The sequence below is a fragment of the Cupressus sempervirens genome, chromosome 2, assembly GCF_028749045.1.
Source record: "Cupressus sempervirens isolate cs-2001-9-10 chromosome 2, ASM2874904v1, whole genome shotgun sequence".
NCBI lineage: Eukaryota > Viridiplantae > Streptophyta > Pinopsida > Cupressales > Cupressaceae > Cupressus > Cupressus sempervirens.
In genome coordinates this window covers 45,976,753-46,120,931 of record NC_143119.1, presented here as the reverse complement: position 1 = coordinate 46,120,931, position 144,179 = coordinate 45,976,753, and the positions used below count along the sequence as shown (strand labels likewise).

The 144,179-nt window shown below is 34.0% G+C and overlaps 2 protein-coding genes and 1 long non-coding RNA gene across 4 annotated transcripts; 2 read left to right on the top strand and 1 right to left on the bottom strand.

Moving 5' to 3' along the window:
• Window positions 1–26,211: 26,211 nt before the first annotated feature.
• LOC149570992 (uncharacterized) lies at window positions 26,212–124,095 on the bottom strand. Of its 2 annotated transcripts, XM_089812556.1 has the most exons (3): window positions 123,405–124,094; window positions 26,826–26,944; window positions 26,212–26,719 (listed from the first exon to the last, which is right to left on the bottom strand). In XM_089812556.1, the coding sequence occupies exons 1-3, from the start codon at window positions 123,693–123,695 to the stop codon at window positions 26,710–26,712; spliced, it is 420 nt and encodes a 139-aa protein (XP_089668682.1). In that variant the 5' UTR covers window positions 123,696–124,094; the 3' UTR covers window positions 26,212–26,709. The 2 variants fall into 2 exon arrangements, with proteins under 2 accessions (XP_089668682.1, XP_089668681.1); XM_089812555.1 differs by lacking the exon at window positions 26,826–26,944 and having other exon boundaries at window positions 123,405–124,095.
• LOC149570994 (uncharacterized) lies at window positions 29,815–30,927 on the top strand. Its single transcript, XM_089812277.1, has 5 exons — window positions 29,815–30,042; window positions 30,196–30,216; window positions 30,343–30,408; window positions 30,492–30,557; window positions 30,820–30,927. Exons 1-5 carry the CDS (start codon window positions 29,815–29,817, stop codon window positions 30,925–30,927), a joined length of 489 nt encoding a protein of 162 aa, XP_089668403.1.
• On the top strand, window positions 31,089–32,232 carry LOC149570993 (uncharacterized). Its single transcript, XR_016358386.1, has 2 exons — window positions 31,089–31,526; window positions 31,641–32,232. It is a non-coding gene; the product is annotated as an uncharacterized LOC149570993 (long non-coding RNA).
• Window positions 124,096–144,179: the final 20,084 nt, after the last annotated feature.

Genomic DNA, 144,179 nt, shown 5'->3' with positions numbered 1-144,179 from the left:
ATTGAATAGTGGATCATCTCGACACATTGCAAGATACAAAGAAGTACTAAACTCAATATCAGAAGAATTTAATGATGAAGTTACCATAGGTGATAATTCTACTCATTCTATTGAAGGAATTGGGAACTGCACCTTGAAACTGAAGTCGGGTATTTTTCTTCATCTCAAAAGAGCACTCTATGTACCAGGGATCAAGAGGAATCTAATTTCTATTACAGCACTTGAAGATGATGGACATAAGGTTGCATTCTTGGACGAAAGTAGTGACCTAGTCTAAGAACTCTTCATTTAAGAAATCAAAGTTGATTGGTCAAAGAAAGGAATGCTTATATGGATTAAATATAGAAGCTATTCAATCCTTAATTCATTAAACTGTAGCATAAAAGGTTAGGACATCTAAACTTTAAAGCCTTATTGACTATGGAAAAGATGGTTACTAGTTTATCTAAGTTGAATAAAATCATTCGAACATATGCAAAGGATGTGCTCTAGGTAAGAACGCCAAAATTTCATTTCAAGATAGCACTAAAAAAACTAACAATGTTTTAGAATTAGTCTACTCGGATTTATCTGGACCAATGTCTATTCCTTCTCTTTGGAGGATTCTAGTACTAAATACTTTTTATAGATGATTTCTCTAGGAAAAAATGGATTTACTACTTAAAATGTAAAGAATCAGAAGAAATCCTTAAGAGATTTAAAGAATTCAAATCCTTAACTGAAAACCTATCAGGACACACAATTAAAACTCTTAGAACTAATAATGAAGGGGAATATACTTCATATTTGTGTAAAGATTTTTGTAAAGAAGCAGGAATTAAGAGGGAGTATATTGTTCCTTATAACCCATGGCAAAACTAGGTAGCAGAAAGGAAGAATAAAACAATTATAGAAGTAGCAACAATTATGATATTTGATCAAAATTTAGAATATTATCTTTTGGTAGAAGCCTCATGTACTGTTGTTTATATTCAAAAGAGAAGTCCTCACTCCCACTTTAGAGATAAGACTCCTGAAGAAGTTATTTCTAAGGTTAAATCAAATATAAGTCAGCTTAGGATATTTGTTGGGTGCCCAGTATACATACATATTCCAAAAGAAAAAAGAACTAAGTTAGAACCCTTTAGGAGAAAAAGTACTTTTGTCGGGTATAGCAAAACAACTAAAGCATATAGAGTTTACATACCTAGTTAGAGAAACATTGAACTCGGTAGGGATGTAATATTTGAAGAAGACTTAGCATTCAAAAGAACCCTAAGTTCTAAAAATCCTACACATATACCTAGTTCCGAAGAAAATCATGAATCTAAGTTTTGAAGGGAGAACATTGAAGAAATTGAAGGTGAAATTCAAAATCTTAATCTTGAGAAAACTCAAAATCCTAAGAAAAGACCACTTTGGGCTATTAGAACTGTAGAGGAAGCACAAGACTTTGTTGCACTATCTGGAACCTTTAGAGAAAGAAAAAGACCCGAAAGATTTTCTAGCTACGCAACAAACATGAGTGATTTCTCTAAATTAGAAGCGATCAATGTTTCAGATGGTATTAAACATATAGCTTAGAAGGATGCTATGACGGAAGAATGCCAATCCATTACTAAGAATGATGTTTGGGAAATTGTTCCAAGGCCTAAGGGAAAATTCGTTGTTTCTTCTAAATGAATATTTAAAATCACGCATGTTGCCAATGGTAATTGAAAATATAAAGTCGGATTCATAACCAAAGGATTCTCTCAAAAGTAGGGAATTGATTATGAAGAAACCTTTTCTAGCTATGCAACAAACATGAGTGATTTATCTAAGTCAAAACCAGTGAATGTTTTAGATGCTATTAAACATACAGTTTGGAAGGATGCTATAATAGAAGAATACCAATCCATCATTAAGAATGATGTTTGGGCAATTATTTAAAGGCCTGAGGGAAAAAAATTTATTTCTTCTAAATGGATATTTAAAATCAAGCATGTTGTTGAGGGTAGAATTAAAAATATAAAGCCAGATTTGTAGCCAGAGGATTCTCTCAGAAGGAGGGAATTGATTATGAAGAAATATTTTCTAGCTATACAACAAACATGAATGATTTATCTAAAGCAGAACCAACCAATGTTTCAAATGCTAATAAACATACAGCTTGGAAGGATGCTATGATGGAAGAATACCAATCCATTATTAGGAATGATGTTTGGAAAATTGTTCTAAGGTTTGAGGGAAAATCTATTGTTCCTTCTAAATGGATATTTAAAGCAATCATGTTGCTGATGGTAGCATTGTAAGATATAAAGCTAGATTCGTGTAAAGATTCTAAAAATTCTTTGAATCAGACTTCTATTTCCTTCTTTGATTGCTAACAATGATCTTCTATGTTCTGAATATTATGAAGTTTACACTTATAATTCTGATCTGAGAATTATATATCTGCAAATAGATCAGTCTAATATATTGCTGAGAAAATAACCTTAATGGTGTAATATATGGGGAAAACCGAACTTCTCTTATGCTAACATAATAATTAACCTTGTGACTAAGAGTATCTTCTAAACTTTGATTGCAAGGTCTTGGTGCTTAGAAGAGCAGACTTAATTGTTTATGTGTGTTCTCTAACTACACCAATAACCCTCCTATATATCCTTACTAAAGGGTATGTCCCTCAAAGGGACATATCACTTCCTAAACTAGCACTAACTAAACTCCTCTTAAGTCAATGATCTGGTAAAAAAAATATAATAACATTTAACTATGTGTTAGTTTAATTAAAGATTATAATGTTGCTTCATGAGAAGTCGTCGGCTCCTATAGAAAGAGTTATATCTAATATAATGCCAACTTAGATATATATATATATATATACATATATATACATATATATATACATATACATATATATACACACACACACACATATATATATATATGTATATACATATATATATATATATATATGTATATATATATATATAATAAGAAAAGGAAAGTACAGTCTATACTATCAGACCTATAGGTTATCTGGTTAATATTCTTAACACTCCCTCTTAATCTGATAATCCTATAGAGAGATATTATATCTAAAAACACCAATACAGATGAATAAGCAAGAATTAATATTCTATATCTGTTTGATTCTTCCTAGTATCTAGTATCATAGGACACATGATACAAAGTCATATTACTAAACTTGTGATATGAAAAATCACTGCTACTAGTGATATTATACAGGGTAAATCTGAAGAGTAATCTAAAACAACTTTCTTGTATTTCAGTCCAAAGTTAAGAGTGCCTTTTAAGTATCTCATAATGTGTTTTACCGCAACTGGGTGAATCTCCTTTGATTCACACAAAAACTGACATAAGGCATTAATTACATAGCAATTATCTGGTCTTGTATTTACTAAGTACATAAGGGACCCAATCATTTGTCTATAGAGAGTAGAATCTATGGAAGGTGATTCTATTGTTGGTTCCTTAAGTTTATGTAGATTAGTCTCCATTGGAGACAACAAAGGTTTACAATTCCACATTCCAAATCTCTTCAAAATGTCTGATGTATACTTTCCTTGATTAAGTATGATACTGTTAGAATTTTGTCATACTTCTAGTCCTAGGAAGTAATGAAGGAGTACTATATCTTTCATTTTGAATTATCTAGTTAGATCTTTCTTGCATTGATCTATGAGATGATCATCACTAGTTATTAGTAAATCATCAACATATAGTATCAAAATTACCATATCATATTTATCTCTTTTATAATACAAATTTGAATCAGCTTCATTCTTGGAGAATCCTAAGCAAGTTATATACTCATTAATTCTTTCACACCAGGCCTTGGGAGCCTGTTTAAGCTCATAGAGAGCTTTCTTGAGCCTACAAACAAAAGTGTTAGGATCATGAGTTTCAAATCCTTTAAGTTGCTCCAAACATACTTCTTCTGAAATCTTTCCATTTAGGAATGTTGTTTTTACATCCATCTGATGTATCTTCCATCCCTTTGATGCAGAAATTGCTAAGATTGCTCTAACGGAGTTATATCTGGCAAGAGGAGCAAAGGTATCTTCATTATCAATCCCTTCTTTTTGAGAAAACCCTCTGGCTACAAATCTAGCTTTATACTTCTCAACACTACCATTAGTAGCATGCTTTATTTTAAATAACCATTCAGAAGAAACAACATATTTTCCTTTAGGTCTTGGAACAATTTCCCAAACATCATTTTCCAAAGACATTCATCTCTTAAGGGAATGGCTATCAGACAATCGCCAGGAACAGGTAAGTATCTTTCACCATCATGAAAATGTTTTGTTTTTAAAATGTGAAGAAGAGTCTGTTAAAAATGAGTTTATTGTTGTCTCGGAATGTTTCTTTAAAGGTTTCTGTGTCAAATTTTTTGAATGGGTTCCTAATTTTCATATTGATAAGGTGGATTGTATGATCCCATTATGGTATTTCATGTCTCTTCCTCTGGAGCTATGTGATGTTGATATTATCTATGAAATAGGCTCTGCAATAGGAGTAGTTATTGCTATTGATGCTTCTTTTTTTAGCTATAACAGTATTAAAATTCTCATCAAACTTAATATTAATCACCCTTCAGAGTTCCAAAAGAAAATTATTACCAACAAAGCCTCATATGATATAACCTTTCAAGAGTATAAAGGGAAGATCATTGATATACTAAAATCTGAAATTAAAAATAATCACAGAACTGAGGTTCTTCCCCTCACATTGCACTTCAGGGACAAATTCCCAAGACTAAGTTCTAAATTAGTCAGAAGGAATAAAAATTCAGGAAACTACCGATCAGAGATTCAGATTGGACAAAATTCTCAGGCAGAATAGAGGGCTTCATTGATAAAAATGATGCCAGATGAGACAGAAGGTACCCTATTAATCTCAAAAGCAGATTTAATAAAGGATACAAGAGTATTGAAGAATGGTGTTTGTAGCAAAAATGACAAGGAACACAAGGGAACAAAAAAATGTGACAACAAACATAAGACCAACAAAAGGGGCTTTGATGGAATTAAGATTCAGCTTCCAAATGACAGAAGAGAGCACCCCAGAAAAATGAAAGAGCCAACTGTTAGACAGTACAAGGAAAAAAGCAAGGCCTTAGAGCGAAATGAATTATTAGAAAGAGCAGATAGTAAGGATTATAGGACAAACAAGGAGAATTTGGGAGATCAAGTTTTCCCTCCCTCAAAATTGGATTCTGTGAATCATACAGAGAAGGAAGCCCAGGAAGATAGAAAATGGAAGGAGAAGGAAGAATTAACAAAAATCAGAATTGAGGTAGGCAATAGAGAAAAATTTGGTCAAAATCATGAAACAACATGTAAATCGGATGGGATTTGGAACAGAGACCAAAATCTTGGGCAAGGCACAGTGAGGCATGAGGCTCCTGCAAAGTATAAAGAAAGATGTAATAAGGAGGATGGAAATGAAGAAAGCAGTCAAAAATCAAAAAAAATGAAGGGGCCTAACATATACATGTATCAGGAGGAGATTGATGGGAACAAGGATACTGTAGGACAAGGAGAGATACAAAACATCATTACAGAATCAACAGATAATCAAGATATAGGTGAAGCAGAAAATGTGATGCTTTTCTCTTCTCCCAAGGTGTGGATGGAAAAAGCAACTTCTAGAGCAGAAAAACAGGATTCTCAGCATTTGAACATTGATCTTACCCTTGAATCAGAGTTAACCACCTCGCAAATTTAAGGTGCTAGAAGAACTTCAAAATTTTGGCAGACACCATATGGATATCCTTCCTTGCCGTTCACCCCAGAGGAGATTCAGTCACAGATTTAGAATGATGGCAAAAGACTAGAAGTCTCTATCATTAAAGACTTTCAACAATTTTTAAATGAGGACCTAGAATTTACACCAGAGGTTGGATTATCAGAGGTTGAGGCTAACAGTATTGAGCAGCTATCAGAGGAACTTATTAAGGTGTTTGACTTTGATAATTTAGATAAGAGTACTACCTCTCAGAAAGAGAGGATGATCCAAAAAATTATTAAACTAGGAGGAGATGATTATACTGCTGAAGATCTCCAAAGGGATATGATAAAGATCTAGATGGAGGATAGTGCAAGGAAGCAGGACAAATAGAGTGAGAAGAAGTCAAAAGACAATCAGGTAGGTGAACGGACAAACATGGGAGAAAGAGAGAATAAAAAACTGGAGGAGGACAGTCTCAGGAGTAAAATCTGCAAAGAATTGGAAATGGAAGAGTTTGAAAGAAAAAGGAATGCATTTGTCCAACAGCACAAGAATTGGGTATATTTCAGCAAGAGCTTGGTATAGAAATGAATTAGGAAGGTATAACCTCTCCAAAATATGGTAAGCCAAAAGGAAAAAGGGGGAGGAGATCACTGAAGGATTTATGTGAGGCTGAAGGCCTAGCTAGAGAACCGAGGAAAATTGTTGAACTCCTAAACATGGGGAAGGGGAAGTGCCTTCCTAAGACTACATGAGGATAACTTCATGGAATGCTAGGGGTCTAAATGCCCCCAACAAGAAAAGGTTATTAAAACAACATTTAAAAAGTTTTAATTCAGAAATAATATTAATTCAAGAAACAAAACTAAATAAAGCAGAAGGAGACAAATTTAATAAAATGTTAGGAATGTGGGGTTCAATCTTCATAGAGGCAATAGGTGCCTCGGGGGGTTTAGGAATTGTTTGGAACCCTAAGAAAGTTAGTCTAACTTATTTAGTTAATAACAATAATTGGATGTGTGCTAGTATTCAGAGCCTAAAATCAGATACGAAATTCATCCTAATCAATGTGTATGGTCCTAATAATACAATAGAAATAAAAACTGTTTGGGCTGAATTAAGTATGGTTATTTCAGAACACAAAGATTGTTCGATTATATTAGGAGGTGATTTTAATACGATTTTAAGTTTAAATGAGAAAATAGGGGGTACTCAACATCTCTTGCTATCATCAATAGAATTCAAAGTATGGATCGACAAATTTAATTTATTAGAAATTCCTCCAAACAATGGTATATTCATGTGGAATAATAGAAGAAAGGATAACGATTATAGTGCAGAAAAGTTAGATAGATTCTTTATTGTAGGAAATATCTCTTCTTACAATAAGAACTTCCAATCCTCCATTCTTCCCTTCATAGGATCAGATCATTTCCCGGTATGTTTGGAGATTTCAGAACCTTCTAAACCACAGAGAAATCCTTTTAAGTGTGAAAAGATGTGGTTTCAGGATTTGAAATTTTTAGAACTGATTAAGACATGGTGGACTCAAGCGAACTTCGCTGGGTCCAGAATGTTCGTTTTCATTTCGAAACTCAAATTGTTGAAAGAAAACATTTTGAGGTGGAACAAAGAACACTTCAACAACATTTTTAAAAAAAAGTTGGAAGTTGAAGATAAACTGAAAAACCTGAACCAAGAAATTATAAAATATGGCATGAATTATGAGAAATATACTTTAGAAAAAGAGCTCCTCATGAAACAAGAAGATATTTTATCCAAAGAGGAAACCTTTTGGAGACAAAAATCCAGAGAGAAATGGTTGGAAGAGGGAGATCGAAACGCAAATTTTTTTCACAAGTCTACTATTCAGAACCGATCTCTACAGAAGATATCTAGTATCTCGACTCCACAGGGTTTGCATACAGAAAATCCTATAGAAATTGCAGACACGATAGTCTCTCACTTTAAAAATTTACTAAATAATTATGAAGGGTGTAATAGGGAAGCACAGGCCCGAATGCTCAAATTTATTCCAAAATTGGTCACGGCAGAAGAAAATAAAAATCTAAATAGACCAATAACATTGGAAGAGGTAAGGACTGTGGTCTTTAATATGAGTCCAGACAAATCTCCAGGTCCAGATGGGTTTCAAGCTTTCTTTTTTCAAAAATGTTGGGATATACTTGGAGAAGACCTATGGAGAGCAATTGAAGCGTCAAGAAATGGTGGATCCTTGTTGGCTGAAATCAATTATTCATTCTTCACACTTATCCCTAAGAAGGAATGTCCAAAAAATCCTGGAGACTTCCACCCTATAGCTCTGTGCAACACTATTTACAAAATTTTCTCAAAAGTTATAGCCAATAGACTCAAGGCAATTATGCCAAAATTGATTTCTGAGGAACAAACAGGTTTTGTTCCAGGTACATCCATTTTGGATGGCATACTCATTATTCAAGAAGCTATTCACTCGGCTGCCATAGATAAAGAACCATGTATGTTTATGAAATTAGATATACAAAAGGCTTACGATATGGTTGATTGGCGTTTCCTATGCAAAGTTCTAGAAGCATTTGGCTTTTCACGTCAATGGGTAAATCTAATATTTAAGTGTATCTCAACTTCGAAGATTTCTGTTCTCATAAATGGGACTCCTGAAGGTTTCTTTGAAATCTCCAGGGGTATTAGGCAAGGGAACCCTCTATCTCCCTCTCTCTTCATTCTAATGGTTGAAGCCTTTGGTAGAGCAGTCTCCTATGCTTATCAGGTTTAGAAGATTTCAGGGATTTCTGTTACTAGAAACCTCCCTAACATTACCCATCAACAGTATGTAGATGACACTATTTTACTTGGCAAGAGTTCGATCCAAGAAGCTATGGGTTTTAAAAATATATTTCAAAATTATATGGATGCTTCAGGGCAGAAGGTTAATAAAGATAAATCTGAAATATTCTTTATGAACACCTCTCCAAAAATGGAAAACAAGATATGTGGAATTATGGGATATAGAAAGGGTATGTTCCCTTGTAAGTATTTGGGTATCTCCCTGGAAAAGAACTTGAGATACATCAAAGTTTGGCAAGATACGATTGAAAAGGTGGATAAGTGAATTGGAAGTTGGAAGAATGGATGGCTCTCTAAGGCTGGTAAGATTACTAAGATACGATTTGTCCTCTCAGCCATCCCGATTTTCCCTTTGGCATGTCTTCCTCTCACAAATTGGATGTCCAAGCGATTCAAATCTAAACTTAGGAATTTCCTTTGGAAGGATAAAGAAAATGATAAGAAACTCACTCTCATTAAATGGGACAATTTATGCAAACCTAAAGAATGTGGAGGTTTAGGATTGAGGAAACCACAATGGCAAAATGAGGCTCTGGGAGCCAAACTTGTATGGAGATTATACCAAGAACATGAGCACAAATGGGCTAAAATTTTATATCATAAATATCTGGATCCAACGAAGCCGGAATCACTATTCAGAATGGGAAATTTGCCGAAAGGGTCAGAATGCTGGAATTTCATGGTAAAATGCAAGGGTATTATCAGCAAATACCTAATGTGGGATGTGGCTACAAGAGATAAAGCCTTGTTTTGGGAAGACTCTTGGGATGGGCTCTCCCCTTTAAAAACACCTCCCAATTTAGAAAATCTAATAATAAGGCTAAAATCATTGTGGGGTAGTAAGGTCAAAGATTACAAAATTAAAGAGTTGATTGATGGGGAACTTCGATGGAGATGGCGGTCAATAGATGATTTAGATCTTGATCCGGAATCAGTTGTAGCCTTCAAAAAGATCATCTCGAATAGGAAAATAAAACAATCTGAAAGGCCAGATAGTCTTATTTGGGCTGGTTCAAAGGATGGATTATACAGCGTGAAACAAGGTTATCAAGCTATTATTCATTCACAACAATGGAACTCGGTGGAGATCCCATTAAAATTGTGTTGGGATACAGCTTTTCTTCCTAAGGCCAGTTTCTTTCTATGGCTTTCCCTTCAGAACAGAGCTTTAACAGCAAATAGACTCGCTAGATTTGGTATAAATGGTCCTAATTGGTGTGTCATGTGTAAACAAAACAATGAAGATGTTGATCATATCTTTCTCAACTGTCCTTTCACACAAAATTGCTGGGAATGGCTCAAGTCCCGACTAAATTGGGCTACCCCTCTACAGAATTCTCTTAAAGGGCTCCTAGGTTCATGGCCCACAAATATGGGACATGGGGTCTATAGAAAATTCTGGAATATTTGCCCATCCATAGTTGTATGGGAAATATGGAAAGAAAGAAACCCTCGTATTTTTAAAGATCAAGAGCGAAAACTAGGTAGATTTATTCTAAATCTAGAAGCTTCAATAGTAGAAGTAATGAATGCTAATCTGAGGAAGACAGCGCATGTGGAAGGATCTTTCTCATATTGGGATGGAATTATGAAGAAATTATGGTCCAACCTTATCAATCCACCACTGGTGTATGTGGCAAGCAATAAAGAGGCAAGGAGAAAATGTAAATGGGTCCCTCCTCCCCCAGGTTGGCACAAATTGAACTTTGATGGGGCAGCAAGAGGAAACCCGGGTATAGCCGGGGTAGGATGTATTTTAAATGATGAGAATGGCGGATGGGTAGCAAAGCTAGCTGCCCCCCTTCCTCCTGTTTCCAATAACGTGGCAGAAGTTGAAGCCTTGGAGAAGGGTCTTCAGCTCTGCCTTAAATTAAGCCTCCCCAAAATCTTCATTGAAGGCGATTCTCAAGTCGTTCTTAACGCTATCAGACAAAAAAAGACCCCAAATTGGGTCTTGAATTCAAAACTCCAAGAAGTGTTAATTTTAATAGAGCATTTCGAGGAGATCAATATCAGTCATATTTATCGAGAAGGTAACTCATTGGCAGATGAACTTGCCAATAAGGGTGCGGATGGAGAATCAATTTTATTGTTCAAGTCAGATATCTCCCCTCCTTTATAATAACAAGATAGTTACTTATCAATATAAGAAACTGCAGATTGATACAAAAGTTACCTTTTTGGGCAAATCCCAAGCCCAGATATAGTTCCTATTCAAAAGAATTGCATTTATATTCAACCAATTCACAAGCATTAATATTCAGCGAAATATTATCACATCAACTCAAGATATAATTTAAGCAATGTATCATATTTTCAAATATTTATATTCTTTAAAATAATGCTAATTCCTATATCCTTTTGATTTATAATCCTTCGTAATAAATCACCCATCTTATAGTATTTAAAAATTATTTTGAAGGTCCAAATTATTAATAATTACTTAATACTAGTTTTTATATATTTATAGTCATATATATATATACATATATATATATATACATAATAATATCATTTATATTATTTTAAACTACAGGTATATAGATACAATAATATTTTATTATATATATAACCAGGGATCAAATATGTTAATCTATTTAGAGATATTAACAGACCTGTGTTAGATAGTAACATTAACAAATATTATAAGTATATAATTAGAATTTAATTATTGAGTACTTTTGGATTAGGATTAAGTCTATTATTTTAATCATTAATAAATTACGCCTTATTTATGATATGTAATTAGCACTCGTAATCTAATTATTCTAGCAACATGAATGATTATTTAGTACTAATATTAATTTTCATTATTCTTTCATTTCAGAAAGAGTACGTGTTGTTCCTTTTTCCCTGTATGTCTCTCTGAAATCATTCCCACGGGAGTATTTAATTATAGTTATTGATCAGGTGATATCCCATTTTGGTTAGCAAGGAATGTACTCCTATAAACAGAGTTGCAGTTTAATAGGAAAGATTTAGATAGCCAAAAGATTGATACGAGCAGATTCTTTTGCTTTAGATCTTTCTTTTAGGTTGGAGATAAGAGGATATTTGTATTTTACTCGCCTCAAAAGAAAATGTAAATAATAGGGGTATGCCCCGAAACCGTATGTATTAATTTGAAATTGTGATATTATCTACTGGGGTATGCCCCTTTTATCAATGTATAATATAGGACTGCGGTCTCGGGCAAGACTGGAGGGTTTCTTTCCCCGTTCTTCCCTACCAGTGCCTGTCAAAATGGAGGACTTTCTGTAAGACTTTGATTTAATTATAATTTAATCAAGGCTTCGGCCATTTATTGATCAGAAAAACAAAAAAAACAAAAAAAAATACATTGGCTATGAAATATTGTTTCTTAATTGGTTTTCTTAAAATTACAATAATACCTTTCCATCTCCTACCATCATTGAAACCCTCCCAAATTCATCAAATCCATCCAATTCTCATCCACATATATTGCTCCTAGCATACCCAAGCTCTATCTAATGAACCTCACAAGTTCAACCTCCATATACCCATCTGCATCGAAGAACCTCCATTCACATAGGATGACTTGCAAGAGTGTGAGGATCATGAATCTTCACTTTTATTTCTTGACAAGGTGCAAAAATTTCTTTTGCATCTCTCTTTTTCTTCTCAGTCTCTTTGTTTTCAATTTAGACCTTGTAGTCTTTTTGAGCCCCAATTTTTCCTATCTTTCAACTATCCTTCCAATATTGTCCTTTAATTCCTTCTTGTGTCTTCTTTGTCTCCTATGATCTTCTTTTTGTTATTGTTCCTTCTTTCCATTTACAACATTATCTCATATTTATAATAATACGCTTTACTATTTTATAGGGCTTGTTAAGGGCTGAAATTTCTCAAATTGATGATGCCACATTTTCTACCATTAACTTTGGCCTTGAGAGTTATGTAGTGTCACATCTTGTACACCTATCAAGTTTATGATTTGAGTTGAACTCATGATGTGTTTTGTTGATTCTTCTTATGTTATATTTGTTTCTTCTTTAGGGTATTCCACATAGCTTGAGATTTGGAGGAAAGGGAATAAAATTAGCAAGAACACTGAAAAAAAAATGTATGAAATACAAGTCAAGTTTATATTTTGAAATTTATTATGAAAAAATTTATATACATGTACTCAATATTGATGAATACATGTTGACTTGTTTGTTGTATATATGTAGAAACAATTTAGTTTTGTAGAGTTGATGAATGCACCTAGGATTGTTGATGTTGAGGCAATGGAAGAAGAGGTAAAATTTCATATTTTCCTTCTCATAAATTTTAGGTTATAGTATGCATTTGTTCTACATACATATTAAATAGTTGTATTTACAAATGAGTACATTTTTTTTCATTTTTATGGTTATTATCAATAATTTGTCTTATTAACATGTGTTATTTATCTTTTACCTATTACAAAACTCTTTTTGAGACTTAATGCAAATCCTTTCCCATTTCATTTTGTTAGGAGTCTCGAGGGTCAAAGATGGGGTCAAATACAATAAAGGCCAAAGGTATGTATGTAGAGTCTTAGTTGAAGCCCTCTTGTGATCTCAATTTGGATTGCTTGTGTGTCATAGAAATCTCTAACACCTACTCTATAATTGTAACATTTTATCGCTTACCATACAGGTTGTGCCTCATACCAGTATTGATTCATCAATGGTTGTGTCTCCTGCTAGCACAAGATATCTAGCTTGGGCTATAGTATTTTTTTTTTTTTTTACTCTATTTGGAATCTTTAATGCCACTCTATATTGCTAAATATGTATTGCTTACCATAAAGGTTGAGCCTCATACCAACATTGATTCATGAATGGTTGTACCTCTTGGTAGCACTAGAGATCTAGCTCAAGCTATAGCAAATTTTATTTTACTCTATTTGGATTCCCTAAAGCCTACTCTATAATTCTAACATGTTATTGCTTACCATACAGGTTGTGCCTCATACCAGCACTGATTCATCAGTGGTTGTACTTCCTACTAGCACAAGAGATCTAGCTCAAGATGCACTATGTTTTTTGTTTCTTACTCTATTTGTAATTCCTAATGCCACTCTATAATGCTAACATTTTATCACTTACCATACAAGTTGTTCCTTATACCAATACTGATTCATCAGTGGTTATACCTCTTGCTAGCATGGGAGATCTAGCTCAAGTTGCAATATGTTTTTTATTTTTTTACTTTATTTGGAATCCCTAATGCCACTCTATAATGCTAACATTTTATTGCTTACCATAAAAGTTGTGCCTCATAATAGCACTGATTCATTAGTGGTTGTGCCTCCCATGAGCATTGATTCATCAGTAGTTGTGTCTTCCGTCATCACTCTACCTCATTATTATTTTAGGAGTTCCACCCATTAACAAAGGATCCCATTACCATAATAATTTAGACAAAGGGATGAAGTAATGAACAACTCAACTATCCATAATTTAGAACCCAATTTCTAGTTATTTTCATATTACTTATAGGTAACATATTTGATAGCGTATCTTAAATTTTCTTCTGCAAACACCTGGCAAGCCACAAACTGCATCAAAGAGGCTCAATTTTGATTATCCTGCAGTCATAGATATTGATAGTGATATACATATGTAGTTGTGGTCATCATATAACATTGACATATATTCAACTTTTGTATTGTATATATTCAAGATTTGTATTGTGTTGTCCATTGAACATTTCTATTGTACACATTCAACATTTTTTGGGTATCCAACTTTTGCATTGTATATTTTTGAGATTTGTATTGTGCACATTCGACATGTCTATTCTACACATTCAACATTTCTCGAGTATTCAAATTTTGTAATGTAATGATGAGACATAACATCCTTTTGTAACTACATGATTGATATGACATAATGTATTGATCATTTTGATATACATTAAACTTGGATTTCCATCCATCTTGTTTAATGTGTGCATACAAACTTTTATTTTAGCTTACTTTCTTTCAATTAATCAAATACATGAACTTTCATTATTTTATATAGAAAATGTAAGATGTTTATCAAATTCATTATAAAATGTAATCATATGTCACTTATTTTGATGTAATAAGACACGAATATAAAAAAATATGTCATGATTTGGGTATTTGTGTCAAAGTTCACAACCCAATAGTGCTTAGAGACTTAGCGACACTTCCATTCAGTGGGATCAATACTATTAGAGGGACATTGTGGCTGAAACGAGGTTGGTCATAACCTAAACCTGACCAACTAGAGCTAACGGAGCATACAATTCGATCCTAGGACCAACGGTTTGAAATATAGAATACCTTGCTCATTTTAACTGAGCAATATTGCAAATTTTGGCAAAAGGTGAGATACGAATGAGAAATCCAAACAAACTTGAATCTCTAAATGAGATAGGTTGTTGTAGTCCTAAGTAACGCGATCATATTGCACCTAATAGGTTTTCAATACCTCAAATGAACTCAGATAAATGTCTAATCAAAGATACCATCCCAATGGTACTTAGAGACCCTTAGGGATGCTTCTATTTATTGTGGTCAATATCGTCAAAGGGATGTTATGGCTGAAAAAAGGCTGATCTCCTAGCTCATACTTGACCAACTCGAGCTAATATAGTAGTGATATGATCCTAAGACCAACAGTTTGAAATGTACACAACCTTGCTCATTCTAATTGAGAAACATTGCAACTTTTGGCAATAGGCAAGATAAAGATTCCAAATCTAAACAAAGTTGAATCTCTAAAAACTAAGATAGGTTTTTTTTGGCCTAGATAATGTGATCTTGTATCACCTCGTAGTTTTTCAATACCTCAAACAAGATCATAGAAATGCCCAATCAAAGATCGCAGTCCGATTGTGCTTAGAGACCCTTAGGGATGCTTTTGTTCACTATGGGCAATACTATCAGAGGGAGCTTGGTCCTAGCCTAAACCTAACCAACCTGACCTAATGGAGTAGTCGTAGACTGCTAGGAGATGTCAAAATTTCTCATTAGATCCTAAGTTGGTCAAAAGTTACTCAATGAGCCAAAAGTTGCTCAATAGGCTAGGCGTTATTAGGGAAGGGAAACTAGGTTATTAGGTTACTTATTAGGTCCTAGGAATCTTAGATAGGGTCCTAGAATAGTCCTAGATGGACCCATTTGACCAAAAGATGTCAAAAGAAAAAATTGCTCAAAAGTTGTGAAGTTGCTCAACAAGTTGCTTAAGCAAATTTTGCAATTTTTTGGGAAGTTGTAACTACCCATGTTTAGGTATATGAGCATGGGGAACATATTTTGGAAGGTTATAAAGTTTCCAATTAAATTCCACATGTGTGTATCTATTGTACGAACTGTTGTAGCATTTCTATTTGTTTTTGTAGTGCTTTAATGCCCTAGTACAACTGTTAATAAACCTTAATAAAATAGGCCTCATCAACCCTATTTGAAGATAGCGAGTTTTGAATGGTTATAGTTGTGATTCAAAGGTGTTAAGAAATGTCAAGAAGGACTGGTTATAGTTTTGAAAACAAGAACCATTGAATGGTTCAAGGATTGGATCCTTAATTAGGAGTTGCTAAGTGCTAGAGCCCTAGACCCTCTACATCTTGTCCTAACATTGTATTATAACAATGCTAATTCAGGAAAGAATGAGATTTTGTAGGTGGAGAGTATTTGGAGGAGTTTGATGGTATTTTGGAGTATCATTGGGGTCATGAAATGGAGCCATAGGTGTAGCAACAGAAGATATAGCCATTAGAGGGGGTGTTTTTATGATGGAGTCCATCTTAGAATAGTTTAAGGATGGTGTAACAACATTCATTTTGCAGGTATTCTGTTGGGAGGTCAAACATTAAGCAAGCCCTACATTTTTGGGGTTTTGGGGTCCAAATTGGGGCTTTCATATCCAGATGTGTCATAGAGTCAAATTGGATTCATATTCCTCAAATTAGATCCATTTCATGATAGTGTTGAAAGTGGCAAGGTCTGGGAGTACACCCATGATAGGGTTGCTTTGAAAATGTGGGGTATTAGGCCTATAAGGCATAGGGCATGGTTGAAAGCATAGCTATAGAGATGAGGAGGAGTATTAAGGTTGTGGAGTCTAGTGGGGATATGCAATCATGAAATTGATAACTGATAGGTCTATACTATGGGTTGAGGGCCTAGAGTTTATTCTTTTGGAAGGAAATAAGGTGTTGTTACAAAAGAAAAGAAAACATTAGCATTCTGCTAAAAGATATTGAAAATCCTCCATTAGCCTCTGCATCATGATCTCCAACACATTTACACTCCTCTAGGTCATTTGATCATTGCCCAACCAACTTTTGCACTTGGTTGTACATTCTTGACAACTTTTGCAAAAGTTGCTCTTTGCAACTTTTTAACAACTCTTTGCACCATTATGCAATTTTGATTTTCTCATGCTTTATATAGGGTGGTTGGGTGGGTAATAACCCTTTTGGACTCCTCTTTAATGCTTTGCAACTTTCTTGTCAAAAATTGCACAATACAACTTTTACATTTTTTGCAATTTTTCACCAATTTGGTCAAATGACCTTCCTATCATCTCAAACTTACCTATAAACCTTGCCTGTAAAAAACTAATTCCAACTCTTTGTTGACCTTATTAAGCTCATGATGACATCATCATCATGCCTTTTTCCAATCAAAGGGCTATTTTAAGCCTAAAAAGGGCTGACATAGTGTGACACTAAGGACATGGTCCAAAACAACCATATCCAAGATTTGCATCTATTGTAGAGAAGCCAAATGGATATAATCTATAATTTATTTTCCTGATGTTTTGGGAAATTTGGGAGAAAAATGAAAGAGGGCAGCTATCTAAGTCTATATAAGTTGAAGATAATTGAATATTTTTTAAGGATATCATTAAACCCACAAAAAAGAGTTCAAGAGATATATTTATAACAAATTTATAACAATAATTTACAATATTTACATCTCTTATCAATTTTACATAGAAAATTTGGCATCTAAATATCCACATGTTTGATATCTCTTATCGGATTTTTATAAGAATATGACATCTAAATATGCACATGTTACATGTCTTCTCTTTTTTATATACAAATTTGGCATTTAAATATGCACATGTGACATCTCTTACTAGATTTATACACAAAATTTGGCATCTACATATGCATATCACTGCAAAGTTGCAAAATTTTGCATAACATATATACAAAATTTTCAAAACTATTCTACCATATGTAGAATGATTCAACTATATAGCACACAATCAATCAAGGGAACCTTTTGGATCAACTCTAATCCTTATTGTATCAAGTATTGCCTAGTGATAAAATTCACATACTTTCCACTTCTTGTTAAGAGGCCTACCATGATATAGTATCAATTGAATATTTATTGCAACAATAGGGTTATAATAATGAAGAATATGTCTGTATGTCTCAAAATCCTCAAATAACCACATGGTAGAATTATTGATAGGGTACCTACATTTAATTGTAAAGACAACTTAAAGTTAAAATTGATACATTATACATGACAAATTGACTTAAAGAGATCTTCATGGCAGGGAAAAAAAAACTACCTTCTAAGCCATGTGCCTATCACAATAATAGATCCTATTGGGTGCTCAATATCCTCACAATCAATGATTGTATCTATCCATTTCTTTTTGGGCTCAATACACCAATATAGAAAGTAATTCAATCTATCATTATTCTCATATGCAATAACTACATATACATGACCTACATTATACAAAAGGATAAGTTAATGGTAAAATTGAAAGTAAACTATTTTAACCAACTATTAAATTGATAACTTAGTACCTGATTTAACTAGGTCAAATACATGCTCAAAATATGTTGATGCTTCAACCTAGTTGAGTTGTAGTGTTATAGGAAGTTGATATGAATCAATTGTATGAAAAGGTATACAAGACCATAATTTTCCAACCCACTCTTTTGATTCATATTCATCTCATAAATGATGCATAAACAAAGAGCAAAAGCATGCAATCTTTCTAATATCAATAGCTAGTGACGTTGCATTTGAACTTCAAAATGAATGCATCTCACTTGACCCTGTAAGTGTACAACAATCTTGCAAATTTTTAATGTTAGGTTCATGTATCAACCAAAAATATCTAGAAACCATAGACTTATCTATATTACCCGGTCCCATTGTAGAATTGCACCATTCCCATTGTAGAATTGCACCATTGGATAATTACTTCAATATTTTTAGTATTGTTCCACCTTTGTACTTTAATTCCTCTCTACTAAGGGCTCTTTTCACACATGCTCCAACACCATCGTGCTCTCCCTTTCCATATCCCACATCAATGAAATTCCAAAAATGTTGCACTCCTCTTGTCACATACATCCTACTCAACCAATAGAACATCCTTGCATTCTTGAATTGTGCAGTGCAGTTGTCTGACTATATAATGTGTTGATTGTATCTTTCATCTCTTTCCCTCAAATTGTCATAGAAAAATCTAAAACATCCTTGCACAAAATTTGATAAATGAGTTTGATCATCGCTAATATAGAAGTGATACTCTCTTAATACTTTTTTGTCATCCTTTGTGCTATCATGTGCATGAATAAATGTTATGTGTACAAAAATTGACACTTGCATTGAGTTGTAATACATTGGTTGCACTTTATTTTGAGGTTTTGGTGTATAGTTTTTAGTGAAGTCAACAACTGAAACAATCGTACCCAAGAGAAAAAATTTCTTACACAAGTTGAATTTCTCATCTAACAATCTAGCTCTATGTGTATGACCTATGTAGTCATAAACTATTTTATCTTGAAACAATTGCATAAAATTAGTTACACATACATCACTTTTCACTAATTCACACCTATTTAATTCTTTAAAATCTTTAACACCATATATAACTGACTTGTACTTTCCAAGAAAAACTAGTGTCTTACCAATTTCATGTGTGCTATCTAGATGTAGGCATCTATGCAACTTTTGCAAATCACTACATTGAGGAATAAATCCTTTCAAACACATGGTCTTATAATAAATACACCCATCATTTCGTTTACATAGTACACTTGCAAAAAAAAATCTCAGTAACTTAGGAGGTTGTAGACGACATTCCTACAATATTGTGTTAGTATGCAAAGTACAACATATATAATGATAAACATCAAACTGCATAGAAAACTCAACATGAACCCTACAACAACATGTAGTGCATGTATGATTTATCTTAACATAGAATGGTTTTTTTTATCTCAAAAATTCTTAAACTGGTTTTAATTTGAGGAAATCTTTGAAGAAACATTTCATAAAATTGTGTTCGAGTCATATGTAAAAAATGTTTTGCATGTGGCTCATGGTTTTTTATTTTCAATTCATCTTTTGAGAACATCTTTTTGGTTTGGTGAAGCCCTTGTATTATCATGCCAAAATTTCTCTATTAATATTCTTATTGCATCAACAATAACTTTATCCTTATGTGGGAGTCTACCTTGGAATGACCAAAATGAGGTCTCATTAGAATTCTCAACTTTCTTTCGCCTCATTAAGGCTTTGAGTAACATTGTTCTACTTATCCTTAATGATTTACTTATTTTTCTTACCATACAAGTTTTTTTCCATTTCCTTTCCCATTATATTTGATGTGAGGACCCATTGACTTGTATTAGCATCTTTAGTACATGCTTTTTGAACCAATAGATTAGTATGCATCAAAAAGATTTCTAACAATGCTTCTTGCACTACTATTTTCAGATGTTCTTAACCCCAAAATTCTCATTGTCTCTCTGAATTTCAGATTTTTAACCATTTCAACAAGAAGTTAGCATCTTCCACTTTGATTTAAATTTTCAATACAGTTATTCCAAATCTTTTAGTTATCCTACAATTTCTTTCTGACATTTTATCATGCATTGACTTCAAAATATTTTCATCAATGTCAATTAGAAAACTTTGGTTTTCTACAAATTATCCTAGGAGATGTTGATGTACACACATGCTGTATATTTTCATTACGTACATCATGCACATTCATCATTTCAACTTGAAATGTTGCATTAGGGGCATTAGGTGATGTAAGTGTATTTTTCATGAACATTTTTGTTTGTTAAATTAGGTGTGTTTACGACATCAATATCAATAGGTAGATTTTCATCACTTAAATTAAAGGCATTTGATGGTGTACCTTCACATAATCTCCTCATATGCTTCCTTGTTTTTTCCTTTGTTGCCTCTCATTTTCTAATAGTTCCTCTCTTGTTCTTTCCCATGATTGTAGATGCAAATTACCCTACAAACAATAACATGAATAAAATAAACAATAAAAAAACAAATTTGCATGATTATTTAATGCTCAATCACAAGATACTAACAAAAAAAAGATATTGGCGCATGAAAAATATAAAATTTACCTTTTCCAAGCACAAAAAACCTTACACTTGCATACTTGGTAAAGAATACATGTGAAACAATAGTAGAATTTGGTGGATCACACTAAAACAACATAATAATCATTGACATGCTATTTTATTTACATTTTTTAATAACCTAATCAAATTGCATATAACCTAGTCAAGTTATTGGGTTCTAACTACATTATCCGTATAGATAAATAACTCAATTGGGTTTTATATTACTACTAAAAAAAGGTATATTGAAGAAGGGGGGGAGTGTGAGAGAGAGAGAGAGAGAGAGAGAGAGAGAGAGAGAGAGAGAGAGGGTGAGAGGGTGAGGATAGGGTAAACAGAGAGAAGGGGATATAAAGAGGGAGAGGAAATGGGGGTGAGAAAGAGAGAAGAGGATGGGGGGGGAGAGAGAGACATAGGATGGATAAAGGATTAGGGGATAAGAGAAAGATAGAGAGGGGATATGAGAGTGGGAGAGAGAGATTAGGAGATATGATAGAAATAGTGTGAGAGAGATTAGGGGATATGATAGAAAGAGTGAGAGAGAGATGGAGAGAAGGGGATGTGATAAAGAGAGGGGAGGTATAGGGAAGGGGGGGGAGAGAGAGAGAGAGAGGATGAGATGAAGAGAAGAATTAAAGGATATGATAGAAAGAGTGAGAAAGAGAAGGGGGAGAGAGGGATAGGGGGGAGGGAGGGATAGAGAAGGATAGGAGGGAGAGGGAGAGAGAGAGAGAGAGAGGAGGGGATAGGACAAATAGAGGGAGAGTATAGGACAAAGAGAGAATATGAGCAAGAGACGATGGGATGGTGAGAAGAATTAGAGAATACATGATAGAAAGAGTGAGAGAGAGAAGGGGATAGGAGAGAGAGATAGAGATTAAGAGATTAGGAGATATGATAGAAAGAGTGAGAAAGAGATGGAGAGAGAGAGAGAGAGAGAGAGAGAGAGAGAGAGAGAAGGGGATAGAAGAAAGAGAGGGAGGGAGGGAGGGAGAGAGGGAGAGATAGGGGGGGGATGGGATGGAAAGAAGAATTAGAGGATATGATAGAAAGAGTGAGAGAGAGAAAGGCATAGGAGAAAGAGAGAGGGGGATAGGAGAGAGCAAGAGGGATAGGGGAGAGAGATTATGGGAGGGAGGGCAAGGGGGAGAGAGAGAGAGAGAGAGAGAGAGAGAGAGAGAGAGAGAGAGAGATTAGGGGATATGATAGAAAGGGTGTGAGAGAGGTGGAGAGAATGAGTGAGAGAAAGGGGAATAGGAGAAAGAGAGAAAGGGGATATGAGAGAAAGATTAAGGGATATGATAGAGATTTTGTGTGTGTGTGTGTGAGAGAGAGAGAGAGAAAGAGAGGGAGGAAGGGAGAGATTAGGGATGTGAGAGAGAGAGAGAGAGAGAGAGAGAGAGAGAGAGGGTGATGGGAGAAAGAGAGGGAGGGTATAGGAAAAAGAGAGAATGAGAGAGAGAGATCGAGAGAGGATGGGATGGAGAGAACAATTAGAGGATATGATAGAAATAGTGAGAGAGACAGAAAGGGATAGGAGAAATATAGAGGGGAGAGAGAGAGGGGGGAGGGAGAGATATTTGGGGAAAGGATAGAAAGAGTGATAGAGAAGGAGATAAGAGAAAGAGGGAGAGGGATAGGAGTGAGAGATTAGGGGATATGATATAAAGAGTGAGAGAGAGAAGGGGATAGGAGAGAGAGAGAGATGAGGATAGGATAAAGAGTGAAAATGAGAGCAAGAGAGAGAGAGAGTAATGGAGAGAGAGAGAGAGAGAGAGGATGGGATGGAAACAAGGATTGGGGGATATGATAGACACTTGTTTAGCAAAATACATAACCCAATCTCTCTCTCTCCATGTCCCTCCCTCCCTCAATCTAACCTTGTGTAGTAGTAATACAAAACCCGATCAAGTTTTCTAGAACTTGATTGGGTTCTAAATGCATTTTTTATATTCATAACCCAATTGGATTATTTGAATCCAAAAAATCTGATTGGTTTATGGTTTGGTGATAGCCTAGGAAAATGACCCAAAGCCTTGGGAGACTGTTTTCCCTCCAATTTTTTTTCCTTTAGACATTTTTTCATCTTCTCAAATGAATTATCATCTTTGTCTTCATTAGGTACACTAATGGTAAAGTGGGTATCTCTAAAATCACGACCATAATCTTACACGTCTTCTTAACTTTCTAACAATTTTTTTTTGGACAACATTAACATTATAAACTTTAATTACTTTTATGAATGCCTTGGCATTCCTCACATACATACATCTACCATTTTTTTAATAAATTTTGATATAATTAACCAAATTTAAAATAAATTACATATTATTTTTTTATACTTTATATATATATATATAAGTTTCCATTTTCAAAATTTATTTTGATGCAAGTTATGCTCAACACACGAACATGTACCAAAATTTTAGGATGTAGTCTATTCAATAATTCATAACAAAAAAAACACTAATCATAAAAGTACAAAAAAACACACAACTTCTAGATATGACTATTAGCTCATACTATCCAAGGGATATGCAAAATACTAAATATAACTATGTCTTTTGTGTTGCACACAAAAATAACTATGTTATCTTTTTTAAAAAAATTAGGAACTATTTTTCATGTGCACAGGTTTTGACCCACCTAATCTTGTCTATTTCATAAAACTCTAGTATTTTAGAAAGTAGATTCAAAGTACTACAATTTATATGTTTTATGCATCTTGTCATTTTTAGTGGATATTCCTCAAATGACTCATCCAAGTTCAAGTTTACCTGATTTTCAAAAAAAGTTGCCCACTTATACCCCCCTTTTTGTACACCATCTTGGTGCACTCACCCTTGTCCATACAGGACCTAGTGAGTTTAAAGAGTCCATCGAAGAGGCTTCATTTTGATGATCCTCCTACAATCTAGGACATAGTAGTTTTTTAGGGAAGCCTTGGGGCACATTTCCATATGACATATGCCATATTTTATGTATAAACTTTGATTTCATAGACATATTTTGATGACATGTGCCATATTTTGTATACGAATGTACATTTTGACATACATTTGCATCGAATCTATATATGATTATATACTTTGATATATTGTATTATTGTGAATTGTTGCATAGGTGTATTTGTATAGTGTATGGAATCTTGTTTATTTTAATACTGTTTATTAGAATCTTGTTAATTGAATTCTAATTCATTGGAATCTTGTATATGGTTTATGCAACTTATTCATTGTAGTCTTGTTCATTAAAATCTTGTTTGTGGTTTATGAAATCAATATCACACTAATAGAAAATAATTGAACTCCTCCAAAGATTTAAGCAACCACAAAACCAAAATCCCTCCTTAAGAAAAAATAGCTAGAAGCGAAGACAAGCCCTTGAAATTTTTCAACATCCAACTAATCATAGACATAAAGAAAAAACAAGGTCATTGTGTTATGACTCTCAAAGATTACTGCTCAAATGTACTTAATGCACCTTGTGGGAAATTCGATGTGTGGTGTTTGTGAACTTTCTAATAATGAATCAATGTCACAATGAATGGTTCGAAAGTTGTGTGCCGGTGCACCAATTCACTGAGGAATACTATGAGATTTGGCATCGACCAATATCATTGTGCCAATTGAAACAAAATTGAATCTTGCAAAACTGAGAGAGGTTATAGTGGATATTGATATCATGGTCCTATAGCATGTGATAGTTCTTCAATAAGCCTCACAAGTTATGAGATACAAGTATCAGAAGATTGCAGCCTAGAAGTGCTTAGGACACCTTGGAAACGCTCTTGTTTGGGGTGCTTGCGAACATTCTAGGCTCCCCGTGGTCGAAACAGTCGTGTCATTGGGGTTCACTTCGCCATCCAAAGTTAACAGTGCCGACAAAATGATGTGATGATGAATGGTTCAAAAGTTGCACATTGGTGCACCAATTCACTAAGGAACAGTGTGAGGTTTGGCATCGACCAAGATTGATGTGTCAATTTCAAATGAAATTGAATGTCCCATAATTAAAAGAGGTTATTGTGGACATCGATATCATGGTTCTTTAGCATATGACAATTCTGAGATACAAGTGTCAGAAGATCACAACCCAAACATGCTTAGGGCACCTTGGAGACTCTAGTTTGGGGTACTCACAAATGTTCTAAGCTCGCCAACGAAGTAGAAGTGATTGCAATGGTATTAGTTGCAAATACTATAATAATAATAACCATTGAAACCTAAAGGAAAACTTAGATTTTAAATGAAGCTTTTTGTATTAAAAAATAATAGAAATCTAATTGTGAGTTTATGGTATGATTTTTAATAAAATATTTGAATTTGATTCTATATGTTTTAGCACATCTATTATCTATTTATTCAAAGTACTTTAAATTTCTATTTTAAGACTTTAATTATTGTACATAGATTTTAGAATAGAAAATTATACATTATAATAATACAATGAATAATTTGATCTTTCATACTTTTCTAGAACTATTAGAAATGTTTTAATTAATTGTAAGTAAATACATTGAAATACACACACACACAATGTTTAGTGTAGTTATTTATTACAATTCTTAGTTAAGTGGAATTTAATTAGTGATATTGTTAAAAGAAAAGAAAAATGATTCCACATATATTATATGTATTACAATGTGTGATTCTATGAGTTAATGTGTTGGTTATACAAATAGACACTTCTTAAACATGTTTCAAAAAATATTGCATGACCAAGAATACTACTTTCTCACCTGAAAAATACATAGAATATAATTTAAAAATATTCTAAAACTAAACATTAATATATTTCATTCATATAATAAATATATAATAAAATTACAATCAAATTATAACTAATAACACTTGTTTCTGAGTTACGTTATTTCAAGACTAATATTCGGTTGGCATTCGATTTTAAGGACTTTTTGAATCCCGACTCTTCCATTCGCTGAAGAGGGATTCTTTTTCAGTGGGAAAACCGAACAGATTTTTAAACTTACGTTGCTGAATGGACATGAAAACCACAAACAAATCATAATGCAAATCATAATGCAAAACTGTATTAGAAAAGGCAGTCCAAAATAGAAACCGCAAAATTTAACAGCTGATATCTTGTGTTCGATTAATTTTTCCTGACAAAACTTCTGTAAAGAATCAATTTGCAATAGAACATTTCCCACCCGCTGGAAAAAGGTGCTATCTTTGTGAAAGAGAAAAGGAAACTTGGAAACATAGAATTACTATAAGAGATACATTCTACAGAAAACATGGATTTCAAACAAAGAACAAACCTTTGCTAAAGCATCACATTGCAATACGGAAAAGATCAGGAAACAACTTTCAAACAGGGTAATGGAAACTGCAAAGGGCTTAATGAAAAGAGTTGTGGATCCAGCGAGACGTGTTATAAAAGAATGTGCATTGAAATGGTTCAGCTGCATCAGCAGGAAGCGCACGTTTAAAGAATTTGAGGAGGATCCTGAGGCAGAGGAAGAAAACAACATGCAACATGCAGAGCAAGAACAGAGGAAAAGGGCAAGAACGGATCATGGCAGATCTCACTCTCTAGAGGTTAGTGGCTTCTGCTCAAAACAGAGTTCATATATCTAATGGTGAACTACTGTAGTATATATCTAACTCAAAATACTTTCAAATACATTTCCATCCTTGTCAATCAAAAATTTGGAGAAGTTCCATCTGATGTCCTCATCAAAAACACCACCTCTGCATGATTTTAAGAACCTGTATACAGGAGCTGCATTCTCACCATTCACATCCACCTGCATATTCATAATTAGTATTTCAAATCATTATTAAGGAAATAATGTTAACTAAAAACTTTACTTTTAAATCATATACCATGTCCCCTGTATTTAAAATGCAAACCTTATCAAAAATGGGAAAGTTGGCTTTAAAGCGAGGGCATGCAATTGCTGCAATCTCTTCATTAGTACCAGGTTCTTGTGCAGCAAACTGATTACATGGAAAGGCCAATACTTCGAAACCTACAAACATGTTTTTCAAAATAATTTGAGCTCTCTATAAACTTTGATGATTGACATTATTTGTATTTTTCAGTATATATTTTGAAATCAAATTTTATTTTGGATTTGTGAAGATATGATATGTTGTTTTAAGCGTTTTCTTGGTTATCAGTTCTCTTGTCAAGGGGCCTCTGTTTGTTTGACCATGTAGGAAATTCTGTAGTTAAGCACACTCAAGTTGTAGTATTGGGATGGGTGACCTCCTCTGGGCTCTGGGGAAGTCGGGTGCTTTGTTAGGTTCGTGTTCAATCACTACTCATGAAATATGGATCAACTGGTTTTACTCAAAAACTACACAATTAAATCCTGATAGCTATATCATAATTTAACTTGCTATAAAATTATTTCCTACTCACCCATTAAACATTTCTCGAAAAATAAACTTCTTACTTAAAATATTTCATATCTGAAAGTCACTAAAGATAGTACTTTGCAAGATTAGATGTGCATTATCATTATTTGTACTTCCTTTTGGATTGACTCGCCCATTAGATTACACACATAGAGAACAAGTCAGGTGTTGACCTGTAATTTGGCTTAAGATGGAAGAAATCTGATGCCAAAGTTTCCACAATTAAACCTTCTATAAAGATGTAGAGAAACTTAAATCCGATGTCAAGTTTCCATAGTCAAATCTTCTAGAAAGACGTAGAAAAATTTAAATCTGATGCCAAGTCTCCACAGTCAAACCTTCTATAAAGATGTGGAAAAACTTAAATCTGATGCCAACTTTCCACAATCAAGCCTCCTATAAAGATGTGGAGAAACTTAAATCTGATGTCTAAGTTTCCACAATCAAACCTTCTATAAAGATGTAGAAAAACTGACTTTTAACTACTACCAATACAAGAGCATCTATTTTGTAATAAGTCATATAGAAAATTCATTCAAGTATACCAGATGGATACTTCAGGAAATATTCCATTACACCATACAAATTATAATTTCAGGGAGTTTACAGCTACAGACTGGTATTATATAACAAGTGTTCATCCCATGCAAAAGAAATCCTCAGCATCCAAGATTTACAACATTTTCATAAACATGAATTAATATTTGAAGCCCAATGTCACCATCTCAAAGCCAATCCAAGTTTCTATTGGATTTATGATAGATTTTAGTTTCAATCATATATAATTTTAAACGAACATACACAACTAGAAGCTATCATGGATATCATGCATCTACTTCAAAATTGTGTAAAACACATACCACTAAATCTCCACTACCATAGAAAAGCTAAACAGTCTACTTCCCCTATCTAACAGTAAATTAAAAGCTCCAAAGCTACAGATAAAAAGTCCTCTAAAAGTTAAAATTATTAGACATTAGAAGACTATATATATTACATATCACCTTGGTCCTTAAACTTGACATACAATTCATTCATCTCCTCATAGTTTGTGGTAGTAAGCCCACTAAATGTATGATACATAGATTTAAAAATGTGTAAGAAATCCTACTTAGGAGTATCTAGTTTAGTTTCAAAATTGATGAAAGTTGAATCAGTTTTATTATATTATTCCATGAATATTTTAATTGTGCTTGCAGGACATGGATGATGGAACATTAGTAAGCACTCCAGAATCGCAGTGGTCACCCATACAATTTCCAATTACAGGTGGACGGCAGGTGAGAAACTCTGTTTGACAACATTTTTCTCCTAAGATTTTGGTTTTTGAGATAAATTGTTGGTTTTTGACATGATATGATTTGCACTGCAGTTGTTAAAAAGGAGTAATAGCTCTCATATGCCATTGAGGATGACCCGAAAAAGGAAAAACTCTGATTCCCCATTGGGTAATTTTAGTCCATTTCAATCAGCTGCTTAACAATTCAATCAAATAAATAGATCTATATACAGATTTCTCAGTATTATTGATTATAAAAGAATCTCAATCTTTTGTCTTTCTTTTGATTGCAGTTATTAAGAAACCAATGGAAATAGAGAAGCAGGGTGTTTCGTTGGCATATGAACACCTAGTACCACAAAAATCCAGAGAGATGGCTCGTAAGATTCTAGAGCATTGTGCTCAACAATCTTCAGCTCAACTAAAATCTAATGATGATTGTCAAACTTCACTAGGATCTTTAGAGCATTTGGCTTCGAGAATCAAAGGTACATCTCCCTCAAGACTCTCAGGCATCTATCAAATTTTGAATATAATTTTATGAGATAGTTTTGAAATATATATTGTGATTGTTCAATTGTAACTCTATTATTAGTTGCCAGAACTGCAGGTTCCCGGTCCTTGAAAAACCTAGTGGACTCCTTTTTTGATCTCTTTTTTAATTTTTTGTATGGGGTTTCGGATCCCCTCAAAATTTGTTTTTACCAAAATAAAAAACTCTACTATAAACTATTTAATAGTCCAATCAAAAGTCTAGAATCTACAAACAAAATATATATTCCAATAAAGTTCCAAATCAAGTACATTAATATAGTAGCCCAAATATACCTTCACACATTGTTAAGGTGGACTCTATTGTTTTCCAATCTTTCAAGACCCTGTAGATAATTGTATTGCTTCAGCATCAAATAGATAATTGTCTTGCTTCAGCATCAAATACTAACAAAATGACATAAAAGAGAAGAATGTTGTTGATTGATGAAGCAAACAAGATAGCAAAATCATAGTAGTCATAACAAATACACTGATAACATGTTGGCAGTAATACTAAATGTAATTGATACAATTGTCAATGAAACCTAAAAAGAACCTCCATGTTACAACTAAAGGTATCTTTAACAAGCAAGAACTTTTTGCATTGAACAGTGTATTTTATTTGTTTTCTAATAATTGCTTCTCATTTATTGCATAGAAAACACAATGCCAATATCAAGTTCAAATGACCTTTCTTCATCAAATCTTGCAACACCTACCTTGGCCATTAGTCATTGCAACATCTACTTTGGGCCTGGTGGAGCATCATCTGATGTCACTAATGATACTGAAACTATTCCAATAGTCCCAAAAGGGATGGAAGGATTTCAATTGGATTTATCAGATTTATGTTGGGTTCCAGAAAATAAAGGTTTTCGAATGTGTTTATCAGAGGTATGTCAGATTGATATTGGACTATGTTAATATTTTTTATTAGATAAGCAAGAATTTTGAAATAAGTTATGCTAATATTACAACTAACATGTTTTGTTACAATTTAGACTAACTTTGTCTGTCTCTTTGTTAACCTTTGTGGACTTTAAATAGGAATCTGATGATGAGGACCAGGTAAGCAATAATGCCACTAGAAATTCAGCCCTCTATTTTCTTGATGTAACTTCTTCAAACATTTTGGTTTCTTAGGAATAACTTAATCTAACCATTTTCTATTCCTTGCGGACTTGACTATAACAGGAGTCTAATGATGAAGACCATGTAAGCAACTATGCTAGTAAAGGCTTAGCTCTCCATTGTCTTGACGTAAGTTCGGCAAAGATTCTAATTCTTGTAGGAATATTTTATTCTGAGCATTTACTAACCTTTTACAGACTTGACTATAATAGGAGCATGATGATGATGCCCATGTAAGCAAAAATGCTACTAGAAGTTCAGCTCTCTATTGTCTTGTTGTAAGTTCACAGATTCTAATTTTATTAAGAATAACTTAATCTAGACTTTGCTAATTTCCATTTTTGAATGAGTTTATCAGAGATATGTTGAGTTGATAATGGACTGTGCTAATATTATTTATTAGAAAAGTAAGAATCTTGAAAGGTCTGTAATGTCTTGTTCAAATAGAAAGTAAGATTTAAAAGTTATGCTATTGTTACAACTAATATGTTTGTTTTTCTCCTTTTTGATTATCTACTAACCTTTGAGAACTTTTAATAGGAACCTCATGACGATGACTATATAAGAAACAATACTACTGGAAGTTCAGCTTTCCATTGTCTTGATGTAAGTTCTTCAAAGATTCTAATTTTCTTAGGAATAACTTAATCTGACCATTTTCTAATCCTTTGTGGATTTGATTAAAATAGGAGCTTGATGATGATGACCATGTCAACCACAATGTTACTAGAGGTCTTCATGTAAGTTGTTCAAATATTCTAATTTTCTTAAGATTAAATTAATCTGACATTTGCTAACCCTTTTTGGACTTAACAAAAGTCTCATGATGATGGCTGTGTCAGCAACAGTACTAGTAGAAATATTGATGTAAGTTCTTCAAAGATTATAATTTTCTTAAGAATAACTTAATTTCATCATTTGCTAACCCTTTGTGAATTTTGACTGTAACAGGGTTCTAATGATGATGACAATGCAAGCATCAATGATTCTCTAACCATTTGCAACTCTTTGGGGGCTTGACTATACAGAATTCCAACGCAACCTCCGAACCTTCGAAATGAAAAATTCCATTCAGTTGATTGAATAATGTAGGCCATTACCTTTTCATACAATTGGAAAGAGCATGCAGGCGGTTTGAAGCGAATTCCATGGATATCACAGCTTTAATCAAATTTTTGCTGCTGTTAACATCAAACTATTCACCTGTTCCGAAATGAGATATTACAGGTTTTTGGATTCCTGATATTGTAAGTTTCATGTTCCTCTTCCTTTTTCAATGCATTAAGAGTTTCAACATAGTTTTTGTCCTTCCTTCCCTGGGGTAAACCATGCTTATTTTGGACTTGGTTTGACAAAGAAAGTTCAGTATGCTATCTCAAGCATCGGGATGGAAGAAGACTCACTAAAGGGAGAAAACAGATTGATGTCTATTTTCTACTGCAGATTGGATAAAACATAATGTAAGTACAATTCAACTACTAAAAGCATTGAATGAATGAAACGAGCCAAGGATGAAGAAGTAACAACTTTGAATTATCTTTACACTTCTGTGATGTCAGGTAAATGTTGACTAGATGACAGTGATTTGAAGCTCAAATGCAATTAATAGTCATTGATGGGTATAAAATAATTTAGATGTGTGAAGAATTAATGGTGCAACATTTGAAATTAAAAGGTAAGATGTAGATTAATATTTAGAAAGGAAACATGAGTACATTGAGAAGATCAGTTGTGACAACAAATTTCATGGAGACTTCAGAAATGGTGAAAATTGTATCAGTTTGCTTTTGAAAGGATGTGATAATTGCTTTGCTGCAAAGGGATGGGTGTTCTTCTTAGGACATTGTTTTGAATTGTTAAAAGACTGTCAGCTTAAGTCATTAGACTTAGACTTACCTTCTAACATAGCAAATTTTAAGTTTTTAGATTGAATTTTCAGTGATTTTTAAACTCTTTTTAATATTGTTTCCAACATTACAAGGATTACATTGGATTTGTAACGGTAATTGGCTGACACATTTGTGACTGCTCGTCTTTCCCTCAACAGTTTCCTCCAGCTGCTCCAATTTGTTCACACAATGTAACTTTTCTTTTTGCCCTGCTATAATTTTTCTTCCAGCAGTTATTTTTCTTACAGCAAGAAGGCAGTTGGCAAGTGTTGTAGACACACAGTCTTAAAATGTAATTCATAATGTAATGACTTTGTTTTAGTGCTGTTCAAATTGTCGATACTCCTGTAACTCAAAATTGAGGGTCCACAGCTGGTTGTTTTCTTGAACAGCTACTCTAACGATGTAAATAAATAAAAACTAGATTGTTTGAAACAAATGTAATCTTGAATATTATGAAATTGATTTGATAGTTCTTTTGTACGAATATTTTAGAGGTATTTTAAAATGTTTTATTATATAGATTTAAACATAAATAGTTCAAACAATCAATTGAACTATGTTTATTTTTATAGATTTATCATTTTCATCTATCTTATATTTTGTTTAATTTTGTAAGTCATTAATTTTCTACTAAACTTGACTTTAGTTGTAGGTCTTCCTATTTTCATGTTTTGAGATCTTCAATCATTTTTCCCAAGAAGTTGGGTTAGCCTTGTTGAGGCATACCCTTTCACAAAATGCTCCTTTATCCAACTCCTCTAAATATTTTTTCATAGGGCCATCAAAACAAGGAATGATGTGCTCAAAATGTCTTGTCTAGAAGAGAGAACTCTCTCTCCCATAGAAGGATGTGAATCCAACCTTTAAAAGAATTGACATATCTTTTTTGTTCGATTAAACTTGATTTCATGTCCTACACCCATCAGAAACATAACCAGCCATGGCGCATTTATTTCAAAACCTAAAGAGCTCATATGTTTGATCTATTACATCATATTCCCTAACTTAGAGGATAATGTAACTAGATAAACAAGCACCTGCTTCATATACACATCAATATAGAATCATACAAAATCATTATTATCTACATTATGTATCATTAACAATTTGGCCAACAATACAAGAAATTCATATCCAAATATTTTTGCCCCAGTGTTTGATCTATAAACTAGGAAATCTTAACTTGTGTAGGACTCTATTATTTCTCTAAATCCAAGATTGTATGATACTTCTTAAGGAAAATGCTAGCATTACAAAAAAACCCAATACTAAATAAGAGAATACATATATAATATTCTCAGAGGGATAACATAGCGAAATAAATCATTCACAAGTACTAAGGTATCAATAAATCTATGAAAAAAAACAATACCAAATAAGAGAGTACATATATAATATTCTTGGAGGGATAACATAGAGAAATAAATCGTTCACAAGTACCAAGGTCTCAATGAATCTATGTATATTTTCTCTTAGACCAAGCTCTAAAAACATCAATATTGAGTCTAGACTCTACACAATTTCCCTACTAGTTTTTAAGATTGGATGAAACTATTTTCACAAGGAAATCAAGTACCTTTTACACCTAATAACTACACTCTACAACAATAATATAAGGACTACAATTTGTGGTTTGGACTTTTGATGATTCCTTGTACTAGTCAACACTAGGCCCTAGCAATGACTCTAACATTGGTAAAGTGGAGATGAAAAGTTCTTAGAAGGTATAGGAAGACAAATATTTATCCACTATATTATTTGCACCCAAAATCAAAAGGAGCTCCTCACTCAAAACAATACTAGGACAAGTAGCATCTCCAAAATAGTAAACATCTTTAGTAAAGAGAAAATAGGAATAAGATGCCCTTGGTTTAGAGCCTATAATGGTTCATTGTGCACAACAAGTGACAAATCTAAATCCTTGAAGGATATAATCCTCAAAATCATGCCAAATGAAATTCTAATCATCATCTTTCAATTCTTTCACATTCTCCTCTCACTCCATCTACCTCAAATGAACCTATGAATTACCCAAAACTCTTTCACCTTCCTACTACTTCTAAACATAATCTAAATATTTTTGTTAAAGTAAAATATATATCTTTTATCATTGAGGTTGATATTTTATATGAATATTCAACAAGGTTAGTTACTCAAAGTTTTAAAGCTCTCAAATGGCACGCTAATAATCCTAAATGATACAATTATGTTGAATATGGTAGGATCCCCTATAATTATCATGCATTTTAAATTATTTTTATAATATTTGTCACATTATTGAATAGTATACAAACATCAATATCTTTCAAACTTTCACTAACATCTTTACCTGTTAATTTTATTTCATTTATATTGATGAATAATCTCAGCTATTCAAAGTCTCATAAAGAAATAAATTCATTGTTCTAAAAAAATTATTATAGTCTTAAATTTTCAATTTAAAGTTAAACTTCCTAAATCAACCAAAAAAAAGGAAATAAAATGCCTAGTTTGAACCTCGCTTCTTGTTGCTGTCTAAAGGAAAAATTTCTAGAGTTTTCAAGCATTCATGTCTCAATCATTCTATAAGAATCCTAAGGTATTTTATAGGAAGTCTTCTCTAATATAGAAAGATTATCTCTTATGATGTCCAACAAGAGTTCTCAATCAAGAAAGAAGATCTTTTTTGTCACCTACATGCATGTATTCATTCATTCTTTAAGGAAAGAATGCATTAAGCATAACAACATTAAATATATTGGAATGGTGTTCATAGATCCATGCATTTGTGAAAATGCATCTTGGATTCCATTCCATGATTCGACAACTAATATTAAGAACCATACAACCTTTATATTTACATGCTTTCCTTTATGCAATTTCATTTTAATTTCAAGGTTGATTCCTAAATATGTGCTTGAGCAAGGCAAATCCTTTACAACTAAACCATCCCTATTTTTATGTTGATAGGAACATGTGATGAAGTTGTTAAAAATATGAAAAGTATGTGATCCAATGGATTTCACCTAACAAATATAAACAAAAGTGCAAGATATACAGTGGGTGGGTATATTTTGTACCTAAGCATACAATGGCAAAGGAATTCTATATGCTCCAAATCTACTTCAAACTAAGACCACACATTCAATCTACATTCTAATTGGTGATTCAAGGCACCACAAGTTACTAGCTAACTTATATTTGTTTTTTTTTGTTGAATCTTGCATATTGTCCTTAATTATGCTTTTATCAAGTACATTACTCAGCCATATTCTCTCAAATCCAACTCATCTTAATCATAATCATAAAATATTACTACACTCGCTAAGTGCTTAAGTCCAACTTTAGCCTACTGGGTCATTTTATTTTTTGATTATACATTAGGAAAGGGGTAGACAATACAACCTCTACTACACGTGTGTCACTTTTTTACTATGCATTTTGGTCAATCCTACTTATTTTGATATATCTCCTTTCAATTCATTATAATTTCATGGTTATATGTTCTATTCATTAGATCTCATGTGTAATTGTGTATTTTGAATCCATTTATGGTGGATAAATCTAATTAGTGTTGAGTTTTTGTCTACCCTTAAAATTTCATTCTTCCATTTAATAGATATACCTTTTCCATATTTCCTTCTACATTATTTTTATACAATTGAATCATACCTATAGCATTTTGGTTAGGATAATTTGTATAATTATGGCCCCATTGATCTTGAGCCCTCTTTATTTCTTAGGAATCTTAATGAACCACACATGAATTCTAATGACATTACCACTATTATTGAGAATCCATCTCCCCACTCTTCTCATGATGATGATGAAACCTTAAGAGTGTCTCATACCCAAGAGCAAAATATTTCCAAAGAAGGTTAAGAACATTCTAATTCAAACGTCATCACTTTAGTAGAAATGATGAGGAAGATACTTCAGAATGATGACCATTGTGTTGATTTCTTGCATACTATTTCACATATCATTGATCAAAATGGTACACACATTTAGGATTCTCCTCATTATCTTCGTTTAACCCAACCTACTAGTAGTTTTGAGACTTATATGATTCCTAGTTCATTATCTAGTGTTTCCACCTATGTACCACCTCTCGGGGCTACATCTGCTTTGAATATTAATTCTACAAATGTCAATCTTTTAATTGTTTGTTCCTAGAATAGGATTTAATCATAAATGAAATTAAGTGACCCATTCATCTACTTAAAGAGACCAATTCTTATTATCACTAGATAATTAGACTTGGACCAACTAATAAGGAAGACTCAACGCCTTCTACACTTTAGGCTCCACAACACCTAATCATGTATTCATTTGATAATCTTGTATAATCTCTACACCAAACTTATAGATGAAATCAAGTAATTAGATAAATCTAGTACTAGAATGAACATAATTAAGGAGATACTAAACAATGGCTAGTTATTCATTGATCTGTACTACTTAAAATGAAGCATGACATAAGGTATTACAAACTTATTCAATATACAAATTAAAAAATGAACCTCATTATTTCTTCAAATTTTTGTGTGAAATAATATGAAAGTGCCTATTTATTTGGTTCATTATAAATTTGACATATATCTACACCTTATAACGAGAAGTTTCTAGATTAACTTTTGGATCTAAGATAACACTACCTTACAAGTATATATATGACCAAGACTACTTATCAAAGTCCTTGAGTAAACCCAATGAATCTGTCATTAGTATCTTATCACTTTAATTAGTTCCTTGAATTAAATCATGAATACAAACAAATATATCATAATAATGTATTGATTTAATAAGATCCTTGATCAAATTAGAACAAAATGCATAAGATTCACACCCTTGAGATAAATAAGCCAGAAATATGTAATCTCATTATGTTTAATGTTACTCTTGATATATAATGAGAGACATAATCAGACTCAATCAAAACTTTCAACATAATAACACTAAATACTTTTGTTTGCTCCATTGAATGTTTACAAAATTTCTTAGAACTCCATAAAATTTTGTTGGACTAACAAACTCAAAAATAAAGTTCTACTGAAAAGATGTTGGCCCTTATCTCTTGACCTCGATTACCCTTTTATAGAAATAAGGATAGTAAAAGAAGCTAAGGCCTAGAGGAGAAATATGTCACATTTTCATCTAACATACATATTCTAGTTACAAAAAAAAAATATAGAAAGGACAAAATAGTAACTACTCACTTAGAACAAATTGACATAAAGGTCAATTTGTCTATCAGTGACTCAACACTCAGTCAATTGGTTACATTGCTATGAGCTCTACAATTGCTACCAAGCTTATCATTCAATTTGCAATGTTAACCAAGTGGTTCAGTTGCTCCTAAGCTAAGTAGTTGGAATACAGTGTCTACTAAGCACGTGAGTTAGTTTGCAATGTTTGTCAAGCTACATAGTGTTTATTGAGCTTTAGAGACAAAGTTTAGGGAAAATTGAGTGTAGTAGAGACTACCGACCCAGTCAATGGAAGTGAAGAAGATCATAGCATTAATTGAGCTCTATAGTGTTAACCAAGTTCAATAGTGTCTACTGAGATCATACGGTTAACAAAGTGGATCTAGTGTTGACTGAGTCATGTAGTGTCAATTGAGTGATCCAGTTGCTCCTGAGTTTCTTAGAGTTCATCGAGTCACACAAGGTTGACCGAGTTCAAGCTACCTAGAAGTGATTAGTATGGACCAAGCTTCAAAGTTCAACTGAATGCCAATGATTATCGAGCATTAACAGTGTTTGTCATGTATCGGAACAACACCGAGTTTGTCTTTAGAACTCGAGTTTTAATACTTAGGCCAACTTTGTGAATTATGATGAAATTAGTATTGTAGCTGACTCTGGTAAGTTATAAATTGGATTGGTATATATGTGATACATTATATCATATCTAAAGAAGAGAAGTAAAGAGTGTATGATCAGCAGAAGTGCGAATTGAAGAAGGCTACAAGAAGTATAAGGGACAAAAAATATTTATCTATCACAGTCAGGTGATTATTATAATACAAGGAATCTCAACCAACAAATTAGAGTTACAGATTAGAGATCAGCCATTGGTTCATCCTAATAGGTGCATCAACCAAATCCTTTAATAGGGTAGACCTAACAGTCTTTGCTACATCTCCTAACCGAGTCCATACTTCATTGTATGTTTGTAAATACTTTGACAAGGTGGATCTCACAGTCCTTATGGCTTCTAATAGGGTAGATCACTAGAAGCGATCAATTGTAAGCCTTAATAGGTTAACTTTATACTACAATACTAAAGCTTGTGGGTATCATCCTCACCCCAGTTTTACTTTTTGATTGAAACGTTTATGGGTCACCATATCTTGTGTCAAAGTGTTATGAATGTTTATTTACTTTCATTCTTTCATGCATACAATTAGATCAAAATATTATATGAAAGATTATTTGGTGAAGTGAGATAAAGTTTTATTGGTTCTTGATTCACCCCTCCCCTCTCAGTAACCTTGCATACCTTATATTTCTAACAATTGGTATCAAATCTAGTCAAGTTCTCACATAAAAAGTTTAACAAACTGAGAAAAGATTAGAGGCAATGGAGGTATACAGGCTAGATAAGGCTATTGACAATGAAAATTTGGATCTTGAATTGGCCATTAGGAAACTAAAGAAAGAAAATGAGCAACTCTCTCAATCATTGAAAAGAAGAAAAGATCTTGCAGTACAAATGAATGACAATCTCTACGTTGAAGAAATAATTGAAAATATATATCCAGAAATAATTTAGATGAAGCTAATGAAGCAATCAAAGATATATTAGAAAAGAATTCCAATCTTCAAGAAGAAGTTAGAAAGATGGAAAGAGAACAAGAAATCCAATTAGTGAGATTATGTGAAGTCATGAAAGAAAATGACAAAACTAAAGAAGAGATAGAAGGAAAGAACAATGAAATTCAACATCTATCCCTTCAACAAGAAGACTTCATTGATCAACTCACTAATGCAAATGAAGAACTTATGAATCTAAGGTCAAAAAATGAAAGATTACAGAATGATCTCAACACTAAAAACAAAACCTATGAAAGAATAATGAAATCTCAAGAAAGCATGAATCAATTGAATGAATAAAGTCAATATAGACACAAAGAAAAAGTTGGAATAGGATACATAGAAGCAGGTGAATCATCTAAGAAAGGAGCTCAAAAGAATCAAAGACCTACTTCCAATCATTGTGGTAAGATAGGTCATACATCAAATAAATGTTGGAATAATGGTAAAGCAAAATTTAATGGAAAGTGTTATAGGTAATAAGCACAGTCATAGAGCAAATGAATGTAAAGAAAAACCTAAGTTTGAAGGTAAATGTCATAATTGCAAGAAACAAGGACAAAAATCTTTAGAATGTAAAACCAAGCAGTGGAACCCAATAAAACAAATTGTGAAAGCAATATTTGGATGGGATTACAATACATGGTGCAGATGTCACTACTGTGGTGAATTTGGGCACATTGGAGCAAATTGTGTCAAACATCATATGAGAAAAAGTGACACTAACAAGAGATGTTTTATCTATACAGAACTTGGACATCTTTCCAAGAACTATATCAATACAGGTAGAATTGAAGATGAAAAGAAAGCCAAAGCTAACAATATAAGAAAGAAAATGACAAAACAATGGGCACTAAAATCTCTAGAGAATGAAAACCAAGATCATGAAGTGAATGACACCCAAGTCAATTATTTGGGTGGTCCAAAAACTTCAACTTAGTTCCCTATAGAGATCACTGGAACTATGATTCAAAGGAAGTAATCTAACATCAGTTCCAGCCAGTAGAAAGACTAATCCAATCAGCATTCGAGATGCATAGGGATCACCAAGCATGATGAAAAGCAGAAGACCTTACTAAGTAAGGTTGGGTCACAGGACCTTACCAAGAAAGGTCAGGTTACATATTGTTGCAGACTCTAGTTGATAGTCCATACCGAGTGATGGAGACTCTACCAAGTTGTAGATATCTCTTGAGTATTAAACACTAAACCGAGTGGAGAATAGTCTGTCACCAAGTGAGTATGAAGTACAAAACATTAATGGTGATTGAAAGGTTGAAATTTGTTAAAAGAAAGGAATCAAAGGCATTGTCTTCATTGCAAATTTCTAGAGCTATTAGTGCAGACCGATTTTAGATCCCCCAAGCGATTTGAGCATTTGTTGTTAAAGGATTTTTGAAGTTTTCAGAAACCCTACCGAGCATGGCATCTTCGAGAAGAAAAGAAAAGAAAGGGTTTGAAATGTTGGTTCATGGAGTTGATTGCAACACACCAAACTTCAAGTTGAGTCCAACGATTGGAGAGGTGCTTGACCCAATTGGTGTACAATCACAAATTCTGCCTAAGGTATTACTCTTGCATACATCTATTCTTTTTATCATTGTCAATCCAACAACTTGAAACCCTATAAATGAATGAAGAATTCAAGGAATTATGTGTGGATGATGCATTGAAACCCAAACATCAACATTTGGAAACCAAGGGCTTGACTCATATCTCTCATATGCCAAGAGGCTTCTAGGTCAAATAAATGAGATATATTTTGAGCCATGTACATAATGGGCAGTTATGGTTGGAGCAACATATTCAAATAACCAGGAAAATGATTCATAAGATCACTGGACTCCCAATGCTTAACAATGAAAAGACAACTAAAACCCAAGGTTAGGTAGAACCATGAAAGAGAACTCTTTCCTTGTGGGATGGAAGAGGAATAAGGATTAGCAGTGTAACTAACATGGAACTGAAATTTGTCATCCATACCATTACACATAAGATTTATAGTACAAGAAGATTAAATAATAGATCATGTGAAGATGTCGATCTGAATTACAAGGTTGTAAAGAATAATGTATCCTTCAACCTTGCTGAGTTTTTGTTGAATCAATTCAACAAGAATATGGAGAGCATCAGAGGATCAAAGAATAATCCATGTAAGTTTGGATCTCTTATAACATGTTTATTCTTCTCTACTCATAAATCTTCCAAAGGTAAAGTAGTATGGAGGAAAGATATTCCTGTTTTGTATTAGATTAATGAGTATATAGCAGAGATGGGTGAAAAAAATTTAATTATCATGGATAACTACTTTGAAACATTCAAGGAGAAAATGAATAATAGATATAGGATTCCAAGAAACTTGTTGAAGATTACTAGGATGATATATGTTTCATGGTGGACTGTGACAAAGTATACATTCAAATAGTCAAACCTAGAGTGGCATTGGTTAAACCTCTAGAATATGAGGTTAACATTGATGACATCAAGGATATCAAGGAGAAGTTATCCAAGATAGATGAAGACATGAAGGCAAGTGCACATCAGCTATCACTTGACCCAAGCCATTCCTCTACACATTATACAAAGATTAGATATCTGACCAATCTATAGGCAAAACTATTGAAGGCAGAAGATAGGATCAAGGTCATGCTTGTAGAAATCGAAGGCATGATTCTTCCAAACATGGATGCATTTCAGAAACATATTGCACATGCAAAGACACTCATCCATGATAACAACTTATCCATAGCTGATCACATGATGAAATTATCAATAGAAGTTTAGATTGTATTGCATGCAAGAAAGGCACTACAGGAAAATTGGGACAAGATGATTGTACTTATTCTGAAGGTACATTATGAGTTCTTGTCACATTTTGGTATTAACATATAATTATTATAAACATTTGGAATTTATGTCAAAAAGGGGGAGTAGTGTATATAATATGTAAAGGAGGAGAAGTATACTATATTGTGTATATATAAGGGAGATATATGTATGGGGGAGCAGTATAGTATAGTATGAATAAGCAAGGAATACCTTTACAAAAGCAATTTTGAAAAATTATAAAATAAGAGTATGCTACCAAGCCATAGCAAATAGAAGTCAAAACCAAGTTGAAGACGTGGAATGATGGAAAAGGAAGTTTTGACTTACAGTTTTGAATGATCATATTTTTGTTTTGATAAGTGTTTTTGTCACTAATGCCAAAGGGGGAGATTGTTGATATAAAGGTTAATTTGTCTATTAGTGTCTCAACACTTAGACAATTGATTATATTGCTACTAAGCTCTATAGTTGCTACTGAGCTTATCATTTAGTTTGTAGTGTTAACCAAGTGATTCAATTGCTCCTGAGCTAAGTAGTCAGAATACAGTATCTACCAAGCACCTAAGTCAGTTTGCAATGTTTTTCGAGCTACACAGTGTTTACCAAGCTTCAGAAACAAGGTTCAATGCAAACCAAGAATAACAGAGGCTACCAGGCCAGTTAGTGGAAGTGCAGAAGATCATAGTGTAAACTGAGCTCTATAGTGTTAACCAAGTCCAAGAGTCTCTACCAAGCTCACAGGGTTAACAAAGTGGATTTAGTGTTGACCGAGTCATGTAGTGTCAACCAAGTGATCTAGTTGCTATCGAGTTTCTTAGAGTTCACTGAGTCACATAGTCTTGACTGAGTGCAAGCTACTTGGAAGTGATTAGTATGGATTGAGCTTCAAAGTTCAACTGAGTGCCAAAGATTGTCGAGTGTTGACAGTGTTTTCCATGTATCAGAACATCACTAAGTTTGTCTTTAGAACCCAAGCTATAGTAGTTGGGATGACCCTATGAATTATGATGAAATTGGTATTGTAACTGACTCCAATAAGTTATAAATTAGATTGGTATATATGTAATACATTATTGTATCATATCCAAAGAAGAGAATTGAAGAGTGTATGATGAGAATAAGTGAAAATTGAAGAAGGCTACAAATAGTATAAGGGATAATAAATATTTATCTATCACAGTCAGGTGATTATTGTAATACAAGGAATCTCAACCAACAAATTAGAGTTGCAAATCAAAGATCAGCCACTGGCTCATCCTAATAAGTGCATCAACCAAATCCTTTAATAAACCTTGCTTACATAGACACTTTTAACCCAAGACATTACAAACACAACCAATGTGGGATAAAAGGTAAATACAACTACCTTTAAATAAATATTAAATTCCCACCCAAATACAACTAAGCACCCAACAAATATTAAATACATGATTTAAGGAACTTTCCACAAGCTTCTTAAGATGCCACCTACACACCTCGATAAATGGAATGCCAACTATTTTTTTTCCTCTTTATTCACGCCACCTATGCACATTGAAAATAGGAATTTCTCTTTTTCTCTTTTTTTTCCTATTTTCTATTTTTTATTATTTTCTTTCTATTTTCATCATTTTCAACACCTTGAAGTGAAGGGTTTGACTTACATTCTACATATGCCATGAGATTTTCAGATCAAATGCATAAAGATTTATCCTCAGTCATGTGCATAATGGCCAATTGCGCTTAAAGAAACCTATTGTGATAACCAAAAAGATGATCCATAGGATAATTGGTCTTCTAATGTTGGCAAAAGCTAAAATTACCAAAAGCCTAAGTTGGGTCAAGCTAGAAACGAAAACCCGTACCGAGAGGGATGCAAGGGGAATGAAGATCAGTTGTGTTATAGATATGAAACTGAAGTTCAAGATACATGTCATTGTACACAAAATACACAGCTCAAGTAGACTCAACAATGTATCGTGTGAAGTAGTGGATCTAGCATACAAAGTGGTTTAAAAAAATTTGTCACTTGACCTTGCCAAATTGATGTTGAATCAATTCAACAAAAATAGGGAGAGTATAAGAACTTCAAAGAACAATGCTTGTAAGTTTGGTTCACTCTTAATTTGTCTATTTTTCTATGTGCAAAATTTTTTCCCATCTAAAGGTACCATTGTATGGAGGAAGGATGTACTTGCTCTTTATCAAATTAATGAATATATAGCTGAAATGAGAGAAAACTATACTAGTATTATGGATAAGTACTTTGATACATTTAAGGACAAGATGAATAAAAGATTTAGGATACCAAAGAAAATTTTGATGATTACGAAGATGATATTTATTTTATGGTTGACTGTGATAAAGTATATATTCAAGCAATTAGATTGAAAAATGTATGGGTCAAGCCTCTAGGTTATGAGGTTAACATTGATGAAACCAAGGACATTATTGAAGCACTATTAAATGAGCCTATTGACCCAAAATTTGCATACTTTGGCACCTATGATGAAGCAAAGGCAAGAATAGAACTTGAAATAAAACTCCCTCAAGCAGTCAACAAAGGAAAGAAGAGAATTACAGAATTGAAAACCAAATTCACTCCTCTATTGACTGAAGGAAAAGGAGATGACATTGATGATGATGAAGTAGAAGATGAAGAAAATTTAGAAGAAGAAGAACCTATAAAGAAGAAAGGTAAGGTTATTATAACCAAACTTGCCAAACCAGGTACTCTTGTGTTCACAAGGACATCTAGGAAGAAACAAAAGATGGATGAAGAAGCAAAGGATATAATTTTCAAGAAGTCTCCACCCACCTTTCAAGAAAGATTGAAAGAAATAGATTTAGGAGTCAACATAACAAATTTCAAAGCATTAAGGTATGAAACCAAAACTACAGAGGGGCAAAACTACAGAGGAGCAGAAGAAAATTGAAGACATGGTTATGTCTAAGATGGGCAAATGGAAATATTCTCTAGACGGTCTTGTTTAGCAGATTCCAAGTGAATTAATGGAGAAATTTAAGCCAAGATGGGAGCATGCAAGGCAAATTGCTAAAGACATACATGAACAGACCCTAAGGTAACTCATGTCAAGCTTAAGTGACAAGGAAGTAAAAGAATCCTTGAAGAAGAATGAAGAAAATCTTACCTTGAAGTTTAACACTTGTCTAATTTTGATCAATGACATTGAACATGTGGTAAGGAATGCCACCAACACATGGAAGAACATGTACAGTCTTCACAAACAAAGTGATTTGATTGTTAATGTCAATGACAAGGAAGATGATGACGAAGAAGTAATACATAATGATAACATAGATGATGAGGAATAGGATCAAGGACAGGAAGCTACCGAGGAAGATTTACCTGAAGTTTAGAACATAGAGGAGACTGACCCTAAGAAAATTGTAGTAGTGGTTATAGCCTCACGTCCTCATTCTCTGAGTGAAGCATTGAAAACAACAATCTTAGATAAAGCTACTACAAGATTGATTGTGTCAAAAAGTGAAAGTACAAGCACTCAATCAATTTCTGCACCTGCTTTAATTAGTAATTCATTAATAGAAGTGACAACCACTTCATCTACCAAGCAAACAACACTTCCTCCTCCATCAGTTTTGGTTACACAAGGTATTTTGTTAATAAGTGCAGTATCTAAATTTTTAGCTAGTCCTACTATTTCTAACATTGTTTACATTCCTAACATGCAAATAATAAGTACAAAGACAGTTGAGACAAAGCCTCAACCGAGTAAAAAAAAATCAGTAAAGACAAAGAGAAAGAAGAAAAAATTGATCTTGATGAGGAGATTGTTATTCTGAATTGGGACATCTCCAATCTCAATCCTGATCAAATGCATTTATTTGGAGAGATACTTCAAAAGAAAGCTAAATAGCAGAGGCTTAGAGAAGAAAGAGATAAAGATTTTTAAGTTCTTGAAGATGCAAAGAATATTCTAAAAGAGGCACTTAGCATTGAGGTTGACACTTCTCAACCAATTTTGGTTCAGCTAGAAGAGGTAGTCCAGAAATTCAATGAAGATTTAAATGAACAAAAGAAATTGTTGTAGAGAGCAGAGAAGAAATTTGAAAATAAATTTTTGGAGCTAATTGCACAAAAGATTGTAATTCATCAAGTAGATCTATCTACTATTCTAAGCTCGTTGGAGACCTCTTGCAACAATATGACTTCATTATTTGGTAAACTCTATAATACTTCAATTTTCACCAAGGAAATCAAAGATAAACTTTCAAAGATTGTTGAAGATCTAAAGGCAAGTGCACAATAGCTGCAAGTTGACCTGAGTTACAGCTCTGCCCACTATAGAAACATTAGATTTTTAACTGATATGCAGGCAGAATTGCTTAGAGAAGAAGTCAGAGTAAGAGCGGCATGATTCTCCCAAACATAGATGCATTACAAAAACATATTGCGCATGCTAAAACCCTCATCCATGATAACAACTTCTCAATGGCATATCACTTGATAGAACTTTTGGTAGAAGTTCAAGTTGCATTGCACACGTGCAAGGTGTTGCAAGAAAATTGGGACAAGATAATGGCACTGATTCTAAATGTACATTCAGATTTCTTGTCACATTTTGGCGTTATTATATAGTATACAACATACATCTTTGACATTAAAGTAAAAAAGGGGGAGACGATATAATATAAGATGTAGAATACATAAAGGGGGAGAAAATGTATATATCAGATATGAAAAGATGTATAGTATTATCATAATGGAGGAGAATTATCATATTATATATGTACAGATACTCAGAGATACATTTCTTATAAAAGCAATTTTGAAAAATCTCAAAAACAAAGTACCCTACTGAGTTGGAGACACAATATGATGAATAAAAAGTGTTCTTGAACTTTTTGAATTTAGTTCTGATTGATAAGTGTTTTTGTCACTAATGCCAAAGGGCGAGATTGTTGACATTATAGTCATGTTTGTTATTAGTGACACGCATTTATTTAGATAGATACTATATACCAAGTGTATTGCATAGTAAACAATGTTAACCAAGCATTTAAGGCTTTACTAAGTTCAAGGAACAATATTCAGTTTGTGTCGAGCAGTTTCTATCAAGATGGTGATCAGCAGTGTAAACCGAGCATCTCAATGTATGTCGAGTTCCTCAATGTAAACTAAGTTGTGCAGTGCTTACTAAGTTCATAGTTATAGTGATGTGAATCCAATGTTGACCGATCCATTCAGTGTGAACCAAGTGATTCAATTTATACCGAGCTCATTGTGATAGCATTGACCGAGCTATCCAATGTGAATCAAGTAATTCAATTTATATGTCAAGTTTCCAATATTCACAGAGTCGCTAGTGTAGACCAAGTTTAGACTTCTTGGAAGTGATCAGTATGGACCAAGCTTCTATGTATATCGAATGCATGATGATGTCGAGAATTGATAGGAGATGTTGAGTATCTGACTTTCAATTGGGCTAACTTTGTGTAACTTTGTGTAAACTTGTATTGTAGCCGACTTTGTTGAATTGTAATTTGGATTGGTATATATGTAATGTATTATATCACATCCAATATATAGTATGGAAGTAATTTAGCAAGTAGAGAACAAAGTGTGACGTACAAAGGCTATAGTAGTATAAGGAGTAGCAAAAATTTATCTATCACAGCAAGGTGATCATTACACTCAGAATTCTCACTCAGCAAACCAAGTTGCAAATTAGAGATTAGCCACCATTTCATCTTAATAGGTGGATCAATTAAATCCTTTCATAAGGTAGACTTAACGGTCTTTTATAAATCTCTTTACCGAGTGCATACTTCATTGTATGTTTGTAAATCCTTTTGCAAGGTGGACCTAGTAGTCTATATTGCTCCTAACAGGGAAAATCATCAGTAGTGATCATTGTAAACCTTAACAGGATGAATTTATACTACAGTACTAAATCTTGTGGGTATCATCCCCACCCCAATTTTACTTTATATTTGGAAGGTTTCTAGGTCACCATATTGTGTGTCAAAAGTGTTATGAATGTTTTGATGCTTTCAATTTTTCATGCATGTAATTAGATCAAGATATAGAAGAAGGATTAATTGCTAATAAAGGATTAAGTTTTATAGGTTATTGATTTACCCCTTTCCTCTCAATAACTTAGCCTATCACATATATTTCCAACATTATCTCAATGAATAGATTATTGGAAATGCAAATAGTGGAATAATGAGTAGAGGCAAAATGATAAATTAACTATGCCTCATTTCACAATTTGAACCTAAGAGTACTAATGAAGAATGAAAATATGAATCATAGATTAATTTTATGAAGGAAGAGAAAGAGTAGATAAAAAATAAAAAATACATAGTAATTGGTTATGAGGCCTAAAGGCAAGAACCTTATAGGAACTAAGTGGGTATTTAGAAACTAGATGATTGAGCAAGGAGAAGTGGTAAGAAACAAAGCTAGACTAATATGTAAAGGTTATTCAGGATAGGAGGGTATTGATGTAATTTCCCCTATTACAACATTCTTAAATATTCTCTAAAAATTACTAATTAGGTTTTGGACCACCTATGTTGTATACTAAGAGGATTCTAATTATCGTATTCATAAATAATTGACTTATAATACATACTTAATCCTTAATTCCTTATTTCTCTCATAATTACTAACCCTAAAGCTGATGGTAAATTATTGTTTCTTGAGTATGAAAATAAATAACATGAGGCTCCTTCATAGTTCTCACTCATATTAGAACTCCACCCCAAAATGATTGAATTACTTATTCCCTTATGTAAATCCCCTATCTTCTTGGTGATGTTAATGAGTGATTAGAGAATTGACTTAGTATACATTATTATCTTGATGTCACAAATGTATGTTAGATCAAGTCTATAATATATTTAACAATTATCATTTTTATGTATCAATTAATTACTTCTCCTAATATCAATGCTAAGGAGAGTGTGCATTCACCTGTCATAGGGCACTTGACACCAATACATTCTCTAGATTTACTCTGTCTTTCCTTACACAACACCATCTATCAAGTCCTAGGACTATAGCAAGAGAATTAAAATTTTACATTCTAATTTCTTTATAATTATGATTCTTATACATTTAAATCTAATTATTATTACAAAAGTATTTATTATTTCCTAGATGTATGTCAATTATTATTTAACTATTCAGTGCCTTTATTATACATTGAAAGACTTAATATACCATATTTAACTTAATATAGACTAATGTAGTTGATGTGATTTTGAAGTTGGGCTCTACAACCGTACAAGTACCTAGGATGATGTGGTTTCCTTGGATTCTATAGTACCGGAAGAGTCTCTATTTGATCTTTGTGTATACCCCGTGTGTTCTTCTTTCTTATAGATTTATTTTGTATCTTATTGTGAAATCATTTTGGTTCCTTATTGCTTTATTTTTGGGCTCATCATTTTTTAACATTGTGTGTTGAGTTTGTCATGGGTTTTATGTCTTTAGAGTCGAACTCTCTTGGATCCCAACTTGGTTCACTCATACAGGGTATGACCTTGCAAAATAATGCTCATGACAACTAAGAGATAGATGTTGATTAGACCCCAAAATTGGGTGAGAATTTGGGTGTTGAGTCTGGGGAAAATAGAAAACTAGAAAGAAGTAGTTATAAACCCTCATATAAGTCCATGGTGGATGACTAGTCCCGGCTCGAGTGCCCTCCCTCGACCACCTTCAATGTATCTTCTTATAGGAAGAAAGAAAATGGAAGACCCATAGCTGATGGAAATAGACTAGATGGAGACTCATTAAATAAAGACAAATCTGATAGAGGTCGAGGAGTTGGTAAGTCTCCTCCCTATGAACCTAGAACTCTCTCCCTTTCTCCTAACAAAGACATGATAAAAGCTATTCAAAAAGAATAATCTTGGTCGAGAGATATTGCTATTTTCTATGTTTGTGTTGATAAAGATTATCTTCCCTCTCATAAGTTTTTTGATCACTGGATAGCTAATATTTAGGGAAGGAAACTAAGGATTCAAATTAGTTTTTGGAAAATGATTCAAAATGGCCTCTTTGTGGTTTTCTTCAAATCCAACGCTATGCAAGATAGGTTTTTAAAAAAAGGATACTACAATGTGGGTCTTTATCTTTTTAGGGCTTTTCAATTGTCTGCAAAAAAAATGTTGAGTAAGTGATTACTCATTCCTATCCACATTGGATTGAAACTAAAAACTTATAGCTAGAATTTTGACCTTTCATAGCATAAATTTTCAACCCTTGGGTTCAATTATTCAAATCAAAGAATCTAAACATACACTCCCTCATCTTAGTGTGTGGATTTTAATATCTCTAGCCTCGGAGATTGAATTTCCTAAGGTTATCTTGATGGTCCTAGATAAAGAGAAATTCTTATGGGAGATATCTCTCTTAGGGAACTTAGGGTCTTGTTTTCACTATAAAAAGAGTGGTCATACTAAAAAGGATTGTCCAACCCTAGAAATTCTTATCAAAAATTATTAGAACCCTAAATTTGATTTCAATGCTCATTCAAAGGATAATGATAAGATAGATAACAACAAGAATTTTGCTAACCCTAATACTAAAAAATGTTAGTAATATTGATAAAGATTTTTTTTTCAAATAATATTGGCAATAATTATGTAGATGTATTTAATCAAGGAATAGTTCATAATAAGAAATTTTTATGTTTGAATAATCCTTTGTTCAAAGATGAATTTGAAGTGGTTCTTGCCACAGATGAGGGAACCACCAAGGCCCTAACTAAGTGTCAATTAAAATCTAGTAATAATATGAGAAACTTTGTGGTAGTTATTAAGCCCCTACCCCTACCTAGGTTGAATTCTAAAAAAAATGCTCTCAACTCTATTAAAGAGAGAGCAGACTATGTTAGGAGAGTCTCTAATGGGCCTCCTTCCTATGATGAACTTACTAGAACTCTTAAATATGTTTTCAAAAAAATGAAATTGTAGAGTCTATGAATGAGCCTCCTTTCATTGAAGTTATTAATAAATCCTAAAAAAAAGAGGAAGATTGTGGAGATGAAATCTCTCTTGAATGATAGTAGGAAATTGGGTAAAGGTATCAAAGATTGCTTTAATAGGATATACTATAATTCCAAATATCATCAATTTAAATGATTCATACCCATAGCTAGAATATAAGGGGCCTTAAGATGCTAAATAGAAATTACTTGGTGAGTGGATGGTGTAGCAACCTTAAACTAAATCATATCATTTTTCTCCTAGAGATTAAGGTTGTCAGGTTTCATGCCTATTCCATTTTAAAATTTATTTGGGATAAATTTGTTTGGATTTTATTCCAATCATACCAGAGGCAATAAGGGCACTTCTATTATGTTGGTCCCCAGTGGGAAGACAAAATTTACGCTAATGGTGTTTCCCCATGCCAAAGAGCCCTATGGGTTATCTTTAAACATAATAGTAGCAAAATTGCAATTTGTAATACTTATGCCCATAATGATTATAGGGACATAGCTAGTTTGTGGGACTAGTTAATCTCATAGCTTCCTAAAGATCACTAGATTATTGTGGCGGAATTTAGTGTGATTAAAGAAAAAGAGGATAAGAGTGGGGTAACTTGCATAACTAGAAATGGAATAAACTATTATTTTGGTCAAACTTTAAGAGGAACTTTAGTATCAATGACCTTCTAGCTGGCAAGATAAAATATTTCAAATATATATATGGTTTATTGGTGTAACAATCAAAGGAGTCACCAAAAAGTTTATTGCTGACTAGACATGATATATATTGAAGGTTCCACCTTCTTCTGTGTTGTTGAACCTAATCATGCTCTTGTTGGAGTCTCCTCTATTTCTATGCCAGATCACTATCCAATCTCAAATTGTGTTTTCATAGAGGATCCTAATATTAATAGGGGTAGAGGAAGGAATAATGGCTCTTTTAAACTTAATTTCTCCTTATTGAATGATGAAGATAGTAATGATGTCATTAGTATGGTTTCTACCTTAAGAAAATATTTTAATCAAGGTAAGGATCCTAAAGAAAGATGACCATCAATGGTTGTTGCTTGGAGGAAAATATATTGGATTGTTGGTAAGAAAAAACATCTAATAGGGTTAAGGAAGAGCATGATTTATAGAATAAACTAAATTTTATTGAAAAGGAACTGTAAATTAAAGGCTTTGATCCTCAACTAGAGGACCAATTAGTTTGTATCAAGGGGAATTTAAGGAGGCTTCATCAATTAAAGATCAAAGGACAAAGGATTAAGGCCAAGGTGAATTACTTGAAATAAGGAGATACATATACCAAATATTTTGTTTTTATTGTTAGAACTAAACAAAAAATGGAGAGGATCAAAGGGATCCAAATTGATGGAGATATCTTAGATGATCCTAGCAGCATCAAGGAGGCTTCTTTCAATTTTTGTAAAGATATCTTTACATCAAAATATAATGAGAATAACATGCATTCTCTAAATGAATGTTTAAAACTCGTTCCTAAGAAAATTTCAACTAAACAAGCTTAGTGATTGGACACCCCCATCAACCTCGAAGAGATTGAATGTTCTATTAACTCCTTGGCCAATGACAAGTTCACACACCCTAATGGCTTTCCAATTGAATTTTATAAACATAACAAGGAATTTATTGTCCCTAAACTATTGGAGTTGTATGATGATGTCTTTGAGAAAGAATCCTTGGGAATGGATATAAACAAAGGGATTATCAAACTTATTCCTAAATGAGGTGATAATCCAAAAAAATAAGGAATTGGAGGCCAATGAATTTGTTAAATCCATTGCATAAGATTATTACCAAGATTCTTGCTAGGAGAATAGGGTGCCTATTAAATGATTTTATTTCTCCTAGCCAAACTAGTTTCATCAATGGGAGATTCATACTTGAGAATCTTATTACTAGCTGGGAAGCTATGCATTTGGCTAAGTGTGAGGATCAAAAATACAATTATGGTGTTGATATATCTTGAGAAGGCATGTGATAGAATTGAATGGCCATTTGTCTTGGGTATGATTCAAGCTTTTGGATTCCACTCCTTAAAGATTTTTCCACTATCATTGACATTAATGGTGAATTATTAGATAATATTAAAAATCCAAAGATATATAAGACAAGATTACCCCATTGCTCCTACCTTGTTTATCCTAGTAGAAAATTCTTTTTGCTACATTCTCAGGGCTCCTCACCTTGGTTCTTGAGTAAGAGGTATTACTCTTCCTAACAAGGAGACTCTTCTTAATGCCCAATTTGCAGATGACACTACTCTTTTAATAGAATTAGATAATAATAATTTTGATAATAGTCATAATAATAGTCATAATAGGCTTTAGTTCTTTTTGTTGGTATCAAAATCTAAAGTTGCCACTCACAAGTCCTTTATTACTAATTTGCTTTCTAAAACCCTTGAATGGATTGTGACTAATGGTTGGCAATTGCTTGATCCTAACCCTATTGTTAAGTAATTAGGAATTTCTTTCTCTATTGACCCATCTCTTAAGGAAATGTGGTTTTGTCTCTTTTCCAAAATTGAAAAGAAGTAAATGAAGCGGAAGACTAGTCTTTTATCCATGGAATGGAGGATTCAAGTTGTTCAAAAGGTCCTTCCAACTCATCATATTTACTTCTCTTTTGACCAGTTATTTGCTAATTATCAATCTAATAGTTTGTAAAAAATCATGAGATATTTCTTATGGCCTGATGGTTTGGGGAACAAAAAGAGACACAATGTTAAATGGGATTGGTGTTGTGTTCCTTAAAAATAGCGGGGGCTTGGTAGTAAAGATCTGAAGGCTTGTGGTATTGCATTAGCCTCCAAGTGTATCATCCAATCTCTTTCAGGGGGAGAAACAATGGAAGATCCTGATTAGGAATAATATTATTAAATCTTCCATTAAGAAAGGCAAAAATTGGAATAATGTCTCTCTGTGTGATAAGATCTTTGGCAACTTGCAGCTATCTATTTTTGGCTCTAAAGTTATCTAGTCTCCATGGAAGGCTTGATCTAGTATTAGGGACTTTATTAAGCATAGGAGGGCTATTGGAGGCTCTCCTACATACTCTTTCATAGATATATCCTTATGGTCAGGTGTAGTGGCTAATGGGAAATCCCTAGCCCTTACCCATAGTTGCTCCACAAAAAAATGGTATAAATTTGGTATTTCCATGGTGAAATATATTTTGATTGATAATGAGTTAGGGACTTGGGAGGGAATTTTTGCCAAGTTCAACATCCCTAGTACTCCAAAAAAGACTTTCTCTATTGTTTGTAAAGCTATGGGAATGTAGTGCCTGCCCTCGTTTACATTTTTCTAGATACATTGTTGCTGTCATGGTCGAACCCTGTTACACTAGTTTTATGTTGTTGGTTAGTAGCATTGTTTTGAGACTTTCAGATATTGTGTTATGGATTCAGTTGATATGTGATACGATTACTTAGACTCTACATTTCATGTATGCATGATAATTATTATATTATTCCCAGTTATTCATGATGGTTAGTTAGATGGTTTATTATCACGTGTTTTCATATGGATACTTACCTCATACTTGCATGTGTATGGTGTGCGTGTTTGTTCTCTTATTGTATGGTGTTTCTGATGTGGTTAAGGAAGGGAGTTACAGTCACCTGCTAGTCAGGATCTACACGATGCACCACTTCTTGTCATTTCCTATTTAGCTTAGCATTTATATATTGTATGTAAATGCATGGAGTTTATGCAAGTTGCAGGTATCGGGTATCGACTTCTCTGAATTACCAGGATGAGCGTACCTTATCGCACTATCTCAATGGTAAGAGAGGGGAGATAAATTCTTGAGTCCAAATCTTAAGCCCTTAAACCATTTGTCCTAGAAAGGTAGGACAAGTATCCGAGATATTTTACCTTTCGAATGTGTCGGATGACATAATTCATGATTTTAACCCTTTAGACTGATTTTGCATGTATTGTTCTATGATGGGTTTTAATATTTTATCTTGGTGGTCTTTGGAGAATATTTTATTAATTAAGTCTAATATAAAAAGATTTAATTAATTATTTTAGAAAAAAATTAATATCATGTCATGATATTTTGATATTTTGATTTTAATTAATTAAATGGGGAATTAATTGAGAAAAAGAATTAAATAAAAGAAATTAAAATTAATAATAATAACAATAATAATAAAATAGTAAATAAATAATAATAATAGAAATAATAAAAAAATTAAAATAAATTTATAAGTCTACCTAGGAGTAAACGCACCTCTTAATTGTACATATGTGAACAACACAGGTGTTAGCACACAAATTAAGCACATGATGTCTACAACCTTGTGACTCATCTAGAAGGTTGGAAAAGACTCGTGCTTAGTTGTCAACACCTTCTGGTTGTTTCTAGAGACATTCTAGGTGCTTCCTAAGAGTTCTTTATATTCAGGCACTCATAGAAGCTCGGGGAGCATGTTTGGAGGACCCGAGAACGTTGGAGAAGGAAAGAGCTTGCTCTGCAGATTCTGAGGAGAAGTGATTTAGCATCAATGTCTAGGTAGACACTTGTGATTTTTGCATGTGATATTTTGCTTCTGCACTTCCTGTCTTCTGAATGCTTTCTGAGGATTCTATGCGTGAATGTAAAATGTATAAATTTCTTCACTCGATATCTAAATTTGAAAATAAAAACTGCGACCTCCACACTTAATTCAATTATAAGATTTTAGTGAACCCAAACTTGTGCTTGCATCTTGTGTTTTCTCTATGCTCCTTTTTTTGGGATATTGGGATGACTAGTTTGTTGACCAGTTATAGGGCATGTACCAGAGGCTCGGGGGTAATGATTGTGATGTCATGATGATGTCTTTTGATCTCAAGTTTTATAAACCAAACCATGGTTATGTGATGGCATGCTGATTGATATTGTATTCAATCTTCTTGTGTAAGCTGTGACATATGTAACATTTTATGAGTATCGATCAATTGTATTTAGATTACTTTCCAGTCACCTTGATGGGATTGAATTGTTTATTTGATCTTGATGATGTCATGTTGTGACATGTTTTGACTCGACCATTTTGGAGTCTTCGATCAGTATTATTTTGAGATACTTTTTGGTTGCTTGTTGAGAACCAATGGATATCGTGATTATCATTGACATTTTCAATTGCCAATAGAGAACTATTGTGGTCATGATTATCTATGGATGCTTTTCAGTTGCTCATGGAGATTTGATGTTTATATTGTGGATTATTCTTTTGTATTTTTCGAATCGTTTTGTATAGGACTGGTGATTTGTGATTTATGATTCCATGAGCTTAGGGTAGGTTATCTACTTGTAGTGTAGGGAAGCGGCTTGCAATGGGGTCCGGGGCCCTAAGAGTCTGCCACGGTAACTCATTGTAAGTTCTTTTAATAAGTGAAAACATTACACCTAATACTGACTTATATGAACCTAATAAGATAATTGTTTGTTCTCACCTATGCCTCGAGTACTAGTATAGACTAGGATGGGAGTAGAGAGAACGCTTGGTTGCAACCTTGCATTCTGTAGTATGCCTCGTCTGTATGAGAGGATACTAGTGGCTGCATAGGGATCACTAGGGGGCTGGGGTCTATTGGGAGACTACCAGGGTAACCCTAGCGTGATCCATGAGATGACACTTTCTCGCTTGCATAGTAGGTTTCCTACATGTCTATGTTGTGCCTTTGGGATTAGATGTTGATTTGTGTTGGAACCTTTGAGTTAGTATACTTTTAGGATTCCTGGACTTAGAGAGTACTTGTGCTATGTGATTTGATATCCTTTTTGGGACTTGAGATTATCTCCTCAGCACGGTGGGAGTGGACCATTTAGGTTCCACGTGGTCAGGTGGTACTGCTTTTTCACTCTTACCATTTGAGATTCGTTTGAGACACTGTGGATGATGCATTGTTTGTTGGCATATATCTTCATTCTGTTCATGGATTATGATGGAGGACACGTATCCTTACATTGATGATTTGCATATGTTAGATGATGTTATCTTATGCTTTACTTTGCATGTTAGATTTCTTTTCTGCATATGATGTAGTATTTTTTAAGAGTGACATTCCTACTATGTTAATACCGATGATCTCTTCAGTGATTTGGAATGTTACGCATGGAGGGATGGCTAGGGCCCACGATGGTCTAATGATGCTATTTACGGTTGGGAGGAACTGTGCACTTAGGTAATTATGTTTGATATATGGTTATCTTTTATGATGGATGTTTATATATTTATGATGATGATGTATCATATATGGTATTTGGTTTCATTTACTTTATAGCATCTGCATCATGGATTACAATAGGATGATGCACTTTATTTCACATATGTATACTCTTTTAAGCCTTTCATACCCTGTGGCATGTATACTGGATGATTGAGCATTCAGAAATGCAATGTATGAACATTGGACTTTTCATTATTATTTTATGTGGATGTAGTATTAGAGGGAATCATTAATATTAGTTGATTTAGATGTAATTCAACGTTAAGGGATCCGTAAAGAATGTAACATGTTATGTATGTTTATGTTTACTTTCAGTTAAATGATGTTGTTGCTTTCACTACTATATTATGAATGGTTTACTTTCATGTTTCAAAAAAAAAAATGCCACCAAACTTAGTAAAACTTTAGGCTAATTCTTTGGATCCCTTGGTGGGCCGTTACAAGGAAATTACTTTCCTAGACATATCATAAATACTCATCATTTTTTGTAGAGGACTAAATGGCTTGATTACATAGATCTTGATAAGATTTCCACCAAACAAATTTATTGTATGTTTCAAAGTGATCGTTGTACTTTTGATAGAGTGAACTATGTCTAGGGGTTGGGATGGTCTATTTCCAAATGGAATTTTATGCTTGACTTATTTTGGCATTCACCTTGTGAACCAAAAAAACATGTTTCAAATGGTTTCTTTTGCTTTTGAACTTACTGTTGGTTTTTGCATACCCCATGATAAGAATAGTGAAATTTGTTCTATACATTAAACTTATGAGAATATTTTTTTTAATGCATTTATGCCCGTGATATTCGGGCTATTTGTTTTGGCTCCCCTATTACCTGGAATAGTGATCTTGGTCTATATTGGAGGGAAATCCTTTCTAGATCTGCAGAATCTTTTCATTTAAAAACTAATACTTTTTGGTCTCTATTAACATGTAAGATCTTATGGATTCTTTGAAAAGATAGAAATGGAGAGATTTTCCAAAGGAAAAGGAGGAAGCTTACTAAGTTTGGTTTTAAATTCACACATTTTCATATTATGACACAGGTTGCTACAACATGGAGATCTCCTAGGATAGGTTTATGATGCTTATGAGGGAGGGAAAATTGTTGATGCACAAGATGGATGTTATATCTTACCAATACTTCTCAATACACAAGGACATGCTTAATTAGAGGGAACTTGATAATTTGAACCAGTTTATGACTAATCTCAAGATTGAAGATAGGATTGTTGAAGCTAGGGTAAATGCAAGTGGGTCGGATATTGAGGACATTGTCAATACTTCCAAAGACTAGTCTCCTAGTAATTGAAGGGTGTATTAATGTTGCATTTTGTTACTCTCTTTTTTATCATGCTATATATTGTAATCCATGATTGGCTGGATCATAGTTTTGGGTTTAAACTTTTTATATATCATAGTTAACTTAATATACACATTCATCTTACTAAAATTAATAGATATATATTTTATTATTTATAATACTTTAATATAAAAATTACTTATAATTAATAAATATCTACCATGTTAGCTTATTACTACAAATTTTTAATGGTTTGAACATTTTTTTGGCTTGGATAGTAATTTATTTAATTTCTAACATCCTATTACTTTGGCCTCCTATAATTTCAATCATGTTAGACTAATAAAGTATTTCCTTGTTAATTAAATCTTGTTGATTTAATTTTCAAGTCACTTATTAACTCTATTTAACTTAAGCTAAACTGTATGCATCTAATAATTAATTCTTTTATTAATTATTATAATACAACCTAGGTTTTACCTTTTAGGGTTTTGATCTCCTTTATAAGGATTGATCTCTTTGTAATTATTCATTCATTCAATACAATTGGTAATTATTTTTTGCACATCAACAATGTCTCATCTTCTGAATCTTTCAATTCAAGCCTCTTTAGATTCTCTCCTATCTTTTTATAATAGGTGTTTGCATGCAATGATTCTTGGGAGTTGTGGGGTTGATCTGTCATCAACTTCAACACTATCAAAAGAAGAAATCCCCTGAAAAAAAAAATTAGAAGAAAAACCGTTAGTATCACAAGTTAAAAAGAAAAGGTTTGATTCGATTATATATAGTGGTTGTTCCCATCCTATGACATGAGACATGAAGAAATTTGTGTATTTTAATAGTTATAATGGTGAAATAGTTAGAGTTGGAGATAATGGAACATGTCACATAAAACGGAAAGGATTTATTACACTTAATGGAAGAACTAACAATGAAGATGTTTAATTTGTAGATGGATTGGAACAAAAAAAAATTGAGTGTTGGACATCTTGTTTATAAGGGATATCAATTGTAGCTCACATAGAAGACTTGTAATGTAGGAGCATCCTAGGTTGCTTTGCTATCCTTCTCATCATTTTTGTTTTGTTGAGTTTCAGTGTTGGCCAAGTTGTAGCTTTAATTTATTTTGAGTCTCAATATTGGATGAGTTCCATTATTGGTCACGTTTAGGTTTAGTGTTGGCTAAGTTCGTATGAGTGTCAAGTGCTAGTATTGAATGAATGTTATGTTGGTCGAACCTATTCAATGGTCATTTTTCTTGATATTCAGTTGTGTCTAATTCCTTCTTTGACTGTGTTGCTCTATGTGTTGGATCTTTTGTGAGATGACTTGTTCATTTATTTAAAGTTGTGTATTTAATATAAGGATCATGCATTGGGATGTCTGTAGATTACTATAGGGTCAAATTTCTGTATGTAGTGATCTAGAATCTTCTTTAAGCCATTTTGGCAAGTATAAGTAGAGAGCCTAGATTTACGTTTAAGGGCATCTGATCAAGTAGAATAATCATAGAAATTAGCGAACTAGAGTCTAGATATCTAAACACAAATATATCGTGTTGGATGCATTTTGATACACACACACACACATATGATCATTGTATTGCTTGTAACCTAGAAGGCCTCATAGTCAGACATGTTTCTAGATCATTTGATGAGTTAATGAGATATCGTTGGTTCTCTATCCCCTTGGTGTTGTTCTCTATGATTTTCTTTCATTGTATTTACTCAAAAAGGTGGTTTGTTAGTTAACTGTGTTGATTGATGGAAGTATAAATAGGATAAGAAGGTACTAGGCAGGAGGGGGGGGAGGGGGGGTGTGAATCGAAATCTTAAGAAATTTTATTTTTCAACAATTTCATTCACACATTCACCAGTTATCTTCTACATGTAAAACTTGTAATAATAAACTTTCTATAACATGTAAATTTAATCTATCACATGCATGAAAATTAACACAACACAATATTTGTTACCCAAAAACCCTCTAAGGTGAAGGTAAAATTAGGTGGGGATGACATGCATAAATCTTCACTACTATAGTAATAAAGTTAACATGTTAGGGTTACAACGTTTGATCATAATATATGATCCACCTAGTGAGGGGTATGTCCTGTTAAAAGTGTTTGAGACTACTAGGTCTCATCTTGTTAGAGGATTTAACACTTATAATAAAGAAAGGACTATGTTAGGAGATTTAAAAAGATCTATTAAAACCACTCTATTAAGAGATTTACCCTGATTCAATACCTGACTCTCGATATGCTTTGTAAGTTGATTTTGAATCTTCTCTTTGTAAATTGGTCCTCTCTTCTAATCTGATAAAACTTTTCTTTCCCTTCACTATTTTGATTAGGTCACTTGCTATGTTAAGAGTTTAACAGAACACTTCCACTGACTTATGATCTGATCTTGATCCTCCACTTCACTATTCATATATTAATATAACACTTCCACTAAATTATGACCTGATCTCGATCCTTCACTTCACTATTCATATATTACTCCTTATCTATCACATTGTATGCATTACTTTTATCACCCACACTCTTCTTATGAACAACAAGATCTTGGTTAAAATATTCTCTATTTAAAGAGTTCCATAAAGAGTTTTCTAGATGCTTCCATATTTTTCCTCTTCATTGAAATCATTCATCACAAAACATACTGATATGTGATCCACTTCATAAATGCATAAAAATCTCTGTAAGAATCTCTACAAATATTAAATATTCCTTTCATGCCATCTTGAAAATGATTTACCTCAAAATCTATATCATTTCTAACTTTTATGTAAACTCTACATTGCTCATCCTTTATTATTTTCTGATACTCGGTATTGCTGATGCTCAGTCTATATTATGCTTGGCATGAACTATATAATTTGACACTTATATTCTTGAACTGCTTGGTAGGTGTTGAGGTCAACTTGTATATAAAATACTCGATGATCATACACTTACTCGACTCTTATAGAGCTTGGTACATACACACTTATTTACATGAATCAACCTATATAGAGTAGCTCAGTCATAGTGATGAATGTCTGACTCTGCCTCGTAAATGACTAAGTGTTTAACACTAATAGATATTAATAATTAGAGATATCAACAATCTCCCCCTTTGACATTAGTGGAAAAAACAATTTATCTTTATTACATCACTACAAACACAATCTGATATTGAGCTCCCCCCCAAGTTTTATTACTTATGAAAAAATGACTAATGAATAAAAGTAATACTTATCCACATACTCTTTTTTATGACAATGTAACAACAAATTCAAAAAATTCAATCTCCCTTGTTTTTGAACACTTATTTCATGATTATTGGGGTTTAATGGGCGGAAGAAAACCATATTTATCAATGAATGTGTCATGGACTTGGTTGATCATGGAAAGTGCATGATCCCATGTGGTTCTTGTTGCCTCCAAAATGTAATTTTGCAACTGTAATCTTACAAGTAAGTCAATTAAGCTATCAACCACTAAAAGATTGTGATCTTCTTTGATAAGATTCTTGGTTGATTGCATCTCCCTTTGCATGACCTCTAAGTGAGGTATCAACATTTTTTGAAGAGAGATCACTTTAGATTTCATGTTGCTATCAGTTGTCTGAATCTCAACCAATGTGCCTTGAGAATTCAATAACTTATTGTAGTGGTCACAAGTAGATGTTGTTGACTATGAAATAAGATTGTAGGATCTCTTCATCTCAGCTTGAATCTAGTGTATTTGTGCCTGGATATCATTTTTGAACCTTGAAACATCTGACAAAATGTTGTACAAATGTTTTACTTTCTGTATAAGTTATGAAATGATCTGTACATGCTCTTGTAATTGAACTTTCTACTTAATAATTGTTATGGAAACTTTATCCACAATCTTCTTGCTGACCAATCCCTTAGTTTCTCATTGGATTCCATATTACCATAATTTACTTGTTCAATAATATTTACAAGTTGGGTAATAATTGGGGCCTCATCATCAAATTTTTCAATATCAAAATCATGTACAAAATTTTTTTTAACATCATAAAGTACCTAGTTTTGTTTGGGCTCTCTTCTTATCTCTTCTTTCCTCTTTTTTTTGCCAAAATTATTTATTCCAAGGTAAGATTTGCAAAATCTAACTGTGGCATCTCAATTACTTCATCCTGACTCACTTCAATATCTTGTGAGGTGTCTTTTATTGCTTTTCCTTTACTCAATGAAGGAATTTTGGTGCTCGACACTACTTTGGGAGTTGGTGAGGGAGTTTCACCACCTAGTCGTGTTGGTGCATCAATGCTCAAGACAACAATGGTTGCACTCAATTGAGCTCTACTCATCTGTTTATTTTCCTCAATGTGAGGTACTTAATAGTTTGACTATCTACACTTATGTCATTTAACTCATTTTTTTTCCTCTGTACCTATGAGCCTTGATTTCTCAGCCTCTAGAGTGTAAGGGGTGTCGGCATATACTAGTGACATGTTTCCTTGCAGACTTGACACACCTAAACTTTCTCCACTACTATGATCATCTTTAATGGTCACAGTCTCAGTTTCTTTCTCTATATTTTATCTCATGGTGGATAACCCAAAAATGCTTTTCCAAAGAAATTGATCTTATTGTGCTACAATTTCCATTTTATTTTGCAAAATCAAAAACATTTTATACTTAGGAATGAATTAATTCTTGTACTTTACCAAAAAAAAATTATGCTAATCTTGGGACTGATTAGGCATTACTCTGACTAAAGTGTTAGTTCTTATCTTTTTATCTTCTTCTTTTGTCTATTGCCATCTTCTTTCCAATCTATCATGCAAATCATTGGGTACTTTCTTTTCAATTTCACTTGGAGCTAGCATATTATTAACAATCACATCTACCATAGTCTCTTCAATTTTAGTTCCATCAATATTATCCGATGTATCATATTATACAAATCTAAAGCTGGATAATCTTGAAGATCCTCTAAGATCTGGACATATCTCATCAATAACTTTATTTTCCCTTTGGGTGGTCCTCTGTCCAATATCATTTTCTTTTGTTTAGAGGCATTGGGCTCAGTAGTCTCTACTAGTCTCTTTTTTTTGCAATTTGATTGACACTAGTAGTTGCCCTGGTTCTTGGCTTATTTGGTGGTGGAGGAGAGAGGATTGTCACCACTGGCCTCTTGTTATTTCTTTTATCCTTCTTCTTTGTTGGAGTGACAAAAACTAGGGATTTACCCTTGTCTCCTTCTTCTCCTTCCTCTTCCTCATCACCATTGTCTTTTATTTCATCATCTCCAAGACCTTGTGTAATCTACGATGGTTCCTTTCCCTTGCCTAGGGTGCCTAGTTTTTCTTTTAGGTCTTTAATCATTTGTTTCCTTTTCAACTCTTTAGAAGTTATCTTGATATTAATATTTATTCTAAACTTATCTTCCTCATATCTTCCAAAGGATTCAACCTCAGTGTCCATTTCTTCTTTAAATAGGGCAACAATGTTTGCACTAACTAAATCACTATCAATTTCATAATTGAAACATTGTAACCAAGCCTTCCTCAACTTTACTCCCTATACAAATGTATTATCTATATCTACAATTAAACTTATGTCACTGTAATACCTGGTAACCAATTCTTAAGGTATTATCATGCCCATCTTCATTCTTTCCTTGAATTCCTGAAAATAAGAATTCATAACATTCTCAAAATTTGCTCTTAATTGTGTAATGTATTCTCTCACTTGTCTTATCGCTGGTTATCTTTGTTCCCAAACAATATAACCAACACCATAAAAATATTTTTAGATGTAAAAGAAAATACATACAATGACCGATCCAAACTTACACATTGAGTTCTTTTCCTTTTCGATAGATGACAGATTCTCTACTAATTGCAATCTTTGAAGCTTTGTTTGTGATCTTTAATCACTATTTTCCGTCACTATCTCAAAATTTTCTCCTAATTGAGTAATGTATTCTCTTACTTATCTTGTCACTGGTTATCTTTGTTTCCAAACAATATCACCAACACTAGAAAAATATTTCTAGATGTAAAATAAAATACATATAATGAGGTATCCAAACTTACACATTGAGTTCTCTTCTTTTCTGATAGATGAAAAATTCTCTGCTAATTGCAGTCTTTGAAGTTTAGCAAGATCATATTCATGATCTTTCATCACTATCTTCTATTCTTTATACATTGTCATACATGACACACTGTTCAATCTTCTTAACTTATAGAATTTGTGAGCTATAACCCTCACAACAAATTTTAATAGTAGATCAAAAATATTTGTAATGGATAGACCTCATCCATCCTACTTGGCACCTGTGTTTGCCTCAATTTCCTCTTGACTTGGCCATCACATAGTTTTCTTCTTATCTTGGGTTAGATAGCCTGTAACTTTGTGAAAAGATTTGTGATCTCCATGGTCCATTCTATAACCAAAAATTCATATCACGGATTCTAGTCAGAACAATTTTAATTACTACAATTGTGAAATTCCTTGGGAATTCTAGGGCACGAGTTAACTATTTCCTTTCCAATACTTTGAATTAATCTTTTAAGATTCCTTCATTACATCTCATATGCTTCTCTTATATCATAATCTCCAACTTCTCCAATCTTACACATATAACAAATCCTTACATCATGGATCATAATAACTTTAGGTGATATTGAGGAGAGCACACCCATTGAAACTCGTTCCATTGTAATTTATGGAATAGCATGAAACTTTGGTGGAGGACAAGCATCACTCTTCACCAATTGGATTTTACTAATCTCCTAGCTCATTCCTACGATATATGAAGCTACCATATTCTTTGTTATGGTTTGAAGTCTCTCCTCTTTCCTTGGAATTATTCAACACAGTTTAGATCTTCACTTGTTTACACTTCTCGTCCAAATTGCTCTTCAAATCTTTTGCGAGATACTCAAATTGCCAAATTACATTGTGCTCTTGAAATATGTATGCAAGGTGTGAGATAATGTCTCCAAAATTTGATAGATAACTTATTTTGGTCGATTTAGGATCTTCATTAATATTGTGTACTCAGGTATGTGGAAGCCAATTATCTCGATCAAATTTTGTTTCTTTGAACTAGGTCTTTACTATTTAGCTTGATCTCTTCCATATTACTCAGGCTCTACCATTTCGTTCGGTCTCTATACTAGTTTTCTTTTGAAGAGCTCGGTCCATGTTGCAATTCTCGATACTAATTCAGTACCTAACTCTCAATATGCTCTATAAATTGATTTTGAGTCTTCTCTTTGTAAACTGATCCTCTCTTTCTAATCTAATAAAAAAATTCTTTCCCTTCACTACTTTGAATAGGTCACTTGCTCTGTTAATATTTTAACACAAAACTTCCAATGACTCATGATCTGATCTCGATCCTTCACTTTTTCATTCACATTTCGCTCCTTGTTTGTCACACTGTTCACATCACTTTTCATCACCCACACTCTTCGCATGAACAACATGAACTAGATTAAAATCTTCTCTACTTAAAGAGTTTTGTAAAGAGTTTTCTAGATTAAGATGATCTGGTTTGTAGATTGAAAAGGGAATTATATGGATCGAAACAAGTACCTAAACCCTAGTATGCAAGATTGGATAAATACTTGACAAATTTGGAATTTGTGAAAGGTAATGTTGATAGTAATTTGCATCTCAGAAAGAATGATAAAGGATTACTGATTTTTGTAGTATGTGTGGATGACATTATTTTTGTAAGTAATGATGAAGCAAGGCATTTTTAGAAGAAATGAAGAAACAGTTTGAGATGAGTATGATTGGAGAAATGAAATATTTCTTGGGATTGCAGATTTTACAAAACAATGATAGCATTTTTATAAAACAAAGAAAGTATCCTAAATATTTTCAAAAAAATATTTGGATTGGAAAGTTGTAAACATGTTGGAACACCTATGGTAACTAGATGTAAGTCATCTAGCAAAGATGAATCCCCTACTACTGAATAGAAAAAGTACAATCTATGATTGGTGGATTGCAAAATTTCACACACATCATAACTATTATAGCTAATGTATTTTGATCGTGTAAAGATTTTAGGAATATCCTAAACAGACATATTATGCAGTAGTAAAAATAATTTTCAAATATTTGAAAGGCATGCCTAATTATGGATTATAGTCTGACCGATCACATGATTTTTCCTTATGTGCATATATTTATGGTGATTGGGTAGGAACTATAGATGACAGTTAGAGCACTAATCATGGAGCATTCTTCTTGGGAGAAAGATTGGTTTCTTGGATAAGAAAGAAAGTGGATTATATTTCATAGAGTATGGAAGAAGTAGAGTATGTACCAGCGACAAAAAATTGTAATCAAATTATTTGGATGAATCGAATGTTGAAAGACATTGGGTTAGAGTTTACTATACCTATTATCATACATTGTGATAACACAAGTACTCTAAGTACATGAAAGAATCCAGTATTATGTTTAAAAAAAAAGTATATATTTATAAAATATCACTTTGTAAAAGAAAAATTTGGAAAAAAAGAGATCAGATTGGAATATGCTAACACAAAGGAGAAGATAGCAGATATATTCACAAAACCTTTGGCTAATGACACTTTTCAGTATTTGAGACACATGCTTAGGGTTATGGCCCATCCTACTTTACAGTAGTTGATGCAAATATTGCATTGGTTTGGCTGGTAGCATAGCACTATTTCTTTATTTGGACTAGATGCTTAATGCTTCTTATGTAAGGGAGTATCTATGTATGAGCTGAGTCATTGAGGACTCTTAATATTGGTATTCTATACTGTCTTTTGACACTAGAGCTTGAAAAAAATATTCTGGAAATCGTTGAACTTAGAAAATTGACATAATGATACCTTTTCCATTGATGTCAATGGGGGGGAGATATATACACGAAAAACATGGGAGCATGAAAAACATGAGAGATATGCTTGGGGAGAGATAAAAAGAAGTTTGGGAGAAAGATGTGTACTTGATTGATGGAGAGTATTTATTAAAGATATTGATGTATGAGAGATATTAGCACCTTCCTTTACTTGATGACATTCATGAGCAACATGAATCAAAAAGAAAAGGCAGATAAGGAAGAAGTATATTTGGTAATCTTGGAACTTAGATGTTTTTCATATATATTGTCATCAATGCCAAACTGGGACATAGTTAGAATGAATGATAATGATATTCCTATGGAGAGTATATTAGCATTGTTGGAGACATGATTTGGAGCTTATGTGTAGCATTCATGATAGTGTTTTCCATTGATGTCAACATACTAGTTATTTTGTAAAGGCTAGTACATTTATAGAGAAAGAAGTGTTTGGCACAATTTGAGGATTGAAGATTAGCTTATACACACTTGAGAATATGTTCAATAGTATTTCTAGACACCTTTCTTGAGTATTGTGTTATGAAGATTTTAGTGAAGGCATTTTTATGACAGTATTTCAAGAAAGTGGGTACTGTTATTTTTTTTCTATCTTCTAAGTTAGAGAAAAATAAGATAAAGGTTGAAGACATGATAGAGATTCTTTGGCTCACATGGCATAATTTGAAGATCATCAAGTGAAAAGTTATGATGAGCATGAGTTGATAGTTTGTGTATAATCTCAATTAAAGTGTAAAATTATAGTATAACGTGTATTTTAATATCTTAAGGTGGTTCTGTATTATAATTATAATTTGATAAAGCCTTAAGGCCAACTCAATAATTTCTTTTAGGACTTGGTATAAAGGAAAGGTCATTTCTTTATGGATAGGTATCTATTGCAAATATTTTATAATTGGTGAGATCATTTTTGTAACGATATGAAATCATATCTTTATAATATCTATTATACAAGATTTGTATGCAAATTTGTACATATAATAGAAGATTTTGGTGTAGTAGAGGCATAGTGATCTTAAAAAGAACTATATTTAGCAAGACAAGTTGTCAATTGGATAGTTGCTGTTTCACATTGTATTATTCAGAAGGAATAGTATATAGGCTATTTGAATAAAGGGTTCAATGGGTTTCCTTTCAACTCCTAACATGGTTGGTACAACTCCTAATAGGGTTGGAATCTCCTAATAGGGAATTGTATGCATTCATTGTATTTCATTGACTCCTAAAAGGGTCTATCTTCTAACAAGGGACATTTATAATAGTATATCATTTTGTGGGTAACATCCCCATCAGGATTTTTCATCTGATCAAGGATTTTCCCAGTTAACGTGTCTAGTGTTATTGTGCATGGTTATCTTTCTATGATTTTTGACTCTATTGTTTACATGTTTCAAAATTAATAAAGATATTGTGAGTTTTTTTAATTGTATAATTGATTCACCCTACTCCCCCCTCTTAGTTATCTTGGTATAATTTACTTTCTAAAACTTACCTCCATATCACTCCTTGGAGTTGGCTATTCAAAGATGGAATTCACTTTCTTAGGGTCCATTTTGAGACCTATTGAAACTACAAATCCCAAATACACTAACTCCTTTGCAAAACTAGACTCCCTTAGATTAATCAACAAATTTCTTCCCTCAAATTTTTAAACACCCAATGAGTATGCATGATATGCTCCTCCAATGACTTACTAAAGATCAAAATACCATCTAGGTAAACAATGACAAACTTACCCAGAAATTCCTTCAGCACATCATTCATGAGTCGCTTGAAACTACTTAGTGCATTGGTTAGCCCAAAAGGCATAACTAACCACTCATATAATCCTTCCCTTATCTTGAAGGAATTTTTCCATGCATTTCCTTCTCTGATCCAAATCTGATGGTACCCACTCTTTAGATCTATCTTTATGAAATACACTTCACTCAAACAGTCCATAATGTCATCCATCCATGGCAATGAAAATATGCATTTATTTTTTATCTTGTTGATATCTTAAGAATATGTATACATCCTCCCTTCTCCATTCTTCTTTAGTGCCAATACTTAAGTATAATACATGGGCTTGGACTATCTCGAATAAACCCCTTCTGCAATAACTCATGCACTTTTTCATTCAACTCTTCACTTGTTGTTGGTGTAATTTTGTGCACTACCTTGTTTAGAAAATTAGCTCCTAGAATCAAGTCCATCTGGTGGCTAATCTTCCTCACTAGTGGTAATCTTTCAACCATATCATCAGATACAATATCTGGAAACTCATCCGACAAATCTGCAACTTCTATAAGTACCTCTTCTACTTCTTTTTTATCATATTTTATAATTATAGAAAAATACATATTCTTGCACCTCATACCCTCTACAAACTTCTTTATGTAAGAATTTCCCTTAGGGAAAAATAACACCAAGATCAAGAGGCTCAAACACTAGCACAATATGGACCAGTAATGGATGATCAAAATAAGAATAATGACAATGTTCTCTATGCAATACACACTAGAAGTTCCTGTATATAAGTAGGGGTTAGCAAAATGATAAGCCTCAATATTAAGAACATGTCCACTAGAGGTGGATTATCCATTGAGCATAGAAGTCAGTATGATGATGAGAGGATAAGTATGACAAGGTGTTTCTCTTATAGAGATGTTGTAGACACCATGTGCTTAATTAGAGTGCGAACAACTATGTTCTCTACATGACAACTCAAATGAATATGCAAACTCCTATGTTGTCAACAAGACAACTCATATAACTATGCACACTCATAGGTGTCTATATGAAAATGCATTTAACCTAAGGAAACTTAAGTAAAGTGTAATAATAATTAATTATTTACACTAACACCCCCCCTTAAGTGCAACTTAGGGGAATGCACTTAAGCTCACAAAAGCTAGGATGAAAATGCATGATGAGACCTGGCTACTAGGCCATGTTAGATACCCATGTACAAATGAAATGCTCTACATATAGATGAGAGAGAGAAGAAGACCTTATGTAAGGAAAAGATCCCTCTCATAAGAAAGAAGAGAGAAGTTAAGGGACTCCCCTTTTTGAAACATCCCGCACCCACAAAAGATCTTGCAAATGGATATACTTTACGTCAGTGAAGGGTTTGGTGAAGATATCTTTGACCTGCTCTACTATAGGAAAATACTACAATGCAATGACCCGTTCATTTATTAGCTCTCTGACATAGTGCATATGAACATCAATATGTTTGGTCTGTTGATGTTGAATTAGATGCTTGCAGATCTCAATATCACTCTTATTATCGCAATAGATGACTATGGATTTAGGTATGGAAAATCCAAACTCCTTCAAAATATACTATTACCAAATAGCTTTTGTAGCTGCAGTGACCACTCCTCGATACTCAGCCTCACTTGAAGAAAGAGCAAAAGTATTTTTCTTCTTACTCTACCAACAAATGGGTCTGGAACCAACATGAAACATGTAACCTAAAGTAGACTTGTGAGAATCAAGATCACCTACATAGTCTGAGTCTATATATCCAACCAACTAAAGTCCAGTACCTGCTACATAGTGTATCCATGTGTATGTGTACCCTATATGTGATGCAAGATGTATTAGGCAGCCTTCCAATAAAGCTCATGTGGCTCTTGCATGAAGTGAGAAACCATGCCAACTGCAAACATTATGTCAAGGCATGGATGTGTCAAGTAGATGAGACTCCCAACCAACTATCTATACAATGTAGCATCAACAAGTGGAGTGGAACACTTGGCCTCTAACTTGACACCTAAAAGAAATGGAGTAGTTGCAGGCTTGCAATCACTCATGTGAAATCAAGAAAGAAAATCAAGAGCATACTTGAGTTGAGAAAGTGTGATCTCAACTGAAGACTGTGTGATCTCAATACCAAGGAAATAATAAAGTAAACCCAAGTCTTTCATAGAAAATCCATCCTGCAAAGAAGTCTTGACACAAGCAATGGTGGATGAAATACTTCCTGTAATGATCAAGTCATCTACATAAAGCAAGAGTATCAAGTGTGATTCATCCCTCTAAAGAATGTAGACATTTCAAATCAGAATGACACCTGGTGAATCCTATTGAGAATAGGAAGGAATTCATCTTGGCATATCAAGCCCAAGGAGCTTGCTTAAGACCATAGATAGACTTCTTTAATCTGCAAACCAAAGTAGAACCCTGTATGAACCCCTGTGGCTGCTCCATATAAATCTGCTCATGAAGATCACCATTAAAAAATGCACTCTTCACATCCATCTGATGTACAAGCCAACCATGAGCTGTAGCAATAACTAGTGTCAAACAAACGGAGTTCATCTTTTCTACTAGTGCAAAGGTCTTAGTATAGTCAATACTAGGAACCTGTGAGAAACCTTTTACAATAAGTCTAGCCTTATGCTTATCCACACTTCCATCTGCTCCAAACTTGGTCCAATAGATCCACTTATACCAAACCAACTTTCTTCCCTTAGGAAGAGGAACTAAGTCCCAAGTTTTGTTTTTCATCACAGAGTTATATTCTTCCTCCATGGCCTTGTCCCATTCAGGAATCCATGATGTTTCTTTAAATGATTGTAGATTAGAAGCAATGGCAATATATGCATGTGGAAATGATTTGTGTTGTGACCTTGTCCTCCTAGTATATGAAGGATTCCCCACCAATGAACTTGTTGAATCAAGTGTTTGTTGTACCCAACGAGGTCTAGTGGAAGAAGAAGAAGGAATATCCTCAACTATTTGTGGACCCTATGAAGGTGGTGTCCTACGAGTCAAGGTTGAAGAAATCTCATCTTCCAAGTCACTATCATCACTTTCCATTAAGGAGGAAAAAGGAGGAGTTGAAGAAGCCAAACTTGGACAAGTCTCTTCAAAATGAATACTCCTATCAAAGAAGATTTCATGTGTCTCTAAGTCCATGAGTTTGTATACCTTAATGTGGTCAGGATATTCAACAAATATACAAAGTTTTCTTTGAGGTGCTAATGCTTTTCATTTTTGTGGAGGTATCCTTGCCCATGCTCGACAACCGAAAACTTTAAAGTGCTTTACACTTGGTTTTCTTCCACACCAAGCCTCAAAAGGTGTAATTCCATCTAAGGCCTTATGGGGACTTTTGTTTTGGATGTAATTCGCGCAACACATGGCTTCTACCTAAAGAACTTGATCTAGAGACTTATGTTGAAGCATACAAATGGTCATATCCTTAAGGGTTCTATTCTTCCTTTCAGCAACACCATTTTGTTGTGGAGTGTATGCAACTAAATGTTGAAGATCAATACCCTCATGAGTAAAAAAGTCTATAAGCCTTGAGTTCACATATTCCCTTCCATTATCTATTCATAGAGTCTTGATGGCTTTCCCTAATTGTTTCTCAACTAGAGATTTGAAGGTGATAAACTTATCAAATACTTCACTCTTATGAGCAAGAAAGAAGACCCAAGTGTATCGTGAAAAGTCATCAATGAAGGTAAAAATATAGCGAGCCTTTCCAAATGATGGTACCAGAAATGGGCCAGCTACATCACTATGAACTAATTCAAAAACAAGGTAGCTCTCCAAGACTTCCCCTTGTCAAACTTCTCTTTGGGATGCTTGTCTGCTTCACAACTTGGACATACACCCTCTGAATACTTGACTTGAGGTAGACCTTTGACCATTTCCTTGTTGCTAAGTTGTTGAAGATAGCAGTAATTGAGATGTCCAAACCTCTCATGCCATAGTTTACTTTGTGAATTTGAGTAGGTCAACAAGGCAAGGGAAGTGGACTTAGGCACAAAATGAGAAAAATAATAAGGTCTTGTCTGATGATTAGCCTTTCCAATTGTCACCATAGAATCATCCTTGATATTTTTCACCACAATTGAATCAGGAAGGAACTCCACTTTGTTGCCACATCCATAGTGAGTTATTTGGTAGATTGAAAGAAGGTTGGTGCTAAGGTTGGGAACATGTAGAACATCCTTGAAGACACCATTGTCCAACTCAACATTCCTTTTTCCTTTAACTTCCACTTGTGTTTCGTTTCCCACATAGATGTAAGGTACATTTGATGGTTTCAAAGAGGAAAAATGTTCCCTTGAAGCACCCATATGATGTGTAGCTCCTAAATCAAGAACCCATTCCTCAAAATTGTTTGTACTTGCTACCAAAGCTTGTCCCTTACCTTTTGAAGTGGTTGAAGATCCCTTATCCTTATAGGCATTTGGTACATCAATTTTATGTTTCCTCGTGATGTTTAGTAACTCATCCATTTGCTTATCCTCACACTCATGTTCATCATGACCATTCTTCTTATAATAGGCACAAGTTTTCTTGTCCCTTTGGTTGAAGTTGTCCCCCTTTTGATTATTTTTGGAAAAAGACTTGCCTTGTTGTGAGGAAGATTGTTCTATGGAAGAAGATTGATAAGAGGAAGATTGATGTTTAGAGGAAGATTATTTTGTGTCATCTTGTGGCTTAGCCTTCCATTACTTTTTCTTATTGTTGGAATTTTTACCACCTAGATTCCCTTCATTAGCTACCAACGCTTTGGTCTTGGAAGACGAGAGAATTTCCATACTCACTAACTTTTCATGTTCTAAGACCAACATTCCTGAAAATGACTCAAATGATGGCTTAGTGAAGGCACTACCCATTGTTAACTTGTGAGTATTATAACTAGAAATAAAAGTTGCATATTCAGGTGGAAGATGAATCGTCACATGTTTGATCAACTTTCCATCCTTGATGGGTTCACCACAATCCTTAAGTTGTACCTTATATATGTCTACTTGGGTGAGATAGTCTTTGATGGTGTCAAAATTCCTAGGATCCAATTCAAGAAGATTGTCCTGAATTGTGTAGGCCATATCTTCATCTACTATCCCATACAATGCCTCAAGTTTAGCCCAAACTTCTATTGGATTGTCAAGGTTCCTGATGTGATATTTGACATGATCTGAGATATTCTTTAAGAAGGATCCTAAGGCCATTTCTTGATCTGATGCCCAATATTCTTTGCAAGACTCTGTTGGAGTTTGAAAATGTTACCCATTTCCAATTACCCTGATGAGAATATGACACATCTAGGGGTAGCTAACTCCCATTATCAACACATCCATTCAGACACCAGGCCAACTATAAGGCATGACCCTTGTTCTTCTTCAGGCTCTGCAAAACCTAGGCGGGTGGACCTACAGATTCTTTATATGGTACCAGTTGTCAAAGCATACACTGAATCTAATATGAAGCAGATAAAACCCTTATTTCTCCTGATAACTCATGAAATGACATCCATCTACAGTAGCTAAATGCAGATCTAGGAATCTCATGAGCTGAGTGAGGGCATTCTATTATAGCTCTTCAACATGAAAGGGGAAAAGCATTTGATTATTGATGTTGATCTCAGCAAAACCTCAAATATGCAGCAGTATAGCAGGTGATCCTATAAGTGATCAGTGCCTTATCTATTGGGCAATTCATACAAAAACCTAACACACATCCCTGAAAATCACTTATATGTGTCATACATCAGGACTTCCTGATCTATCTAACCACTTTGTGAACTAGACATCTGCATCCTTCTGAACCTCATACTCGACTTATCCCTTCATGAAATCTGCAATCCTATGATGAAGAATCAAGCATTTACATAACTCTTTGAGTCATAAGCAAAATAAATCAACATATACAACCAATAAGTTGCAACTGAGTTTCATATTCTTTGTTTACAAAACACAAAAGATCACAAACAGCATGAATGAGAGACAAGATATCAAAATGAAGATTGACTTGCTGCTGCCTTAACATTCATTTCCTTGAAACAAATTACAATAAGATGCATGAAATTTAAATGCAAAGCTACCTAACAGATCAGACTATTTGTATTCTTATTTCTACTGCTGTTCACATGAGAGAAATTGCTGAAGAAATATGTGGTATCACAGTATGGGAACATATCAAAACTGGATCCAAAATTTGGTATCTCAGTAGTGACTGGTTTTTCTCCAAAGACTAGAACCCATCAAACAATGAAAGATAGAAAGATATAGCAAAGGAAAGAAACTCAGATCTGATCTTCATGTGACAAGTGTCCATTTGAAAAGCAATCCTCTGTAACTGAAAAACTTCTTTCTTCCATCTCTCATTCTAATTTGATCTTGTTTCATCATTTCTGTTACTGACTTGCACAATATCTCTGTTGAAATGATGCAACATTGCTGAGTCACCACAATATCTGATTTACCCATTGAAATGCTTGGCAAAAATTGGGTTAAATTGAGTGAATGTGAGAGACGTGAACTCCAACCGCATTCTTACCAAGTTTTACTGATCCCCTAATTGGATTTTTTATTTTTTACCCGTTCCATTGAGAAAAACCCCAAAATTTACATTTTTGGCTATAACTCAAGCTAGGAGGCACCTGTGCAAGAACCAACCTCAAAATCGGAAAATTCAGCTCTTCCCGATTTCGATGGTATATTGGAGCATCTATTTTGGGCAAAATTTGACCCAGATATAGCCCTCTCAAGTTCAAGCCTCTGCTCATGTCTCTATGACAATATTTCACAAATATATGAACTTTCAAAAGTTAAAACTATATCAGAAGTTCAAACTTTATTTTAAAAAAAAGTCCATGTCAGTTTCTTGGCAAAATAATTTTAAAATAAAAATTTTAAAATCATTTTATTTTTCCTAGCCTCTTTAATTTCGGGTCAACTTCAGGTTTGACCAATGCCATGTGTCACTTTCTGATTGGCTGGTGACTCTTGCCGGATTCCTGAGTTTTCCGGCGACCTCGCTATGTCGTTAGCCGAATTTTTCAAGATTTTTCGGCTAGCGAGGTAGCGACCGCCGGATTTTTGGACTTTTCTGGTCGAATTTGAATTTTTCGGCAAACTTGAATTTTTCGGCAACGTTTTTGGATTTTGCTTCAAAATTTAACATAGGCGTCCTGCCAGCTGGCCGACCATAGGCCCATGCACATGAACTGGCTTTCACAAAAGCCTCGTCTTTTAGACATTATAAGATGTGTAAGTCTTTGTATTTAAAAACATAAGAAAATCATTTCTCACTCAATGTGGGATAATACTTGCTGCATTTTCCTCAACTCCCCTGTAGATGCTGATTTCTACACAATGAAGAGCTATCCAGCTCCTTTGGCATGAGTTGCTTATTCTAAATGTGGAGCTCCATCTTACTGGTCATTTTTTACTATGAATCTACAAACTTTTCATAGTAATAGTCATTTCTTATGCACATGGGCCTTTATAATGCTGTTGCTCCCTTCAAAAACGTGGATGCACCTTTAGAGAAGCCATGGGCTTGAAAAATGGGGGTTCTTTGCTTCCTTTTTTATGCACATATGGTCTTTTATTGATTGCTTGCTGCAAAAACGTGAATCACATGCTGCCTTGAGCTTTGTTTCAGCAGCAAATTTGTTCGTTTCTCTAAAAAACGTGGATGCTTCTTCCTCTGTGGATGTTTGATTCTTTTCCTGGTGATGCCTCTGTTATGGCATGAAAGCCCTCTATTTTGCTCAATGCATCTGCACATTTTCTTAGTTTTCTTCTTGTGTTAAAACATTATATTGTCAAAACAAATAGCCCCTCACATTTATTTGATTCTTTTATCATTGAGAAAAAGTCCAATCTCATACATTTAGTGAACTAAGATAATGGCAATGACTACAGTGAAGCATTGTAATGATTGTATGTAAAAAAATCAATTTAAAATTTCATTTTAAATCATTTCCGCACTAGTGTGAAATTTGTGTCTGAAGGCCCGCCAGGTGGCCGTAAAAACTAACTCAATCAAGTAACCAGGCCATGAAAATCGGCATGAGTGTTCAATCCTACATACTCTATCACACTGCAAATTTTCAACCCATGATGGATTCCCAGTCAAAAGATTTTAATTGCCGAACATCCATACTTCAATTACTCTGCAGGCAAACAATGTTAAAAAACATAAACTAGGCTCGGGTTCGGCATTATAAACTGGGTTATTGATCACCTGGAGTTTTGAAAACTACGATATAAGTTCTTTGCCATGAAGAGGATATAATTCCATGTTTTGGGCTCATGAAGAATCACAGGGCACATTTGGCGAATTTTCGAAAACAGGCACTTGGAAATTTTAACTGGCAAATGTGTCAAAAAGTGATTTTTGGCAAATGTACGGACATAAGAAAGTATGCAAATGGATTCATCATGACTTAAGAACTGGCATACTTCAAGGATTTCTAGGACACAACACAATTGTATAATCCATTTAGGCTAGCCAATCACAGGATCAAAGTTATAACATGCCGAACAGGGGTACGGATCAATCTGGATACCTTAGCCGTAACAAAACAATGCAAACTGGGTTTTTGATCATGTTAGCAAACTGATCAAATGGACTCGACATGATCTCAAAATTGGAACATATGAAGTGTCTTACCCCTAGAACACAATGCAAAAAAAAAAATTTCATTTGGGTCAACTGGGTCAAAGATATGATTGGTCGAACAGGGCTTCCCAGAATTGTGAACTAGTTAAATGCACAAAACAGTAAATGACCAACTTTATGGGGTGCAAAACCTAGTCAAACGGATTTGAAATGACTTGAAAATTGAAACATAGGTTCTCTATTATGGACACTAAACATCTCCAAAGTGACTAGTCATGACACAGTCCTGGGTAAAAGATATTCAGATGCAAACTGGGCCTTTGATCGCTATTTGACACTTGGTAGAATTGCAAATTTTGACACTAGCTCAAAATGGGACTTCATAGAATGATTCGGGATGGCAAAATAACATTGTGGATCATATGCATATGTCAAATGAAAGGTGTTAAGCCACTCAAACACCATCTAGGCCTCAACCTACCAACTGACCACATGCATAAAAGGCACTTTAGGACATGATTTTCCAAAATTTTCAAAATGTGACTAAAAATGAAGCATGCAATTTTCAGTCCCAACAGACTCATCAACATCATCATCAAGTTTCTTTGTTGCACCAGTTACATAATGCAGTAAACCTTTTTCAACCAATGGTTCCTTTATCTTTTCTTTCCGAGTAACATAATTATGTGGAGTTAACTTAGAGAAAGAACCCATAATGCAAAAGAAAGAGCACAATATCAAGGAGACACAATAACACAAGACACCCCCCCCTTTTCACTCAATCAAAGAATGCCCCCCCCACAAATAAATACTTTTGGCACTTAATATGTACTGCGTTTACAATAGGCCACTTGTCAAAATGGACAAAAGTGGACTTTTGATTGACAATTTTTAAGTTTGATTAAAGCAATACAATTTTTAAAAGGACCTATTTTTGAAAGTGGTATTTCTGTCCACACAAGCCTATAATATGATTGTAGATTTGGAAAGTAGAAAAAATATTATGAACCTTCAAAAATAATACAATTTTGTTTCTTGCTAGTATAGGAAAATAATCTTTTTCCTAACAAACGGAGTTCATCTTTGCTACCAGTGCAAAGGTCTTAGTATAGTAAATACTAGGAACATGTGAGAAACCTTTTACAACAAGTCTAGCCTTATGCTTATCCACACTTCCATCTGCTCCAAACTTGGCCCAATAGATCCACTTATACCAAACCAACTTTCTTCCCTTAGGAAGAGGAACTAAGTCCCAAGTTTTGTTTTTCATCACAGAGTTATATTCTTCCTCCATGGCCTTGTCCCATTCAGGAATCCATGATGCTTCTTTAAATGATTGTAGATTAGAAGCAATGACAATATATGCATGTGGAAATGATTTGTGTTGTGACCTTGTCCTCCTAGTATCTGAAGGATTCCCCACCAATGAACTTGTTGAATCAAGTGTTTGTTGTACCCAACAAGGTCTAGTGGAAGAAGAAGAAGGAATATCCTCAACTATTTGTGGACCCTATGAAGGTGGTGTCCTACGAGTCAAGGTTGAAGAAATCTCATCTTCCAAGTCACTATCATCACTTTCCATTAAGGAGGAAAAAGGAGGAGTTGAAGAAGCCAAACTTGGACAAGTCTCTTCAAAATGAATACTCCTCTCAAAGAAGATTTCATGTGTCTCTAGATCCATGAGTTTGTATACCTTAATGTGGTCAGGATATTCAAAAAATATACAAAGTTTTCTTTGAGGTGCTTATGCCTTTCATTTTTGTGGAGGTATCCTTGCCCATGCTCGACAACCAAGAACTTTAAAGTGCTTTACACTTGGTTTTCTTCCACACCAAGCCTCAAAAGGTGTAATTCCATCTAAGGCCTTATGGGGACTTTTGTTTTGGATGTAATTCGCACAACACATGGCTTCTACCTAAAGAACTTGATCTAGAGACTTATGTTGAAGTATACAAATGGTCATATCCTTAAGGGTTCTATTCTTCCTTTCAGCAACAACATTTTGTTGTGGAGTGTATGCAACTAAATGTTGAAGATCAATACCCTCATGAGTAAAACAGTCTATAAGCCTTGAGTTCACATATTCCCTTCCATTATCTATTCATAGAGTCTTGATGGCTTTCCCTAATTGTTTCTCAACTAGAGATTTGAAGGTGATAAACTTATCAAATACTTCACTCTTATGAACACGAAAGAAGACCCAAGTGTATCGTGAAAAGTCATCAATGAAGGTAAAAACATAGCGAGCCTTTCCAAATGATGGTACCGGAAATGGGCCAGCTACATCACTATGAACCAATTCAAAAACAAGGTAGCTCTCCAAGACTTCCCCTTGTCAAACTTCTCTTTGGGATGCTTGTCTGCTTCACAACTTGGACATACACCCTTTGAATACTTGACTTGAGGTAGACCTTTGACCATTTCCATGTTGCTAAGTTGTTGAAGATAGCGGTAATTGAGATGTCCAAACCTCTCATGCCATAGTTTACTTTGTGAATTTGAGTAGGTCAACAAGGCAAGGGAAGTGGACTTAGGCACAAAATGAGAAAAATAATAAAGTCTTGTCTAATGATTAGCTTTTCCAATTGTCACCATAGAATCATCCTTGATATTTTTCACCACAATTGAATCAGGAAGGAACTCCACTTTATTGCCACATCCATAGTGAGTTATTTGGTAGATTGAAAGAAGGTTGGTGCTAAGATTGGGAATATGTATAACATCCTTGAAGACGCCATTGCCCAACTCAACATTCCTTTTTCCTTCAACTTCCACTTGTGTTTCATTTCCCACATAGATGTAAGGTACATTTGATGGTTTCAAAGAGGAAAAATGTTTCCTTGAAGCACCCATATGATGTGTAGCTCCTAAATCAAGAACCCATTCCTCAAAATTGTTTGTACTTGCTACCAAAGCTTGTCCCTTACCTTTTGAAGTGGTTGAAGATCCCTTATCCTTATAGGCGTTTGGTACATCAATTTTATGTTTCCTCGTGATGTTTAGTAACTCATCCATTTGCTTATCCTCACACTCATGTTCATCATGACCATTCTTCTTATAATAGGCACAAGTTTTCTTGTCCCTTTTGTTGAAGTTGTCCCCCTTTTGATTATTTTTGGAAAAAGACTTGCCTTGTTGTGAGGAAGATTGTTCTATGGAGGAAGATTGATGTTTAGAGGAAGATTATTTTGTGTCATCTTCTGGCTTAGCCTTCCACTACTTTTTCTTATTGTTGGAATTTTTACCACCTAGATTCCCTTCATTAGCTACCAACGCTTTGGTCTTGGAAGACGAGAGAATTTCCATACTCACTAACTTTTCATGTTCTAAGACCAACATCCCTGAAAATGACTCAAATGATGGCTTAGTGAAGGCACTACCCATTGTTAACTTGTGAGTATTATAACTGGAAATAAAAGTTGCATATTCAGGTGGAAGATGAGTCGTCACATGTTTGATCAACTTTCCATCCTTGATGGGTTCACCACAATCCTTAAGTTGTACCCTATATATGTCTACTTGGGTAAGATAGTCTTTGATGGTGTCAAAATTCCTAAGATCCAATTCGAGAAGATTGTCCTGAATTGTGTAGGTCATATCTTCATCTACTATCCCATACAATATCTCAAGCTTAGCCCAAACTTCTATTGGATTGTCAAGGTTCCTGATGTGATATTTGACATGATCTGAGATATTCTTTAACAAGGTTCCTAGGGCCATTTCTTGTTTTGATGCCCAATATTCTTTGCAAGACTCATCAACATCATCAACAAGTTTCTTTGTTGCACCAATTACATAATGGAGTAAACCTTTTTCAACCAATGGTTCTTTTATCTTTTCTTTCCAAGTAACATAATTATGTGGAGTGAACTTAGAGAAAGAACCCATAATGCAAAAGAAAGAGCACAATATCAAGGAGACACAATAACAAAAGACACCCCCCCCCCTTTTCACTCAATCAAAGAACGCCCCCCCCACAAATAAATACTTTTGGCACTTAATATGTAGTGCGTTTACAATAGGCCACTTGTCAAAATGGACAAAAGTGGACTTTTGATTGACAATTTTTAAGTTTGATTAAAGCAATACAATTTTTAAAAGGACCTATTTTTGAAAGTGGTATTTCTATCCACACAAGCCTATAATATGATTGCAGATTTGGAAAGTAGAAAAAATATTATGGACCTTAAAAAAAAAAAAAAAAACTTTAAAATGTGTCCAGATCAGCCCGTACAAAGGAATTGAAGTTGCAAAACATAGGATTAGACAGGTACAGTTGCCAAAAACTGAAATTTTGACAAATCTGTGCACCAAAACCAAAAAATAATATCACCACTAAAAAGTTCAAAGAATTCTAGCCAAAAAAAAAAAAATTGCACCTGATTTGGAGTCTGGACGACTAAGATATGGCTCTTTGAAATTAGACAAGTAGTAAGTTTGACATCATTGACAAAATAATGACTATTCTCATGATAGATTTCTATACTTCAATAATCTTCTTTTTCAATAATGTCCCTATTTGGCATTGATGGCAAACCAATAGCAAAAAAACTATCAAAAAAAACTTAAAACCTTTTATTGAAATCTCTCCCTCTATCAACATCCATCCTTCCTCTATATAGGTTGTTGTTTTCTTTTCAATCTCTCTTCTTCCTTGGATAAACTCTCTTCAAAATATTCAATGTAAACTCTCTCTCTCTCTCTCTCTCTCTCTCTCTCTCTCATTTTTTGATGAAATCTCCCTCTTTGACAACAATGCCAAGGGCAAGTCATCTGTTCATGCAGGTATCACCAATTGAGGTTTCCTTGATAATGTTCTCCCTCTGTCACCTTGCTTGTGACTGTAAATCTTTTATATTAGTTCCTTCCCTACTTTAGGCAGTTCCTAAACTAAGATCCACTGCATCAAGTTGTAAAGTATGTCATTCAACTCAGTTGATGCAGGGCACTACTATTACTCCTTTAAGTAGCTTGAGATAGGGGTATCTAGCTTACCTCTAAGACATTCATGTGCATCTTTAGGTAAAGCGTTTGTGAATATATTAGCTATATTTTTCTTTGTATTCACATATTCCATTCTCACTTCTTTATCTTGAACCAATTCTCTCAAATAATGATATTTGATTGCAATGTGCTTTTTCTTTAGATGCATCACATGATTCTTAGATATGTTTATAGCACTTGTATTGCCACAGTAGATTACCACAGGTTCAATGATTTCCTCTTTCATTCCTTTGAGTAACTGTTTGATCTGTGTTATTTTTGTACAATTTACTACAACAGCCACATATTCAGCTTCAGTAGTATATTGTGAAATACAATTTTGTAACTTGCTAGTATAGGAAAATAATCTTTTTCCTAAGAAAAATGCTCCACCACTTGTACTTTTCCTATCACCAATGTTTCTAGCCCAATTAGCATTTGTATAGTCTTTCAATTCAAACTTGTCATTTTCTTTCTAGTATAGACCATAGTCTTATATCCCTTTTAAGTATCTCATAATCCTTTTAATAGTCATTAAGTGATTCTCCTTAAGATTTGCACAAAATCTTGCTACAATCCCAACAACTAGTGCAATATCAAGTCTACTATGAACTGCACATTGCAACTTTCTAATTATAGACCTGTACAATGTTTTATTTACCTTAGCAAAATCATCAGTTGTGGATAATTGATGTCCTATCACCATGGGAGTGGTATCTAGTCATGAATATTCCATATCAAAAGTCTTTAAGATTTTCTTTACATATTTGGACTAAGTAATATAAATACCATATCCCATATGATATACTTGTAATCCTAAAAACAACTTTATTTCTCCAAACATAGACATCTCAAATTCTTTCATCATTTCATTTGAAAATATCTTACAAAGTGAATTTTGTCCTCCAAATATGATATCATCAACAAAAATTTCAGCTAGTAAAATTAGTTTACCTCCTTTTATCTTCAAATGTAGATTGTTGTTGTCATCAATCTTCTCAAAACCAATCTTTACAAGATAATTATGTAGTCTTTCATACCATGCTCTAGGAGCTTCCTTTAAACCATATAAATATTTGTGCAATCTACATATCATGTTTCTATAGTTTGGATCAAAAAATCCTTCAATTTTTTCAATGTAAACCTCCTCTTCTGGTATACCATTCAATGGATACCAGTATACTTCAAATCCATTTCATAAACTTTGAATCCTTTATAAGAAGAATAAGAAAACAACATTCTTACTCCTTCCAATCTTGCACCTGGGGCAAATGTCTCTTCATAATCAATTCTCTCTTTTTGTGCATCACCTATGTAGACTAATCTTGCCTTATTACTTCACCATTCTTGTCTAATTTTTTTCTATATACCCACTTTGTTCGAATAACATTCTTATACTTTGGTCTTGGTACTAGTGTCCAGGTTTTCTTCTTCTCAATCTAATTAATTTCTTCATTCATGGTTTGAATCCAATCTTAATTCTCTAGTGCATCCTTCACTATTTTAGGTTCATGTAAAAAACATGTGTCATTTCTTAATCTATTCCTTTTCATTAGTTCATCCTCTTTTCCTCCAATGATTTGTTCAACATGATGATGTCTTCTAACATATTTTGATAATCTTGGCTATGTTCTTTTTTCTTTAAAAATAGGTTGTTCATGAAGTTCAATCTCAAGTTCAGTGTTTATTTCTCTGTCAAGTAACTCGACATTCCTTTCTTCTAAACTGATCTAGGCATTAGAATGTATCTTGGCTTATGACTGTAGCTCGACATCCATTGTATGTGACTCGACAGTTACTAATTCTTGTTGATTAGTAGCTTGGTTTTTAGAATTGTCAGTATTAGAAAATATGCCTTCATAGTAGTACATAAAGGTTTTGTAATCTTTAGGTTCTTTCTTTTGTTCGTATTCATGTATTTATGTATATTCATCAACTTTTACATTTGCACTTTCCAAAGCTTTGTTAATGTAAGTATTTAAACACTTATAAGCTTTACTTCTTGTGGATTATCCGAGATATATGCCTTTGTCACTTTTAGCATCAATTTTACCCTTTTTGTTGTCCTTCAAAATGTAACACTTGCTTCTAAATACTTTAAAATATTTGACATTGGGTGAGTATCTGTAACATAATTTAAAAACTGTGAAATTTGTACCTTTCTTGGCTTGTACTCGGTTCAAGGTATAGACAGTTGTACTAATAGATTCTCTCCAATATTTCAAAGCAACATTCTTCTCCATCATTTATGTCTTGCACAGTCCATCACAGACATGTTTCTCCTTTGAGCTATCCCATTTTGTGGAGGGGAGCTAGGTGCAGAAGTTTGTCTTTTGATTCCTCTGTCATTGCAAAAAATGTTGAACTCATTTGATGTAAAATCTCCAACTCTATCAGATCTTAGATATTTTAAGCTTTTACCAGTTTCCTTTTCAACTCTTTCCACATCCCACTTAAACATTTTAAAATCATCATATTTTTCTCTCAAAAACATCACTATCATCATTCTAGAGTAATCATCAACATATAGAATGAAATACTTGTCACCTTTGTAACTTTTCACATCAATTGGTCCACATAGATCAGTATGAACTAATTCCAAAATTTCAATTTGAAGTATGATTCTTACTCTTAAAACTAGACATTGTCATCTTGCCTAATTGACATTGTTTACAAATCACATTATTAAGTTTCTTCCATTTTGGAAAACCTCTGACTCTTTTCATCTTACTGATACTAATCAAGTTGTCAAGATTTACATGACATAATCATTTTCTCCATATCCACATATCATCAAATTGTACAACAAAACAAGTTGCTTTAGTCATGTCAAGATAAAATAGATTACCTCTTGTATGATCACCACTTCCAATGAGTTCTCCATCAACATCATAGATCTTGGCCTTCTTGTGTTCAAATTCAACTTTGCATCCTAAACTATTCAATTGTGATGCACTCAAAAAATTATACTTATGTCCTTCCACATAATAAGTGTTGTCACACATGATCTTGTCTGTCAATCTTATTGATCATTTACTTTTTATTAGACAGGGTGCATCATTGACAAATCTAATACTATTTCCACTATAATGCTCAAGAGTTTTGAACTTACTTTTGTCACCAATCATGTGATGAGAAAATCCCTTATTAATGATCCATATGTCACTTTTATTCACATAAGATACTAATACAATTGCATCATCTTCATCGGAGTCATCTTTGATAGAAACGTACATAACTTCTTCATCATGATCATCTGATTCATCATTAGATTCTTCCTCAACAATGTAGCAATCTTTCTTTCCCTTATCTTTATAGTCTTTGTCACTTTCATCTCTTCTACTTCTATATTTTTCTCCATTTTGTTGTTTGTCTTCTCAAGACATCTTGTTGCAATATGGCCAACTTCATTATAATTAAAACATATGATGGGTAACTTACCTTTGTATTTTCCTTTGCCTCTATCAAATATCCTATCCAATGGTGCATCAAGTTCATCTAGGTCTTCATCATCTGTCTCACTATCACTACCAACATGCTTAACCTTTTTCTTTTTCTTATCTTTAGGTTCTTTGAGTGGTAGTTTAGCTTTGAAAGTAGAGTCAACATTCTCATATTTGAAATTATCAAAATTTTTAAGTTCAAAAGCAATGAGTCTACCTACTAGTTCTTCAAGGGTCAAATAATTACCATGAGTACATCTCAGTTCTTGTATAGCAGAGACTCTAATAGCATAGATAGGAAATAGGGTTCTTAATACTTTTTTATCACAGTCCCATCTTCAATCTTTCCATCTGATCCTCTAATTCCATTTACAACATCTTTGACTCTTCCACAATACTGAACTATAGTTTCACCTTCTTGCATTCTCATATAATCAAATTTTCCTTGTAGACTTTTTTGTCTTGGCTCTTAGCACATTCTTGTCTCCTCCATAGATTTTCTTTACGGCATCCCACATTTGTTTAGTAGAAGTACATTCTTTGATGTCATCAAAATCTGAATAGCTTAGGAAAGATGCAATCTCCAACATTGCCTGATTGTGTTCATTATTTTCTTTCAGTTGTTTGTAGTAAGAGCTCCAACCACTTCCACATATTCAATGGTCATAGTTAACATTGCAAAATCTCCAAGTCCACCCAAGTGCAACTTCATCAAACTTTTCTATGTAGGAAATATTTCCTTGTTTAGCTTGGGTACCTCCTTTTTGTACACCTTGATCATTAGCTTCAAGTACCTTCAAACTATTTCCTCACAAGCACCAATTTCTCTAATACATTTTTTGGAATAATTTAAAATAACTAGGTCGGAGGAGGGTGGGGGGTGTGAATCAATTAGCCAAGGTCCAAATATTCAAAAAAAACTTTTTAGTGCTTAGCAAACATATATGTGCATGCATTGATTAAATCATCCAATATCTTCAAACCTTTGTATATTTTTGTCCTAGGTCAAATGAACTTTGTAGAAATGTTAACATGAAACATTACAAATTCAATCACACAACTTGACACAATGATTTAACATGGAAACATAATTTGAGAAAAACCACTAGTAACATGCTACTAATTTTCACTCTTCTAAAGTGAGCTCTATCAAGAGCCAACCCTATTAAAGGTTACAATGCACACTATTAAATGTGAACTTGATTAAAGGATTTCAATCACCCTATTAAAAGTGAGCCTTGTTAGAAAAATTTAGAACATCCCATTAGAATGTCACTCGGTTAAAGGATTTACTCATGACTGTTAGGTCAACCTTAATCCAAAGGATTTATCCAGACTAATACAACTGTTAGAGTGTAATAATAGGACTTGGTATGATAACAAAACAACTCACTTGCAAATTTCATATCTTAGATTTGGCTCTCCATTCTGCTTGGCCTTCATTCTCCTTTATTTTGATTGCTTGTTTATCCTTCAAGCCTTCACCTCCTTAAGCCTTCATGCTTAGTATGCCAACAACAGGTTCATTCCTTTGGCCACTAAATGAAGCAACACCTCCAGATTTATTATTTCTCACTCACACACTCACTCTATTTGTTTCTAGCCTTGTATCTCCTTATATAGAGAATTTTGATCTTTTGTTGCTTAATCACAATTGTCCATCTTAGGGTTAGATTAGATTCATTGAATCTTCCCTTCTTTCCATTATGTTCCCTCTAGAAAGTTCTCTTACAATCCTCATTAGATTTTCCTAAAAATGATTTATCTTGAATTATGTGCCACCAGCTCATCAAGCTTATCTTCAACACAATTCACATATTTCAAGAAATCAACTTTGTCGGCTCAAATTCGTCAAATCTTCATTCAAACTCTTTTTACTATCACTCGGCAATAATTAACTATTGATGCTCAGCCAACACTAGGTTTCTCGACACATACTAGATCTTTCTCGGTCAATATTGCAATCTTTGACACTTGGCACATACTATCTTTCACTTTTCTCAGCACATACTAAATTTTTCTCAGCCTAAACTACATTGTTTTTTTGGTTAGGCTTAGCAAAAACATACTTATTGTAAACTATTCTTCTTGTCTTTTGCTTTAGTATCCTTTCATTGTAGCCTTAATTAGATAAACAATACATTATATCATCAAGGTCTTACTTGGTCTTCGTGCTCCTTTTATGCACCATATAACTCAACCTTTCTCTAAATACTCTTGTTATCCTTTCTTTTCAAAATCTCTACATCAATCAATCAAATGATAACATTCTGACCAAAGAAGCAATTGTCTTACCAGCAAGTAGTAGGTTTGACATCAGTGACAAAATAATGATTGTTCCCATGATAGATTTCTATACTTCAACAATCTTTTTTTTCAACAGTTCCAGTTATAGTTGTCTTATCTTATGCTTACCAGCAAGTAGTAGGTTTGACATCAGTGACAAAATAATGATTGTTCCCATGATAGATTTCTATACTTCAACAATCTTTTTTTTCAACAGTTCCAGTTATAGTTGTCTTATCTTATGTAGAATCTTCTTTGATTCTCCACTAAATTTAGTACTTGAACTTGATACTAGAACAAGCTAATTGCTAAAATTCTCTATCTCCTTTTGTGCTTCACCTTTCTTTTATTTTGTAATTTTTCACAAAACAATAATAATTTGATACCTTTGTGAAAAATTGTCCTCCTTCAATCAATATTTATTCAACATCCTTCACTAGTTCAGCTAGCTTTTCCATGACTTTAGAAACTTTCTCCGTGAGTTTACCTATAATTTTATTCAACAATACTCATTGATGTGGTCTACAAATCTAGATCTTGATCATAAATAGATTTGATCAATGTATCTAATTGATCAATTATAGTATCTTTAGTATTTCATAGTAACTAAAGTGCTAATTTTTCTTAGTGTGGAAGAGGTCGAGGCCTATAATGTTGAGTGAGATGGATGATATGGATACATGGTGCATCCAAAGCTTTCCTATATAACTTTGGGGACAATAGGCATCACCCAATACACTTTTCTTCAACTCTCAATATCTTCACATTTTCTTCTTTGATTGCAATCATCCTAGCACTTTGGCATTCCAACTTCTTAGAATGTGCAATCCAACTTGTTCATTCAAAAATGAATGACTATATACAAACCCTAATCTAAGAATTCAAAATTTGAATTATCTTACCTTTTTCATGTGTGTACTCTTATCTCTATCATGCATCATTATTTTAGGTTATGCATGTCAGATGTACTTTCCTAATATAGAGGTCACATGTTTCTTCTAACTCCTATTTTCTTGCTAGAAAGAATTCAAATTCAAATTCTCCTGCCTCTTTTCTCGATGGAGCATGATGTGACAACTCCCTCTCCATTCTTTGAGGTGTGAAATGATTTCACTTTCCCTCATGATGTACCTAGTCACATGTTTCATTTATTGGATCTTTATCCTTAATGTTGTTATAATTTCATGTATCATCCTTCAGGACCTCCTTTTAGTTTGGCAACCAATCTCCAATTCCTGTATGTCTGGATTGACTCCTTGCTCACTGCCAACTTGTACTTTGCAAAATTGTCTAAGTATGAATGTGAAAATCACCCATGTTTACTTATCTTACTTTCACCTTACTATGAACTAGGATACACTAGCGTCATACCTTGTTGACACTTCAGTTCTTTATTAACATCAATGACAACACTACTATAACCTATCTTACTGGTAAGCTCCACTAGTCTCATGACTCTTTTGATTTTTATGCTAAAAATCTCTCCCTTTGGCATTGATGGCAACTTCAACACTATAAACATTGTTGCATGCCTTAGCACAATCTTCACATTGTATAAAGGTCATTAACTACTGCATACTTAGAAAATAATATGTTAATATGTTTCTCTCCTCCTAAGATAGTTGAATCCTTTAGGTGTTCCTCTCTCTCTCTCTCTCTCTCTCTCTCTCTCTCTCTCACACACACACACACACACACAACACGCGCGTCCACACATATTTTCTCTTTCCTTTGCCCACTTCATCCCTTCTTGTTGTTTACTTCTTTTTCATTCTTTTAACTTTTTCTGCTTGTAGCTCCCCTTTAATTACTCTTCTCATGGTGCTTCTTAGTTCTCTCCATACTACTCACGATTCTATATCTACTTATGCCCTTACTTTTCCCATTGTGCTTTATTCCTCTATTGACTTCTTCCCATTTCATAACAATGCCAAAGGCTCATATCTACCACCTTTATTTTTGTGACTACTCCCCATATGGAGTAGTTTCACTGGGTCATCCAATCAAGTGTAAATAAAATCTTTGAAGATTCTGAATTGATGCATGACCTCTCAATTCTACTTTAGGCATGATAGGCGGTTAACGCCTAACTTTCCTCTACAACCATCGATATTCAAAAGTATCATCTAAAGAGATTTTGTGAAAATATCTACTAGTTTCTCCTTAGTTGGGACATATTCCAACTTGACCTCTTTTTTGCACTTGCTCTCTCAAAAAGTGACACTTAGTAGAGATGTTCTTTTTCTTTGAGTGCATAATTGAGTTCTTTGATAAGTTAAAGGCACTTGTATTGTCACAACTTATAAGCACTAGTTCCATCACATTTTCTTGAATACCTTATAGGTTGTTTGATCCAAGCTATCTATGTGCAGTTTATTACTACAGCTACATACTCAACTTTTATTGTCAATTGAGAGATATAATGTTGTTTCTTGTTGGCCCATGTTACCAGTCTTCTGCCTTTTGGTTCCCAAAAATGCATATTGGAAATCCAAGACTTTCTCCAATTCTCTAATAGGATTATCAATCAATTTTCGATAGTGAATGAGAATAACCTCTTGATTCAATTTCCCCATACCTTACACTTTAATAAAACTAGGTGGGTAAACCTTCACCTAAAAACCTTGATCACTTGGTCCAAAGCTTGTCTATGGAGAATTTAATATTTGTGAGTTCTTAATTTGGAAAATACCTTAAAATCGATAAAAATAAAAGTTATATGAATGCTTTGAGATATTTACTTGTGAAATGAATATTATTTAAATGAAACCAATAGTGTTTTTGGATTATGGATATGGCATAAAATATTGAACTTAAGGCCTTAAACATCAACCCACTTTCACAAAATAAATTGTAGATGAGTCCCTTATCCAACCTTGGGTAAATAGAGTCAAACTTTCTTCAGAATATACAACCTTGACAAATAGTGTTACACCATCCACTACTTAATGAATTGAAGGTCTAATTGGCAAAAAAAAACCTAGTCTAATTGAATTGAATTTCTTTGGAAAACCCAATCAAACAAAATTCACATAGACAACATTTCATATGCAAATTTTGATGATTAAAGACATGTACTAAAATCAATTTCTTCTCCATTAGTAGCAATTGATTTTGAAATAAAAAATCACAGGGGGTTAATCAGAGTAAAATACTTGAACTTCAATTTTCAAGATGAACAAGAAAAACATGGCTCTTGCATTAATTTTGAAAATGAGTACAATAAATTTGTACTTTAATTACAGTATCCAATATACCAAAAACTACATAAAACATTTTTTTTTTCTTATCTATGTATCTCTATATTTTTCTCCATTCTCTATCCCTTTTTCTTCTTATTTAATATAACTTCTCTCTTCTACTATTCAACTGCTAAATTTACTTTGCAAATGATTCACTCCTTATATATATCTGATTATTCAAGAAAATGTGACTTTTCTAAGTCAAGAGTCCTGCCTTTTATTAACAAAATTAAATAACACTTGCTAATCATACTTGTGTTTGTCAAATTTAATTGACTTATTGGGTTAAATGGATTTCATCACCATGTACCCTTATTAACTTGCATATGCACAAAAGAGATGCCACCATAAATCTCCAACGATATAATTTTATAGACCTAATACTTTATGAAGGTGCACTATATCTTTGTTTCAATATGCATACCTCAAACTGAGTGACGTGGAGAGACACGTAACATGCTGACTCCAATAACCACAAAGACATCATATATGGTTGTTGCATACTATTGTTTCTTCTACCAAATTTGTTCTCAATGTCATATACACCTGACTTCATCATTGATGTCATACACTAAGGGAAGAATTAAGCTCAGAAAAAAAAAAAATCAACTTTGACTATTTAACACTTTTGGTCTAGAAAATATGATTAGTATGTGATGTTTAAGTCATTCCTTATATATACATACTCTTTTTTTTTACAAATATATCACGAACATTTTCAACATTTTCACTCTACTCTCCTTAGGCGACATAAAGCATCAAATATATACACAATATCCCTATCATGTGCGACAACATTTACATTTATGTCGTTTACCATTGACTTTAGCGGGCTTTTATTTTAATCTCATCAATTTGGAATCGAACCTTAAACACGTTTGAGAAATGATGTCTTAATAATTTAATTTATCTTTGGGGAGATCGCTAGTATTGTATATTAGTTGGAGCGCCTTGAGAATACTATCAATTCCTTGGACTAATATGTCAGTTTTCTGCTTTGCGTTATTGTTTGAAAGTTAATTGATTTCTTGAGAAATATCGACAAGAACCTTTAAAAAATTTGTAAGCTAGTTTCTCCCTTTGTTCTGTATGTGCATATCTATAGTTTCAATCTCCACCATGTATTTCTGATTTTGAAGGGTTGCTTCCGTGAAGATAGATTCATGTTTATTCTTTAATGTAACCATTCTTTGTATAGTACATTGCATTTGCTTGAGATTACTAGTCCTCAATATTCTTACTTTTAAATTATTAAAGTGCATCATAGATATATTTGACTTCATCGTGCCTACTGGTTGTTGCAGAAGCAAAACTCTTCTTTGTTGTTAATTGCTATTGATATTGTTGATAAGTGACTACTGCTTGTAGGATTCAAGTCACTGTCACTCCAAGACATTAATAATGTATTTATCACTGCATTGTATTAGTCTCCTTCGTCTCCTACTAACTCAGTCAAAACAATACGTTGCCTTGGCTATATTAATTACTGTATATTGTATATGCCAGGAAAAAGCTTATTAATAAAGAACATATTAACTCCATATTGTTGTTGCACATAAACTAGTGATGTATTTTATGTCAGTTATTTTTGCTCCTCCACATAAATACATACCAAAATTCTTATGTCAAACTGCAACTAGATTTCCAGCACTCTGTAATCAATTCTTCAAACTTCTTATGGAAATTTCCTTCTTTCCACTTTTGACATCAATGATTATATTTCCATTATGAATCTCCAAAATTATTTCTCAAATGGATGCCCTAATTTGCAAAAATTAGGTCTCTATCACCTCCAAGAAAGAATGCAGCTCTAATTGTGATTTTTATTTCATGATATTTCTTGCCCAATTAGCATATGTGAAGACATTGAGTTCAAAGGTTCCTTTGTAAGGATACCATAAATCATATTCTTCAGTATCCTTCAGGTATTGGACATCCTCTTTGCAGCAACTAAGTGTGATCCTTTGGATAGATAAGATAAGATAAAATTATTAATGTCCAACAAAAGACCACAACGTGGGTCTATGGGACTGGAAGCTTACAACAAGGAAAAAGCAGACAAACAAAGCACCAAACGGTGTCTAAAAAAGAACAAGCACAACAAAAGAAGAAGAAAACACGAAACATCACGGAAAAGATTAGGTATCCGTCTTCATAGGGAAAAAGTCCAACAGTGACTGAACTGTGCAGCTACCAGAAGCCCTGTGATGAAGCTGAGTGCCACAAGAGGAGTGTCACTGGCAAAAAGGCCCCCTGCAGGGTCTCATCGATCTGGAACAGCCCATGTTAGGGAAACTGTACGGTCACTTCACACCCCGAGAAGGAGTTAAGGGTGAGAAGAAGATTGTAATAAGCTGTGCTTGGGTCTGACTCAAGGGAAATGAAAGCTGTAAAGTATGGTCACAAAGCTATAAGGACTCGCGAAGATAGAGTGCAATGCAATGCTGATCAGTGTACCTAAAAAAATTTGAGAGGGATCTGCAATCTCTAAACAGACAGTAAAATCTCCCTCTAATCTCGTAGTATATGGGGCATCTGCAAAGAAAATGAATCTCAGATTCTGCCTCTGCTAAGGTACAAAGTGTACACACTCGACCTCTCTAGCAATATGGTGATCGACTTGAATCTGGAGTTTGTGTGAGCCCAACCTAAAGGAGCCAAGGGAGATACGCAAGGCGTGAGTCCAGTATCTATGTAAGTACTCAGGGTGTACAATAATCCCATCTCGGATAACTAAGAAGTGCTCAACGTAGAAAGCCATCCTTGGATGTAGTCCCCCTGGAGGATCCACCCAGGTCCGTGTGATATACTTCCTGTAAATGTCAAGTCTGGCATGCCCATTCAACTCCTGCCGAGAAGGGAGTAGATGAGCAGGGGCATCCAATGAGAACTAGTAGAGAGGAAGATGATCAATGTCGATCCCCACTGAACTCAGTAGGATAGTAGCCAGAGCATTCCAACCACGAGCTCTAGTGGCAAGATCGACGTCAGCAATAGCAACTGAGGAGCAGTAGGCTAAATAATTGTATCTGTGTTGGCCTTCCTCCGAGTCAGCAAAGCCACGAAGACGATGGAGAAACTAGATCAAGTCAAAAATGGCTGCAAGTCTGAATGGGTGAGCACCGAACTCGGCCAAAATAATACTGTGGGGGGTAGAACCGTGACATCTGATAATCTGACGGAGGAGCATAATCTAGGTACGCTCGATCATGGCCCAATCCGACTCTAAAAGAGGACCCCAAACCACCAAACCATAGAGCACTGTGGGTCTTACTAAGGAATCCAGGAGGGATAGCTTAGACGATGTATCCTGAAAGTGGTGTCTGAAGCACTGTCTCTCGAGCATGGCAAAGGCACCCAACCCTTTACTAATTCGAGGCTGAATAGCTGATCTCAAGCTAAAACGAGATCCAAAAAACTTAACCCCAAGGTATGTGTAAGATGATGTAATCTCAACTTACCGACCCTGGAAGTGAAAATGGAGATGTGAAGCCTTCAGACCGTTGAAGACCATAACCCGAGTCTTCTCAAGGTTCACAACCAGCGGTCTCATATCACAAAAAGATGCAAGTCTATCTAAAAGCCTCTGAAGACCCTCAGGAGAGGAAGCAAGAAGAACCACATCATCATCAAAGAGAAGGATGGAGATCAATACCTGGTGTGGATGACAACCATCACCTGGAAGCGAGGAGTCACTAAGAAAAGCCTCGAGTTCATCAATGTAGATCCCGAACAAGGTGGGCGAGAGAGGGCAGCCCTGCTTCACCCCAATGGTGCTCTGGATAGGATCAGAGAGGCCCTCTGTGGTCCTAAGTCTATCAATCACAATCTCATATAACCTCATAATAGCCGTCAATAAGATCTCAGAAATACCAATATCTCTCAGTCTCTGAAAAAGGGCTGCTCTGGGGATGGAATCAATAGCCTTACGAAAATCCACAAAACAACAGTAGACTTTCCTCGAGTGATGTCGAGCCTCCTTGATAATAGCTCGTAGTGTAAAGATATGATCTATGGTCTGGTAGGCTGTCTTGAATCCTGCTTGACCCTTAGCCCTGCATTTCCTCCTATCAAGCTCTCTAGATAAAATAGTATTCAAAGTTGTAGCATAAAGTTCGGCAAATGTATGCCCAATCATGATGGTCCTATAGTTTCTGGGATCAGAGGTCAGCCCAAACTTATGGATCGGGTGAATAATGTGTCTCGACCAACAGTTCGGAAAACCAAAACAAACCACTCTATTAAAGAGCGTAGAGAGATAAGGGCCCAAGATCGTGGTACCGAGTTTGAAGAGCTCTGCCTAAAAACCCTCCTCATCAGCAGCCCTGCTACATCTCATAAGTCCGATGGCCTCGTAAATGTTGGAGGTGGTGAATAAGTGACAATGGGGGAGCGGGCTGGGAAAGGGGGCGAGCTGACCCGAGATGTCATACAATGTGGAGATATGGGAAGCAAGGAGATGAAGGTCGAGGGTGGACTGGGGTTGGCTACGCCTGGGGAACATGATGCGCCAAAACAACTTGGGATACTGAATAAGAGTGTCTCAGAGGGATCTGCCTTGTGAAGCAATAAATAATCGCTTCTTATGGCGAAGAAAGCGTTTGTAAGAGAGTCGTAAATTGGTGAAAGTAGGGGAATGAGTATCAAAAGCTAAGTGCAAGGAGCGGTGGAAAGTTTTACAGTCATCATCAAACCACTTATTCATGAGACAAGTATTTCGTCGAGCTGATCTGTGAGTGCTAGAAATGGAGCGGTGAGGGATAGAGAGGAGAGTCGAATCCCAAATCGCGATTGCTAGTGAGTGAAACATGGTGGACACCTGACTGTGATCCGTGAAGCTAGCTAGGCAGAGGAATCTTCTCAAATGGAAAATGAAGAGGTCTTGATCACTATCCTCGAAATAGAAACGAGTGTGGGGGTGGAACCAGGCAGGGTAATTAGAGATGGGTGATAAAGGGTGGGAAGAAACACGGATCAAAAGGCTAAGAAGGGCATGATCAGCCAAGGGAAGACAAGAGATAGTAAAATTTTGGATGGAGGGGAGGAAGGAAGCAACAACGAGGATGTAATCCACCACGCTTGCACCCCCACTATGAGGCCAAAACGTAAAAAGCTCATAACCCTGGAAACAAGAGAGGCCATTCAGAATCACCAAGTTGGAGGACTCACAGAGCTGGAGAAGGTGGCAACCATAACAAGTTAGAGGTCCATTGTGATTCTCAGATAATACTAAAGCCCCATACTAGTAAGATCCCTCTCAGTAGTACAAATCAAATCTGACCCACGATCATATTGGGGGGTCTGGAGATCTTTATTCCGTGCATTAAAATCTCCTAAGATGATGATTTCGCCCATAGCCCCAAACTTGGAGATGCTCTCGAATAGGTCTGAAAAGGGGTTCCCATCCTCAACACTATGAATGGCGTAAGGTGAGGTAGTCGGCAGGAAGTAACAAACAACAATGAAGATATCTTTTTGACGATGACGGGTACCTCCAACTCATATCCACATAAATCTGGCATAAGTGTTAGAAAGAACCAATGTGGTATTACTGAACAAATCATCTCTAATCAAACAAGCAACTCCACCAGAACCACGCACACCACCCAAAGCTCGGACCTCCTCTCTGCAAACTGAAATCCACTGTCTCTACTACTTGTGCAATGTTTGGTGTTTTGTGTACCACATACAATAGCTTATCATGGAATGGTAAAGTGTTTCATTTACTTTAGGACTCTCATCCTCCTTTGACAACTTGCAACATTTCACCATTGGGGTGGCTACTAGTTAAGACTCATCTAGTCCAGAGGTATTTAGAATCTCTCTCACATACTTTGTCTAACTTATTAAGTTTCCACCTTTTAATTGAGATACGTGTAGTCCATTGAAGAACTTTATCTATCAAATCATGGAATTTCAAATTCTTTATTCTACTCCTCTACATACTCCTTTCTCATTTTATCATCACCTCCAAAGATGATATCATCTACAAATATTTATGCAATCAACAATTCAACTTCAATCTCTTTCTTCAAAGAAATGTTGACATTGTCACTGGTCCTCACAAACCCAACCTTAATTAGACATGAGTGAAGTCTGTCATACCATACACAGAGTGTCCATTTCAATCCACACAAGGAATTCTTCAACTTGCACACTTTGTTCTTTATAGACACAAACCCCTTAGATTGGTCTATGTACAGTTTTTCCTCTAGGATTCCTTTTTGGAATGCAGACTTTACATCCATTTAATATACCTTGAATCTTTTGTAAGCTGAAAATGCTGGGAGTATCTCGACTCCTTTCAATCTGGCCATTGGTACAAAGGTCTCCCCATATTCAATTTATTTTTCCTATGAATATCCTTTGCAAACAAGTCTGACCTTATTCCTTATTAAATCCCTGTCTTCATTAATTTTATTCATTTTTTGCTGATGCATTTGTATCCATTGCTCAGGTAACTAGTGTCCATGTCTAATTCTTTTCTATTTCGACAATTTCTTCCTCCATGGCCTTCATCCAATCTTTATCCCTCAAGGTTCTTTTCTAGCCTTGGGCTCAACTTGCGAGAGTAGACATGTAGTCTCTCTTATTTTTCTTCTTGTCATCACTCCACCATCCTTATATCTAATGATCTAATCAGCTAAGTGGTGCCTTCTTACATACTTAGATAACACTAGTTCTTCCCCTACTGCTTCAACTAGTCGTTTCTTAGGTAGAATTGCTTATGTCTGTAAGCTAATTGCATTAAGCTTATTGCTGGTGTATCAAGAATGAAGAGTTCACTCCACGCTCATGCTCCTTCTGCACTTCGAGCTGTGTGAGTTGCTTCCCTTCCATTCAAATACTCTACCCTCGACATATAGAGGTTAAAAAACTCCTCCGTTGTTTCTTCCACCAAATTTAGTGGTTGTCGAGTCTCCTCCAGCAATTCTTTGGCACTCCTCAGCCTAGTAGGTGAGTGCACTCCCTCTATCTGTGCCTCTTCACCCCTTCGGTGCCTCTCGGCAATTTTCTGAAGCTTCTGCCTGCGCTCTGCCTGTTGTGCTAAAATTAAAACTTCTTGTGTTGTGCACATTTCATCCTCGTCTTTTACCTTGTTCCTATCCTTGTTAAGCAAATTCAGCATTAATCTTCATAACATTCCTTTGTTCCAGGTTCATCTGGCAATGACACCAAATGTTTACCGTACAGGGTAAAGATACTTAACATATGTAGTATAGCACGATACAACACAGAACAGATACTTTATTCATATATGCAATATGCACTCAATGCTTACAATCTGAATACAATGATTACAACGATGATCCAAAGTCCATTTCGGACAGTGTACATATACCTTACCAAAGGGTGACTCAATCGTCACGCGCTCGTTTAGATACAATTCTACCCATTGGCTACAATATAGATTTTCTCGACAACAAACTAATCCTCCATTTTTCAATAAAAAGAAATTTGATTGACTCAAACAACAGATAGATAAGATTAGTTTGATGAAGCTCCCAACATACAAGCTATGTTGGAGGAAGATCCCTCTACTAGATTCCCTTCAATCCCTAGCCACTACTAACGGCCTTTCCTTTATCCGCTTCTCCATATTCCTTCGGACATTCATTTTCCTCTATTTTCTCCCCTTCATCGACCCTTAACATATTGTAACTCGAAAACAGTTTGTAGTCCTCTAGCTGCCAGTGGAAAATACCATTCACTGAGTCCAAGTCGTCGTCATTCGATCCTCTGTCAAGTCTCAATACTCCTTCGTCTGGTTCCATTCTCCTCTTACCTTCGTCGTCACTTTCGCCGTCACTTTCTGAATCTGACGATGTGGCCTCCTTGCCGACCATTTGCGTGTAAAGGTCAATTGTGAATCTTTTGCCTTTGCGCTTCATTGATAGGGTATTGGTAGGTGTTGGCCGAGAGGCTGTCTTGGTGGATGCATTGAGAGCTCGGGAGAAGTGGGTCATCCAAAAGGCAGTACACCAACACTTATCTCAATGGACCCAGTGTTGGAAGAAGACAAAGCAGCACGGGTGGCTATCAAGGTCAGCTTGAGGAGACAGTATTGTGTTAACAGAGGCTACAGGCACGGGACAAAGGTGACAATGATGTGTCAGAAGCAGATTTATCTTGTTGTAATTAGTCTGTGAATGTATTTTGCTTGTTAATTTGTCTCACATATTTTGTTAGTCATCAGGGGACCACTTTTCTTTTTGGAGGGGATGGTGTCAGCCAGCTGGATTGTCGTCGGTGTTTCTGTAGCTGACAGAATGATTGTCGTCGGTGTTTCTGTATTCTGTAGCCGACGGCTAAATAGTTTGTAGCAGACATAATGTTTGTGGCCGACGGACTCTTTCGGGCAAGTTCGGTGGATAGTATTTATATCCTATCTGGAATCATTGTAAATCATCTATCATTAATCATTCATTTGATCTAGCATAATATAATGTTCTGGCATATGCAAATAATCTAAGGAGTCATGTTGTTCGTGTTTTCATTATATATTGTTTCCATTATATGTGAATAATCTAAAAGAGTTATGATGTCTATATGCGTTCAATTATTTTACCTGTACGGCAAACAACGCTACTATCATTTAAGTCTAATATTAATAATCAGTGTACACATTATATCGTTACAATCGATTTGGAAAATACTGATTCACACAATAGTGCCAGTACTTTAAAATTTGAAATGACATTATGAAATATGAACATGAAATACCTTAAAAATTTTGTTGGAGTTGGCTGTTGTAGGTTTGATATTGAATCCAGTGTGCTGCTACAGACAGTGGATCAAGTATATGTCTCCTAATGCGGTTATAACTCTTCAGCAAATTTGCCAATGATTTAAATTGGAGTTACATCCCCATCTCATTGCAAGTGGATTGATATTTATACAAACAGGTCTGCTATGTAGTTTCAAATTTTTGATCATGATATAGGTCTGTTACAGCAAGATGGCACCTTGATGCAACAAAATGACATAAGATGCAAGTTCCAGGTTGTAATGCAGTTTCAGACTGTCACGACACCTTGGAAACAGTCTGTTATGATTTTGACAATGTTCCTTGACTGTTACAACATTCTTAATTTCACAATTCTTGATAGAATGTTTCCCATGACTACCAATTTTTTTTCTTCCAGTCCTAATTTGAGCTTCCCAAACAATAGGAACTGACGACCAAATGGTAATGTTAGGATCAAGTTGAAAGGAAGGGTGCACACTTTAAATTAAAAAAGAAAGAGTTTAAAAAAAGTTTTAGGTGTTGACACCACCTATCTTGTCAAGGACACCTATTCATATCAAGGATGGTCAAGGCGCATCCCTGATGGTCCCCAAATTATTTTGAAGCCATACTCGAGTGTTGGGAACATTTCCAATGATTTTTTCAGAAATCATGTATTAGGAGGGGATGTCCCATGGATGTGCCTAAGTCCCTAGATTTTTTTTGGTACGGGGACAACGGTTTGAGGGTTTTAGAGCTGGGCTTGCATCCCCAAACAACATAGATTATTTATGAAGACAAAATTCTTGACAAATCTGAATGTCTGCAGGTGTGAAATATCACCCAAGGGCATAATATATGGGCAATTTCACATGGGTTGCATTGGGCTACCTACCAATTAATCATTTCTAAATGGTTTTGAGGTTCACTTCCCTGATTATGCTCACCTTTAGTTGTCTTACCTTCGTTTTCTTCGCCACAAGAAACAATCCTTTACCGCTTCCCAATGTAAATCCCTTTGCTCCATGTTGATCCATAATCCCTAGCATTCTCGGCACACTCCTTTCCCCCACTATACCCCTCCATCTTGCATCCTTGACTTTTTCTCCCTAACTACTCACACCATGGTTCTTTATGACATTCCTGGGCAGCCTTCCTTTCATTCCATTCTGCCTCCTTTCTGTCACCTGTTCACCCCCTCTCACATTTACAAGGCCATCAGATCCATGAGATGTAGCAGAGCGGCAGATGATGAGGGGTTCCAGGCTGAACTCTTCAAGTTCGGTGCCTCCATTCTGGGCCTTTATCTCTCCATACTATTTAATAAGGTGATTTGTACTGGGTTTCCAATTTCTTGGTCCATACATCTGATCTATCTAATCCATAAGACCGGTCCTGCATCTGATCCTGGGAATTATAGGACTATTATGATTGGGCACACATTTGCCAAATTATATGCTACAGCTCTCAATGCTATGGTATCTAGAGAGCTTCACAAAAAGGGTTGTAGAGCTAGAGGTTAGGCTAGTTTCCTTGCTGGCTACCAAACTATGGATCATATTTTCACTTTACGAGCTATTATTGAGGAGCTTGGACACAGATCAAAGAAAGATTACAATTGCTTTGTTGATTTTCATAAGGCTCTTGATTCTGTTCCTAGGATGGCTTTATTTCAAAGGCTTTAGGAGATTGGGATTTCTAAGATGTTACTAACGGCTATCATAAGACTCTATGAAACTGTTGTGGTTAGATTTAGAACTCCTGATGGTTTTTCATTCCCAATCCACAACTCCATTTGGGTTACACAAGGCTGCCCTCTCTCTCCCACTTTGTTCATTTTTTATATTGATGAGCTTGAGGACTTCGTTTTGAAGTCTTTTCTCCTAGGTGATGGTTGCTATTTACACTAGGTTTTGATCTCCATTCTTCTTTTCGCGGACGATGTGATTCTTCTTGCTTCTTCTGCAAAGAGTTCACAAAGTGCCTCGATGGTTTGGTTTCCTTTTGTGTTTAAAGACAACTAGCGGTTAACTTGGGTAAGACTCGGGTTATGATCTTTAATTTCCTTAAGACTTCTGACCTTCATTTGTTTCAGATAGGAGATTGAGATCACTTCTTATATGTATTTGGGAGTCGAGTTTTCTAGACCTTGTTTTAGTATGAGACTAGTAATATAGTCCAAAGTTAGCAAGGGTATGGGTTCTCTTGCTATGCTTGAGAAATAGTGCTTCAGACACCATTTTCAGGGTACCTCATCCAAGTTATCCCTCTTGGACTCCCTTGTTCAGCCGACTGTTCTTTATGACTTAGTGGTTTGGGGGCCTTGTCTCCTTAGTTTTGATTGGGCCTTGATCGAGTGGGTTCAGACATTGCTTCAATGGTACATCATTAGATGTCACAGATTCACTCCTCGCAGTATCATTCTTGCTAAGTTTGGTGCTCATCCCTTTAGTCTTGTAGCCATATATTATTTGGTTTGGTTCCTTCATTGTCTACTTGGTTTTGCATATTCAGTTGGTGAGTGTGATCGATATTCTTACCTGGCATAGTGCTCTTCGGTTGCTATTGCATGTTTTGATACTAGCTCTCGAGCTTGTTGTTGGTATGCAAATGCATCTTCTCTGTTGAGCTCGATTGGGATTAATATTGATCGGTTCCCTCCTTATCAATTTTCTTTGAATGCCCCTACTCATCTCCTCCCATCTAGACAGGAGTTAAATGAGCATGTCAGGCTTGATATTTATAGACATTATATTATTACTACTTGGACTAACCCTCATGGTGGCTTACGTTCGAGAATGGCTTTCTATACGGAGCACTTTCTAGATATCAGTGATGGGATTATTGACGATCCTAGTTACCTTTCTCGACCGTGAAGTCATGCCCTTCGTATCTCTCCAAGGTCTTTCAGAGTTGGTTCTCACCGTGTTCGTGCTTAGACAGATCATCATATTGACAGAGGAGAGCGGGTTTGTAAGCTGTGTGCTTTAGCCGAGGGTCTGTTCCGGTACTACTTTTCTCTTTTTTCTTTCTTCAATTATTGTGACATTCGGTGTCTTGCGCTCTATCTTCCGGAAGCCACTCTGCTCTGTGATAGTACTCTATAGTCACTACTTCCTCACCGACATTGCTCTGATCAGCCTACTACTACCCTTTTTTCACCCTTATCTCCTTTACTAGGTGTGAAAAGGATGACTATTTCTACCAGTTCTGCTGGTCATTCTAGATCCATCACATCTCGCAGTGGTTACTTATGTCAGCGACACTCCTCCACGAGCTCACAGAGACAATTCAGGGCACCTGTTCACTTACAGTCTTATCCTTTTGTGTCTGATTTCCTTTTGCCAAGGAAAGACTCCTAGTCTTCTCCTTGTCCTCTTTCTTCTTGTTTCCTTTTATTTCTTGTTCTTGTTCGCTTTTCTCAGACACTGTTTGGTGCTCTTGTTGTTGTCAGCTGTCTGGTCGTAAACTCTCAGTCCCATAGACCTTTGTGTCCATTTGTTGGACATTAATAATCTTATATTATCTTATCTTCTATAAGTTTTACTCTTGTAATCTACTATAAAGGATCTTCCCTCATAATTTGAAGAAAGGCTTGTGGCTACATGCTGTTCTATTTAGTGCTGTCCTGGACTGGATAATTAAAGTGTTCACGCAATAAATAACCACATAGAATGTTTATATCAATAATCATCCAGAAGGAAATATCATGATATATGCATTGCCACATAATCACCAAATTGAACAATGTCACATTGTCCTCATAGAAAAGGCCATGCTATCCATGATGTAAAATAACCATCCATAGAGTGACAGGATACGAAAAACATCCAGATAAATATTATATCAGAAAAACAAATCGTAGGGAACTATGGGGTGGCACTGCAATGCCAAGTCATCTTGAGGTACTGAACTGAATAAAAAGATTCTCTATTCAGTCTTAAGCCTGTCCTAGTCAATCCAAATCTGCAGGTTGAGACTGAAGTTCGCATCACCAGATTTTCAAAGCAGTTTCAATCTGACCTGGTGATTGCTGCAGGATGGATCATTAAAAGTATTATCGCACCGTCTTTAAAGTAATGTCTGGACTACCAGCTCAAAAGTAATGTATATTATTGAGCGATTATCTATTAGATAATATGAAATCATTCTGATTTTATGTTATTAGAAATGGAAATTTAGAGTATTACTATTATCTTGTAAGGCTGTTTTATGCGAACTTGTAATGTAAATGCTTCTGTTCTGTGGGATCAATGGGTTGTCTCAAAGCTCAAGCATTTCATTCCCTTCAGATTGTATAATGGTGATAAATATTGATAGATTACAAATTCTCTTCATTCTAAACTTGACAGAAGCTTTATGTTGTAGCTTATGCTTTATACTTCAATATAAATTGAGTGTAATAATTTAAAAAGGTATTGGTCGAGCTTTGGAGGTAGGATTACAGAATTGCTTCACAGATGATGTTATGATTAGGGAATTGCTCCACAGTTCATGATTATTTAATAAAATGCATTATATTTGTTTATGTTGCAATACGTTCTGTACTTGTCACATTTCTTTTATGCCTGTGTATTTATAAATCTCTGTTTTTCTCTTTATGGTGGTGGTTGTCATATTGCTTGTCTAAAATTGAATTAAAAAATTACTAGTATCTTTAGAATTACGAGTTTTATTATTATCTTGTTCATTTTTATTTTTTATTATTATTTGAGCTATGTCAAGGAATCAGTTGAAGATATAGATATTTGCAAGAGTACATTATTATTTTTAATTTGATCTACAAAATTCTGAATATAATAGGGGTTTTATTGGTTAGAATTTGATGGTGCATCAAAAGGAAACCCTGGCAAAGCAGGAGTTGGAGTTGTGCTGTGAAATCAATATGGCTCAGTAGTATGATTAAAAAACTTACTATAGTTATGGTATTGGTAGAATTGTTTTAAAGAGTTTTTATATGCATTTGATAAGGATGTTCACTTATTGGTTTGTTTCCATGACAGTGTAGAAGTTTTTTATCTAAACTGGATTGTTTATAAACAGATTTGTGAACTAAAGGAAAAGTTGGGAATAGCAACACATAATATGGCTGTATATCGTGCAATAATTCTGGGATTAGAAGGTGCTCTTAGTAGGGGAGTTCAAAGAATTCATGTGCAAGGTCACTTGAAACTTGTTTACATGCAGGTCAGTCTCTTGTCAATCTCTGTTACTACCACACAAAAAGCTTTGCAGGATTTGTCTCTATACTTGTAAGTTAGTCTTTATCTTGTTGTACCTGGATTTGGAATTATGTACTTATTTTGCTCTGTATCATGCATGAAAAAATGAGAAACGTTCAATATGGACAAAATTTGATGTATGGACATGACCACATGTATCTTCCAAATGGATATTTAAAATAAAGCATGCTGCTGATGGTAGTGTTGAGAAGTATAAAGCTAGATTTCTAGCCAGAGGATTTTCTCAGAAAGAAGGGATTGATTATGAAGAATCCTTTGCTCCTGTTGCCAGATATACCTCCGTAAGAGCAGTCTTAGCAATTGCCGCATCAAAGGGATGGAAGATACATCAAATGGATGTAAAAAGAACATTCCTAAATGGAAAGATTTCAAAAGAAGTATGTTTGGAGCAACCTAAAATATTTGAAAATTATGATCCTAACGCTTTTGTTTGCAGGCTCAAGAAAGCTCTCCATGGACTTAAATAGGCTCCCAGAGCCTAGTGTGAAAGAAGTAATAAGTATCTAACCTGCTTAGGATTCTCCAAGAATGAAGCTGATCGAAATTTATATTATAAAAGAGATAAAGATGATATGATAATTTTAATACTGTATGTTGATGATTTACTAATAACTGGTGATGATCATCTCATAGATCAATCCAAGAAAGATCTAACTAGATAATTTGAAATGAAAGATTTGGGACTCCTTCATTTCTTCCTAGGACTAGAAGTATGACAGAATTCTGACAGTATCATACTTAATCAAGGAAATTATACATCAAACATTTTGAAGAGATTTGGAATGTGGAATTGTAAACCTCTGTTGTCTCCAATGGAGACTAATCTACATAAACTTAAGGAAGCAACAACAAAATCACCTTCCATAGATTCTACTCTCTATAGACAAATGATTGGGTCCCTTATGTACTTAGTAAATACAAGACCAGATATTTGTTATGCAATTAATGCCTTACATCAGTTTTTGTGTGAATCAAAGGAGACTCACCCAGTTGTGGTAAAACACATTAGGAGATACTTAAAAGGCACTATTAACTTTGGACTGAAATACAAGAAAGTTGCTTTAGATTACTCTTTAGATTTACCCTGTATAATATCACTAGTAGCAGTGATTTGTCATATCACAAGTTTAGTAATATTACTTTGTATCATGTGTTCTATGATACCAGATACTAGGAAGAATCAAACAGATATAGAATATTAATTCTTGCTTATTCATCTGTATTAGTGTTTCTAGATATAATATCTCTCTATAGGATTATCAGGTTAAGAGGGAGTGTTAAGAATATTACCCAGATAACCTATAGGTCTGATAGTATAGACTGTACTTTCCTTTTCTTATATATATATATATATATAAGTTGGCATTATATTAGATATATAACTCTTCCTATAGGAGCCGACGACTTCTCATGAAGCAACATTATAATGCTTAATTAAACTAACACATAGTTAAGTGTTATTATATTTGTTTTCCCAGATCACTGACTTAAGGGGAGTTTAGTTAGTGCGAGTTTAGGAAGGGATATGTCCCTTTGAGGGACATACCCTTTAGTAAGGATACATAGGAGGTTTATTGGTGTAGTTAGAGAATACACATAAACAATTAAGTCTACTATTCTAAGCACCAATACCCTGCAATCAAAGTTTAGAAGATACTCTCAGTCACAAGGTTAATTATTATATTAGCATAAGAGAAGTTTGATTTTCCCCATATATTACACCATTAAGGTTATTTTCTCAGCAATATATTAGACTGATTTATTTGCAGATATATAATTCTCAGATCAGAATTATAAGTGTAAACTTCATAATATTCAGAACGTAGAAGATCATTCTAAGCAATCAAAGAAGGAAATAGAAGTCTGATTCAAAGAATTTTCATAATCTTTACACGAATCTGGCTTTATATCTTACAATGCTACCATCAGCGACATGCTTTCTTTAAATATCCATTTAGAAGGAACAATAGATTTTCCCTCAAGCCTTAGAACAATTTCCCAAACATCATTCCTAATAATGGATTGGTATTCTTTCATCATAGCATCCTTCCAAGCTATATGTTTATCAGCATTTGAAACATTAGTTGGTTCTGCTTTAGACAAATCACTCATGTTTGTTGTATAGCTAGAAAACGTTTCTTCATAATCAATTCCCTCCTTCTGAGAGAATCCTCTAGCTACGAATCTAGCTTTATATTTTTAATTCTATCCTCAACAGCATGCTTGATTTTAAATATCCATTTAGAAGAAACAACTGATTTTCCCTCAAGCCTTGGAATAATTTCCCAAACATCATTCTTAATGATGGATTGGTATTCTTCCGTCATAGCATCCTTCCAAACTGTATGTTTAATAGCATCTAAAACATTCGTTGGTTCTGATTTAGATAAATCACTTATGTTTGCTGCATAGCTAGAAAAAGTTTCTTTATAATCAATTCCCTCCTTCTGAGAGAATCCTTTGGCTACGAATCGGACTTTATATTTTCAATTCTACCGTTGGCAACACGTGTGATTTTAAATATTCATTTAGAAGAAACAACGGATTTTCCCTTAGGCCTTGGAACAATTTTCCAAACATCATTCTTAGCAATGGACTGGTATTCTTCCATCATAGCATCCTTCTAAGCTGTATGTTTAATACCATCTGAAACATTGGTTGCCTCTAATTTAGACAAATCACTCATGTTCGTTGCGTAGCTAGAAAATCTTTTGTATCTTTTGCTTTCTCTGAAGGTTCCAGATAGTGCAACAAAGTCTTGTGCTTCCTCTACAATTTTAATAGCCCAAAGTGGTATTTTCTTAGGATTTTGAGTTTTCTCAAGACTAAGATTTTGAGTTTCACCTTCAATTTCTTCAATGTTCTCCCTTCGAAACTTAGATTCATGATTTTCTTCAAAACTAGGTATATGTGTAGGATTTTCAGAAATTTGGGTTCTTTTGAATGCTAAATCTTCTTCAAATATTACATCCCTACCGTGTTCAATGTTTCTCTAACCAAGGTATGTAAACTCTATAAGCTTTAGCAGTTTTGCTATACCCAACAAAAGCATTTTTTCTCCTAAAGGGTTGTAACTTAGTTTTTTTTTCTTTTGGAACATGTATGTATAATAGGCACCCAAATATCCTAAGATGAATTATATTTGATTTAACCTTAGAAATAACTTCTTCAGGAGTCTTCTCTCTAAAGTGGGAGTGAGGACTTCTGTTTTGAATATAGCCAACAGTCAATGAGGCTTTTGCCGAAAGATAATATTCTAAATTTTGATCAAATATCATAGTTGTTGCTACTTCTATAATTGTTTTATTCTTCGTTTCTACTACCCTGTTTTGCCATGGGTTATAAGGAACAGTATACTCCCTCTTAATTCCTGCTTCTTTACAAAAATCTTTACACAAATCTGAAGTATATTCCCCTTCATTATGTGTTCTAAGAGTTTTAATTGTGTGTCCTGATAGGTTTTCAGTTAAGGATTTGAATTCTTTAAATCTCCTAAGGATTTCTTCTGATTCTTTACATTTTAAGTAGTAAATCCATTTTTTCCTAGAGAAATCATCTATAAAAAGTATTTAGTACTAGAACCCTGCAAGAGAAGGAATAGACATTGGTCTAGATAAATTTGAGTAGACTAATTTTAAAACATTGTTAGTTTTTTTAGTGTTATCTTGAAATGAAATTTTGGCGTTCTTACCTAGAGTGCATCCTTGGCATATGTTCGAATGATTTTATTCAATTTATATAAACTAGTAACCATCTTTTCCATAGTCAATAAGGCTTTAAAGTTTAGATGGCCTAACCTTTTATGCTACACTTTGTTTATATCCGCAGTTTCATGAATTAAGGCTTGAATAGCTTCTATATTAATCCATATAAGCATCCCTCTCTTTGACCAATCAACTTTGATTTCTTAAATGAAGAGTTCTTAGACCAGGTCACTACTTTCGTCCAAGAATGCAACCTTATGTCCATATCTTCAAGTGTTGTAACAGAAATTAAATTCCTCTTGATCCCTGGTACATAGAGTACTCTTTTGAGATGAAGAAAGATACCCGACTTCAGTTTCAAGGTGCAGTTCTCAATTCCTTTGATAGAATGAGTTGAATTATCACCTATGGTAACTTCATCATTAACTTCTTCTGATATTGAGTCTAGTACTTCTTTGTATCCTGCAATGTTTCGAGATGATCCACTATCAATTACCCATGCTTTGCTTGATACTTCATTTGATAGCGCTAAATACAATACACGTGTCTTAAGATCATAGTTTTCCCCTTTCCTAGTAACGTTTGTACAGTTTAGTTTTTGCTTTGTATTCTTAGGGCAATTAGATTTATAGCGTCCAAATTTTTCACATTTGAAGCATTTTATTTTGGATAAATCTTCCTTAGGTTTTTTATTTCTTTGATTACCCTTCTTGTTCTTGAAATGCTTCTTCTTACCTGTTTAGGAATTTGTGTTGAGGACATGAAGTTCTTCATCTTCAGTTTTTAATTTCCCTCCTTTTACTGAGTTGCCTACATTCTTCTTGAAGCCAATCTCCTTTAAGTCTATTGAAGTCTGGACGTTTGTCTCTAGCAATTACTCCTTGTAAGAATGTTTCCCATGAATCCGGTATCCCATTTATAGCCATAAGTGATAGCTCTATGTCTTCAATTATGGTCCCTATACTTGCAAGTTCTTGTCTTAGACTAGCCATCCTTAGGAAGTATGAATTCATAGACTCTCCCTTCCTTATCTTTATATGATTTAGTTGCTTTTTTAGTGCAAGGGTTCTAGTTGCATTGTTAACCTCGTATGTATTTAATAATGCACTCATCATATTAAATGCTATTTGGTGTTTCATTAGCATAGGTACTATTTCATTTTTAACTCCATCTAATATGATTGGCATGACTTTTCTGTTTCCTTTAATCAAATAGTTTTATGAGGATCTTCATCAAGTTGCTTGGATTCCTTATCAATGAATTATATTACATCATTGTCTTCAAGAATCATCATAATTCTGAATTTCCAAGCAACAAAATTTTTTTTTCCATCAAACCTGTCTTCGGTTCTAATTGCGCTAGCAATTGAAGGTAGCAAGATGTTGCTAGATATTTTAAGTTTGATTGTCAATTTGTAGGGCCTAGGTTTGACTACTAGAGCTCTGATACCGTGTAAGATTTCTGCAAATTTTGATCAACCACTACTAATATATTGACTTTACTCCTGCTGCAAATTGATCTACTTCAATTTTGGGCTGAATGTTATAGTTCAAGAATTTTGTAATTAATTTTGGAAATTATATTTTATCTCTGCACTAAGTCGTCAAGGATCAGATTGCTAGAAGAGCAAACTTTTGATAATATTTTGTGTCCTCTATCCACAATCTTGCTCCTTTATACATTAACAATATGATCAAGTTATGAGGATTTAACAATTGAAAATGATAACAATTAAAAGAGGCCACTTTGGGCTAGGAAAATGTGAGAAGAGAATGATGTTGAACCTGATTAAGTAATTAGAGAAAGCAAGAGTACAAGAAATCAGTCATGTTATGTAGCTCTATTAATTGAACTTATCAAAACAAAACCTTCAAATGTTGAAGAAACTTTATCAAGCAAAGCTTAGAAAAAAGCAATGATTGAAGAATATAATTCAATACTAAAAATTGATGTATGGGATATTGTACCTAAACCCAAAAACAAATCAGTTGTTTCTTCTAGGTGGCTTTTCAAAATTAAGCATGCACCTTATGATAGCAATAAAAAATACAAAGCTAGATTTGTAGGACGTGGTTTCTCATTGAAAGAAGGTATCGATCATGAACAAACATTTGCCCCAGTTGTTAGATACACATCTGTTAGGACTATCTTCGCAATTGCAACATCCAAAGAATGGAGAGTTCATCAAATGGATGTTAAAACAACATTCATAAATGGTGAAATTGAAGAAGAAGTTTATATTTAGCAAAAAAAAAGTTTCTTCACTCATGACAGAAAATCTCATATGTGTGAGTTAAAAAAAGCACCGTATGGTCTTAAACAGGCTGCTAGAGAATGGTATGAAAGAATAGACAACTATCTAAGAAAGTTAGGGTACTCTAAGAATGAAGTTGATCCTACTTATACTTTAAGATAGATGGTGATGACATGATTATTCTTGTATTATATGTTAATGATTATTCTTGTTTATGCAAGACGGATGAATTATTATTATTATTCATCTAAATATGCTGAAGTTGCTATTTTTATTAGTGTTATTGATTGGTCACCTCAGTATCATAGTTTGTTGGAATCGGGACAAAAAGTTTTAAATCATGGAAACAAGAAAAAATGGCCTTACATGTCAAAATTTGAAGCTATGGTGGAAAAGGTCATTTTCGGAGACAAGAGCAACTAATAAATTAGTTTATAATGGCACTTTATTATGTTTTAATGTTGTGTGTGGGAAGCTTCTTAAGTGAAGTTCATTTGGAAAATTTTGTGCCATTTGGAGATTATAAATATGAGCCCATTTGATAAGTAAAGCATCCATTTAAATATTATTTGCTTTTGTTGTCTTCGTAACATTTCTAAGTCTGAAGTTTGTGCCCTTGTTAATGTATAAGGGTTGGAAATTCTACGAATTGCACTTGCAATCTAGTTGCTGAGGTATAGCTAAGATTGCCCAACTTCTCTATTGTTCGTCACTATATATGAGAAGTATTTTTATTCCACTGCTGAAGTATAATGGATCTGAGGTTTGCTGAAATCTCCTACTGTGAATCCTGTGGCTTGGAGATTTGGAAAGTGTGGGCCCCCTTCCCAATCCATCAAGTGGTGAGATAAAATATGGTGGACATTGGATTGATCAGCACAATCGATATTTTATTTCTCAGATAGAATACAGAGTTGTTCATTGAGTTTGCCTTATGGTGGTTATATATACGCAGCTAATAACAAATATGTACCACAATTGATATTGTTTTAAACAAACAGAATAATAGTTTCTGTACAGCCTTGTTTAAAGGCTGTAGGTAGTTATGACAAGAAAATAAAATATAGGAAACGATGGTTATCCATGGAAAGACAAATTTATTTGTCTCTTGGCTATATTTGCAGATTATTGAGTGTGCAGAGAGAAAATATAGGAGATTGCTGCTCCAAACCACTGTCCTCCAATTTGCTCATAATAAGAATTGTTTCAATCCAAAACCAAAACAAACCTTTTACCCCAAGACAAGTAATATTGAAGTAGAATTACGTGGATCAGAATTGGCAAAGCTACATCATCATGTAAAGTGCTGCAACTTCCTTTATCTCATCTCTTAGCCCTCATTTAAGAGTTGAATAGTTGAAACCGTTGGGTCCTCCATTTTCTAATTACAGAGCAATTTCATTTTAGATAGAATATAATACAAATTAGATAGGAAAGAGCATGCATAACCCATTGGCTAAAAGGCTGTAATTGGAAGGCTGAGATCAATGGTTCTAAACCATTGGTCTCCCATTTTATTTGAAATGAGCATTGTTATTTGAGTAAATGGAATGTGACATTTTGAAAATCATGCATGGTGGAGTGGTAATAGAAATAAATAGGATTTGGTAGGTTACATGCTCAAATCTCACTCCATCATATTTTTAGCAAACAATATTCAAACAATATTCCTCTTGATTCTGACCATAGTTTGCTACTTGATTTTAGCCACAATATTCTCCTTGATTTTAACCATAATCTTCTCCTTGATTTTAGCCACAAGCTTCTTCTTGATTTTAGTCATAAATAATTAATATTGAATTTGCATTAGGCTGTCACATATTTGGGATTTCTTCTCCATATGAAATATGAATTTCCTACGGCATAATAAATGCAAAATACAATCAAATATTTTATCTAAAAACTAAAATAAATATTACGTATATATATTGAAATATATGCAACAAAACATGGGAAAATGGAATAGAACATGGAATATGAAAATAAGGATGAAGGCTTATGTAAATGGTAAAATATAAGATAATTTCTAACAAATCACTCTCATCACTTACCTCCCCTACTACTTCTCTAAGTCCCTTTTTCTCTCTTTTTCTCCCTCTAGTTGGTCTCATTGTTGGTTTAGAAGGGCCACAACCCTTCTAGGTACTATTAGAATTGAGATTGACTGTCTTCTCCTATTCCAGTATCAATTCAATGACCCTCCACCTCCTCCCTCCTAGGCAGCAATTGAACATGTCCATCAGGAATGATATTTATAGGTAGTACATTCCATAGTAACAAGACTCGCCACGAGTTGGGCGAGTTCTCTGATTTAGCTAGTCAAGTTACCTGAGCCGGGTCAAAATAACTGAGTTGACTCGGCTGACTCGGCAGGGTAACTCCGCTGACTCATCTGACTCGGCTGATTTTTAATTTTTTTGCCTTTGTAGTTACGTAATCAATGTATGTTATGTATGTGATCAAATTACCTTCTATTTTATGATGTTTTTGTGTCTTTAATCTTTATTCAATCAAGGGTGCACGGAATTAATTTAAATCCAAAAAAATTTCTAAATTTCAAGGGTTTTATTACTTTGCCAAGTTATAGGTGAGTTCGAGCTGGGTAACGAGTTGAGTTACCCTTGTCAAGTCTGAGCTAGGTCCGAGTCTCATTACTTTGGTACATTCACATCACCTAGGTAAGCACCTCACCAGGTTCTTTGCCCAAAGATGTCTTTTAAGTTGAGCACTTTTTGGAGCTTCAAGATGACATCATTGTGTATCCTTTTTATACCTCTTTTCATCGGCTGTAGTCCTTCAAGATTTCCTTTGGGTTGTTCGAAGCCAGTTCCCACCATCTTTGAGATGGTACTAACCACTAGTTGGATAGTATTTGCTAGCTTTGTACTCTTAGTGAGGTGGAGTTTGAGGAGCACACTATCTTCCATTACATAGGCAAGTTCAATTGTCTTTTCATGGAGGCCTGATCTCTCTCATCCTTTAGGTACATAGATCATACTGACCACCAGTTGGATAGGATTTGCTAGCTTTGTACTCTTAGTGAGGTGGAGTTTGAGGAGCACATTATCTTCCACTACATAGGAAAGTTCTATTGTCTTTTCACGGAGGCCTGATCTCTCTCCTGCTTTGGTTAGATAGATCGTACTGACCACCAATTGGATAGGATTTGCTAGCTTTGTACTCTTAGTGAGGTGGAGTTTGAGCACATTATCTTCCACTGCATAGGCAAGTTCTATTACATTTTTAGGGAGGCCCGATCTCTCTCCTTTAGGTACATAGATCAAAGATGTGTTTCTCTTTATATGCAGGAGGCCATCTGTGCATGGGATCATTCTTTTTGGCGCCGCTTTTGCCCTTTGTCTAATCAGCTCATTACCTCATTCTTGCTTAGTTTGGTGTGTGGCACCAAAAAGAATATACCTTTGCCTTCTCATTCCAAGTTTGTGAGACCCACAGATCTTACTCGTAGAGATCCACTCCCTGGCAGGTGAGTCACCTTCAGAGGCAACATCATCGGCACCACCCAAGTTGTCCTTGGGTTTTTTTTTTTTATTGCCTCCTCGATTCCCTAGTTTGCTTAGTGGCTTAAGGTTGTTTTCTTGCCCTTCTACCCTCTTTATGTTTGTCAAGGTCCAAGGTTCTCTTTGCTTCTTTTCGTTGCTCTTTGTTTTGTGGTCACCATTTGGTGTTCCTTCTGATGGTTGTTCTCTTGTTTGGCTCTTCAGTCCCATTGACTTGTTGTGGTCATTTGTTGGACATGAGTAAAATAATAAATTTATCATTATCTTTTTTCTTTCTTATTATCCACCATTAAATTTCCCTATTTCTCCAACTAATAAATGAGGTTTCAGCGTCTTTGGGTTCTCTAACAGTGTGCTTTGATTCTCTTGATATGTTTTGAACTCATGCAAATATTTTATCTAGAGTTCTTGATTCTTCGTTATTTTTAAATAGCCACTGAAAACTAAACAACAAATTGCTACAACTACTAAGGAATTGAAGAGATAAGTATTATTTTTATGTTGATATCATATTCTTATAATTATATTGATGTTATGAGATTTACAGGCATTATTCTAAATCTCTTTGTTTATGTGTGTTTATTGAGATTAGACTACAAAGAGATGAGTATTTATGAGAATTACTAGAAATAGAGTATACTATTGTTTGATATCTTTGACTGATTAATCTTTTATATCTCATTGTTGCAGCTGTAACAAGAAAGGCAATAGGTTGCTTTGGGAAATGTTAGATTTAGAGGGAGACTTCATAATTAAGAGCGAGTACTTATGAAATCCCCTTCATTATCATACATGCTTGTGATGCTTGTGGTATTTGTATAATTTGACTTAAATGGAACGAAGTCCTATTTTGTTATGTCTACTTCAATTATGTGCGAATAAATGAGATTGTAAGATCAGCTTTAATAACTCTTTCACTATGCAATAGTGAACATCATGTTGAGAGAGTCCATGATGTCATCACGTTGAGAGATTTCCTGATGGGAGTTGGATGTCATGTTGAGAGATTCCATGACAGCTCACGTTGAGAGATTCTGTGATTAAAGGCTTAGTTGTGAGTCTTACAAATCTGCTATGTTGAGTGATTCCCTGATTATTAACAATGAGTAATTGTTACCAGTTATCATGTTGAGCATGTCCATGAAAATGAGTAATTGATACAGGTTTTTATGTTAAGCAAATCCATGAATATGAGTAATTGTTATAGGTTTTTATGTTGAGTGATTCCATGGATTTTATAGGATCTATATGATGAGATTTTATCATTGACTTTTGGTTGTAGTTTTGTGTGATTTTTCAGTTAAAGATCTCTCTCTGGCTAAGAGGGAGTGTTGAAGATTGTAGCTGTGATAGAGATCTTTTCTCTAGAAATATGGACGTTATTACTGTTATTGTCACCTTCAGCTGAAGAGGACATTTATAGTTTAAATTTGGAATATTAAATGTAAATGACGTGTCATTCACATGCATTGAGGCATGAATATTCAAAGAGTTATAATTAATTACAGGAGTTATGGGAATCTCAAGAGACCTTTGGTTATAATGTGAAGAGTCTCTCCTATTGTTATATATTCATGTCAAGCAAAGGATATTGTACACTTGAATGTTTATTATCAATAAAATGATCTTTTGTTATGTGGCTGGGTTTTTCCCTTCATTCTAGAAGGGTTTTCCCAGGATATCTTCTGGTGTTGATTTTCTTTCTAATGATTTTATTTATTACTGATTTTCATCTTTAGTTTCTAGGGTCTAGTTTCAATAAATTTCAACCAAATTAATGAGATTTTGCAATTTAATGCAATTTCAATTTTGCAATACAATTTCAAATTTTTCACTAAACAAAACATTCCTGGCAATTGAAATTCAAACTCCAATTTCAATTTCACTATCAAAAAGAAAATTTCCTTTTCACCAAAAAAATTCAAGATTTTCCAAAACAACTAAATCAAAAATTTTCTTTTTGAAACTAATCAAGTTTATACAATTATTTCAAATTTTCGGAAAAAAATCTCTAAGTCCAAAATTTGCAATTTTATCCTACCAAATATCGTTGAATTTTGTTTGGCCTAAGGACAAAATTACATGTTCTAGAAAATCAAGTTTCGCACCGGGTGAAAACAAATCAAATCCCTTTCCTAGCCCGAAGGCGTCCAAGGTGTAAAATTTTCTAATCGAAAACCTCTGGACAACTCCAAATTTTGCTAAGGCAACCGAAAAATGGGGTCCCCAAAATTTTGGGGCGATGGTGTGAAAACCTCACAACAAAAATCACTCCTTTCTATGGCCAATATTTTAACTCCATCGGGATTTATTGCAGACTCAAGATGCCATTGGCACACAACCTGTTTGTTGTTCTATGCACTTGAGGAATCGCAGGCTTATGTTTTGTTCGTTGTCTTTTTATCGGGCCTTCACTAAGACTATTACCTTATGGAAAATATTGCCACTTTCCCTGGGTTCAATTACCATGTCCTCCTGCAATATAATTGTTGCATACACAATATTATATTTGTTGCTGCTTGGTCAATGTATGTTGACATTATTTGTCGTCAATTACTCCATATCCTCCAAAGTTTTGGCAGCTTTCTTGAAGATGACATTGAAAATGGTAATCATGTGACTGGGCTGAAGACTCTCGATAGTATTCTCATAAGATTTTTCGGTCAACATCCAAACTGGCATCGTTGTATTGATTTTTCTTTAACCGCTTCTTATTACTTCATGTCGTTACCTTGTAGTACATACACTGCATATGTAGTGTTAGGCAAATACATATATATTTTAGCATTTGTTAGCAAGTATGTAATATTTTAAAACTTCTGACAATATTCCTTGACTTATTCGTAGCCTTTGATGGCATGGACAATATGTTGCCACCAAATGCTTAAATGATATTGATGGAATCTTCTTTACATCCCATGAACTAATTTGGATTTATAACATCTTTCTTATTTTCCTTGGCACAGTCATTATTCTGTATTGAACTCATAACAATTGCTACATATTTGTCCTTGCATTTAATCCATTCTTTTTTGGTTAGATACCATCACATAATATTGGTCACATTGTTGCATTCGCTGTATGGTTCCCAAGGATGTCATGTGTTCATTATTAGATAAACACATGAATATGGCAGGTCTTTTATCACTATTCAAGTTTATTCATATAGATTGTTGTGTATAGAGTTTATTCACTCGTAATATGAGAGTGTCATCGGCAGACTTGTAAGATAAAATCATCAATGTTAAATAATTTGCATACTTTCTTGTTTTCCTGCTTTGATATCACTCTTTTCCATCTTTTTCAATACATCACAGCTTATCATATGAAAGTTGATCCATCAATCCTCAATCACCAAACTCCTCAACATTGCATATACTCTTCAATGCCTATCGCATACATTGTATTTGATTTGTATAAGTGCAATGTACAATTTTAGATCCATTTATCTTTAACTCTTCAAAAGTGCATAATCAATAATATAAACTTGACTTCTCTTTTGGTCCTTTTGGATCTTGCAAAATTCTTTCGACATCAATAAATAACATTCTTTATATGATATTGGCTTCCTTGAGACTTATCACACATGATAGCTTAGCTTTCTTGTAATTTCATGTTTTTACCTTTGAGAGTGATGATAGTTATACTGATAATCTCGGCAAAGGAAATCTATGACCATCTTCACAAGTTGTATGAGGTTAACAATACTAGCAAGGCTTTGGCTCTTCACATGCAGCTTCTTCATATCAAAATGGGCAAAGAAGACTCCATTAGTTCTTTCTTTCTGAAAAAATCAGAATTAAAAGATCAATTGGATACTATTGGAGAGTCTATTAATGACAAAGAACTTGTCATGTTAGCCATGAATGGTCTCTCACATTTTTGGGAATCATTCATTTAAGGTATCAATGGTAGAAGCGAGCTTCCAAATTTTGATAGATTAAGATCTGATTGTATTCAAGAAGAATGCAAGTTGGAGGCCAGGGGAAATTCTCGTAAATCTTTCAATGAGGAAGATCAAGTCCTTAATAGTTATTACTCATAGTTTCAAGAAAAGAGGAAAGAAAAGGAATTCAGGAGCTTTGATGATAAGTATCCCTCTTCTTCATCTTCTGATTTTAAAAGGAAAAGAGATATGTCCAAACTGAAATGTTTCAGAGGTAATAAATAATGTCATTATTCTAGAAAGTGTACTATGAATCTTGATCATCAAGTGGTTTTTTCTGATGTAAAAGATTCAAGTTCTTTCAAGGACTCCAACAATTATCCAGAAGGATTTCTTTTCATTTCAGCGTTGTCCAGTAATGTTCCAGCAGATTGCAATACTTGGTTGATAGATAGTGGTGCTTCTCACCACATTTCAGGCTATAAGCAACATCTATCAAATTTGGAAGAAAAAGGACTCTCACTTGCAAGTAATCATTGGAGATGATGCTTCCTATTCCGCTAAACAGGCTGGTAACACTTCATTCAAATTAAGTTCTGGTATACCTCTTCATCTTAGCAATTTCTATTTGTTCCTGGTATCAAGAGGAACTTAATTTCTATTTCAGCCTTAGAGGATATAGGTTTTAACGTTGCTTTCACTAATGGAACAGTAGTTGCATGGAAGAAAACCTCTGATTTTAACTCAACTTAAGTGATTGGAGTTCGTCATGAACGTCTCTACAAGCTTTCTGTAAATCAAATTCGAGTTTTAAATCATGATGCCTCTGATAATAATTTGTTGTTGCATAGAAGGTTTAATCATCTCAACTGCAAATCTCTCTTTACTATGGATAAGCTGGTTGTACGTCTTCCTAAACTTAGTGCTTCCTATGATGGCATTTGCAAGGGATGTGCATGGGGCAAATTCACTAAGGGTCCTTTTCGTTCAAGCGACAGTAGAGCTAAGCATGTGCTAGAATTGTTTCACTCTGATTTGTGTGGGCCCAAGTCTTCAGCTTCATTAAGTGGATTTTGGTATTATGTCACATTTATTGATGACTTCTCTACAAGACTTGGATTTTCTCTCTTAAAACCAAGGAATCTGATGAAGTATTATCTAAGTTTAAGGAATTTAAAGCTCTTGCAAAAAATATCACAGAAAAGAAGATCAAGACTCTCAGATCTGACAATGGGGGTGAATTTATCTCTTGTGCATTTCAATCCTTTTGTGTTGATTTGGGAATTAAGAGGGACTTTTGCATTCCTTACAATCCTCAACAGAACAGTGTTGCTGAAAGGAAAAACAGAGCCATAGTTGAGGCTGCTAAAGCCATGATTCATGATCAAGGGTTGTTGATTTTTCTTTGGGCTGAAGCTTGCAGGACAGCAGCATATGTTCAAAATAGGAGCCCTCACATTGATCTTAACAACATGACTCTGGAAGAAGCCTTTTCTGGTTCTAAACCTGATGTATGTCATCTTAAAATATTTGGTTGTTCAATTTATATTCATATTCCCAAAGATTAAAGATCTAAATTAGAACCCTCGGGAAAGAAGGGAATTTTTGTTTGTTATAGTGAATTGTCTAAGGCTTATAAAATTTACATTCTGGGTCAAAAGATGATTGAGTTAAGAAGAGATGTCTCCTTTGAAGAAAATTTGATATGTGGAAGATCTATCGAACCCTCTTCAGATATGGATATGGAAGCACCTGTAATCTCTCAAGAACTTCCTCTTGCTACTCCCTCTTCTCCTAGCCTTGTTGAGAGGGAGGACTCTCCTGATGATTGTCCTTAATTTCAGCCTGATTTTGATGTTGGTCCTAGTGTTCCAGTGAATGAAAAGAAAAGCCCATTGTGGGCTAGAAATACTGTACAAGATGTTGAAAACATTTCAGCTCCACGGGAAACCCTTAGAGAAAGTAAAAGGCCTCAGAAATTTGACAGTTATGTAGCCTTGATGTGTAATATCATTGACTCTGAACCTTCTTGTTTTGATTTAGCTATAGGACAGCAAGTTTGGAGAGACGTCATGTTGGGGGAGTATGATTCAATCATGAAAAATGATTTTTGGGAGATTGTCCCTCGTCCAAAAGGTAAATCAGTTATTTCTTCTCAATGGTTGTTCAAAATTAAGCAAGGTGCTGATGGGAGTATGGAGAAATTCAAAGCCAGCTTTGTAGCAAGGAGCTTTTCTCAAAAAGAGGTATAGACTATGATGAGACTTTTGCTCTTGTAGCTAGATACACTTCTATTAGACCTATAATTACTATTGTAGCTGTTAAAAAATGGAAGCTACCCCAAATGGATGTCAAGACAGCCTTTCTTAACGGTTTCATTGATGAAGAAGTTTTGTGGAACAGCCTGAAGGATTTGTAATTCATAAACAGAGATTCTCATGTTTGCGAGCTGAAAAAAAGTACTGTATGGTCTAAAGCAAGCTCCTCAGGCTTGGTATGTTCGTATTGATAGATATCTTCTGAGCTTGGGTTTTATAAAAAATGAAGTTGATCCGAATATCTATTTCAAAGGTATAATAACCTCATGCTGATCCTAGTTCTTTATGTTGATGATCTCTTCATTACTAATGATGATAAATTGATAGACAAATGTGAGAATGACTTAACTTCTGAATTTGAGATGAAAGATCTTGGATTAATGCACTACTTTCTTGGATTGGAAATTTGGCAAAAGTTTGATGAGATTAATCTCAGCTGAGGCAAGTATGTTGTAGATATTCTTAAAAGATTCGGAGAGCTTGATTCCAAACCAAATGTGACTCCTATGGAGGTTAATTTGAAAAGACTTCAAGAAGTTCTTGCTGATTCAGATTTGATTATTTTCGCTCTCTATAGACAGTTGATTGATTCCCTCATGTATCTTGTTAATACTAGGCCAGATATCTACTATGCAGTTAATACTTTGAGTCAGTTTATGTGAGAACCAAGGAAATTTCATCTCATTGCTGCTAAGCACATTCTTAGATATGTCCGTTGAACTCTAAAGTATGGATTGAAGTTTTCACACACTGATGATCTTCAGCTTCATGGTTTTCCTGATTTAGATTGGGTTGGTTGCATTATGGACAGAAAGGTACAACAGGTTTTTGCTTCAGCCTTGTGTCTGCTATGATTTCATGGTGCAGCAAGAAGCAAAAATGTGTTGCTCAAAGCTCAGCTGAGGCTGAATATGTGGTTGCTTATACAGCAGCTCAAGAAGCAATATGGCTTCGTAAACTCCTCATAGGATTATTTGGAGAATCATTGAACTCTACCACTATTTTTTGTGACAATCAGAGCTGTATTAAAATTTCTATCAATCCTGTCTTCCATGACAAGTCTAAACACATAGAAATCAAATTCCATTACTTAAGAGACATGGTGTTTCGAAAGATTGTGGAGATGAAATACATCAGCACAAATGAGAAAACTGCTGATATACTCACCAAGCCATTGTCTAAGGTGAAACTTTCTTATTTTAGAAATAAGCTAGGTATGATCAACTTTGAGACTTAAATGGATCTAAGTCTTGTTTTTGTTATTTATGTGTGAATAGACAAGGTAGGTTGTAAGATTTAGCTATGATAACTCTTTCACTCTAGGAATGATCATCATGTGGAGTGAATCCATGATGACGTCACAAGGAGTAAATCCATGATGGGAGTTGGATGTCATGTTGAGTTACTCCATGACAGTTCATGTGGAGATCATCCATGATTAAAAGGCTTAGCTGAGATTTTTACAAGTTTATCATGTTGAGTGATTCCATGATTTTTATTTGTGAATAAACTCTACATTGAGTGTTCTTATGATTATGAATAGTGTTCTTATGATTATGAATAAAATATTTTTGTTCATTGAATGATCTCAGTAATTCCTAATTAATTTCATATTTGCCCAGAGGAAGTGTTAAAATTTATAGCATCATATGAAATATTTAATCTTGTAATTCAAGTATTCATTCTAACGATTCCATTGGTTAGATCTGTCGGCATATTGATAGGCAGGTATAGCTCTTTCAACATACCAATGTATGGCTCAAACGAAATTGGGAAAATGGGCAAACTTGTGTGATGCCAATATGACTACCAAAGCACTCTGAAATTCACTCATTGGTTCTGATTTTAGCCCTGATGTGATATCTCACTAAACAATTCAAAGGCTCCATTCCTGTTTTTCTGACTTCCCTTTGCTAAAGTTTGTTTGAGGCAATAAATGTATAAGATACATAACACAGTCGTCAGAAGAACCTAGGTTCGAACCCAAGCTGGTAATTGGAAAATACTATGATATAACCACAAATAAATATTGAAAAGTAAAAGCAAAGATTAAAGGAGCATCCTCGCATGCAATTTTGCTCAGCAATCAAGCATGGCTATAACAACAGAAATTAGCAAACAACATGAAAGCCTTGTTGTGTACCCACAAATGCCTGATAAAATATGTTCTTATTTCTCAAAACAGAATCAAAATTTCATTGCAGGTGAAAAGTTTAAGAGAAATGACCTGAACTTGACCCTTGCGAACCGCTGAATATCTCCTAAATCGGTACCTAACAATGGACGAAATCAATGGTGGAATTTCTGCAGCACGAATAGCATGCACTGTTGAAGTACAGAAGGACGGGTATCTAAGATTCCATTGGTATTGCCCAAAATTATTATCACTATTGTTCCATTTACAGATGGAAAAGCTTTGCCCCCCTTCGAAACCTAATTTTACTCCGCTGCTTCCTCTAAGTTGAAAAGAAGTTGCCAGTCTCAACCATGTTGTAGGGCATATGGTAGAAACGCACATTTTCTAATAGCTGCAACGCTTGACCATTTACACTAATGGTGCCCAAGCAAGAATTGGTGTCTTGCTTTTTTCACATATGCTCGTTGTTTGTTTCATCTACTACTTCATATCCAATCAGCCCATTCTTTCAAATTTCAAATTTCAGCATAGGGTGACCGTCCAAGTGGCCTCCAAGTGCTAGATATGGTGACCGTCAAATTCCAGGCTTCCTGACTATATGCTACGAAAAGCTGTGTGTTCTCTTTGCCCACTGATTTTTCTTGAAGGATATCTTTCCGAATTGAATACATTCCATCGTCTGTCATACAATATTCCCAATATGAGCAGCCCTAACAAAAGGATCGAATGGTGAAATTTGAAAGAATAGGCTGGTTGGACACCTCTACATCAGCCACATATTTGCACCTTGGTAAGAAAACATATTAATACAATTAGCTAATATGATTGCTAATATACTATTGTTTACATTAACAATATGTTTTTTTACCAAAGTGCAAATATGTTGTTGCTTCAACAGAGCCCTCAACTTGGCTCCTAGTTGCATGGCTAGGAGAGTTGCATGAGATTCCGCTACATTATTAGTTCCATCCAGTTTTATGTCTAATGTTATGGCTTTAACCTCCCCATTAGCCTTTCTTGCAATGGCCCTTGCTCTTGAAACCCACGAGTTAATTTTAGAGGCTTCGTTGAAGTTATTTTTTATCCAACCTTCATCCAACGGTATTCAAATTGCATTCTCCCTACCTTTTGTTTTGTCCACTCTCCTACTTCCATCATTATACCAGTTAATTTTCACATCTAACCAATTTCTTTGAATCAAACAATCCCATGAAGAGAAAATCCTATTAGCCTATCCTCGAAAAGTAATTACTTGCAACATTTCCCCTAATTACTAACACATATTATACAATTAGCTAACATACTATTGTTTATTAGCAATGTGTTTTATATTTGCACCTTGGTAAAAAAACATATTACTAACAAACAATAGTATGTTAGCAATTATGTTACTTAATTGTAAGTGTTTGCAGATTACTAATACATATTAATGTAATTAGCTAACATTATCACTAACATACTATTGTTTGTTAACAATATTTTTTTTACCAAAGTGCAAATATGCTATTGCGTAGATAGTGTCATGCAATGTTTAAGCCCATAGAAGTCGAGCACGAGCACAACTTGGCACAACTTTCGACGATGCAAATAAGTTGCACCGTAGTCGATGCCCAAGCTGAGGGCCAATAATTTTCATTTGGAAAAAGATTCAGAGATCATAGTCAGTATGTTTTAAATGAGACATTCACAAACTTGGTATTTACAAAGCCAAATAGATGAAATTATTAAATATTTGGATAAGTTCACGAACTTTAAAATTAGCCACACTTTAGAGAGGCGATAAATTTATCCAATATTGGAGAAGTGATGTTGGAGAACTTCAGCAACTATCCGCAACAAGAGTTATTATAGTAAAGTAATGGCACATCTATAAAGATGGTGGGAGATGTGATGTAAAATTGTAATTATGAGACAAATTAAAGACTGCCCAAATGGATATGATGGTGGTTTTCGGCGGCATTCCTAAACTTCGAGAAGAATTAATTGTGAGGTGACAGACAAAGCGTGTGAAGGGAAGAGTATAGAACAACAAGAGTGGTTATATTACTAGCAGCAAAGACAAAGTGTGGTAAGAAAGTAAGGATTTCTTATTTTATTTTTTTAAGGAAGAAGAAAATGAAGATGGAGGTCACTTTTTTTAGTTGATTCAAACAAACAACTAAGAGCTTTCAAGGAACCTGCAAGATGGGAACGAGTTAAAGGTTTACTAAAAATAAAAACAAAGGAGATGATCTCAGTTGTGTTGGAGGTTATTGGAGACCAGTTCCAAGAAAGAGCTATAAAAAGGCGCACAAACCTGGACATGATTTTAGTCTTCATTGCATGGGGTTTGGAGCTGAACAAGAGCACCTACAAAGTGGAATCGGTAACACGAGCATTGTTTGTAGAGGATATGCTAGATAGACTAGAATCAATCATGGAGTTGTTGATTCTAGGTATTGGGAAAGATATCAGTGAGTGTTTTGTTGACAAGGATGATGCTCGATGCTTCAGCTACATGCCCTTTTTGCACTAGAAAGCACAAGTTGATAAAACCCTAATGTATAGGAAAGTAGAGGATGCCTGGCATAGAGTAGTGAGGGAACTGGGGCATGTGGAACAGTTAGAGCAAGATCCATTTGTCAGGGTATGGAGGAATGTTCCTCGTTGCAAAAGAAGCAGTGGAGGCTCTTGGCAGGATCGGACAGAGATGAAGGGATGAGGCACGGTAGATAAAAAATATATAATTTTGAGGACGATAGCCAAGCGATGAAGGGAATGAGCAAAATTTTTGAGTTTGCATGGAGATGACGAGAAAGAGAGAGCATAAAAGATAGAGAACTTCAGTCAACTATATGAATTTGAAGGAAAACCAGGTTTGAGTTTTGTATAGTCAAAATTGCAGATAGATGAAAATGCAACATATGAGAGATAGAGCTCAAGTATGAGCTAATATAAATGTTTTTATGGATGAATTTGTAGTATGTAAAAATTTAGACTGTATAGTTCTAAAATAGAGGAAAGGCTAATAGATGAAAATTAGCTATAAAAGGGGAAGAAAGAATGTATGCTTGAAGGGTAGAAGAGGTTGATGATGGTAGGACTCAATCCATTATGGAAGTTATGTACTTATGTTTTTCTAATTAATACAGAAAACCTATTATCGATAAAAAAAAATGTGTTAGTAATTTGCAAACACTTACTATTAAATAACATAATTGCTAACATACTATTGTTTGTTAGCAATATGTATTTTTACCAAGGTGCAAATATGTTGCTGCATAGATAGTGCCTAAAATCTATACTTATAATAAAAATATACCACAGTAAAAAAAATTTTAAATAAAATAAAAATCTTTTGAATTAATATGATATTGCATAGGGGAAAAAATGAAATCATATTTTTTAATTTTATGAATTTAATTTTAGCTTTTATTTTAATAAAAACATACCACAATAAGTTCTTTAAAAAAATAAAAAAATAATTTTCAATTAATATGATATTAAACAGTAAAGAAAATAAAATCATATTTTTTAATTTTATGAATTTAGTTTTTTTTACTTACAAACTTTTATTTTAAATATAAATATCTGAAATATATAACAATAAATTTCTAAAATATATATACCAATAGATACAATTTGATAAATAGACGAATTAATTTTTTAAATAATAAGAATATAAAATTGTCATAAGTATTACAAAATAGGATAAATAACTAAAACAAAACAAAATTATCACTTTATCATTAATAATAATAATACTTACAATTCAAAATATAAAATATAATATTAATATTTTATTAAAATTTACGACTTTCCCCCCTCATCTGGCACTGCTTTAGTTGACTGAGGACTTGCTTCTTATATGGTTTTTTTAATGAATAGTATTTGATTCTGACTTTGGTCGTGTGAACTCTTGAGGGGTGATCTTGTACCCTCGGCCCCCTTTTTTGTGAATTGTACTCTTAGTATATTTTTATTAATAGAAAACGACTATTCATCAAAAAAAATTATGACTTTAATATAATATCATATTTGAAAAAAAATAACTTTGAAAAAAATCCTTTAATTTTTTGCACAACAAACTTTATCAATTAAAATTAAATTGCTTACAATAAAGAAAATGAACTAGTTATAAACATTATGCTAAGCTTAAGGAAAATTTGGTGGGAACATATCGGAAGTCATGTAGGTCAAATTTGACTCATGTCATCCTGGTCACATCACCATTCCCTATTTCATTGCATAGCAGAGAAGTCGAGCACGAGTAGGACTTGGCACAACTTTTGACAATGCAAATAAGTTACACTGTAGTAGGTGCCTTCACATTATAACTTAATTTGTACCTTTATTTATTTCAATAATTGCACAACCAATAAAATAATTACAAATTATTATTGTACTTGTCAATACTATTGCATTCACTTTATCTCAATACTCAATAAATGTTAACTAATGAAAATCTTTCTCTTTTTTTTCATTATCCAAATATTTATTTATAAAGTTTAAATTTATATTATTTATTTTTTCCATAAAAAATATTATTTATTTGCATTCTTGTTGGTTTAAACCAATTTGTGATATAGAAATGCTTTAAGAATACCATATTGTATAATTTTAGCCAAAAAAATTGTATGTGATTTCATTTTATATAAACGTAAATATTAATATAATATAACAAAATTCGATATAATTCTTTGCTTTTGTAGAGTACAATGTTTATGGTTTTCTAAGTTTTAGACTTTGAAAATAATTTTGTAAATTATTTAATATTTAATAAGAGCTCTATCGAGCACGAGTCCCTGCCTACTGTTAAAGTATGAGAAATTATTATAACTAAATATATGTAATATTAGTTAGAGATATAATATGTGAATATACAATATTAATATTTTGATATTAGTTCTAGATATTTATTTGATTTTTTTATAGAAAAGATTAACATTTATGTATTATAAAATATATTTGATTATAATTATGTAACAATATTAAGTTAATTTTTATTAATTTATAGATATATAAAAATTAAGTTTAGGAAAATTGTGTGAATCATATGGTTAATATACTAAATCTTGATGTGATGTATATGTGAAAAGTTAAATTTGACTTGTACTATATAAGACATTTAAAGCTTGTATTAGTTTACATTACTATATTTGTAAATAAAAATATAGTCCAATAGGTTGAAATAAATATTGCTCAATGTTACTTATTACTACTATTTCAATTAAATTTATGTTAGGCTTATATATTTAATTTCTTAATGCATATTTATTTATATTTCATTCACTTTTCATCGTGAAATATGAAAACATTGAAATATATTAGACTTATTTGTCTTAATATTTATTTTTAGCGAAAATTAAATTTTGACCCATAATAGAAATATTGAAAAACTCTACATACAACATAAATTTTCAATGATTTTATAGATTTAATTTTTTAACTTAGTTAAATAATAAATAAATTTATAGATTAACGAGAATTAAATTTTACTATATATATATAAACTATTTAATGATTTTGATCAATATGAAAAATTGAGTCATAATAGTATATAATTTATTTATTTTTAGATATTATTAAAGTTTCAAAAATATTATTTACAAATGCTAAATATTTATAATATCTTTATTAGTCTTAGCTAAAATATTAATTAAACTAAAAGTAAAAAATATTTTACCTTTCAAATCATTAACAATTTTTACTTTTATGCTTCAAGTCTAGTCTATAAGTACTCAGTGTCTCGATGTAGATATTACCTAGATAGCTTATTTAGGATAACCACTTATAAGGATAGGTGGTTTGGGGTTTCTTGTTAATTAGTGTTCTTGTTCCTTATACTTCCCATAGGTACATAAGAGTTAGGTGGTTTAGGGTTGGTTCCTTTTTAAGTCTTAGTAGCATTTTAATGTTCTCATAGGGTTCTTTAAATTATAGGATAAATAATGATTAGTTTCAATAATCATTTAGGTTTTGTCACTGCTTGCAATGATGCATGTCTTTTAATGGTAGCTTATCTACCTCATGATTCTCCAATGACGTCAAGCATCTTAGTTAGTGCAGAACAGTGGAGCACCTTCTAGAGAAATCGTTGTCCTGTCTTATTCTTCTTTTTATAGTGCCTTGTCTATGTCATTCGGTTTGTCACTTTACAGACATGTATTCAAATATATGTGTTTTTCATACCGCCGAGGTTTGCACTATGGCCTTTCAAGGCAACATCAAACCTGAAAGATGGAGTCAAATTCTTAAGCCAGTTGATGAGATGACTCACATTGTAGTAAGTAGGGCTATTGGTGAAGGTTTTTTCAACTATGATTTCACTTGTAGAACGAATAGCGATATCATTGGCATATTCATTGGATGCATGGACAAAGTCGGGATCTCCAAATGGACTATAGTAAGACTCTGTTTTAACATCTTCGATTCTACTTGGTATCATGGTGTTTTCAAAGTAATCATGAGTTTGGATAAAAATTTATGTGTGCCTCTCTCGAAAATGTATATGAATCACCTACCAGGAAGTATGGTTGTGGCAAACATTCTTAGGAGGCTTGCCATAGTAATTAGGGATATGGCTACATTCAATTTGGCTTGGCCTAAGATGGAATCCTGATTCCATTTCCTCCTTCACTAGAGAAAGATCACACTAGATCAAGGCCTCAAATGGCTTAGTGATTATCTCTGCCTTTTCAAGGCTTATATCCACCCTGGAGTGGGTTTTGGTAATTTGGATATGTTGGATTTCTGCACTCCCAATATTGAGAAGACTAGCAGAGCAAGATCTTCATTCAAATTTAACCCTCATTTTCAGTCTAAAGACCTGAATGACATTACAAAAGTGATTATGGTGTTCTAGAAGAAATAAGGAGTTCTCAAGTTTCAATGGTTTTGGATTCTCAATTTGTTTTGCTCTAGTGTGTTGGTTGGGCTAAGATGTAATATCTCCCTCGAAATTTGGGAGATTTGTTAGGGATTCTTGGTTTTCAAATATGCGGTTAGCTTAATAGATCTTGTCATTTTTTCACATCATTCTAGATAAGTATATGCCAGCCCTTTTTTAGGCTCTTTTAGTTAAGATGAAAAGCTACTAAAGGTTGATTCTAGTATGTAATCAAGGAACAGATAGTCTCTGTGTTTTCTGGATTATTAGATGTTTGGGTATAATTATAATTATCTGCTCTCAGTATGAACTTAAATAATAATCATTAGTATGAATTATTCATCTCTTTTGAAGGCTTCATTTCTTGTATTAAGTTTATCTGAACTTTCATTTCATTATGAGTTATCTAGTAATGCATTAGGCTTGATGCATGGAAAGTTGGTTTGGAAATTTAGATATAGATTTATGTTGTTCGAACAAGCAGATTTTTGAATTTCATGTATTAAATTTATTCATGGTAGACCAAGTTATTTGTATTTAGTGGATCACTATGTGTTTTCATTCCTAATTCGAAGGGTTTGATAGTTTGGGACTCAGCTCTGTTTTATTTTAAATTATTGAATATTGGAAATAGTAAAGTTGGGTTGTGGAGCTAAGTAATCAAGGTATCAATTGGCTCTAACAGTAGTTAATTCAGTCTGCCCTATTTGATCTCTAGTTCTTTAAATAGATTAAGTCTAGATGTAAGTTGTGATGCTCTAGTAGACTGAGACTAATTCTTCTAATTCTTTTGGCTCCACAAAGTAGCTGAGGTTTAGTTTTGTCATTTTCATGTAATAAGCATGCTGAAGTTTATCATAGTTTAGCATTCTAAAGAATTTTTAAGATAGTATCATTTTTAATTACAAGCACATATATAATGTATATGGTAGGGATTTAATACTAACTACTTTGCTGAAATTTGTATGGATTTAGTTAATTGAGTTGGGGTAATTTTATTTGGATGAGTTGGTAAGCTTCATTTCAAGTATAGTAGGATATAGTAATAATCCTAAGATAAGGGAATTAGCATAATCTTGCCAAGGTTCCTTTTATGTCTTGAAAATAAATATAGCACTACCACTAACCACACAGGTTGACAAGTCAGTAAGGTAGGGATGAATGTTTCGTCTAGTTATGGAAGGAAGTAAAACGTAGTGGCTGGAATGGCTCATTAGCAAAAGGTCTCAGCTATATATATCAATCATTTGATTAATTGTACTCATTAAATTATGAGATTCTATGTTATTATAACGTCAATTGTGATAATCTGATTGGGGTATGCCCCTTTTATGGTGTAAATAATAAAGGAATATGGTCCTAGGCCAGACTGGAGGTTTTCTTCCCCACTCTTTCCTACCAATGCTCGTTTGAACAGTAGATTTTATTATAATTTTAAAAAAATTATTGATCAATAAATTCAAGGCCTTGGCCATTTATTGATAAAAAAAAAAACAATTTTTACTTTTAAAATAAATATAAAACTATACTTAATATATCTATCTCACACGTCGTTGTGTGTAAATAAAAAAAATTCAATGTTTGACAAAAAAACAAAGTGGTTTTAATTCCCTCACAGGTAGAGTCAGAAAAGTTTGGATGTTGTTGGGATAGGGGACCTACACGTGTTTGCATGTCCCACCAGGTATAGTCACATTATACACTTGCCTTTTTGGATGGTGAAGATTTGATCAGACAACTAGCAATGCATTCCTTATAGAGTACTATTAAGTGCAATTAATGTTGTCTATTCAAAGAGATGTATTTCTGAATTTTTGAACTAGGAAAATAACATAAAACCCCATCAAAATTACAATGGACCAATTGAAAATTAGAAATAAACTAACATAAATTAATTTAAAAATAGAAATCTTGTCAAACTTTAGAACTTGAGTATTTTTAGAGTTTCATAAATTAAATAGGGGGGTCTAGTGAAAACATTAGTACCCTACCTATATATAGGCAGGGACTAATAAAGCATTATACAACAAGTGATCAATATGAATTATATATTATAGAGTATTCATCTAAAATTATTTAGATTTCTTGTATAGTGATTTTTTTTTTATTAATCAAGATTTATAAAATAAATTAAATACTAATTCTAAACTCTTAAGCACAATACCATTCATTTTCATGAAAATAATTAAATAAAAATAAAAATTAGAATTAGTGTTATAATTATTGATTATTATTATTATATTTTTGTAAAGTATAAAGAGAAAATTAGAGTGTCAAGGTTGAATAAAGGACAAAAGAAATATATGTTAGGATAGTAAAAATTTATGTTTACTACAATAGAAATCTGTGTTCAGTGAGGATTCAATGAGGAGTCCAGAGAAAATGAAGTAGGTTTTGTTCCTTTTAAACAAAGCAATTATTTGTTGTTCCCTCTTATTTCAATCAATGTTTGGATTTTCAAAGATTTGTATGTTGAATATGGCATTCGATGCACACTTGCTAATCCTAAGACCAAAATTCTGATTAATACTTAATGTTGTTTTTTATTGGACAATTGCATTTTTTGGCTAATGTTGTTTTAGATCATGTTTTACTTTGAAATAAATAAATTGGTGAATTTTATAAATAGGGTCTACTATGAACAAAGTTAAACAAAAATAATGTGAATGAAATGTGTAATTTTATTTTCAACATTTATGTGTGGAATATGGCATTTGATGTGCAATTGTTTATTCTAAGATGAATGTCTGATATGACTGAATAATGTTTAATGGTGATCTTGATTTGGATTATAGAAATTTTAGTTCATGTCATAACATTATGAATGATATTTAATAGAGTTTTTAGATCTGATTGTATTCATTTTTTAATTGTATTATATGGTCGCTTGAGAATATAGATATTGAAAAAATAAAAATATTGGTGAAAAGAGTTTAACATGGTCAATTCCATTACACAACATGATGAATTAAAGAAGTAAAATGTTTTCAATTTTGAATTGTTTCAATTTGGTGAATTTGAAATATGGTTCATTCTATTAGAGTTTCAATTAATTTATTTGGCAGTTTTTAGGTAATACACAGTAAGAAACAAATTAAGTCTAAAAAAATTTATTTAACTTTGATTGTTGAACACTTATAATATACGAGTATTAGCATTGTTGGTGTAAATAAGTACTTTACTATTTACACTTACTTAAGTTTACTTAGGTTAATGCATTATTTAATTATATTGCATTATTTTATTATTTTTATTTGTGAGACACTTGGGAGTTTGCACACCTTTTGAGTTGTCATGTTGACAACACAAAAGTACGCAACTCTATTTGAGCACATGGTGTCTACAACACTATTTTGCATGTCCCACCCTTCTAGACTTATCCTCACATCACCGCACTTACTTCCATGCTTAATGGAGGATAACCCATCTCTGGTGGACATGTGCTTGGTTGTATGACGCTTCATGGTGTTAACTTCTATACATTCTAGAAGCTCTCCTAAGGCCTTTATATTCAAGCACTCCTAGTGTACTCTGTGAGAACCAAGTTATTGAATACATTGTTATTTTGATCATACTCTCTCCATTTTTGGTCTACAGTTGTGCTTGTGTTTGAGTTCTTAGTTCTTGGGTGAATTTTTCCCTTAGGCAAATTCTTACATGGTATCAGAGCTTGGAGACTTTCTCATCGCAAGCCATTCGAGACCTCTTTGCTTCATCACCTCAGCCTAAATCTGGAGTGCTGCAAAAATTGGGAGCGTCTAGGACCAGATCTGACCTCTCCATTGCATTCGGAATGCTAAACCGGTGAAAATCGACTATAAGCACACCTACCTTGGCTCAAAGTCGATTGTGAGGCAATTTTTTTTTACAAATCGGAACCCGGAGGCCCCGATTTGCAGTATAGGTATGATTATTTTTCGCAGATTCATTTGATTAATTCAGATCTGCACATTTGATTTCTCTATAGTTATTTTCTATTAGTTAATTAGCAAAATTTCAGAGAAATTTTTTTTGGCAAACCCAGGCTGTGACACCCCGGATCTGCCATTTTTGAAAGGTATTTTATTTGATCGCAGGGAGTTATTTTATTTATTTGGCGAAGAGGGCCATACTGCATAACCTAACACCCTTCTTCACAAATTTCTCGGTGACCACATTAACCGATAGGAAAATCTATATTCATATTTGTAGTCGACCCAACCAAACATACAAAGCCCAGCAACACATCCACCGACGGACTTTGTTCTTTGCATAAGTCTTGCGACCCTTTTCATTTAAAAGAGTCTGCAGACCCCAGCCTAGCCGATGTGGGATTAAATCTCAATTTTTAGCTGCTACAAATCACTTCTGGCGCTTACGTTTGGTACCTTCGACCGTCGTTGTTTCAACAATTTTTGGCCGTTGATTGTTTACGACCCTAGCCACGCCATTTCCTGTCGAGCTTAATTTTTTGACATCATGTTAACCAGATCCTGGCATGTTCAACTATTTTTCACTGATCTGGAGAAATTTTTGATGGTTGGCGAGCGTAGAGGTGTTTTTCGACACAAACTTTTCCTGCCCGCATTTTGGAGATCCCGCACAATGTTGTGGTTGTTCGAGAGGGTTCAAAAGTCTCCAGCAACTATTTAGACTCCCATCTGTGATCCTTTCCCACCCAACAAAGGACAAATGCCACACGACATTCAGTGCTACAATTTAAACTACGACACATGGCGTTATTTAATACGCCCACAATCTGCCACGGTGGACAACCTCATCGCCGCCCATCTGTAACTGACACCCAACTCTGATCGGACTGCTACATCACCCGTGGAACCAGATAGCACTACCATGTCAATAGTACTTTTTTCCATGTGTCATGTCTGTACAGTACGGGTAGACACGTCAACTGCCACATCACCTAAAGGGTGTTGAATTTTTGCTCACGTCAGCAGCACACTTTGTTAAATTTGACGCCCGTCTGGACATCATTCCAAGGCATTTTACAACTATGTTGACGGCCATTTGATCATCAAATTTAGACTCGCAGTTTCTCCTCCAGAACCCTCTCTAGATTGCTTTTCAATTTGGCAGCGTAACTTTGCGAGCTCATAACTTGGACATCTGGACTCTGATTCAGGTACACTTTTTTTTGAAATCAGGTAAAATTTCCTGAATTTTCCAATGGTGGTGTTTTTTTCTAGTTTTGGTGCCCAAATTTTGCAAAATTTGCATTTTTTGGCAACTGTACCTACATAATCCTTCCTTTTACAACTTCAGAAGCTTTGTACGAGCACATCCGGTCACTTTTTCAGGTTCCATTTTTTTTCAAAGTGCATATTTTTTTGTCTACTTTCCAGATCTGAAATCAGATTCTAGGGTTGTGTGGACCAATTTCTCACTTTTAGATTTAGGCCTTCTTTGGCATTGTAAAGCTTTGATTCTTTTCAGAATTTTTGTACATCTAAGCTACAGTGCTTAAGTGATAGATTTTAGCTCCTCATAAGGTAGTTGTAAAAGTCAAATCAAAAAGTCCACTTTGTTCATTTTGGCAAGTGGCCCATTGTAAACACACTACTTATAAAGTGCAAAAGCATCTCTTTTGGGGGGGTCTTTTGATTGAGTGAAAAGGGGGGGTGTGTAGTGTGTTTTTGTGTCTCTCTATTGTACTCTTTCATTTCTATATCATGGGTTTTAAATGTCCTCCTCTAACTTCACGCAACTATTCTACATGGAAAGATATTGCATGGAGTAGATTAATGGAAAAAGGATATAGTTTATATGTTGATGGTACTATTACCAAACCTACTGATGCTAAAGAACTCATTGATTGGACAAATCAAGACCAACAAGCTTTAGGTGTAATCAGAAGTTGTGTACATGGGGATCTTCTCTTTCACATTAAAAATTGTTCAGAATCTAAGGAAGCTTGGGAAAAACTTGAACAATTATATGGTAAAGTGGATGAAGAAAAGGGATTTTAGATTGAGGATGATCTACTTCTCTTGGATCCTAAGAATTATGACACAATTCAGGATTATATCATCAAAGTCAATGAGTATAGGGCACTTCTTAAAGATTGTGGAAATCCCATGAAGGATGACAAGTTAATTCATCACATCCTGAAGAAACTACCTTCTGAGTACGCCAACTTTGTTTCAAGTTTTAATACTCATAGGCTAACCATGGGATCTGCTTACTAGAAGCCTTCCTTTGATGGATTTGCAAACATGTTGATTGTTGAACAATCTCACTTGGTGGATTTTGGCCTTCTCAAGTCATCTGAGACCAAAGTGTTAGTAGCTCGTGATGATCATACATCTAGTCAAGGGGGAAAAAACAAGAAGAAGAAGCAGTGGAAGCAGAAAACACAATCTGAGACACAAAATGACTCCTCTCAACAAGGTGGTTCTTCTTCAAACAAGAAAGGAAGTAATGACAAGAAGGACAAACTCTTTTGTGCATACTGTAAAAAGCCAAATCATGACGAGCATCATTGCAAGACAAAAAGAATCGATGAGTTAGAAAATCTACTCAAGAAGAATAAGATTCAAGTGCTAGGTACTTCCAAGGATTCTACTCCTAACTCTTCAAAGGTTAAAGGACAAGCACTTATGGCCAACACATGTTCTTCTTCGGAATGGATACTTGATTCAGGTGCCTCCTACCACATGGGTTCTTCAAAGCAAGATTTTTCTTCATTGAAGCAGTCACAGGTACCACACATCTTCGTGGGAGATGATGCTAAGATGGAAGTTGAAGGGAAAGGACATGTAGAAATGGAAGATGGGGAATTCAAAGATGCTCTCTATGTTCCCAGTCTAAGCTCTAATCTTGTATCAGTTTACCAAATCACTCACCTTGGAGATGGTCATAAGGTTGAGTTCCTTCTCAATTCAATGATGGTGCACAATCTTAAAGATGATTCATTGGTAGCAGTTGGGAAAGTCAATGATGACAAGAGGTTTTATTCCTTCTCCCATTTTGTGCCTAAGAGTTCTTCTCAAGCCTTGTTAACTCACTCTAATTCAAACATCAACTTATGGCATGAGCGGTTTGGTCACCTTGACTTCTGCTCTTCAACAACTTTTCTCAAAACACATGGTCAAAGGTCTACCCAACATCAGCTTTTCTAAGGGAGAGTGTTCATCTTGTTTAGTGGATACACATCTCAAGGAGAAGTATGATAAAGGGAAGTATTCTTGAGCTCTAGTTGTTCTTTAGCTTGTTCACATGGTATTAGCAGTACCATTTGCAGTGACTTTAGTCAGCCAAGGCCACTACATACTCACATTTGTTGATGACTTTTCCAGATTCACTTGGGTCTTCTTCCTTCATCACAAGAATGAAGTAGTTCATAAGCTTCAAGAATTCAAGGCTCATGCTGAACACAAGTCAAGGAAAGCCATCAAGGTATTAAGAGTGGACAATGAGAACCGTTATGTTGATAGAAGACTTAAGAACTTTTGCAGAATTGAGGGAATTGATCTTCAAAACTCACTAGCATTCAGCCCACACAAGATAGATGTTGCAGCTATGAGGATTAGGACTCTCAAGACCATGGAAAGTTGCATGATAAAGGCCAAGTCTCTCGATCCTACATTAGAAGTTGAAGCCATTAGCAGTGCTACTCACATACTTAACAGGTCTCCTCATCCAGCCTTAGATGGCAAGACTCCTTTTGAGGCATGGTGTGGCAGAAAACCATTTGTGAGTCACCTTAGACTCTTTGGTTGTCCAGCATGGGCAAACCTATCTTCTAGGAGTTGCAAGGCACCGACATCTAGGCCTTGTACCTTTATTGGTTATGAAGACAATGTGAAGGCTTACAGACTTATGGATCCCAAGACTCATGAGATTTTTTTGGAGAAGGATGTCACTTTGAGGAAAGTTCTCCAATGTTGTCCTCTACTCCTCTCCGCACATCATACACAGTGGAAACTGATAGTGACACCAGCGATAATGCTTCAACAGGTTCAGACACATGGGGTTCTATCAACAGTTGCAATGAGTGGTCACATAAATCCAGTCCACGTGCTTATATTGCCACAGTGAAAGGTCCATATCATCATGGTACATCTCGTCTTCCAGCTCCAACTTCACTTGACTTAGGAGACAGACTTGAGGACTTACATCTTCTCATTGATGATGACTCTTCTACAGTTGTTGCAAGGGCTCACTCTGACCCTCATGTCCATTCTCTACATGATCAATCTGTACGAGTTGGCGTGATTGTGGATTCTTATGAACGGCAATTAGTGGAGGTCTCTTTGTCATTAGAGGAGACAGATGGTTCAGTGGAACAAGTTCAACAGACATCCTTTCTAGATCTGCATTCATTCTTTTCAGCATAGTTGTAAGGGGTGAACTTCAGCATCAGTACAGGGATACTTGAGTAGGTTTCAAGGCTAGCATGCATCTTCAGGAATGTACCTTTGGCATTGTTTCTTCCTAAGGGGAGGAACACCATTCTACATTCTTGGACTAGCTTCTTCCTCGGAGCAGTTTTCACTTGTTGGCATTCTTCTTTTGGGGGGGGAGCCTATTCTATCTCTCTTCCTTCTCTCATTATCTTTTGTATATACTTGATGTATGTCGTAATGGGGGGGTCCTGATTACTCAATACATCGATGCATCCTTCTCTATCTCTCTTTTTGGGGGAGGGTTTTTCCCATGAGGTTTTCCCTCTTTCCTCGCTTTATGGGAGATTGCATTCCATTATGTACATGGGTACCTTACATGGCCTAGTAGCCGGGACCCATTCTACATCTTCATCCTAGTTCGCAAGCTTAAAGGCATTCCCCTAACTTGCACTTAAGGTAGGGGTGTTGGTGTAAATAAGTACTTTACTATTTAGACTTACTTAAGTTTACTTAGGTTAATGCATTATTTAATTATATTGTATTATTTTATTATTTTTATTTGTGAGACACTTGGGATTTTGCACACCTTTTGAGTTATCATGTTGACAACACAGGAGTACGCAACTCTATTTCAGCACATGGTGTCTACAACACTGTTTTGCATTTCCCACCCTTGTAGAGTTATCCTCACATCACCGCACTTACTTCCATGCTTAATGGAGGATAATGCATATCTGGTGGACATGTGCTTAGTTGTATGACACTTCATGGTGCTAACTTTTGTGCATTCTAGAAGCTCTCCTGAGGCCTTTATATTCAGGCACTTCTAGTGTACTCTGTGAGAACCAAGTTATTGAATACATTGTTATTCTGATCATACTCTCTCCATTTTTGGTCTACAGTTGTGCTTGTGTTTGAGTTCTTAGTTCTTGGGTGAATTGTACCCTTAGGCAAATTCTTACAAGCATATATTGTTTAAGTGGTTCTTGTTTATTAATTACATAATGTATTTTTTTTTATCAAGATTGCTAACAATGAATTAGATGTAAATCTATTATTCATCAATAATATACTTTGTTCTAGATATTGGGTGTAATTTGAATTTTAGAGTGTCAAAGTTTATGATAGAGAGCAAATCTTCACCAATAATATCTTTTCTTTTATAGCTTGGGTGTATTTTCTTGTGTGTGTGTGTGTGCACGCGCGCGTCTTTTGTTTTAGATGTTACATGAAATATGAGTCTTAGATTGTCAAGTTAATGGTAGTGAACAAATCTTTATCAATGGTATCTTATGTTTTATATGTTGGATTTAATTCAAGTTTTAAAATTGTCATGATAATGAGTTACGAAAATCTTCAATGCTATGGTATGTTTTTGTTGATTGAATGAAGCTTAGTGGCTAGAATGTTTATATTGATTATAATGAGTTACATTAAAAGATAATTAATAACTATAAGAAAAACCAAATTTTGTTTTATTATCTAAATTTGATAGGGTTTCTAATAACAAATATATATATATATATATATATATATATATATATATATATATATATATATATATATATATATATATATATATATATATATATATATATATATATATATATATATATATATATATATATATATATATATATATATATATATATATATATATATATATATATATATATGAAGAAGGAATTGAAGTAAAAGAGTGATTTAAGTTACAAGTTGAGCAATAAATTTAACCAAATAGATCTCAATGATAAAGTCCATTATTATAAAAAAAAAAAGACCATAATAAATTTTTAAAAATAATTTACACAAATTTTCTCTTTCACTAATTTATAAAATATAATAATTCAATCGATAAGAAGCCAAAGCCAAGATTAATTATTAGTGTTGTAATTAATTATTATTATAATTCATCAAGTGTGATCATGAGTAAATTTGAACCCAAGACCTCTTCAATAAGAGGTTCACAATTTACCATTGTGTTATATGCCCTTGCCTATAATTAAGATATTTTAAAACAAATAATAATATTTTTTATTATTCTATTAGTTGCACAACTATTGAAATGAATACAAAAGTTAATTGTAATAAAAGTAGATCACAATAAATTTATTTATTTTTTGAATTATATAATATTACATTGTAAAAAAATTGTAATCATATTTGTCAATTTTATGAATTTAGTTTATTGTACTTATAACTTTCATTTTAAAAATAAATATTTTAAATATATAGCAATAGATTTCTAAAAAATATATAGCAATAGATAGAATTTGGTAAATAGATGAATGCAATTTTTTAATAATAAAAATATAAAATTGTCATAAGTATTACTAAATAGGATAAATAATTAAGTTAAACAAAACTAACACTTTATCATTTCTTATAATTATAATAACACTTACAATTCAAAATATAAAATATAATATAATTTTTTTAATTAATATTTATAACTTTAATATTACATCGTATTTGAAAAAAGAAACTATGATAAAAAAATGTTGATTTTTTTAGATAACAAACTTTATCAATTAAAATTAATTTTCTTACAACAAGGAAAATGAACCATTTATAAACATTACGCTAAGCCTAAGGAGAATTTGTTGGGAACATACTAGAAGCCACATAGGCTGGATTTGACTGACACTTCCTGTCATCCTATCACGTCACCATTCCATGTTTCATCGCATAGTAGAGAAGTCAGGCATTGGCAAGACTTGGTATGGCTTTCGATGGTGCAAATAAGTTGTATCGTAGCTAGTGCCATAGAAGAATACTATTAATATGTTATTTGTTTGTTAATGTCTTTAATACGATTTTTGCAATTCAATAAATATTATAAAGTAATATTTTCAACTTTGAATTTTTTTTTGAAATCTAATAATAAATTTTGGCGTCCCTTGAAAATAGTGTAATAACTATATAAACATAGAATGATGCTTAACCTCACTCAAATCAATTTTTGTAATATTATTGTTTCATCATTTATATCATATGTAAACAAATTTATTGTAATCACTACTTATACACAAAACTTATAATATAAAAAAATTCTCAAAGTTCTTAGAAGGTCTCTTCTTAATTGATAATCTAGAAAATATACTTTATTTTTATCTCTCTTATTTTCTTTTTTACTATTTACACCGAAGGCATGAAGAAAAAAAAGTTAGCATTATTATCAATGGTTGAAAGTTCATTAAACACCTTGCAAGACAATTGAATTGTAGGCATTCGTCGATCCTTATTTACTATTTTCTTGGTGTTGTAGTGTCCACATTTATTAGCATTTATTTACCATTTTCTGGACAATTCGCTTTCAAGGACACTTATTACTCCTCTATTCGTCATTTTAAAACAAAACTTTCACATTTTTAGCTCCATCATTAACTTTGATTTATTAATTATTTGCCAGCTCACAAGTCTTTTTAATTAGGAATAATGCAATGTAGTTTTCCACCGTGGAATTTGACTTAAGCAATAAGCTATTATTAATAGTTACAACAGTTATATCAAACTTGTAGAAACTTCTATTTAAAATATATGAATTATATTTCTAAATATCTAATTTAATCTTTATTTAAAATTGAGTATAGAATTCCAAGGAATAGTGCAAATAATTTCACTTTTAGAATTATGAAAAAGGGTGGACATTTTGAATAGATAAATATTTATAGTAATATGATTTTATTTTATAACTATAGTTATGTGTGGATAATGTTTATGTTCAAGGTATTTTATTATTTGAAATGAATAATTAGATACTTGAGAATAACATTTTTATAATTACAATCAATATTTTACAATCTCAATTAAAATTGAATGTATTTTTTATTAATCAATATTTATATCAAATTTATCAAATTTTAAATTTTAATTAATTTATGTTTATGATAAAAGTTTTAATTTTTTTAATTGGTGAATGGCCAAGGCCTTGATTAATTTTATTGAAATTCAAAAGGTTTACAAAAGCTTTACTCCATTCAAACAGGCGCTAGTAGGAAAGAACGTAGAAGAAAACCTCCAGTGTAGCCTGGGACATATGTCCTATATTAGTACATTTTAAAAGGGGCATACCCTAGTGAATATAATGACTTTATATAGTTTTACAAAATTATGAAGGAATGAAACCCTTTAAAAGTGTACATTTCATCTAAATGTTATACATAGGAAGAGCTTTGTCTAATTGATAAATGATCATATCCCTTGTGTGAGAGATTCTTCACCATCGAACATTCCTTTCTCAAGTTGAGCTAGATAGATAACACGTTAGCAATCAAGTAAAACCACAGAAAATAATGTCTACTAACCAAATTATATGGAGAACTATTTCCATACCTTGGTAATTTTTGAAATTAACAATCAAATAGGAATCATACTATAAGATACCAAATTGGAATGCTAACAAAGGAGACCATATAACAAGCATCAGCAAGACATGAGAAACCAGTCATAAAACTTCTAATTAAAATTAGTCTAAAGCTATGATAATAATGATGATTAATAAATAAACCATAAGGGATCTAAACTAACACCAAAGATTTAAAAAAAAGGAAAGAAATAACAAATGGGAAACTCAATCAAATGTTATATCCTAAACCTGCTAAAGCTGAAACCAACTAAGAAAGAAATTAAACACAAATATCACTATCCTGCCAATCTCATGAACTTTATCTATCACAACAATAGAGGCAGTTATCTCCAAACATAAGAAAAGTTAACCCCCTCATTTTAAAATCGAAGCCAAATGAAACAGAAGCCAACATCCTAAATCCTGGAATCTCTAATGTACAGTATGACGACATAATCATAATCAATCATAAAAAAAGGCATAATCAAATCCTCTAAATGAATCTTCATGCTTAAAATAGAAGAATTCTTATTTTCACCAACATCAGAGATAGAGCTTCAATTAGATCCTTCCAAGACATGAGAGTAAAGAAATAATCTCGCAACTTTGAAAAGCATCCAATTACTGGTAATGCATATCGAAGAAACTTTATCATAATATTGAAGGGGTATGCAAACTAGCCTACTTTAACACCATAATCATAATAAAGAGATTAAAGATTGAGTCGAGAATGAGCATTAATCATAACTAACCACTGGGATTACTAAGATAGTAGTACATTAACCTTCAAAAACCCACATCTGATCTATGAAGAAAACCATTTGGAACGAATCTGTAAATGCAGGGGAGCCAAAATCTCAAGTACACGAACCACCAATTCTAAATAAATAATCATCATTCCACCATCTAATATATGAGATAGTAGCTCATACACTAAACAAGAATGGAAGATTAAAATATCGGATTTGGAGTCGTTTAAGATACAAATCCAGCATCCACATTAATATAAATTGCTATGTATATTAATTATATATGTTCCTTTACATAAAGGCAATATACAATTTTAAACCTAAAATATCTTTAAATCTTAATACAGAGTACTGGACCTTCTTATAAATATAAAAACCCTAGTCAACATATTGGTGACAAAAAGCAGAGTAACTACCTATGTACCAAAAAGTAGCTAAGGGACCCCATCCATCCGAAAACCCTACCCGAGAAAAACCATAATGACTTTGGAAATGTCATTAGGGTTTTCCACCTGAAAGTTAGGGGGGAGCTCAAAACCAACCTAAATCTACTTG

Bases quoted from the DNA above. Each gene is read 5' to 3' on its own strand.
- LOC149570992 (XM_089812555.1), bottom strand. From the start codon at position 123,695: ATGTGCGTTTCTACCATATGCCCTACAACATGGTTGAGACTGGCAACT. The intron at 26,720-123,404 runs GTCATTTCTCTT...ATGAATATGCAG, and splicing joins TTCGCAAGGGTCAAGTTCAG to GTGGATGTGAATGGTGAGAA.
- LOC149570994 (XM_089812277.1), top strand. From the start codon at position 29,815: ATGCCAATATCAAGTTCAAATGACCTTTCTTCATCAAATCTTGCAACA. The intron at 30,217-30,342 runs GTAAGCAATAAT...TGACTATAACAG, and splicing joins AATCTGATGATGAGGACCAG to GAGTCTAATGATGAAGACCA. The intron at 30,409-30,491 runs GTAAGTTCGGCA...TGACTATAATAG, and splicing joins TAGCTCTCCATTGTCTTGAC to GAGCATGATGATGATGCCCA.